We start from the raw sequence: 143367 nt of genomic DNA, 5'->3' as shown, positions 1-143367 counted from the left end.
TCCTGATAAAAAGACCAGAGCTCAACAGAAAATTTGATCTTCAAATACAAGTCTCAAGAGAGACATAAGGTAAATGGGACAGAAAGAAACAACATGTTATTAATAAGGGCAAACTGTTTACATCCCTACAAGGGAAGATGACACTTGTAAGCCTTGAGAATGGTATTGTTATTACACCATGTTAAAAGGATATGCATAAAGAGGGTGGGTATAAGTTGACTTTGATGTAATGATTAAAAAAAAATCTAATAAGTGGGTTAAATGGATCCAAGTAAGTGGATTAATCTGATCTAAGAAAATGGACTGAGAGAAAAGGAAAGGAGGAGGTAGACAAGGGCAAATTACAGCACAGGGAAAGGCACAAAAACCTATTATAGCAGAGGGAAAGAAGGGAGGGAGATGAGCATTGTTTGAACCTTACTCTCATTAGATTTGGCTCAAGAAGGGAATAACATAATCAGTTAGGTATAGAAATCTAACTTGCCCTACAGAGAGCAGGAAGGGGAAAGGGGAAAGAAAAGGGAGGGGCGTAATAGAAGGGAGGTGGGACTGAGGGAGGCAGTCAAAAGCAAAACACTAGTGAGGAGGGAAAAGGAGAAAGAAATAAAGCATAAATGGGGAGGGGAAAGGATAGAGAGAAAGACACAGATAGTAATCATAACTGTAAACGTGAATGGGATGAACTCTCCCATAAAACAAAGTGGATAGCAAAATGGATTAAAGAAGTAAAAGGCTGGAGCAGAATATATTATGCTTCAGCTGAAGTAAAAAAAGCAGGGGTAGCAATCCTGATCTCAGACAAAGCAAAAGCAAAAATAGATCTTATCAAAAGAGATAAGAAAGGAGAGTACATCCTGCTAAAAGGCACCATAGACAATGAAGTAATATTACTAAACATATATGCACCAAATGGTATGGCATCCAAATTCTTAGAGGAGAAGTTCAGGGAGTTACAGGAAGAAATAGATAGCAAAACTATACTAGTGGGGGTCCTCAACCTCCCCCTCTCTGAACTAGATAAATCTAACCACAAAATAAACAAAAAAGAAGTTAAGGAGATGAATAGAATATTTTAAAAGTTAGGTATGGTAGACCTCTGGAGAAAATTGAATGGGGATAGAAAGAAATATACTTCTTTTTCTCAGCAGTACATGGCACATACACAACAATTGACCATGTACTAGGGCATAAAAAAACCTTACAATCCAATGCAGAAAGGCAGAAATATTAAATACATCCTTTTCAGATCATGATGCAATAAAAATTATATGTAATAAAAGACCATGGAAAGATAGACTAAAAATAATTGGAAACTAAATAATCTAATCCTAAAAAATGATTGGGTCAAACAACAAATCATAAAAACAATCAATAACTTCATTCAAGAGAACGACAATAATGAGAGAACATACCAAAACTTACAGGATGCAGCGAAAGCAGTTCTTAGGTTCTTAGTTCTTTATATCTCTAAATGCTTACATGAATAAAATAGAAAAAGAGGAGATCAGTGAATTGGGCATGCAACTAAAAAAACTAGAAAAAGAACAAATTAAAAATCCTCAATTAAACACCAAATTGGAAATATTGAAAACCAAAGAAGAAATTAAGAAAATTGAAATTAAAAAACTATTGAACTAATAAATAAAACTAAGAGCTGGTTTTATGGAAAAAAATAAAATAGATAAACCTTTGGTTAATTTAGTTCAAAAAAAGAAAGAAGAAAACCAAATTACTAGTACCAAAAATGAAAAGGGTGAAGCCACCACCAAAGAAGAGGAAATTAAAACAATAACTAGGAACTATTTTGCCCAACTGTATGCCAATAAATTTTACAATCTTAGTGAAATAGATAAATATTTACAAAAATATAAATTGCCCAGATTAACAGAAGAGGAAGTAAAATATTTAAAAAACCTCATCTCAGAAAAAGAAATTGAATAAGCCATTGATGAACTCCCTAGGAAAAAATTTCCAGGGCCAGATTTACAAGTGAATTCTATCAAACATTTAAAGAATAATTAATTCCAATACTATATAAACTATTTGGGAAAATAGGTGAAGAAGGAGTCTTACCAAATTCTTTTTATGATACAAATATGGTGCTGATAACTAAACTAGGAAGAGTCAAAACAGAGAAAGAAAATTATAGACCAATTTCCCTAATGAATATAGATGCAAACATTTTAAATAAAATATTAACAAATAAATTACAGCAACTTATCACAAGAATAATACACTATGACCAGGTAGGATTTATACCAGGAATGCACTGCTGGTTCAATATTAGGAAAACTATCAGCATAACTGATCATATCAACAACAAAACTAATAGAAACCACAAGATCATCTCAATAGATTCAGAAAAAGCTTTTGACAAAATACAACACCCATTCCTATTTAAAACACTAGAAAGCATAGGAATAAATGAAGTCTTCCTTAAAATAATAAATACCATCCACCTAAAACCTTCAGCAAGCATCATATGTAATGGGGACAAGCTAGAATCATTTCCAATAAGATCAGGGGTGAAATAAGGATGTCCATTATCACCACTGTTGTTCAATATCGTACTGGAAACGTTAACTTTAGCAATAAGAGAAGAAAAAGAAATTGGAGGTATTAGAATAGGCAAGGAAGAAACAAAGCTATCACTCTTTGCAGGTGATACTTAGAGAGTCCTAGAGAATCAAGTAAAAAACTACTTGAAATAATAAACAACTTTAGCAAAGTTGCAGGCTATAAAATAAACCCACATAAATCATTGACGTTTCTATATATTACCAACAAAGCCCAACAGCAAGAGATAGAAGGAGAAATTCCATTTAAAGTTACTGTAGACATTATTAAACATTTAAGAGTCTACCTACCAAAACAAACCCAGGAACTCTATGAACACAATTACAAAACACTTTTCACAAAAATAAAGTCAGATCTAAATAATTGGAAAAACGTCAGTTGCTCATGGGTAGGCTGAGCTAAAAAATAAAAATGACAATTCTACCTAAGCTAATTTACTTATTCAGTGCCATACCAATCAAACTACCAAAAATTATTTTATAGAGTTAGAAAAAATAATAACAAGGTTCACTTGGAAGAACAAAAGGTCCAGAATATCAAGAGAACTAATGAAAAGAAATGCAGGGGAAGTTGGCCTAGCCATTCCAGATCTTAAATTATATTATAAAGCAGCAATCATCAAAACTGCTTGGTACTGGCTAAGAAATAGAGTGGAAGATCAGTGGAATAGGTTAAGTATTCAAGACACAGTAGTCAATGACTATAGTAATCTATTATTTGATAAACCCCAAAACCCCAGCTTCTGGGATAAGAACTCACTCTTTGACAAAAACTGCTGGGAAAACTGGAAAAGAGTATGGCAGAAAGTAGGCATAGATCAAAATCTCACACCATATACCAAAATAAAGTCAAATTGGGTTCATGATTTAGATATAAAGCTGATACTATAAGCAAACTGGGAGAGTGAGAAATAGTTTACCTATCAGATTTATAGAGAACAGAAGAATTCATGACCAAACAGGAGATAGAGAACATTACAAAACGCAAAATGGATAACTTTGATTACATTAAATTGAAAAGTTTTTGCACAAACCAAGCGAAGGCAACAAAGATTAGAAGGAAAGTAGAAAATTTGAAAAGAATTTTTACAACCAGTCTCTCTGATCAGGGCCTCATTTCTAAAATATATAGAGAATTAAGTCAAATTTATAAGTATACAAGTCATTCCCCAATTGATAAATGTTCAAAGAATATGAACAGGCAGTTCTCAAATGAAGAAATTAAAGCCATCTACAGTCATATGAAAAAATGCTCTAAATCACTATTGATTAGAGAAATGCAAATCAAAACAACTCTGAGGTACCACATCACACCTATCAGATTGGCCAATATGACAAAACAGGAAAATGACAAATGTTGGAGAAGATGTGGGAAAATGGGAACACTAATGCATTGTTGGTGGAGTTGTGAAATGATCCAACCATTTTGGAGAGCAATTTGGAACTATGCCCCAAGAGCTATAAAATTTGTGCATAGCCTTTGACCCAGCAGTAGCACTTCTAGGGCTATATCCCGAAGACATCATACAAATGGGGAAAGGACCCACATGTACAAAAATATTTATAGCTGCTCGTTTTATGGTGGCAAAGAACTGGAAACTGAGAGGATACACATTAATTGGGGAATGGCTGAACAAGTTGTGGTATATGAATTTAATGGAATACTATTGTACTGTAAGGAATGATGAACAGGCTGACTTCAGAAAAACCTGCAAAGACTTGTATGGTCTGATGCTGAGTGAAGTGAACAAAACCAGTAATAGCCACACTGTGCGATGACTGACTTTGATAGACTTAACCCTTCTCAGCAATACAAGGATCTAAGACATCTCCAAAGGCCTCATGATGGAAAATGCTTTCCACAACCAAAGAAAGAACTATGGAGTTTGAACGCAGATCACAGCATACTATTTCCTATTTTTTTTCTTCTCTTGTGTTTTGTTTCCTCTTTCTGGTGGTTCCTCCTGTTCATTCTAATTCTTCCTTATAGCATTACTAATGTGAAAATATGTTTAATAGGAATGTATATGTATAGCCTATATCAGATTGTGTGCCATCTTGGGAAGGGAGGTAGGGAGGGAGGGGAAGAAAAATTTAAAACTCAAAAGCTTATGGAAGTGATTGTTGATAATTCAAAATAAATTAATTTCAAAAAATACTATGGGTGATAATTAGTATTCTTGTGTTACCCGTGATGTTGTTGGAAAGGTTTCTAATTTTTACCCATTGTATATAATGTTTGTGCTTGCTTTAAATATATATTATTTACTATGTCAAGGAAAGAAAGATCTCTTTATTCTTATGCTACCTAGAATTTTTATTGGAAACTTGTGTTGGATTTTATCAAAAGTCCTTTTCAACATCTACTAATATAACCAGGTGGATTTTATTATTTATATTATTAATACAATAGTATGTTTATGGTGTTCCTTATGTTCAACCAATTATGCATTCCTGGTATAAATCCAACTGGTTTACAAAGCATAATCTTTCCAATATGTTGTAGTAGTCAATTTGCTAATATTTTATTTAGTTTTTTTTGCATCAATGTTTATTGGGAATACTAATATATATTTTTCTTTCTCTGCTTTGTCTCTCTATGGTTTAAGTACAAAGATTGTATTTGTATCATTAAGAGATGTTGGAATGATGCTTTCTTTTCCTATTATTGCCAACAGCTTATTTGATATTAGAATTAGTCATTCTTTGGATGTTTGATAGAATTCATTTGTAAGTCTATTTGATCCTATTTTTTTTCCTTTGGGAGTTCATTTATGGATGGTTCAACTACTTTTTCTGATATTGGGCTATTAAAATAGTCTATTTTTGCTTTTGTTAATCTATTAATCTGATATTTTTATAAATATTCTTCCATTTTCTCCAAATTATCAGTTATGTTACATATATTGGGCAAAATGGTTTCTGATAATTTCCTTTATTTCTTCTTCAATTATTGTTAATTCTCCTTTTTCATTTTTGATTCTGGTAGTTTGGTTTTCCTCTTTCTTAAAAAAACAGATTAACTTTTATTGGTTTTTGGGGGGAAGAGTTCCTAGTTTTATTAAAAATTTGAATTGGTTTTTTGCTTTCAATTTTATTAATATTTTCTTTAATTTTTCAGAATTCTACTTTGTTGCCTAGGTTTTTTATTAGTTGTTATTAAAATTTTTTTTATGTTTTGTGCCCAATTCACTTATTTGCTTCTCTCTTTTGTTGATGAAAATATTTAGAGATATTTCCACCTAAGGACTTCTTATAGCTGCATCCCACAAGTTTTGTGATGTTATCCCATTATTTTAGTTTTCTTTGATGAAATTTTCTACTGTTTCCATCTATAATTTGTTTTTTGACCTATCAGCTCTTTAGAATTATGTTATTTAGTCTACAACTACTTTTTAATTTCTCCATCAAGGATCTTTTATTGAATATATTTTATTGCATTGTGATCAGCAAATTATGTGTTTAGCATTATGGCTTTTCAGTTTTTTTTTGGCGAGGTTTATATGTTCCAATAAGTGGCCATTACAAAAAAACTGGCCATCTATGTATCTATCTATCTATCTATTCCTTTTAATTTCCATTTAGTAATCACCAGATCTATCATCTCTAATATTTCCAGAGTTCCATTCAGTCCCTTAACATCTTTCTTGCTTATCTTTTTTGTTAGATTTGTCTTCGTCTGAAAGGGGTTTGAAAGGGGATTAGAAAAGATAGAATTGATTGAGATGGAATTAAAGTCAGGGTTAGAATCAAAATTTGGGTTAAAAACAAAGAGTACATGGAGTTCCCCCACTCAATGTGAAAGTTTACTGTTTATTTCTCCCTTCAATTCTGTTGATTCTAAGTGGATGTTATGCTATTTGGTGCACATATATTACTGATATTGGTTTATCATTTGTGATGCCTTTAAGCATAAAATAATTTTCTTGCTTTTCTCTTTTTATCATATCCATCTTTATTACAGCTATTTGAAATCATGATTAATACCTATACTTTTCTGAGTTCAGTTGAAGCTTAATAGATTTTGCTCCAGCCCTTCATTTTAAGTCTATTTGAATGTTTCAAGTGTTTTTCTCGTAAGTAACATATTCTTGGATTCTGTTTTCTACTCCATTCTATTGTTCTATTCTATTTCATCAGTGAGTTCATCCCATTCATGGTCACAGATATGAGTCTTAAGTGTGTATTTACTCTTCATCTTGTTTTCTTGTATTTTTTCTCTTTTTATTCCCACCTTCCTATTTATGAATAAAAAGATGATAAAAGAGGGAATTTGCCTTAGACTTGTGATCTTTAATTGAAACAGACCATTTTTGCTCTTTTACAGCTGTTTTTCTTTCTTTGGCTCACCCCTGATCTCAGGTTTTTACTTTTTCTTGCTTTTCTCTTGATCCCCTCTCACATTCTTCTTCCCAACATTCAAGTTTGTTTTGTTTATTACTATTCCTTTACCTATACTGCCCTCCCTCTTAAACCCCTCTCTCCCCCTCCTCATGCCCCTGTTCCCTCCTATTTTCCTTTTGAGTTTAATGCATTTCTATGCCAAGATCTTTGCATGTGTACATGTTTCCGTAATTATGTTTGATCCTCCTTTGTCCAGTTCATATGAAATTGAGGTTCATGTGATGTCCATTGCTGCCATCTCTTCTTCTATAATTAAAAAACCTTCATTTTGTAAACCTCAATTATATGCTAGCGATTTATGCACCCTTCCTCCTCCTTTCCCCCAAAACAGTATCCCATCTCACCCTCTTTTGTTTTTTATTGAGACAATCAAAACAAAATAAAATCACTCACAGACCTTCTGAAATGTTTACCTTTCCCTCTGATGCTTAAAGATAATAGAGTTCTGAGAAAACATTTGTTTCTTATCTTCCTATTGGCATGTAAACAATTCCTGCCCACATATTCCCTTCCAATTAAATAAATGTGTGGACCTTTCTAGATTTCCCTTGGCTCCTGTGTCTATTCAGTTCTGGCCTTTGCATCAATAATGTTTGGAAATACTCTGTTTGATTAAAGGTTTATTCCTCTCCCCACCCTAATCCCCTCCCCGTATTCCTAGTTTGCTGAATAATATTTATTCTTGGTTGTAAGTCTTTATATTTTACCTTTTAGAGTATCAGATTACAAGCTCTTCCTTTCTTCAAGTGACAACTCCTAAATCTTCTGTGATCCTTTCTTTGGCTGTTTGGTATTTGAACTCTTTCTTTTTTTTTATGCTTTCCTACAAGCCATGTTCTATGTTTGGGATTTAGTTCCTCAATATTACCTTTCAAAACCCTTTATTTTCCTTTGAAGATCAACCCAAGCACCACTCAGTCCAAGAAGCCCAATTTTTCTAGGTATTTGTACTCATTCCCTCCTTAGATAGATAGCATTATATCCTACTTTAAGGTTTGTAAAATACCTGTGCTTTTACATATCATTTCATTTAATCCTCACAACTGTTCTGTGAGTAGGTGCTATTATTATCTCCATTTCACAGATAAAGAAACTGAGGCTGAAAGAAGTTGTGACTTGCCCAGGGTCACACAGCTTGTAAGTGTCTGAAGCAGAATTTGAACTCAGGACTTCCTGTCTGTAAGTCTAGCATTTTATAAATTGTATCCCTGGTAAGAGTACAAGTTCTATCCCTAGTGTCTTTTTTTTTTTTTTTTTTGGCTAGGCAATGGGGTTAAGTGACTTGCCCAGGGTCACACAGCTAGTAAGTATTATGTGTTTGAGGCCGGATTTGAACTCAGATCCTTCTGAATCCAGAGCCAGTGCTCTATCCACTGAGCCACCTAGCTGCCCCCACTAGTGTCTTGTATTTGGCAGATGTAATGATCCCAGTAGCCTCTCCATCTCATTAGAAAACAAAGAAGCCCCAAGACAGGAAAGCTGAGTTATCTTGCCAGAGTAAGACCAGTATATCAGCTCAAAGACCCTTTCCCTTTATCAAGTTGCCACAAATTCTCCAGGAATCTTTTTTCTCACCACTAGCATGAATCAACATCAGTCCTCAGGTCCAGGTCCCTTCCCTCAATGCCTAGTTCTGCTAGATCCACATAAAAACCCTAAAAACCTACTAAACTTTATTGGTTTGGGAGGATGCCCTGTTGTCTTTGGGGCTACAGGAGAGTGCACTTGGTTCCACCTAGGGCCCCATTACACCTGACCTGTTTCCAGCATTCTTCTCTTCTCTCCATATTGTATGTCTCCTCAATAAAGCCATTTTGCTTTACTGTCTTTTACGTTCCATGTTACCTTGGGGTGGACTATTAGTATTTTGAAACCTCTTAAGTCTGCAAGGACTATTTGTTGGTAGGACTAAAACTTGAACCCAGTTCTTCAGACTCCAAGTTCAATGTCCTTTCTATCATACTATGATGTCTTTTGTTCTTGTTGAACCCATGGTAGTTTCCAGTGATTACTATTCTAATCTAATTTTTTTCTCTATAGGTCTAAATAACTCATACTTGAACACAGATACAAAAACTAGAATGACAGATTAGCATGGCTCCTGCATAAGAATGACATAGAAGTTCATGAAGCATTCAATGTTTTTGCCTGTATGGCCCAGTGGATATAATACAGTGCTGGACTTTGGAGACAAGAAGACCTGAGTTTAAATCTTAACTCAGATATTTACTTAACTGTGTGAAAAGTAAAGATAATGATAGCTCCTATCTTGAGAGGTTGTTTTGAGGATCAAATGAGAACATGAATAAAATTCCTTGCAAAACTTCAAGCACTCTATAAGAGCTATTTTTGATTTCTGCTTCAGAGTTTCAGAGGATGGAGATGGTGCAAGAACTATGGTACATGAGAGAAGCTGAAAGCCTCCTGACAAATCATGACTTCAGCTCAGAAGAACTGTGACAAATAAATAAAGGTCATGATGTCTAAGCACATTGTCAAGACCTCCCAACCAGGAGGATTTTGTTGAGAAGTTAGCAGACTTGTGGAATTAACTAACTCATATCAAATTTCTGGGACTAGGAAGCTTCGCTGTTTACAGAATAGGCAGTGAAAGGAATCTTATCAAAACACTTTACTGAAATGATTTATTGCTTAAATGAGCAATAACAGTTTCTAATGAACAAGGGGAGAGAAGGCATGAACCTACCCCGTTGGACTCTAAGTACAGACCACACAGATGTACAGACTGTCTTGTATTTTTGAAGGCTTCTAGGAGGAGCTGGTAGCCACAAAGCAGTCATATTCTGGTCTCCAACCACACACGAGGATGCCCAGGAAGGGTTGAGCGGGAATCTTTATCTCTGGCTACTGGTTCCTCGTCCCCTTTCATCCATAGCCCATCAATGGAAACTCACAGCTGATAAGCAAAGGCCTTCCCCTCCGCCTGCTGAGAGCTGAAGAAGAACATGTTGGTGAGCCTATCTTGGTCATCTACCCTCCACTTACTTCCTTTATTTTTTTAAAGAAATATTTTGTTTTAATCAAAATCTGCCTTCCTACCCTCTCACCAAAACTTCCTCCTCAAATGAGAACACAAGAAAAAAAACCCATTACAAAAATGAATCAAATGAATCAAAACAAATTTCTACATTGACTATGTTCACAAAAAAAAGTTTCATTCTTCATTCTGAGTACATCACCTCTCTATCATGAGATGGATAACATTTCATCATTAATCCCTGGATTGGTGGTTTACACTGATAAGAGATCAGCACAATATTCCATCATATTTATATACCTTAACTTGTTCATCCATCTCCCAGTTTATGGGCACCCCCTCATATTGCATCTTTACCACCTCAAAGAGCCTTAAATATGTTTGTGCATCTGTATTCCTCTTCCTCTGTCCTTCCATTCTTAAGATCTTCATTGTATAACAGACCAGCTCCCAGGTCCTGTCTAATTAGACTCCCGGTATTCCCTGATGATTGGGTTCTGAGGAGACACATACATCATCTTCCCATATTGGACCGCAAGCAGTTTATCCTTGTTGAGTCTTTTGTCATTGTGTGTTCATGTTTACCTTTTTAAATTTTTCTCTGCTCCTGTATTGAACTTAAAACTTTCTTTATGGCTCTCGCCTTTTTGTTAGGAGTACTTTGGCAGTACTTTCTCATTTCCCCCTGTAGCATTATAATCAGTTTTGCTGGGCAAGTTTTTCTTAGCTATAAGCTCATATCCTTTGCCTTATATGCTTCTTTAGAGTGATGGCTGCTAAATCTTGTATGATCCTGAACCACAGTACTTTGCACCGTGGTACTTGCAATGTTTTTTTCTTTTTCTGGGAAACTCTGGATTTTGACTGTGGTATATGTTTCTGGGAGTTTTTATTTAGGAGTTTCTTTCAGGAAAAGATTTATGGATTCTTTGTACTTCCATTTTGTCCTCTGGTTATGAGAGATCTGGGGCATTTTCCTTTAAGATTTCTTAAATTGGATGTCTAGGTTCTTTTTTAGTCATATCATTCAGTTAGTCCAATGATTCTTAATTTTTTTTCTCCTTGATGTTTTCTATGTCAGTTGTTTTTGCAATGAGATACCTTACCTTTTCTTCTTTTTTAAAAATTTATTTTAAACTTAAATACACATTAAGAAAAGAATAAGAAATGTATTATAAACTTAAATGCAAAATAAGAAAAAAACACAGAACATAAGAGAAGATTCAAACCTATATAATAAACACTACACATTGTGTTCAGAGCTGTCCATCTTTTCTTTGCTTCCTTGTACATTTTCATTTTATTCTATTTTTTAAAAAATCTTTTGACTTCGATATTTATTGTTGCCTCATGGAATATAAGCTTCTATTTGATTCATTTTAATTTTCAGTGGGCTTGTTGCATGGACAAGGTTTTTGTACCTCCTGTGCTGAGCTTTTAATTCTCTAATTCTTTCTTCCATTGCTCTCATTTCTTTTCCGATATTTTCCTCAAGTACTCTTATTTAATTCATAAAAAATATTTTTAAAAGTTTTTTTGAACTCTCACCTCAGCTCTTCTAAGAATTCTAGTTGAGTTTCTGCCCAACCTAATTTTTCTTTCTTTCCTTTCTTTTCTGAGTCATTGTTTATAGATGATTTAGAGTCATTCTTTTCTTTGTTTGTATCTTGAGCATGTGTGGGGTCCTAATTGGACTTGGCCTCTTCCTTTGGTACCAAAAAAATACACCCTGGTTGTTGGGAAGGTACAGGGTTCCCCAGCCAGGGGAATTCCAGACCTTACAATTGGTGTAGTTGGGCAGAATACCAAAGGAATGCCGAAGGAGTAAGGGATAGGTTGAGGGTGGGGGAATCCCTGGATGGCCTCCATGTGGTAGGGGCTGTGTGAGTAGGAGGATGCCTTGAAAACACTGAAGGCCTAGAGTTTCTTCTGATGAAATCATGTTCCATCAGGTTGGGAAAAGGAGGAAGAAAGTAGTGGCAGTAGGTTAACCCCTCCTCATAGCATTAAAAAAAGCCACTACCAAGTTCCTAGACTCAAAGTCACTACCAAGTTCCTGGACTCAGAGGTTGAGAATACAAAGGAATTCCAGTTAGAAGAAACAAGTAGAAACATTGGTTTGCTGCTTAGCCAGGTTGAAGGGAGTTAAATATATAGATAAGAACGTGACAAGGCATGTAATTGTGAGACAGTCTCTTTCTCCTTCCTTCCCTCCATCCTTGGCTGACTGCAGCAGCCTGGGTGAACAGAAAAGAGAGAGAGAAATAGAAAACATTTTTAGTGAAGTGACAATTATTTGAGTAGGAATAGAATTTGAAAGAAACAAGATATGTTCTGGTAAATCTTTCTGTGTCTTGTTAATTAAACCCCTAAAAGGGGGTATGTGTGTGTGTGTGTATGTATGTATGTATTATGTTCTCTCCCTCTACAGTCCTGAACTGTGGCCAGATTCTGGGGTATAAAAGGAGGACAAGGAAAAAAAGGAAGGGGGGAAACTTTTTCCCCTCAGATCTAAAGGAAGATCACTTCACTGATTATAGAGAAATGGGTTTGGGGGCTGTCAGTGAAAGTTTCAAGGCTTGTACTTTGGAATAGAACTGGCACTTAACTCTTTCCTGGCCCACAAAAGGGGAAAGGTTTGTGTGAATTGGGAAACAACTAAAAGGTAATTGAGTTTGTATGGAATATTTAGCTAGAATTTAGGGAGTCTTATAAGCTAAAATTAAGTACTTGTCAATTTTAAAATAACTTTTTAAATTGGGATGTGTGTTAAAATTGGAAACTTGACTAAATTACATGAGACTCCTATTCATAAGAAGAAATTATAGAGAACTATGGGCTCCTTCCAAGATTGTGGAACTGAGATTTGAACTAAATTAAAATATGCTCTTAAGTGTGATAATTGGAGTAGATTAAATATGAATACCAGATTTTCACTTTTACAGTCTTTGGCAGTAGATTGGCTGGAAATAGTGGACCCACTAATGTAAATGACTGGAATAAATAGCACTTATATAAAATATAATACTGTAGTTAGTATTAAAATCATAACCTCAGATTCTGTGTAATACCATTAGAACATAGATCCAGGTAATTGAATTCATTCCAGTTACATCTTAAGGGAAATATTGTCTCTCCTAATTTGATACTTAAGTCAGAATTTATTATATTATTTGGCATTAAGACAAACTGGGAAAAACATAGATCTGAAATTTGTTAACTGGAAGACCCTAAGCAAGTGACACCAGTTTACTTCATATGAGTGTAAAGTGCTTAACTCAATGCTTGGCAGAGGGCAGACACTATAAATGTTACCTATTATTATTAGTTCCTTAATTAGATGTGACCAGTATACAATGCCAATGGTGATGCGATGGTTTTCTATGTATGGTAATTTGGAAATGCCTTCAACAGAATTGGAGTCCCCTAATTGGTAATAGGTTTATTTCAAGTTTCAAACACATAATGTTGTTTCAAATTAGTAAACTTTTGTATCAGTTATGTCAAGTAATGTTTCACAATTTGGATATGATTAAAGTAGGTTTTGAAAAAAATTAAAAGACAGTGAAAAAATTGTTTCAAACCAGTTATGTTATTGTATCAGCCCTGCTAAACATGTCTTATAATGATTTATAACTGCCATTTCCACCTTTGCCTGTAGTTAAGAGGAGGTTACAGCTAAAACAATTTGGCTATCACTTAGGAAAATTATAAGGTTGTTAACTAAATTATTTGGAGTTATTGTTTTAATGCTAAAACCTAAAATTGGTAATTGATTACTGTGTGTGGAAATGAGGGGGTGAGGTGAAAGCTTCATCTGGATTGGTTCTGTCCATTCAAAGCAGTACTTCTTGGGGTATGAGGGTGTGCAGCAGGGTTAGTCCATTCCACCTTGGGGAGGGGGAGTGTCAAAGAGCACAGCCCATAGCAGCTCTAAGGGAAGATGGGATAGATACCCCTGACTCCCTTCCCTTAGGAAGATGGCCAAGGTCACCTCCAATGTGGGGCTATGGGGAAGGGGTGACTAGAGGCCCTATGTGCCAGCTACCATATACTGGGGTCCTAAAAATAAACAAACTTTTTCTACTCTGGTAGGTACCAGTGCAGAATGCACGATGCTATATGGGAACCCCAAAAGACATCCTGCCAAGTGGGTAGCCATAAAAGGATACAGGAGAAATTAAGTCAGGGCAAAACAAACTAAATTAAGACTGAAAATAGGGGACCTGCCACCCAGAGAGTATGTGGTTTACATCAATCCAGAAGAATATCATGGGGTGGGCAGGCAGGGACACCAGGATCAGCCCCTTCTCTGAGGTCCCTGTTGATGCCCCTTATTTTGTTAACTTGCCACGTCCCTAGAAACCATCTGTGTGGGCAAGGTCATCAGCCCCTTGGGAAAAGAGCTTGTTTGGGTTATGGAGTTACTAAACAACGAGAATTTGCAAGTTTATGTTTAATATAGAAATAATTTCCAATGCTTGATCTTTATACCAGGATAAATTTAAATTTGAGAAGGAAAGAAAAAAGTGAAAGATGTTAAGTGAAATCTCTTATGTATGTGACTCCTGGTATATTTTTATTGCTTATTGCAACTCCATGAGAGTAAACATAATTGTATCTAGTCCTAAGTTGTGATTAGTGAAACTTGCCATTTGAGGTAAAAGCTCTTGGGACTGTAACAGATTTTATTTTGAGGTTTGAGGTTTGAATTTAGGTATAGTTGTCTAATGGCAGTAATCTGCCATTCGATGCCACGAGCTACTTAGAGGGAATGTGATCCTGAACTATTACAGGTGGAGATTTGCATGTGGGAAAAGCAGAGAGGATAACTTTGGCATTGGTCTAAGGTGGGATCCTCTTGGCTCAGTTTCCCCAATATGTTCCTTTGAACAGGAATGTTTCCTACCTGGTTATTCCTGGGTCTGGCTATGAGGTGGAATTGTTACTCCATGGTTGGTTGCCAAACTGTGATTCTTACCTGAAATCAAACATAGCTAAGGATGCTTTATCTTGCCATATATGTGCCCTTAGGCTTAAGCCTGAAGGAGCAATTTGATGCTGATATAACAATGTCCCTGCTTTTTCCTTTTATAGCAAATTTCTATAATTAGACCAAGTGGTCAATAGAAGATATGAGCACAATGCAAGTATGTGAGATCTTGCTGTTTTCAATCTGAATGTGTAGTAATTCCATATCCCAAACAAGTAGGTAAATTAATACTTGGGCTCATCATCTGCCTGCCTGCATAGTCATGTGAAAGATTAAGTCCCTGAAACACTTCATTCTTTCAGAATAATATGTGGAAAATTAGGTAAAGATAAAATAAGGTCTTTAAATGTTTCAAGATGATATAAGAATAATTGGGTATTGGTATAACTGATTGAGGGACCTAGCTGTTATTCTATTAATTACTGAAACTAAATCAGAAACATCTTTAGTTTGGTTTGGGGAAGAGAATTTTAGTGCAATCAGTTTTCTTAGAGGGAGGTAACTTAAGGAATATTTTGTGTTACATTAAGGAAAAGTCAATTTCATTCAAGTTTATTACTAATGTGGAAATAACACCTATTTGTACTATGTGTCCTGTTGTATAAATATGTTTTATTATAAAAGCTTAATGATATGCACTGTTTTGAAATAAATTATTTAAGTATCCTCTCAAGTCTTATTATAATTGGAGTAAAGTCAGCCTCTTATAAGTAAATTCATTTGTCTAACTATTGAACCCAGGGGTGGAAAGCTTCTACCTGCAATAGTGTTGTTACTTTTATTTTCATATACAGGATTATATCCCCAGTAGCATCTGAGCCTCCTAATGGAATTGGAATCAGAGTGGAAAAGTTTGAGGAAGCAACAAGATCTGACAGTCTCCTATGTCAAATTTAAATGATTCTAATAGGGCATGTAAAAACATAAATTTTTTGAAGCTTCAAGCAAACTCTGGGTTCCTACTTTGATGTTCCCACTTGTAGTTCTATTGTTAATATCAGAACTTTAAGGTCTGAGTTGTTCTTCATAATATGAACTAGTTATTGGAGAAGGAAAATTTAAGAGGCCGCACTAAACTTGTATTGAGATTTTTTTACATTAAAAATTTTTTTAAATAATTATTTTATTTTTAGTTTTCAACACTCACTTCCATAAGATTTTGAGTTTTAAATTTTCTCTCCCTCCCTCTCCTGCCCCCTCTCCCAAGATGGTGTGCAATCTGATATAGGTTGAGATCTATTTTGTAAAAGATTTTAGCAGGAACATCTTAAGGAGTCTCTAGAAGTAACCTGGAATGAGAAAAACAATTCTCCTGAAGAACTGCCCCTGAGGACAAGACATTTTCCAGATGGCCCCAAGAAAAGATGTTCCAGAGACCAGACAACTACATGGAACATCTGGATTCTAAGATGAAATTTGTTAATTAAATGAACATGGGGGTGGGTAGATGATGATCATTGTACAAGTCTCCCCTTCACAAAAAGGGGGAAATTGAGAAAATCAAATTGTTCTGATCCCATTTTGTCATTGATTCTATTCTGTCACCCCTAATATGTTATAAAAGTGCCCAAGAACCAAATGCCATTGGTTCTTCCTTCACCTCCCCAGGGGTGGGTTGGAAGAAAATTGTAATAATTGTGGTAATTTTCCTATTGGTGATATTGTTTTCCTATACCTGTGCTTTTATTGCTTATGTGGTTTATGCTTACAAATGAGATTTGTACTATATTGGCTATACCCAAAAAGGCCCTAAACACTCTAGTATAGAGCTGCTCCAGAGACCTTGCGGAAGATTTTTTGGAAAGAATGTATGGGCAGCTTTTCAGGGGTGAATTGTGGAGTCCTGATTGAGAAAAAGCCATAAAATATACTAATAAGTGAAAAGCCATAAAAACTTAAACTCTGTGAAAAAGGAAGCCCGGACATGGTGACCTGTTTACAATCATAACTTAGCCGAATTAGGCACTGAGTCATAACTTAAGATACTATGACCTATGAAAGCCAAAACAAGAATATCTTGACCTATATGTGATTGGGACATGATCAATACACAGACTTATGTTTGGGCATAACATCAGCTTAATTCCCAAACTCATTACTAAGCAGAAAACCAAAAATATCCACCTATCAGTAGCAATGCACTCTGTAGCTCCTCCTGCCTTTGTCTGTTTTTTATAATTACCACAGGGATTTCTGGAATTCTTTGTGGGGAACCACTGAACTGTCTGGCAGCTACCCCGGATTGCCCTTGTTTTCATAAAGTATTCATGAGGATTGATTAAGCTACTACCTGTAATCAATCTGACGTACTTGGCCTCTTCCTTTGGTATCGAAAGAATACCCCCGGTTATGAAGTACAGGGTTTCCCAGCCAGGAGAATTCTGGACCTTATAGCATACCTTTCTCCATAGTAATGCATTATGGTGAGTTTATTTGTTTGCCCATTCTTCCAGCCTACTTCCTTACTTAGAAGTTGATATTAGGGCTTAGCTCTGCACTACTTCTGAAGGGAAGGTCCTGATGTTGCTTTCTTAAGATTATTCAATGTTGTGTCTCTCCAAGATCTCAAAGAGAAGTTGAAAACCTGTCAGCTTTCAGTGCTCCTCTGGTCTGAGCTGTGTAAATTCCTGACGGGTCTGAGTTTGATCAAGTGTGGACTGCTGCTGGATTCAGCCCCTAACAGCCAACTTGTAAAGTTCTGTTGATGCAACGTGGCAGAACTGTAGGCTCCCTTTTGAATTCCTGCCCACATTAGTACTGTGCAGGCTGGGCCAGATGCTCCAGGCCTGGGGTTTGAGCCACACTGCTACTACTGCTAGCTTCCGAACTTACTTTCTTCAGGCTCTGGACCTCCCTACCCAAGAACAGCCTGTGACCTGAAACTGTGTCTGCCTTGGTATACATTGGGGACCTCTTCTTGGCTGCTACACAGTCCAGGTACTAGAGTATTTCACCTGTAGCACTTTCCTGGCCTGACTTGTCCCTAGAGTACACAGACCTGTTTCTCTTCCTGTGCTGAACAGGGCTGGACAAATGACTCGCTTTTTTTGATTTTCCCAATAGGATTCAGTGAAGTGCATTTTCTAGATTTGTTTGGAGTTTCATGGAGAGGGGCTTGCCAATACTGCTTCCTACTACTCCACCATCTAGCTGATAACCTCCTTAATACTTGCCTTTTTTTTTTTTCCTAAAAATAAATGGTATTTAATTCATTCATTCACAAAAAAATTACTCTTTCTCTGCCTCAAGGAGCTTATTCTGCCCAGGTGAAGGGGGTCTAGAGGAGCCAAAGAAAGTCTGCATTCATTCCTAGGCTTAGATGCCATACAAAGTTTGGAAGATTATTCCACCTACAACAGGCACTTTAATAAATATTGACTGACATATGTGTTTTCCTTTTTAAGGAGGAAGACCTATGTTAGGAGGCCAGTAATGGACATTTCCACAGTAATGAGCCAGTATGCCTGCTGGGGAAATGGAAGAAAAGAAGGAAAGGTACAAAAACAAAATTAAAAGCAAACTAACAAAAAACGAAGCTCCCTGAGGGCAGGTGCTCGTCGGGGTTTTCCTGTTTTCCCAATACCTAATCCAGTGCCTTTTGTAGATCTGGTGCTTATCATTTGTCTGATTGAATCGAATACCACCTGGGTTAAGAACACAAGGCCTTCTGGACAGGCCTCGAACCAGCCAGGGCCTGAACTGACTTGCCTCCTTGCCCTCCTGCCATTAGGGAGAGGAACAGGGTTTTCTTGCTGAGAGTGATTAGAAACCATCGCTTCCTATCTCATGGCTAGTTACACACTGGCTCCCTTCAGTACTGGATGAGGCTTAACTCTAAGGTCATACTTCTTTTCACAGGGGAAAAAAATAGATGTAGCATTGAAATGCCCCTACTATGTGCCAGGGGCTGTGGATACAAAGTCCAGGAGGCAAATGCCTGCCCTCAGGGATTATAACAGCCATGTTGGCCTGATTTGGCCTGGCTCATACTTGCCTTTTAAAGGATTGACTCCAAGCTTGTAGTTCTGTAAAGCGGCCAATTTCTTTTCCCTTTCAGGGGCTGAGCTCAAGAAGTTTCTTCTGCCCTTGCAGTTGGTAGCACAAGCCCTGACTTCTTCCTCTCCAAATGAACTGTTCCCAATTACTCATTGCCTTTTTCTCCTTCCTCCTCCTTTAAATTTGTTGACTGTTTAATATTTGTTTGTCTGATTACTGCTGATGTCGGTCGATTTTGAAAAAGGTTTGGATTTTTCTTTTTTGGGTCAAGAGATAGTTTTAATGAGGCTGAAGGGGATGGGGAGGAGTCAGAAGGAGCAGACTCTATTTGGAAGTCACAAAGTCAGTAGAGTTAGATTTAATTTTCCTAAGCATAAATTTTTATAAACAGGTATCCCGTAAACAGATTTGTAAATCCCTAAACATAGTAGAAATAATAAGCTCAAAGGAAAAGCAAGCCAGACAGGAAAGAAGTATATTATAAGGGTCCCTTTAAAATGATTTTCAAGCGTTACGTGGTAAAAACAACCTCCCTGTGCAGAGGTAGGTTAACTTTACTAAACCTACCTTTGTTTTAAGCACTAATTTTGATGGCTCCATGCAAACAGTTATCCCTTGCACATTGTGACTTTCCCCACTGTGGTTTTGATATATCCCGGGACTGGCATAAGAAATCAAATAGGAATTTTGGGAGAGTGTTGCGGAAGCTGCAAATACTTAACCCAAATTTCACAAGGTATTGTAAACACTCTATAGGAGAAAAAGAAAAAGAAAAAAATCAGGCTTCTGTGATATGGAGGGCCAAAAAATTTATGAGGATTTTCCAGACTGGAAGGGATTCCACAATGTGGAAGGGATAACTAGTTACTCAGTATAGGATCAAATATGAAAACTCCTGATTGGCATTTAGAATTCTTCACCAACTGGCCCTTTCCCCTCTTCTTGCACATGATTTCCTTTCATATGCTTTTCCTCACACGACACTGCACTTTGTGTCTCACGCCTACAGAAGTCTTCTCCCTCTCTACTTTAGACTCCCTGGCTTTCAAGATACAACTCAAATGGCACTTTCTGCAGGAAGCCTTTCCGTCCATCTACTCTGCACCTTATGACTGCTCTGTACTTGGCCCCAGTCTCTCCCCATTAGTGCTCAAGTGCCTTTTTATCACCAGCACTCAGTACAATGCCTGCCTAATGCTTTCCCCTCCACCTCGTAAGATTCAGAATTTTCCAGAATGGGTTCCATCTCTTAAGAATGCAGTGCCAACCAGTAGTTTCTTGGAAACAGCAGGTGGATATTGTTCCCTTCTGGTGTGTGCTTAGACACCTAAAGTTCACACACAGATCACAAATGAAAAGCAACAAAAATAACAAAAATAAATCCAGCAGATATGTCAGCATCATATTCTCGGCCACCCTTCACCTCCACCCGCCTTTTTCTTTGAGGGTCCCTTGACCTTTTGAGGCTTCTCATGATCTTCACAAAGACAGAATAGAAGAAAATTGTAAAGGATTTGGCAATGTCTCAAGCTAACTTAGCCATGAAATATGTGGCCTCACGATATGCTGGCAGCATTTAATTGGGTGAAGTTACATGAAAATATGAATGCACCTGAGAAATTAATGAAAAAATTTTGGATAAAATGTAGAAATTACTTCCACACTGAAAAGTTATAGCAAAACTTCCGTATTTGGGGAGGCTCAGGTACTTTTGAGTTAGACATGACCTTTTGAGGTAATTTAACCTGGCCTATTCTACCTATTTTCTAATTTTCTTAGACGAGGAAACAGGCTGAGCTTCACCAAGGTCACAAGTGTTAAGTGGAAGGGATGGGACTCATATCCAAATTCTGATTCCAAATCTAGCCTTTCAACTATGCCACACCACCTGACACTAAAATTCTCCTGGCATCAAATTATCTTTAGACACACCTTTTGCAGATTAGGAAACTGGTCATAATGATCTTTATGTGACTAACTGAGGTTATGCTGGTGGTCTGGTCTCCTGGTTACCTAATTCTTATGCTTAGTGGTTTCTATTCATCACATTATACTACTTGGTTTTAATTTTATAAAAGTCGATGGAAAAAATGGACAGGAAAGGAGAACTTGGTCACAAAACCCATTAGGGACCCTCTCCTTCCATAACAATGGCTAGAACACAGCATTTGCACATTAAAGGTTTACCAAATAAACTACTACTAAGGATATTTATCTCCATATATCACTTTACATGTGATCTTGGGTCCTCCACAACTCAATCAGCAAATATTTTTAGTCAGGTTAAAGGGCTTTATTTGGGCCCCCACCCCCCAAGGGAAGGGAGGAAGGGTTAAAGTGGTCACATTTCCTTTTCTGTAATGTGCAATGAGTGACATTGCCTGGCCCTTCATGACATATTAACTGGTGGCAACTAAGTAGACTGAGAATTATTAAGCAATGAGAAATATGGAGAAATGAATATTAACACTGCAGAAAAGGAAACCAGTTCTGTTTTTAAATCAGCTTTATTTTTTCTAATTTTGTGTTATTTTAATTTCCCATAGCACCTTGGCAATGTCAAAAACAAAAATACAAATACATGGATGTAATCAGTTTAACATTTAAAGCATGAGCCTATGTCACACCATATTGTTTTGGACAGTCTTGACAACAGGAATAAACCAGAGCAATGGACAAAGTAGAAGCCAGATAGTTGGTTCTGTTTTTTTTCCCCCAAGCCCTTTCCAACATTTTGTTAAGAGATGTGAATGCCAAGGGAAGTCAGAATCATTTGAGGAGAAAGTTGATGGGCACATATATATATGGGCATACACACACACACATATATGGAAATACATATACATATGTATCTATATATGTAAACATACATGTGTGTATATAGATATGTATTCATCAATTTTGAGTTGAATAAAACTGAAAACAAAACCCTTTTAATGTTTTGAGTTGCACTTGTGGAAATGATCTGTAATTGAACAGCCATTTTAAAAAGTCTTCAGTTCTTCAATATACAATTTTAAATTGTTAACAGGTTAATGATCAGATGAATTTTCAGAGTGGATTTACTCCCAACTACATATTAAAACAAACCTTTTCTGACGGAACTCCTAAAGTGTCCAAATTCAGAGTTAATCAAAACGGAAACTACTATGTACCTTCTTAAAGGAAGCCCAGACTACATATAACATACACAATAAAGCATAAGGTATTTATATTAATGGCAACCAGGTTACAAGGAAATACATACAAAAACATCCCAAAAAAGATCTATTGCATATCTGTCGTAGTTATGAATTTATAAAAACCTATTAGAGGCAATTTCTCCCCATGGGTATTTCTGTTGCATCTTGTCTTCAATAAAATGGTGCATTTTACCCATTTGTATAACATGCCAGCACAAACATTACAGATATAACCCAGGTGAATGCTCATGTATGTCAGACAGTAAAACCAGTGGCTAATGAAGCTGACAAAGCTGTAAGGCTGTAACTGAGAATACTACAGTAATGTATTACTTTTAAATACTATTCTGTTTCAGCAACATCCTTCCTATTCCTCCTTTCCAATAGTTATAATAATAGGTTGCTTTATGCATCTATATCTATTGCTAAAACTGCACCTTTAAACCTTTCACCAAGCTAACTTGGTTACTTTTTTAACAAAACAAAACAAAAAAAGGAATGTAAGACAATACACTCAAGTTACCTTAATTTTAGGAATCAGAGTAATCAGAAATTCATATGCTAACATTTGTTCACATGCAAATTTAGCACATAACACAAAACAAAAACAAAAAACCCTGAACAATCTAGTCTTCCTTCAAAGACTGAATGGGGAAAAATAATTTAGTCATTAGATCCCTGGGCAACTATTTTGAAAACCAGTGTTCAAATTTGCTAAAAACTGAAATTGCTTTTGCTGGAGGAAAAACTGTAGGTGTTTAAGGAAACTGAAATGGGCAAGACTAAAAAAAAATGCAGAAATTTTGTACTGTCTCCATTCCTTTTTAAAGGAAAGGAAGTAAAATGAAAGGTGAGGAACTTGCATGAGCATTTGGAGAATATGAAGATAGCTTACTTCAGTCAACCTATGCTATATGCACTTCATGCAACAAGTACTGCAAGGAGTAAATTCATGGTCACACAAAGATTTACAATTTTCATAGCAGTTTGTATTTACTTTTTACCTCCCCACCAAAAGAAAGAAAATGGGATATATGGGTGAGAAGGGGAATGGATTTAAGATTTATGTTCTTGTATCCAAGAACCAAAAAAATATGAATTCCCTTAATTTATCAGTTATAGAGTAATACTGGGAAAAAAAATTAACAGCTTCACACATTTAACAGGCATCACCTGGTACAGAAACTTTAATTTGCTGCTGTGAAATAAAGACTACACATCGAGTTTCTTAGTACCTCACTATAAAAGGTACTCACTGCTCTAAGAAGCTGCAATAAAGTAGATTTTTAAAGAAAATCCCATAAAGGCCTATATTTTATGATAGTCCAAAATGCTGAAGTGCTCTCTTCTGATCAAATGCAAGCACTCCCTGACATCCAATCCCTCTGCTGGTTAGAATTGTACAAGACAAAACCAATGAATAAACCAAGACTCAACACATCTGCCTCACCAACTTGCGTTCCTCAAAACAAGTTATTTCCATTTGTCAGAATTAGGACATCTGAAATTTTTAGAAATTAGGTGGCTTTATAAGCACTAATACTTGTTTTTACTCAACAATCCATACACAGCATACTGGCAAGCCTAAATCTGTGAATATTATTGTAAAGATTATTTTTCAGTTTGAGTGCAATAATTAAGTTTATAATCTATATCAAATGATTTTATAAAATGTTTATTGTCTGAAACTCAATGCAGTTCACAGTGTTAACACTTTTAAATGTTTGCCATTTCTTTGCCATTTCCACCAAATGCAGCATTATCTAAGTAAACTGATTAAGCATTTTTACCATAGATGTGATCAGTGATTATCATTAATTTTTTTTCTTTTAAAAAGAACCTAAAACTTCCCCTAAACTCAGCACGGTAGTTTTATTGTTTGTTTTAGTGAATGATTTTTAAAATTATATGTAGAAATGAACAGTTTTAAACTGCATAAATATATTATACAGAATTATCAAGCCGTTAAATCAAAAGCAACTGCCAAGCTGAATAAGTTACAAAGAAATGACAACTCTGGCATATACATATACATATATATACGTAGGGGAAAAAAAAAAGATGTGCAGTGTTTTTAAAGTGATTTGTTAACAGTTACCTACTAAATAAGAATTTCCAAAGGTTAACCGGCTAAAGTTGAAAAATGAAAAGTTTCACAGTAATGTAATTTAACCTCCACTTACATTCATTCTAATGTCATCACTAGTATATATTACTAAGATGTTTACTGTATATGTCACAATGGTGCTTTCCAGTGTTTACAATTTACAATTTCAATTTGTACATTTGCAATTCACTGAAAAAGGTACAATTCTTACTTTTGAAAACTATTCCTAAAAAGAAAAAAACTTTTATACAGAACTTTGAACTTGGGGTCTGACTTAGCAGATTAATGCAACATGGTTTTTTTTTCTTTTTATATTTCAGTCGTTTCCTGTAATTACTAGCACATAAACTCATCCATCTGTTAAATGTACAACAACAGAGCTGCAAATGTAGACAATGAGAACCTACACAGGTTATTTTTTTAAACTACCTTTCTTCCTCAGCCTTTCCTCAAAAACTTAAAAAAATTTTTATGACCTTCCGAGTTAATCTGTCAGAGTTAATCCCGGGAAAAACAAAAACCAAAAAACCAAAAACATTTTTAAGGGAAAAAAAAGACGCAGGCATTATATGCTCTGTAAACAGAAAAGTTCCCCCCAAATTATAAAAATTTGACTTCTACAGTACTTAACACTTTAAAGAATTAGTTACAAAGTCTTATCTTTAGCACTAACACAAATTACTGTAGGGGCAGCCTGCCCTTCCAACCTGGATCCTAAGTATTTGAATACTTGAACATAAGTAAAGTAATGAACAACACTTATTTCAGAAGCCATGTCTAGAACACACCTATAGTAAGATCTTACTAGACCTAATGCAATGAGAAACACACAGGTCTGTCATAGGTCGGGGAGAGGATGAACAGAGAACAACAATGAAGCAACAAAAATGAAAAGATGTTATGTACCCCTTATTGGGGAAAGAAAATAGGGCAGTTTTAACCCCTACAGTCTACCAGACCTGAAAGTACAGGTCTAAGACCAAGTTTTATATTTATTTGCTTTTTTTTTCCCATTTCCTTGAGCTTCACACTTATTCTGACCTACAATCAGATCTCCAGTAAATTCAGTTAAAAAGCTTATTGAATGAAATATTAGTAAGGTCAAAAGACAGACTAAATTTCAAGCTGGAAAAAATTCTACTTAAGTAGTACATTCAGTTTTTAAATCAGTTACTAAGTTATGACATAACAGAATTGGCTGCAATCTGTCATTCTGGCACATACACACAAACACACACAAACCAAGCATACCAGCCAATGATCTGATTTGCAACACAAGGCCATAAAGGCAAAGACAGCATTCTACAAGCCTAACTTTAAATAGATTAAAAAAAGTAATTTCTAATTTTACAGAAATGCTTTGTCAAAAAATATTTTTCTTTCACTCCCTCACCTCCTATACTGAAGGACATGTAAATATGCATTTTTCCAGCTAATTTTCAACCCCCAAAATTAACTTCAGGCAGGAAACCTTGCAAATTAAAGACAAACAAAAATACAAAAATTATAATATTTATATATATATATTTATACTGATTGGAACCCTCCAGCATTTTAAAATCACTTTAGAGATGAATTCTGGGATTCCACTTTTCACAAACTCCAAAGATCCACAACGGTTCCGGCCATACTTTCTCTCCTTTCTCCTTACTGGCTATACCCCCTTCCCCTCCAACAAAGCTCATTAATCCACAGTTCAAGTTTAACTGAAAGAGATAGGAGTTTTGAACAGTTTTTTTTTTTCTTTGTTTTTTACTTTGGTGATCTGGGTGGCACATACTGCTCTTTGCCATTACGCCGAGTTACTCCCTGAGGTGAAGACCTGTGGCCAAACTGGCGTCTCTGTTCCCTGATTTTTCCAGCTGCACCTCTGGGAGTAGTATTACCACGGAAGCCAGGATAATCCTTACTGGCCCTTCCTTCTGGCTTTTCATGTGACTTCTCATGTGATTTCTCAGGAACACCATTCTCTTCATTTTTGGCAGGGGACACAACATTGGAACGAAGCTCTCGTAGTGGCTGTACGGAGACTGAAGAAGGCTCCTTAGGGGGCTTCTGGCAAACTTCGGCATAACTTAACTTCCGAGGCTCCTTTAAGGTGACCAAAAAAAAAAAAGTTTATATATTAGAGACTCTTATAAGCAAGTACCAAATGACTTAAAATTAACCACAAAGATGAAAAAATAACCCCCCCAAATTGGATGGCTCCAGGGAGGCTTTACACAAACTTTGGCCTGGGGGTCATCTAGGGCTTCCTCATCCTGGAAGATCAGCTATTTTTATAGAAAGGAGGGAATGAGAAACTGGGATAGCAAAGAAATAGCAAAGAACAGTTGTTATTTATTGTACAGGTGAAAGACATGGATCCAGGGAAGCTGCTTCTACACTATTTTATGTTTACAAAAGGAACCCTGAGGGCAAAAAACACACTCTATTAAGAATGGTGGGGATTATAGGTGGAAAGTTTCAATCTCAATTCTTCTTAGTGTACCTACAAAGAACATCGCAAATGTTTGAAATTTGTGGCTGAAATCCTCCATTTAGGAAAGTCAACACCACTAAATTTGCGTTAAGTTTTGTACACAATGCCCCCACAATGCTGCCAATACACTAAGTAGTGCAAAATTCACAATGATTTGGCTAAGAAATCTTCAATTACATAAGAGCAACAGCCAAAGCAACTAAATTAAGGAACTCAGAAAAAGAACTATTCCTCTGTTCTCATTACTAAGCAATGATTTAAAGTACAATATACCTCTGCTATGATGAACTTTTGATATGTGAGCTCGTAGAATGAGTTTCACTCTGGATCCTTTGTTCCCAAATAACCTGCTTCTTGAACTTAACAAAGGGTTGTCTCAGTTCTGGGGGCGGTGAGGTAAAGAAAGGCACTTTCCCCACACAGTTAGCGCCTAGCATAACCTAGTAGATACTCAAAAACTGTGGAATTTAATGTCAGCCTAAAAGTCTCATATCAGCACTCTAGCAAATGAAACTGTCTTACCTGTACAACAACAGCTGTGGCCATATTTACATTACTACAAGGTGAGACAGTGTTTATCCTCGGTGGTTTTGCAGCATTAGGGGAACAAGATGGTAAAAGTGGAGCTGTCTGGTTGGAAACATCCTTCTGGGTAGGGCAAACCTCCACAATATTTTTCTTCTGCTGAGTTGTGCTAATAAAAAAAAGGAAAGAGCTTGACAGGGCTTTATGAAAATAATGAAAAGCTCACTGTCCTAATAAGCACTATTAATAGGAAAGATCAGAGGCAATCCTAACATTGTAAATGGTTAGAATATTTAAGAACTTCCATAAAATAAGAAAACTGAGAGAAAAAGAGCTTCTCAATCTTAACCCAGATTTTACAAGAAACCAACATTTCTCCCTTCTCTTTCCTTTGTTTCAACTGTAATAGTTTCATAGAATGTTGAAACTGGAAGGGATTGGACCTCATATATCACCAAGCCCAGTGCCCACATTTCACAAGTAAAGAACTTCAGACTTTGAATGTCAAGGACACACACCTAATTAAAGCAAAGCTAAGACTAGAATACTTCACTCCTGACTCCAAAATCAAGGTTTTCATGACTGTATCACACCCCTTTTTATTCTTTAAGATAACAGAAGAGGAATTCCAAACATTTTCTTTAAAAAAACAAAAGAAAACAAAACAATGGACTTCTTCATTTTGTACCTGAACACAGGACTCTCCGCTGTATTTGGAGAACTTGCACTCAAGCTTGGCAGCTGGGTATTGCTGTCTGTCTGTCTGTCCTCAGCCGAGGTTGGACAACTGGCTGGCAACTCTTTGTTTTCCTTAAAGGAAACACAGAATCAAAAGTACACAGTGATATCGGAACTTGTTTATTACACAGTCATCATTAAGAACCCATTAGTCCCTCAGTCAGTGAAAAAGAAAAGAGTAAGGTTTCATAACAACAAATGATAAAATAGAAAAGAATAAAAACTTTTTGGAAAAAGATTTTGGCACTGATGGAAAACAATATAAATTTAAAACTTCAATTATTGATTTATATTGCTTTAGAAATCTATTTAAAATGAATATTAAATGAAGTCAATATAATGATGGCTAGGCGACAGGACAAGGAGAAAGAAAAGGATCTGATTATTTACCAACTCTGCAAGGAAACTCAAGTTGTATAAAATATTCATTAATGAAATGTCTAATCAACATTCTACTATTTTTTTCTATAAAGGATTGATATAGCATCGATGGACAAAATCCAAGTAATTCTAAACTCTATTTTACCTAATGTTTTAAAATACCCCAATGTAAAATAGCCAGTTACTAAGTAGTTTCATATCGTATCATGGCTGACCCTCTGGCACAGGTGTTAGTAAGGAATTAAATAAAAACACGTAGTCAAGAGTAAAAGGGGAAATGTTTTGTGACAATAGTAATGTTCATCTATAAGTACCTTCCTGTAAGATAGGAGGTTCCAGAAAATGACAAAAATTTATATTGTAGGGCAGCTAGGTGGTGCAGTGGATAGAGCACTAGCTCTGGAGTCAGGAGGACCTGAGTTCAAATCTGGCGTATAACACTCATTAGCTGTGTGACTCTGGGCAAGTCATGTAACCCCAATTGCCTCACCCCCCCCCCAAAATTATACTGTATATAAGTTGGTCTGATTGGTAACATTCAACTAAGAGGTTGCTCTTTAAAGGAACCACATTATTGGGAAAGCAAATAAACCACCACGATTTCCGTTTTTTAAACTTTGGTTTTCCAAAGTCAAAAAACAAAACCAAACAAACCACAACAAAAAAAACAAAACCAAACACAAAAACAAAAACCCAAACCTATTTATAAAAGCATACCCTACCCAACTTCATTAACTGATTCAGAAAAAAAAAAGTGAGGCAAAATGACATAAATGAGAATAGTTAGTTTCACAGGAACTTTCATATTGGTCAAATAGCCAAATTATGTTAAAGCAGGATTTGCAAAATCTTGACATTAGTTTACCACTGAGATCTTATGAAGAAACTGAAGCTCTGAAAAGCAAAGTTCATGGCTTCACTGTGAGGTCTGGTTACATACTGTACTAATCAAGGATGTCCTTTATCACCATTACTATTCGATGCTGCATTAGAAAGTTATAAACCCACACAAATCATGAGCGTGCTTGCAAATTACCAACAAAACCAACCAGGAAGAGATATAAAAAGAAATTTTATTTAAAATAAATACAGATAATATAAAATACTTGTGAGTGTACTTGTCAAGAAACACACAGAAAATATAAGAACACAATTGCAAACACTCTTCATACAAATAAAGACAGATCTAAATTACTGGAGAAATATTAATTGCTCATGAGCAGGCCAAACCAACATAATAAAAATAACAAAAATGATAATACTAATTAAATTAATTTATTTATTCAGTGCCATACCAAACAAACTACCAGAGAATTACTTTAGAGAACTAAAACAACAAAATTCATCTGGAAGAATAAAAGGTCAAGAATATAAAGGGAAATAATGAAAGAAGAGGGAAGAGGGGCCTTGCAGTACCAGTCTTAAACTATACTACAAAGCTATAACCATCAACACAATTTAGTACTAGGTATAAAGAGGTTGATCAATGGAACAGATTAGGTACATAAAAAATATAAAAGCAAATAAGCATAGTAACCTAGTGTTTGATAAATGCAAAGATCCCAGCTACTGGGGCTAGAACTCATTATCCGATAAAACTGTTGGGAAAACTTGTAAGTAGTTTAGGTACGCAGGGACCAACAACTTACATCATCTACTGAGACAAATTCAAACTGGGTTTATGATTGAAACATAAAGACTGAAATCATAAACAAATTAGTGGAGCACAGAAGAAATATTTGTCAGATCTATGGGTAGGGGAAGGGTTCATGACTAAAAGAGAGATAAAGAGGTTCAACAGGAAGCAAAACAGGTAATTTTGGTTAAATAAAATTACTTTTTTTTGCACTAACAATACCAATGCAGCTAAAATTGGGATAAAAACAGAAACGGGAAAAAATCTTTGCAGCAAGTTTCTTTGATAAAGATCTCATTTCTTAAAAATATATAGGGAATTGAATCAAACTAACAAGAGTAAGAGCCATTCCCCAAGTGATAAATCATCAAAAGCTATGAATAAACAGTTTTCAGAGAAGAAATCAAAGCTATCAATAACTATACTACATTAATTAGAGTTCTCTATACTTGGGGGAAGGAAATTAATCAAAGGTGAATGATACCACTATTGTAGTAGTGGGATATTTTAGGCCTGAGAAGAAGAAATGCAATGAGCATGCTGTCATGCCATGCAATGCCAATGAACACTGCCAAAAACACCTTGGCTCAGATGTGAGACTATTGTATGTTATGAATTGCAGTGTTTTTACTGTACATACAAAATCATTAAATAAAAATTTTGGCTTGAGATTAGGACAGAATTTCCAACAATTTCTGAAATGGCCCTAAATACACTTCTGCCATTTTGTACTATGTATTTAAATGCGAAGGGGTGTTCTCAGCATTGATGATTATAAAATCAAAATATCCACCAACCCTTAAAAAAGTTGAAGATATGCTACACCTGGCAGTATGAAATATGCCAAGATTTAATTCTTTATGTAAAAATAAATAAGCACATTCATCGCATTAGTATGCAAATTTGCTTTAACTTTTAATAAATGGCAAAAATTATATATATGCTAAAAATCTGTTTTGAAATAATTTTTTTTTTCTCTTTTTTTTGGTGAGGCTGTTGGGGTTAAGTGACTTGCCCAGGGTCACCCAGCTAGCTAGTAAGTGTCAAGTGTCTGAGGCCACATTCGAATTCAGGTCTTCCTTACTCCAAGGCTGGAGCTCTATCCATCTAGCTGCCCCCTGAAATAAACTTATGATTTATTATCAGTAAATGTTTGATTTGTTTACCTATATATGCAAAGATGCGGAAAAATTTCTAGGGTGAAAAGGGGTCACCAGTGGAAAAAGTTTGAGAAGCCCTGGTCTAGGATACTCAGGTTAAAAAAAGAAAAGTCCTCAATGGTCCCCCAAACCAAGGAACTGAAGCTCACCTGACCCTGAGCTTACCAACTCTCTCCCACCTCACACGCTACTGGCATGTAGGCTGAACTAGCAGACCCAAGGACATGAGAGAGGGGTACATCAAAACTCACTGCTGCACTCTACTACCTCCTCCCTCTTTCTAGTGTTGTAGAGACTCTGGCTCCAGTGGAGGAAGTTTGCCAGCTCGGCAACTCTTTAGTAGCAAAAGATTTCCACAGACTGTAACCCAGAAGCACCAGGATAGCAAAGCTCTGAGCTGCTGGTATTGGGGAAAGCAAGTTCTAAACTTTTGGTGCCAGGCCAGAGAAACAAGGAACAGAGGGGAACGGGACAGGACAGAACACCGTTAAGTGTCAAGAGCTGTGCATTAGCCTGAAGGAGAGAACACAGTTCCAGCTGGGGCAAGTTCTGATTATCCTCAAATCATATGAAGCAGAGACCTTGGCTGGTGAACCACTAATTGCCCAGTGTGGAAGGATGCTGAGACAATTTGAGATCCCTCCCCCAAGGAAACCTCAATCTGAGGGGAGGAAGACAGGAAGTGAGTAATAAGAAAAATAAGAGCTTAAAAAAAAAAAAGTCAAAAGGACCCAAGATTTCAGGAAGAAGAAATCTCCAGAACCTTGAACAGAAACAGATAAATCAACAAGAAAAACAGTAATAACAAAAGGAAATATGGACTCTAGATCTAATGATAAGAACTAATAAACAAAACCCTAAAGGCAAAGGGGTACCTTTCTCTGGAGAGGGGATCAGGGGTGAGGGAACCAGTAGGAATAGGGCCACCAGTGTTTTTACTGTACATACAAAATCGTTAAATGAATTTTTGGCTTGAGATTAGGACAGAATTTCCAAAAATTTCTGAAATGGCCTTAAACATACTTCTGCCATTTTGTACTACCTATTTATGCGAAATGGTGTTCTCAGCATGGACGACTATAAAATCAAAATATCCATCAACCCTGAAAAAAGCTGAAGATGCTCTATGCCTGGCAGTAAGTAGGGGAGTCAGGATTTGTAGAGATTTTATGATTCCAAATCCAGCGTCCTTTCCATTTGCTACTGTAGATCTGAGATCTCAAATGCTTCTTTTCTGACCAGAACTTCCTCACCACACTAATACATGTTCTCTCTACTCTACCACAGAATCCAATTAACCTACTTACCCCAACCCTTGGCATTAGACCCCTTCTGGTGACAAAATACCTCCCTGCCCTGCTCTCTCCCCTTAGACCTCATGATGGTTGGCTGCTTCAATGTTGCATTCTCTACAATCTTAACTCCCTTTCTCCTTACACTTCTCCCACCATAGTTAACATCTATTCACCTCATCCATTTTCTCCACATCTGTCCTAGAATTTATAGCACTATGAGAGAAAGAATGACACCTATTGCCTAATTTGGCCCTTCCTGTCTTTTGGTAATTCTCTCAGTCATCTCGATAAATTCCTTGGTACAAAACTCTCATGATATTTACTACAGAGTTCCTCTTAGCTCTTTAGCACAATGCTTCCCCACTCCTACTGGGCTCAAGAATTAAGTGACAACTGTTTCCCCTATTTTACTAAGAAAGCCCAAAGGCCTTTGGTTATTTGTGACTATTGAGCTTTTTTTTTTTGGCTAGGCAATGGGGTTAAGTGACTTGCCCAGGGTCACACAGCTAGTAAGTATTATGTGTCTGAAGCCAGATTTGAACTCAGGTCCTCCTGAATCCAGGGCCGGTGCTTTATCCACCGCACCACCTAGCTGCCCCTTGACTACTGAATTTTGATGACATTTTAACTAACAGATCTGATCATGTGACTGGGGAAGCTAAAATTGGCCTAGGCAGTGCATCATAACCAAGAGCAGCAGTGTGGTATACCCTATAGAAAGTCAACTTCTCTGACACACACTGAATGTATGTATGTAGCGCTTGGGCACTCTTTTTAATCTGAGGAACTCTCTTAAGATTTTAAGCTGCAGAGAAAGTGCCAACATGGAATAGTAGAGAGAGTTGCCTTATCCAGGGAGTTCCTTGTATTAATGAAATGGTATCTAAGGTTTCACTGCTGACAATGATTCCTACTTTAACATAATTTGTCCAGTCTACCAACAAAGTTGTTCCCATGAAATTAAACTGTTCTCATTACGCTATTTTGCCAAACCAGTTAATGAAAATAGGTATGACTATATATTCCGCTGTCTAAAAAACAAAAACCTGGGTGTTATTTGCTTTCCAGAGGACTCACTACAGAGTTATTCTAAACAGCAACCTCTTCCTTAATGAATCAGATTTTCCTATGATTGATTTGTGTACAATTTAAATTTTTGTTCATTTCTGTTAACCTGGTGGGAGGTATTTGTAATTGGAACATTTATTGCTGCACCAGAACACCAATCTTCTTTTTGCCCGTGTACATATAGTTTTTTAATTCCTCAGTAGCACCTTTGCCAGGTGGTCAACAGTGATGGGATGTGAGATTAGTAACTATCTAGATGGAGAGGCAATGTGTGTAGTTTAAGGGGTACTGGTTTTAGACTTAAGAGGACCAGGGTTCAAATCCCACCTCTGACACTTTTCTATGTGACCTCAGGCAACTCAGTTAACCTCTGTGGGCCTGAGTATCCTCATCTATCACATGAAAGGATTGAACAAGATGGTCCCTAAGGATTTTTCCAGCTCTAAATTAATAATGATCATTTTGTAGAAAGGGAATTGAAAAGGTTAATTAAAATGGAATTTGGTATTACTTGGTATTTCTATTTTTTTTTTTTGGAACAGAGCTATGACTTCACTAGGGCAGGGAGTTCCTGGTAGTTAGCAGCCTGAGACACTGAGATTAAGTGACTTGTCCAGGCCTTTTTGACTCAGAGGGCAGCTATGCCAGACGGCATCTCATGCATAACTTAAATACTGGCTAAAGAAATAATACTAAGAAGAATGCCGGGGCTTCTTTTATTTTATTCCAGAGACTGAATCTTTTAGTCATTCTTAGTCATTTCGCTAAATGTATATTTAAGAAAAGTGTTAGTTGAGAATGTCAAAGGCTTATTAAACAGTAATCATTAGAAAAGAAAAATAAAGTTCATGTCTTAAAAGACTAGATCATAATCATCTTTTAGTCAAATAATTGCTCCCTTTTTTCTGCAGCTCTACGGGTTTTTCTCAACTAGACCTTAGCACAATTTCCTTAGCAAACTGCCTTTGTAGATTTAGCTTCCTAATTATGTTTTGAGTTATACTATATAAAAAAAATCCAAGTCAAAATTAGTTAACATTCTTGAATGCAGACCCATTTTTGAGTGGGTATTTGTGAAAGGATGTTTTGGGACTGTGTTGAGGAGATGTAAGGAAACAGGCTTGGAATTAATTTTTTGCACATAACTGGTAAAACTATTTTTAATAAAGGAAAACCATTAACCTCACTCCAAATTCTTTTACAAAACAAGTTAAAAAAAAATAAATTAAACTCAATTGGCTGGCCCTTTCCTCTTGCTAAAGTAGTCTCCCTTAAAATTAACATGAAAAGTAGTATTCTCCGAATTCACACATAGGACAAAGAAGCAAAATTTGCAAAAGAGTTGGGATTACTCTATAGGCCATTTAATTACATACTTGGGTATAATTTCTAATATTCTGTAGCCCCAGGTAGTTTAGAAACAAGACAGAAACATTATACCAAATGTTTCTAAACATTTCTGAAGAAAATTTAAAAGAAAATTCTGGGATGTCAACTAATTTGAGGTGAATTATGAAAGCAATAAGCTCTGTATGACTAACAGGAACTAAACAGTAAACAGAGATACATGGCAAAACTATGTGAATAACTGAAATTAAAACCTGATAAAGGATCAAAATGTGGACCCAAACTATCTTTCCTTAGATCACACTGTTGCCCTGTATGTTTCAGTTTACTGTCATTCTTTCCATCTATTTCATTCTATGCCTCTGTTAGCAGCTGGAATTAACTATCCTTACCTACTGAGTTCCTTGACTCCAAGGGCCAAGTCAAGTGCCACCTACTTCATGTAAATCTTCCTCAACCTATGTCCCCTACTGAAGTGCTCTATAGTTAGTTTTGCACAGCACCTCTCCTGGACTGTTCCTCTGAACCTAACTGTCCTTTGTTACTACATATATTTTCGGGGACATCTTTATCTATATTAGATTTGTAAACACATTGTGATCAAGGTCTGAGATATCTGAGACAACCTTGCACTCAGCACGAATTAATTAAACTTAACTGTTATCAAACTGAATGGAAGATCAAAAACAAATCACTATTTGGGATTCTATACTAATTACCTTTTCTTTGGAGATTCCCTTAACAACATCTGACATTCTGCTCTCCAGTGCAGGTTCGCCTTGTGTTCTCGATGAGCTGCCAGGCAAAGGAGGAAAATTTGATGCTAGCAAGTCAAACTTTGGTGTAGGAGTCTTTGTTTCCGCTATTGGATGGGGTCGCTAGAAGACACAGAAAAGAAAATTCACTTGGTACTAGAGTTTATACAAGTGGCATTCAAACACAAAATGACAAGAACTGGTGAGTCAAAGAACAAACCACAGAGCTATCTAACACTCACTAAACAAAATAAGAATTTAGCCCGTCTGGTTATAAGCCACACTTATCAATACAAGTAAAAACAATTTTCAAGTCAAATAAATAATGAGTACTATATCACTTATGCTGGGAATTCCTGTCTACTTACACCTTACTTTTCATCTTCCTGGATAGTAAAGAAGAGTGAGGAATGTAAAAAAACAAAAACAAAAACCCAGAATGCAGCTTAATAAATAAGCTTCAGAAAACACACAGGCACTCAAATTAGGGTGGCTGTATTTTTATATTATTTATTCTCAGCTATTAAAGGGAGAATATTAAGATGATAATGGTCTTAAGAGAGGGTCACCCCAGATTTGTGATATGAAAACAAGTTCTCTCTCTTAACAGAAGAGTAGTATATAGAAATCAACTACTTCTCTATTTTATATATAATGAATCTTTAAATAAAAGTAAGATAAGTAAGTCCCAGAGTAACAAAATCTAAATCCCACACATTTTACATCAAAGAGAAATGTCACTTACTGAAATTCGGTCATCATCTCTACGTCTCCGGCCTCTGAAAAGGTTTCTCCTTTTAAAGAAGAGAGAGGGAGGGGGAGGGGAAGGGAAGAAAGAAGCAGAGATGGAAGAATTGAGAAAAGAAGGAGGGGGAAGGTAGAGAGGGAAGGGAAGAGAAAAAAAAGGAGGAAAAGATGAACATCGAAACTACTAGATACTTATTTTCAATTTAAAAAAAAGGTGATATTCTAGTATCCCCTTAAGGTCTAATATCCTGGTTTATAGTTATTCATTTAACACAAACAAGTTAAATGTACACACACAACACAGTATTAGGTATTATGGGAGGTACAGAGGAATTTGAAAACAGGGTCCTTTGCCCTTAAAAGGTTTCCAATGGAAAAAAATATATATGAAATTTAAAAATGACTTCAAGCTAAATATGGTACAGGTGACTGTTGAGGGAAAATAAAAATCAACTTACAACAAATGCTCCCAGTTCTGTTCTCTGTAACCAAGAACAAGCTTCTTTCACAAAACAACCTTTTTGCCCCCCCCCTTTTTTCTTTTTTGGTTAGGCAATGGGGGTTAAGTGATTTGCCCAGGGTCACACAGCTAGTTAGTGTCTGAGGCCAAATTTGAACTCAGGTCCTCCTAACTCCAAGGCCAGTGCTCTATCCACTGCACCACCTAGCTGCCCCCAAAACAACCTTTTTGAATACTTGAAGATGAAGACTGTGTTCACAGTCTTTTCTCCTTAATTCTCACATGGCAAAATTGAGGGTCTACATCATCCTGAATGATCTACTGCGGGATATTTTCTGGGGCATACTAATGACTTTCCTAACTTCTGGCGCCCTGAAATGAACAAATGTGTTCACAAGCATTTCAGATATAGTACACCTCCCTAGTCTTATACATCAGAAATGTAAAACTTATGGCTCACCCGTAAGCACCCTAAACCAGATTAAATGTAATTAAGAAATTTAAACAAAATATATAAAATACAATATAACATAATGTTAATTTCTGGTTTTCTATGGTAAAATGTGGCCTGCAAGGATCTATTTATATTTGAATCTGACACTACTGTCATACACTATACCTGTCTTATATGCAGTCTAATATTGAATTAACTGTCTGGCATGTTATCACACTTTTTGACTCATATCGAGCCTGTGTTCTTCTAACTCCAAGGACATTTTTATAAAAATTGCACCATACTGTACTGGTAAGAACAGTAATTTATACATTTCAAGACACTGCCAGAAAAAAAAAACTAGAGCAACTTACCAAATACAGGTAAAATCACAACCTAAAGTACAAATCTGATTTCGACATAAGTCAAAATATTAATCTTATTTACATAGGGACATACATTACACCATTAAGACCGTAAAATTTAATACCAATGTTAGCCTCCACATTAATTCCCAAGACCATAATAGTGGACTTATCATACTTCAAAACCCTAAGATACCAGGATAATTCTTATTGTACTAAGGGCTCAACTAATGTATTTTTTGTAAACTGAAGATCTCTTTGCTTCACCTCCTTTAAAGACTAGTACTAGGACATTAACATATTGCTGAAGGCTGTGAACATGAAAGAACAAAATATTTAGAATGTTCCAACTGATTCTAGGATAAAAATTGGATTGACACTGAGTCATCAAGAATCATTCCTTTAAGAGGACCAATTCTTGTGAGAGGAATGAAGCTAGAAATGTTAAGGAAAACACTGCAGCAGAACACTAGTTACTTGCAAAGAACAAAATCAACTTTGAAGAGTTACAACAAATTCCAGGTATGGAAATTGAGTTTGGGGCAAGACATGAGCATCTTTCTGACTCTTGAGATAGGTTCTCTATGCACTAAGTCATTGTACTTTTCAAGAACCCCCCATGTTCCAATAAAATGGGATTTTTGCAATCATATTCTTACCTGCCTTTACCAACACCATAGTCACCATTCTGCTCCATCTGTGATATGGGAGACTCCTTTGGAGATACTTGTTCTTGGTTCCCAGACAGTGTGTGGTTAGGCCGTTCAGTCTGAAGGTTCCTTGAGCTAGTTCTGTTCAATGGTCCATCACCTAGTGACACCGATCCAACTACAGTCGATCCTTCCACTGAATGTTCTGAGCTACTAGATGACCTAAAATGAGGCTTCATGCTATAAAAACACAAGATTGCAGAAGGAAAGACAAACAAGAGTCACGTAAGACTTTTGTAAAAAGTATCCACCCTATGATTTTATAGAAATTAAATTTAAGAATAAGACATACAAACTTTAAGCTGTGAAAGTGTAACTAAATCTCATGTCACCAAAAAGAAAAAGTATCTAAGTTGAGGAGTCTATCTGCTACCAATAGGTATGTTTCCTTGGAAAGTAACAATATTTTGGAGCCTCAGCATTTCTAAAAATAAAGCAGTTGGTCTTTCTGAAGACCGTTCCAGCTCTATAATGCTACAATTACTCTATTTCCTTTTCAAAATTTAAGAGAGAGTGGGGAATTTCCCAGGCATAGGATTTAGAAGGCACAAGTCTGTTGATTGATTCAGGTAAAATACTTCCCCCAACTCAAACTACTGCTGGAATTTGTGAGAAATTAAATGGACTTCAATGGAAAGGGCATTTGGCTGCCAAATTTGGCTTCCAAAAAGTGGGGATAAAACCCTTGGCTACTTTTATCTAAGAATACTAGAACTGCTTATGAAACAAGGTCTACAACAGAATTATACTTTACCAACATGTTCTAATTTTAGGATGGTTTCTTAAACTGAAGTTCTAAATGTCAACTATGATATAACTAAAGTGATTTATATACTCCTTTATAGTTATCACTTGCTCCCTTTACAGCTAATGCTACTTGCTTTCTTATTCAGACGAGACTTCTGCATTGCACTTTGACATAGCTGGTAATGAATTTTAACAGCCCTCAGATCTCATAATCTTACCCGTCATTGAGAAGGACACACAATCTCAGTCTAGGCAGGAAAACAAAGAAAGTTAAAGAAAAAAAGTTGAAGGAAAGAAGGAAGGAGAGAAAAAAGATAGAGAAAGGAAAAGCACAGAAATGGCCTGGACCTTGAAATGTTAGTCCTGTTCTCTCTAAGCGCATCTTTTGATCATCATTGGGCCATCACTAATTCACCAATCAGCTTCTAACCTGATAATCAAATGAGGAAAAGAGCTTTTCTCAAAGCCCCTCACACCCAGTGGTTGTGATCTTACTTCAAAAATGGAGGCTCTTAAAGTACAACAGAACCAATCCTTAATTTATATTTCATGTGGTAGAAGAATTCTTTTATAATGATTACCCTGCTATAAATCATAATGCTAGCCTGCAAGATTATAGGGACTCTCAATTTTCTTCTCAAATAAACTACAAATTAGAAAATTTTAAAAAGGGGGGCGGAGAGAGAAGAAAAGTGTCATATCTTAATTTCCAACCCATTTTGTTTGGAAATTGTTCTTCTCTTCTAGGTGTTGGTTCAAAAATAGTATTGGGGATCTGAGAGCAATTGCTAATTGATGTACAAGAACTCAGAAATAACTCTGTTATACAGAATCCTTTTTTTCTTTTTCAGTATTTTTATAAAGTTCAAGTAAAATTATAAATGTAAACAACCACAAAACAAGAGAAACATGGTTTTAATCTTTGGATCTGTGTAAGGGCTTTTGCTAATAACAATTATGAGTTCTTCACTTGTTATGCATAATAATATATTCTTACCGATTTCTATGGAATGGTCGACCTATACTCAAAGCAGCAGCATTTGTCTTATAAGATCCCGGTGAGTTAAAGCCATTCACAAATCCACCATTGGGAAAGGGGGCCTAGAATGAAATTGAGATAGTAAAGCCACCAGAGTAACAACTATCTTCACTGTCAGTTCAGTTTTTCATAAAAATGAAACATTTCAAATATCTTACAATATGTGCCTCAGAGACCTCAAAATCCATTAGCACTAGATCTATTAAGCAACAAGATAATGGAATTCCACTATCTTGTTGCTTATTTAATGAAAAGACAACAGTTCCTTCAGTAAAGCTTCACAGTACAGACAAAAATTTCACTTCAGTAAAAGTTTAATGCATTTTTTTCTTTTACCTATCCTTCAAAAGGCTTAAAAGAATGAAATTACATATATTCAAACTAATAGACTCAGAACAGTATAATGAAACACTGTTGAGAACTACAAAATATCAGTTAAATTGATAAAAACTAAATATCCTTTCAAATCTCAAGTAAAAATATCTGGTTTTGTGACATTACTTACCAGTGGTGTTTCAAAGTAAGGTGCAGGGTTTGGAGACCAGGGCTGAGGCACAATACTATAGATTGAGTACTGCTGATGAGGGCTATATACAGGCTGCATAAAGAGCGGAGAGGCAAACTGTGCTTGAGTCTGAACTGGTTGAGTATATACAGTGGAATCCATTATGCGGTAACCATTCTTAGCAAAAAATGTATTGATGGCTTTTATCCTTGCCTAAGGAAAAGAGAAAGCACTCCTGTTATATCAACAGTAAAAGACACTAAAAATCCTTTATTTTGACAAATGTGATTAAGTTATTGTAAGGCCAACCCAAGTAGCCCAGGTAGAGGTAGTGATATGAGAGTGTGCTGTTTTTAATCTTTAGACTTCCCCTGTGGGAATGAAAGAAGCCTTTCCACAGACCACATGCTTGAAAAGCAGGGGCCAGCTCTGAGATGTAGATAAGTAATCAGAATTGCTTTGTAAACTTCGTCAACTAAGCTCTGAAAGACCATGCTTCTCATTTATTTCAGTCCTGCCTGACTCTTCATGACCCCATTTGCGATTTTCTTGGCAGAGCAGTTTGCCATTTCCTTCTGTAGCTCATTTTACAGATGAGGAAACTGAGGCAAACAGGGTTAAAAGACTTGCCATGGGTCATACAGATAGTGTCTGAGGCTGCATTTGGTCTTCCTGAATCCAGTTCTGGTACTCTATATACTGTGCCACAAAGCTGCTCCTCTAAAAGACTACAGCAAGTACTAATTTCATGTACTTCTTTGAAATAATCACAAAATCTTCCTTGTTCGTCTGTTAAGACCTAGTATTTTCCTTTCTTCAATTAAAGTTCCTAAGCTCTTTTTTAGCCCTTCCCCTGGATAAGGTCTATTACTTTCCCCCTTTCAAATCCTTAATATCCTTTCCAATCTGCTTCTTCTTGCATATTCTCATATTCATTTCTTAAGGTCCTATTCATAGGCTGAGCTGGTATTTTGCATTATGTTAGTGAATAAGCATTTATTAAACACCCACTAAGTGCTAGGTCTGGGGGAGACAAAGAAAAAATGAATCAATCCCTGCTTGAAGGGATAGGGAGGGTAGGGGGGTGTGTGCACAGATAACATGTAAACCAAAACCAAAAACAAAACCATGAGACAACATACCAAAACTTATGTAATGCAAAGTTCTTAGGGGAAATTTTATATTTTCTAAATTTTTAATCAAGACAAGAAAACAAATCAATGAACTGGTCATGCAACTTTAAAAAGAATCAAACACTTAAATGAGTTCAAATGGTTTATGTCCATATCAAAAGCAGGTGTGCAGTAGAGGGATGCTTTATGTCTGTGCTATATGTCTGAAGTAAATAACCTTTTGTAAATAATCTTATTGTTAAGTGATTAAATGGAACTAGAGTAGTAGATCCTCTAAAATCAAGGGAACATAACCAAAGGGGCACTTAAGCCAATGACAGACTACATATTCCCAACTCCATGGCTCTCAGGCAGTAGGGCCCAGAGAATCACTGTTGCATGTGGATCTTTCACCTAAGATCTTAGAATCTTGGGAGTTACAGAGACTTCTAAGATTGCTTAGAACTTGAAGGTTTTCTGTTCTTCCTTTCTGCTCTTTGATGTTTTGTTTCTACTCTTAATTGCAGAATTTTGGTTAATCTGGATGCTTCTGAAAAATTTTTGTTGTAGACCTGGAATTTCAGTTAAAACTAGGACCACATTTCCCTTATATGTTGTATGTGTATGGATGGCACAGGATATTGCTGTGAGGAATTATTAACAAACTCACACTACCACTCTGGGGGCAGGTTAGTACATACTAAACCCTTCCCTAGATGCTAACTGGGTTTTCCTTTTAAGGAAATACCAATATCTACATGATAATTCCCTACTTAAGAAAAAATTTCTTACCATGATTGGCTTGCCCTGAAAAGTTTTAACTTCTTCTCTCAAATATCTAAAAGCCTGCAAAAAAGCACATTAGAAAAGTTCTTAGCATTACATTTAAAGGAAATCAAGAAAAATGATAATAGGGTTCCAGCCCACATTTCCAAAAGAAACAAAAGGCAAAAGATGCCATGCTACCAAAGTGAAAACATGAAAAATCATCAGTAATTCTATAATACATAAGCATTTTTTGACAATCAAAAGAAACACATTTATTCTAACTAAGACTAAGAGTAAAAACTACTTATGCAGATCATCAAACCATGCAGACTAACTATATAAACTGATTTCTAAGGGGAAAAAATCATGGACAATTTCAAATGCCCAAATCTTATAAATGAATTAAGAAAACAGAAGTGAGAAGCTTCCCAAAGAGTTAGAATACAATGGTGAAAACATAAATGGCCACTTGAGGCAATACCAAAAAATATTTTCTTACCTGTTGTGCATCTGTATCAGACTGGAATGTAATGTACCAGCTGCTATTGTGGGCAAACTCACAGCTTATCACTTTGGGACAGTTTTCATTTTTGAAGAGTGCTTTAACTTCCTTAAAATATAAGAAGTACAAAACCTAATTAGCTCTAAAGGACACACAGAAATTCAACTACATACCTGAAGATTCAGATTATAAACCGAAAACCTAACACCTGTAATTAATTCCACTGCTAGGGTTAGAAGAAACTCAGTGAAATACTCCCTTCAAATAATAGCTGGCATGTATATAGTTATTTAAGGGTTACAAGGAGGGGTATATTGGTAACCAGCTCTCCAAAAATAAAAAAAATGTGACATGACACACTTTAAAGTTAATCCTGCATTATTAACATTTTCTTCTTTCTATTTTCTTAAGTCTAGACAATCAGTAAAACAATCAATTAAGCCATGATCTGAAATGCTCATAATGAAATGAAAATTTAACAGTTGCTTCTTATGAGCTGGCTGGAGTTGGCTCCAGCATATATCTGTTACAGTGCACTTTATAGATACAGAGCATTTTATTAAGCACCAACTACATGCTAAGCAGAATAAGTGTTTGGGATAAAAATTAAAATGTACAATACAAATAAATACAAAAATAAAAATATCAAAATCAGGTGGTGCCTACTCTGAAAAAGCTTACATTCTAAATAAGAGGGGAAAAAACATATTCTCATTTAAGAACAATGCATTTGGAGTTAGGAGACCCAGGCTCAAATCCCCCTTTCGTTACTTACTGTGTTACCCTGGGTAAGTCACTTAACATTTCTGAGCTCCAGTATCCTCATCTAGGATCTGAAGAGATCCCAGTGATATTAATCCCATTTGAGTCTCAGAAGTGTCACTTTTTGTTTTGTTTGACTCTCTCCACTCTTATTACAAACCCACGATAAAAACAAAGAAACAAACAAAAAACACTTTCAATAATTTTTAAAAATCATGTAGTAATATTCCTGGAAAGAAAATCTACAAAAGAAGAATCAGGGTGGACATTTTTGGCTACAACAAGAGATTAATGACAGAACCCGTTCATTGAGAACCCAATATGGGCAGTTGGCCTTTTAGCTACTAAGTGAAGTGTTATACTGAATCCTTTCATCCATTTTATAGAAGGTAGCCTCAAAATGCTAGTTAAGATTTTCATTGCAGCCAGTTCTCACTTAACCTAAGTGGACTGTTCCACTTCCCCTCATAGGGTTCCTTGTGTCCCCTCTGCAGCTTTGTGGCCCCCCACAGCCAGAGTGGCTTTGGTGCCTCCCTCTCTGCTCCTGGTCCCAGGCTGCCTCAGTGCCTAAAGTGAAGGCACCCCTGTCACCACCTGCCAGAGCTGGAGCCCAGCCTAGCAAGGGAATTTGCAAAATGCAAATTTATGCAAAGTTAGAACTGTCAGTATTTATCTTCTGAAAACATAAATGGCAATTAAATTGGATATTACTGTAAAAAGCTAAAGGGATTGGTTTAAAGTGTGAATTTCTTCAGTAAGTTAATGAACAAGTACCAGTACATATATTTTTTAAAAGATCCACGGCGCCGGCAGATAGGTGGCACAGTAGATACAGTATCAGCCCTAGAGTCAGGAGGACCTGAGATAAAATCTGGCTTCAGACACTTGACTTACTAGCTGTGTGACCCTGGACAAGTCACTTAACCCTGTTGCTTAGACCAAAAAAAAAAAAAAAAAAAAAAAAGGTCCATGGGTCTTAAAGTTGTCTAGATGGACAGTAAATAATCACCACCCTCTGGACTGACATGCTACGCTAAAAACTAAAGTCAGGGCTTTGAGAACAATACTAGCAACTGCTTTATAAAAATCAATTCAACTACAGAAATGAGCATCCCTTGCCCAGTCTTCCTGTTGATTCCTTGTTACTGAGTATTATGCCGGATAGCTTTAACTTCCAATTCCTAATGACAATTGCCCAATTCTGAGAGTTACTTTTGAGAAGCAGATAACTCTATAACCCAAGAGGCAGGGTCCACTTGAAAAGTTTCCAGCTCTTACTGAGGATATAAAAAGATTATGAATATAATTATAAAGGGACTATTTCTCATCTTTCTCTAATACCTAAAACACATAGTGGCTATGCATTCAATAGATGCTTACTAAGTACTGGTTGGTTGAATACTGGAATAGCTCTTATTTTATGAAAGTTAACCTTATTTCAGAGTCAAAGAGTCTGGAGTTTGAGGGAATCTTAAAGATCATCTAGTCCAACCTCAAAATTTTTATAAGTGAGGAAACTAAGACCCAAAGTCCCAGGCAATTTTCCAGATAGGGAAAATGTTTATGGCAAATACAGCAATTTAAAACTGGAACATTAAAATTTATTCAAAGAATGAATGCAGATATTTGGGAGCAACATCCAATCATGATTGAAAAATAGCAACAAAATTTAAATCATTTATGTGATTTAGAGATGGGAAGTTGATATAAAATATTACATTTGAAAACTGCTGTTAAGGAAGGATAAAGTATTTTAAGAACTAATGAATCTTCCTAGTCAATGAAAGGCTTGGAAAATAAACATTTTCCACTATAGAAATCAGAATAAGCCATTTTGCTTAAACTGTAACACAGAATAAAGCTTAGATGAAAGCAACTGTAAGATCTCTTCAAATGTCCAAAAACACTAGTATGTCAAGAAAATCTCATTACTGCATAGCATCAAATCAGGTTTTCTCCAAAGAAAACCCAGTCTGATACTATAGACTAGTGTTTAGTTTTAGTAACGTTTTAGTTCTCTTGTCCATTAAGTTATTCTTCCTCTCACCCCACCTTCATCCCTTTTTCTTTCTTCCCTGAGGGGTAGATAGTTACCATCCCTGGTTTACTTTGTCAAGCACCCCATAGCAATGAGACAGCTACAACTGAGTCTGTGCACAAGGATTCCATGCAAAAATATTCTTTCTTTCTTTTCTTTTTTTAGGCAATTGGGGTTAAGTGACTTGCCCACAGTCACACAGCTAGTAAGTGTCAAGTGTTTGGTCTGAGGCCGGATTTGAACTCAGGTCCTCCTGACTTCAGGGCCGGTACTCTATCCACTGCACCATCTAGCTGCCCCATAAATATTCTTTCTTTAATAAGGATAAATGGGAAATACTGACTTTGGTTGAGAGAACACAAGACTGAAGGATGAATATTACAAAAATACAAGACGAATAAAGACAGTGTTGCCTAGACCAGTGGCAACTAAATTGTCAGTTAAAAAGATCACTTCTTAGAAGATGTAAAAAATTTAGAAGACCCCTTTTAAACGCGCACCCTTACCTAAAGATGACAAGATTGAGAACATTAACAAATTGTTTAAAACAATTTTTTTTTCAATTTCACATCTAGTTTATAGCTAAGCATCTTAAGACAATCAGTTTTAACTGATTTCTTTTCCAATTCAATGTGGATACACAACAGCCTGACCGTTTCTCTGGCCATTTATTAACAGTTGACTCCCCTCAATTAATCATATTTACACATTTTAATTATGGAGCAAGAATAGTTGGCATTGCCAATTGGGGCAAAGTTGTCTACCTTTGTTCAAGTTGATCAGTAGTGTCTGACTCTGTGACCCTGTGGACCAACTGCCCATGGTGTTTTCTTTGGCAAAGATAACTAGAGTATTTGCAATTTCCTCCTCTAGTAGATCCTTTGGTCAGGCAATCAAAGGTTAAGTAGCTTTCCTACCCACAGCTAAGATGTGTCTGAGGCTGAATTTGAGAACTCAGGTTTTCCTGATTCCAGGCCCAGTGCTCTATCCACTGAGTCACCAGTTGCCTCTGTCCCCCTTTACAGAGTGTTACTATGATTACATAAAATATTCTTCTTGGTTCAGCTCACACAGTGCGCATCTTAGCTTATCACTCCTATTCAATAAACTCCAGAGGCTGTTTGTTGCCTCTAAGATAGAATGTAAATTCCCCAGTTTGCTTAGTAAGCTCTTTCACAAGTTGGTTCACCTTTCTTTCCCCTACCTATTTCAAAGACTTCGATCAATGCAATGAGAATCATGATTCCAAAGCACTGTTGATCAATCATGCTGCTCGCTTACTCAGGGTGCAGGATGGGACATTTTTAAAGAAATGGCCAAGGTGGGAATTTGGGAAATTCTCATAGTTAGGGGACTATGGATGATCCAGCGAAGAGAGGTTAAACACGCAGGATGAGAATCAGGAGGCAGCAGTTTCTTGAAAACTCAGAAGACAGATTAATAATACACAAGGAGAGCGTGATGAACAACTGTATCAAACGCAGCAGAGAGATCAATGTGAAAACAAACTGGGGGGAAAAAAAAGCCACCAGATTTTACAATTAAGCTGCTGCTACTTTGGGGAAAATAGCTGCAGATCGCCAAGGGTTGAAGAATGAAAGATTAGTAGAGGCAAACATGTGTTGATGGCTTTTTCTAGGAGTTTTGAGTAATAAAGGGAGAAGAGACAAACAACAGTAGTTTGAGGGGAAATGGATTTAAGGATTGGAGAGACTTGAGCATATTTAATGAGAAGAGAGGAAGGATTAGGAAATATGAAAGAATCAAGATTAGAAAGAGAAGAAATGACAGAAGGGATAAAGAGGGGATGAACCAAAAGGCGTATGTAAGAACTCTAGTCTTAGAAAAGAGGGCTACCACATTATAAAGATTAGTGTAAAGGAGGAGAAAGTGAGGAATGATGTCAATGGGGTTTTAATAAGAGAGTTCATTATGGATGGCATTGATATTTTCATTAAATTAAGTGGCAAGAGAATGACCTAAGAGTGGGAATATGGGGAAGTACGGGTGCCTTGTGGGAAGTGAGATAGAGACTCAGAAAGGTAGTTGATCTATTGTGTATTCTGCATTTTGCACCTACTTAGGTCTCCATCTCTTACCTCTATTGGTGTTGTTTCAGGGATTTCTCGAAGGATGATGATACATCGTTTATGATTTGGTCTCACTTTCTCTCCCTTCTCATCAACTTGAACCATAGGAGAGGCTAAAAATGTATTAAAAAGAGTTAAAAGCTGTAAGTGAAAATAGTACTATAACAACACTCCGTTAACCAGAAACCAAAATAATCATTTGCAGAAGCTAACTACTAGGTGAATATACGTTGTGATGACATGGGGCATTACTTATTAAAATCAAAAGTCATACCTCTCAGTGACTACTGCATGATAAATGTCTGATATTCTTATATAAATATTACAAAAAACATGAGATTGTTTTCCTTTTCTAAATCAGCAAAATAATATAACAAACATAATTTCATTTGCATTTTTAAAAAATCTGTATTATACACCTAACTTTGGACTAAAATAGATAACCCGTAAGAAAACTCCATTTAATAGCATTAAAATATTAGGCCCAAAATAATTAAGAATTCGAGAAAAAGAAACACCTTCAGGTAGAGATTTATAGGCTGTAGTCAGCATTACAAAATAGTTATGTTATACTGGTGAATTAAAATAAAGCCAGAAATGTGTATTCTTTACACTTTATAGCCTAGATGTGAACCTGTAACTTAACTGCTATAGAGAACTGTCAGGTGAGGGAACTCCCTCTACCAATTAAAGCTGGCACCTTCCCTGTAACTTAAAAGAATCTTATATTTGTACATATTTGTTTGCTTGTTGCCCTCTCACGTTAGAGTGTGAGCTCCTTGAGGAAAAGAATTATGCTTCTTTTTGAATTCCCAGAGCCTAACATAGTGCCTGTCATGAAGGAGGCAAATAACTTATTGACTGACTGAGCTAGATATTGTGACAAGTACTTTTGTTAAAAAATATTAGACCAGAAAGCTATCTATCTTTTTTGAAATGAAGTAGCAACAGACAAAGTTGTGGGACTAAAAATTTCCTTCAAGTCATTCAATTTAAAAAAAATCAACAACATACATCTCAATACTTCAAGAATAAGATCCAGGTCTGTGGTCAACTTTTTTATTTCTTCCATGTTGGCAACTGTCCAAATTGGGATAAACTGGTCACTGTCCATTTGAGACATCAAGTAGAGATCCTTAGATAGATTCTCTCTGAAAGAATTAAGTAAGTGTGAGACTACAACTACTAGAAAGGCCATTTTTCTTAAATAGAAAATAAAGATATAAAAAATATAAAATTATGAAAAATACAGAATTTTATGAAGATATTGAAGAGATAAGGCTGAAAAACACTAACTTCTTACATGTTAACCATTTAAACCAATTTGAGATATCAAAATGGTTCCCTTTAAAATTATATGAAGATGATAAATGTATTGCCAAATACTGATTTGTATCTAAAACTGTGGAAGTCAAGCAGTTACATATTTTTTTGGACAGTAATAATGCTTTATTAAAAACTTTCATTTTTTATTGATACTGTTTGTTTTGCCATCACATTCATTTCTGAATTTATTCTGCCTCCTCTTCCAATAAGCCATCTCTTTTTGAATTACATATTTCCCCCACCTCTTACCTCCCAACTGAAGAAAAACAAAATTCATGTACCAATATGTATAGTCAAGCAAAACAAATTTTTGTCTCAGCTATGTGCAAAAATGTCTCATTCTGCATATTTAGTCTATCACCTGTAAGGAGTTGGGTAGTATTTCTCTCTACTGGTCCACTGGATTCACAGATGATCAGTGGGTTATCTGAGAATTAGTCATTCAAAATTGTTCATTTTTCATGTTTTTTTTTTAAAGATTGTTTTTCACTCTGCCATCATTACATGCAAGTTTCCCCAGAGTTTTCTAAAACTATCTCTTTTAACATTTCTTGCAGTCCAACAGTATTCCATTATGATAATATACTATAATTTGTTCAGCCCTTCCAACTTATGGACATGCCCTTAGTTTCTAGTTCTGTTACCTCAAAAAGAGTTGCTATAAATATTTTGTTGAATTTTGTTCACCTAACCCTAAAACTTCATATAAATATAATGGGAGTTTTTTTCTATTAGTATAATATTTTTGACTATCTGAAAGAATATGCCAATAAATCTGCTTCTAAAAGGTTCCTCCCCCCCTCCAATTTCTAGTATTGTTTCCACTGACTCAGCAATTTTCTTAAAATTGAGGAAGACAATCTAATATTACCTTGAAAAACAGAATTCCAGCTGTTTCTTTAGACATTCCTTTAAATCTTCAACAGAAACTGTACAACTGCCTTCACCTGTTTGGAAGAGTAAAGAAAAAAATAAATTAGTGTCAAGTCACTTAGGAATGATCAACTGTCAGAAAGTTAGCAACCATAACAAATACTTCATTGGTGCTGAAACTAAAGGTCTTTCCCTGTGAAATGAAATAATGACACTTAAAACTTAAAGAACATCCTAAATAATCGATCCTTTAAAAATTATTTTCCTCATCAATTAGTTTCAAAACATTTATTAAGGGTTTACTATGTGCCAAGTGCTAGAGATGCAAAGGCTAGATGGTCCCTGCCATCTAACAGTGGTAGCCAGGAAGGAAGAGTTTTTAGTATAAGAAGTATGGTGAATGAAGTCACAGGGGAATTGATTTCCAGACGTGCCTTTTCCAGTAGTTATTTACCAAGGAATCAGAGCATTTATTTAAGAAACTGCTTCAGCATTCTAATAATATTAGAAGGACATAACAAATATTTACTCCTTTTTCTCCTGGTAAGTCAACAAGCATTTATTATGTGCTTATTGCTATTCGTCAGGTACTGTGCTAAGTCCTGGTGATTCAAAGAACCCTCAAGGCCTAGCTCACAATCTGATGGGGGAAACAACATGCTCATAAAATGGAAAGATTTTTCTTCCTCCCTCCCTTGTAAAGGTAATCTCAAAGGGAAGGTACTAGGAGGGAGTGAAAGTCCTGGAAAAGGCCTTGAAGGAAAGCCAAGAAGTGGAGGTGAGGAAGGATGGAATGGGTAGGGGTCAGGTTGTGAAGGGCTTTAAAAGCAAAAATATAATTTTATACAGAGGTAAAATACTGGACTTTAATGACTGGGGGGCGGTGAGTGACATGGTGCGACCTGAGTGCCAGGAAAGTCATGTTAGTAGGTGAGTGAGTAGAGGATGGACTAGAGTAGGGAGAAGACTTGAGGAAAGACCAATCAGAAGTCCAAGAGTGATAATGAAGATCTACATCAAGGTAGAGACTCTGTGAGTGGAGAAAAGAGGATATTTTGAAGGTAGAAATAAGACTCAGTGAGATATTTGCTGTGTGGGGTGAATGAGTAAAAAAAAGTCAAGGATAATACCCTGGGGTTTTGAGCTGGGAATAAGATGAAATATTAATGATCTTGGGCATGTCACTTAATCTTTGTCTGCCTCAATTTCCTCCTCTGTAAAACGGGGTGAAGGAAAATACCTGCCTCCCAGGGTTGTTGAGGACAAAATGAGCTTTTTGTAAAGCATTTTGCACTACGTGAATACTATTTGCTATTACTATAACCATATAAAAGCTTCAAAAACCATATAAGCTTCAAGAAGGTACAGACATCTTTGCTTTTTGTCTCCCAAGTGTTTGGTGTAGGTTTGGCACAAAGCAATTCTTTAATAAATGCTTTCTCATTCATTTATCTACAAAATGCAACTTTCCTCCTTTAAAAAGCCATCATTAATGCCAACAGAGCCTAAGCTAATTTTTAGCATGGTCCTGAAAAGCAGTATGAAAGTGTTGTATTTTCAATAATTTCTACATTCACTTTCATTGTAATTTTATTCAGCTGCATACCCAAAGAAAAATACCTTCCCTAAGATTCAAAAGATCACAGAGCTCTCAGGAATTTTGTATTTGCTATTATGTAGCCTGTAGTTCTCTATGGGAATACAGAAGGCTCTATAATCTCATCAATGAGGCATCCCCTTATACCCTCTTCCTATGATCTAGTAAATAAATTCTAGGCATATGTCTATGACATCTATAGGTTAAGTGATTTGTCCATGGTTACAAGAACCAGAGATAGAATGCTTTCTAATTCCAAAACTAGCATGCTTACCAATCACTATATATTAGGCTGATCTTTAATATCAAAAGGATGATTAAATCTACAATGAAGCCACAATTATTTCACATACTCATTTCAAGTAAATATTAAAATTCACCACACAGTTTATAGATACTTCATTAGTAATGAGCTGGGACTTTAGATGTTTTGCTACAGGTTCTTATAAAATTCACAAGGAGGAGATTTTTTCCTTTCAGAACTTGATATGAAAACCACAGCATTTTAGAAAGAAGGGATCTCAGTAACCATTCCAACCTCTTCTTTCTACAGGCCAAAAAATAGGCCCAGAATGATTAAATGGTTTGCTCAAGTTAACATATTAAGTGATTCATCTAGCCCTTTATTATAAAATTCTTTCTGTTCTGAAAAATTATAAAATTGCAATATTTATCCTTTTCATTTTAATTGCTTGTACATTACTTCATTAAATCTCTAATTCTGTAAACCTAGAATCACTCATTTTACAAACGGACAAAGTTTTATATGGAATATTTTCTACTTTTAAAAAAATACCTCTCATTTTGTTAATTAGAGGGAAAAAAAAATCAATCCACATCACAGTATCACTGAAGAAAAGATGTGACCACATTTTTTTATTCAATAGCAACAGTCAAGAGAGTTCACAGAAGTGAATCAAGATACTAGATGCATATTTAATCCTCTGTTTGAGATCAACAAATAAAGGTTCTACATAGCTTAACGAATAGTGAAGCAGAGACTAGGTAAATACAGTTATAAAATGACTAACACTAGACCATGCATGAATGGCAGTGGCCTTTGAAACCACAGTATTTACCAGATATATCATAAATTTGGTAACTCAGATCCTCTGGTGACAAAACCATTCCATCTGTAGGTACTTCTTCAACACCTGTGTTACTCTGTGAAGCTTCACAAGATGAATACATTACATCATATTCTTTACAGCTGTCATCTGCAATCTCCAAGGTACCTGAATTTAAAAAAAAAAAATCCAATACATGATATCAAGGATAAGGTAAGGTTTTTCTATACAGGCTTTTGTGGATTTCAGTAGTGAGTAAAGTCGTCACAATGAGGTTAAGATTTTTCCACTGCTTTTAGGGAAATGCAATTTAAGAAAACTACGATCATGGATCAAATTTTTGCAGACCCATTTAATTCCTTAAATTTATGATTTACAAAGTACTTTTTTCAGAAATCTGATGAGGTATGTGGTACATACCCTACTTTAAATATAAGAAAATAAAGGTGTTATTTTATATGTTATAATATCTGTTATCAGATGTTTTTCTGTTCATGATAACACAGCTAACTGTCAGAGTTAAACTTTTGATTATGCTGCACCAACTTGTAAACTTGTAAATATATACATATATTCCAGACTCCAAAGACTCATTATTATATAAAATATTTTCCTCATTATACTGGCAGTGAAACTAACCTGTATGTAGCAATACTTGTTTTCCAATTATTTGTTTTTAAAAATCAAAGGACATCATACTTATCTTGATATTATTATAAAGGACAAATATGGTAAATGTATTGATAATTTCCAACACTGATACAGTACAAGGAGGAAAGGGGCTACTTATGAGGAATGTAAAGTCCATTTTTGTTACAACTGTTTAGACAAACCTGTCATCCAAAGACAAACATCAAGTTTAGTCTACCAAGGCTATTTATGCATTTGAAATTCTACTTTAAGGCCTGGAAAGCACACCAGTACTATTCAACCTTTAAATTATAGTGAAGTCATAGCTGTTCTAAGTATAGGGAAAGTTTATCATAATTGAATGTTATTAAATGAAAGCCTCTGGGTACAGCAGGATTGTTACCATCTCTAAGCTTGTTCTAGATATGCACATAATAAAAATATGAATTAGACTTTGACATTTATAATGTGTCTGGGTTGTCAGGATTTTTTGCTCTCTTATAACTTAAATGCTCACAAACTATACCCCAACCCAATATGATAACACTACACGAAGCTGGGCAAATATTTTACTGGAGTTGGGTTGACTGGTAAAGGCAGAAGGCAAAAAGTATTTGCTCCATATTCTAGGACTTTTTTTGGTAGAATGTATGTTTTCTGTGATTTCCTGACCTGTTGGGAGCAAAAGAAAGCAGTTTGATAGTTCTATCAGTGATATGCAAATGGTGTTCTCTTTTTGTAGAGGTTTAGTGATCACAAGATTTTCACATAGCCTTCTCCCCCCTCCCCCCCCGCCCCGATTCCTTTCTGGTTTTTTTGCCTTCTATCTCCATGGGAGTATTACTGATGATAGCCTTCCAATATTCCCATTATTCTCAATCATTTACCTATTTTGGCATTAATAAAGTTCCTTTAAAGTGTCCCTCTAACTCCCTTGTGTCCATTCTTAATTGAAAGAAGTAGGAGGAAGTAATATGTAGCAGGATCATCAAGAGTCAGAATGAAATGAACTAATCTTTTCAGAGCCTAGGAAAAGAGAAAATAGCACTTTTCTGTCCCTTCATCTGGGCACCACAATGGCTTGTTTGGGGCTTCTTTAACCCCTGTGGACCATCCCTTGCCTCTTTTCACTAAACTATCACCCCCAATATTGTTAGATCTTCTGTATGTTTGTTACTAATTTTTCAGTGTGAAGTATTCTTATTTTAGTCTGTGTTAATGTCCACCTTTCAATTCACCAAAATCCAGTCCTATATATTTTTTCCAAGCTTAAGAGTGAATTATGAAGAATACTTAACAGTGAAATACTTCTGCCATGATGGGTACTTACCCAGTTCAAGTTTTCAGATGGGTTACTTTCCCTAATAAACAATCTTGATACTACAGAGTATGGAATTGAGGCTTAATATTTATTATTTAATCTCACAAATTCTAGTCTGGCCAGGGGCAAGTGCTGAGGTATAGAATACCTCTTCTCACTGCCAAATAAACAAAGGACAACTGAAGATATTTTGGAGCACAAATGGGAAGGAACAGAGGACACAGTTTGAGGGAATGGTATATACGAAGAGCATGTATTATGGTGTAGATATATATGAAGAGATCCTCTAAGTTTATTCATGTACTATTAATAGTTAAAAATAACAACAACAATAAACTTTTTTTTTTTTGCAAGGCAATTGGGGTTAAATGACTTGCCCAGAGTTCACACAACTATTAAGTGTCAAATGTCTGATCTGGGACCACATTTGAACTCAGGTCCTCCTGACACCAGGGCTGATGCTCTATCCACTGCATCACCTAGCTGCCCCATAAACTTTCTTAATGGTTAGGACTTACCATCAGGATTAGGCCCTGCAGTAGCTGCTGTTTCTTGCCAAGAACTCTCAGTTCCATGAGTAGATGAAGGAGCATCAGCGCTTCCTTGGGGAACTTCCTGCCATACTTTGGCATTAGGATTTAAACCAGCACCTTTAGATGTTACCTGCTAAATGAACAAGGTACACATAAATATGTTAAGCCAACATTTCTAAAAAAAAAAAAAAAAAATTAAGTTTTTAACGGTTGCTGCCTTTGAGTTTATAATCCAGTAGAAATAGTATAAATAAAAATATTACCAACAAGAAAATGATGAAGTGCGTAAGTTCCTACCAAAAAAACAACCCTACCTCATTCCTACCTGCTTCCTTGTCCTGTTTTGCCAAACTTTCTCACATTATTTCCTATCAGGAAGTGACAAGGGCTTCCATCCCTCCTTTCTTCAAGTTCCTAGAATTTTAGAGTGCTTAAGGGTAGGTTCTCTTTTCTTTAATTTTGTTAACAGTTTAGGGTATCCTGGTTAAACAATATCATATGAAGATTTGTTTAAAGGAATTAAAACTAGAGAAATAATACCATTTGGAGAGGTAGAGGAACTGTATAGAGTGTAGATGGAGAAGAATTGAGACTTGTTCTGCTTGCCATTGCCCTCCCATTATTGGCAGTACTTGGACCAACTGGTGAAAATTATAAGGAAACTTTCAGATCTTCTCAAAAATGAAAACTTTGAAATATAATGGGCTACCTGTGACTGGGGGGTTGGGAATGAACTCCCTATTACTGGATCTTCAAGTAAAAGCTGGGTTACTATTTATCAAGGATACTACTAGTGCAATTCAGCCTTTGGTGTAGCGTGAAGACTAAATGAAATTAAATTACGCTTTGGGTTGCAGCACTTTTTTGAATATTTATCATTAAAGAATCCTTTCTAACTGAATATATTGTAAGATACACCAAGAGTATAATACAGAACTGTTCTTCAAAAGGGTTTCCACTATATTTTACTTGTTATGTGTTGAAAGGGCTTGACTGAGAACATGAGTACCGAATGGGTAAAAGCAAAGTAAACCTTACAAGAGCACCTAAGCCTATAAATATTTTTAATAATTTTATTCTGATAGTTACAGAGATTGCATGCAGAGTGGACAGGAAGAGCTAGTGTCAGAAACAACACCTGGGTTCAAGTCCCAGCTGAGATTTTTTCCTTTCAGGGCCCTTGGAAGTTCCCTATTCAAATGAAATCACAAGTCCAGTCCAAAACAAACAAAAATAGTTATTGCTAAAGCAATGGATTTGGATATTACCCCCCCTCCCCGAACCTAAATGAAGGCAGCATGAGTTAAGATCTTGACCATGAGGGCAAACTGATGTAGGGAAGTAGAAAGAACCTCCCAGCCAGGAGGCCAGTGGTGTTTATCGTTCATTCTCAAAGAAGACCAGACATCTGGAAGGTGACGCCATGACAGGCAAGTGAATTGGGTTTAAATGAGGCAGGGCTGTGCAAAGTCACCAGCCTCACTTTCTCCTCTTGAGTCATCTGGGTCCAGTGGCCAGATACAGATCAGGATGATTGGAGATGGCTGTCAATGACTATAGTAATGTAAAGGAAAAGAATTCTGAGAGACTTAGGAACTCAATGCAATGACTAAGCATGATATCAGAACACTGATGATCAAACATGTTTTCTACTTCTTGGCAGAGAAGTAAGAGGTGAAAGAGTAAGACATTTTCGTACAGAGGCAATGTGTGAGTTTGATTTTTTTGCTTGACTGTACTAATTTGTTAAGTGGGATTCTAACGGGAATACTGTGGGAGTCACAGGTACTGGGAATAATGCAAAAGAAAAAAGTTTCTCTAAAAATACACAAAATAAAGCATTAAGTTCAAAAGGTGACATAAACGCCAGTTTTGTTATTATCACGTGAAATTTAATATATACACAAAAACCTGTCCTACAAAAATTCATTTTCTATACAATCTTCCCTTTCTATACTTTGCATCCTCTTCATTGGTAAAATTGCAGTTAGTTTAAAAAACAAAACCAAACCTGATACTTTGTTTCACTACAACAGATACTCCACAAATACCCAAACAAACCTTTCTATTTTGTCAAACACCTTGCTGAAATCTACGCATAAGGATATATCCCTATATATCAACATAGTAATTATGTCACAAAGAATTGTTGTTTTGTCATGCTCCGTTAAGAACATTTCTTCCTCTAAAGGCTGACAATTATTTGTTTAATATTTTCAAAATTCCCAAATCCTGAAAAACTTCATTTACATATTTAAAATACCACCTCCCCCTTCTCTCTAGAACAAATCCTACTAAAACTTGAATTGGTCTAAGAATATTAGTAATTAATTTTGCACTCAAAATGGTCTTGCCCTCCTTACTTTATATAATTCCTCAGCATTTACTCCCTAATCTCTACCCTACCACAATGAACTCGTATACACATTACCATTAAACTTTTCTTTTGAGTATACATTTCTCAATTGTGATTAAGCCCACGAATCTTGGCAACAGCAGTCCTCTGCCCAAACTGTCTATAGCCCAGATACCATAGACATCATTGACAGAAAAATCATTGTAAAGAAGGAGCCCACCTTGCTCACCACCATCAACTGCCACCAACGGGCAGATAAGCACAAGAGTCCTCTAGGAGTGTGGCAGCACCCCTCACTCCTGTTTCCAGCCTAGCATTTCACAGCCATCATCTGGGGAAACAACTCCAGTAGAGGAGGAGTTAGCTACCCTCACCAACTGCCACACACAGGGCAGGCAAACCAATTCTGCTAAAGCAGCAGATTTCTCTGAAGGACAGGAGATGGAATGCACTAGGCAAATCAAACTCCCCATTATCTTGACAATCATCTTTCCTCACAACCAGATGAAGACAGCCCAAGACCCTGAACCCCAAAGCCTTGGAATCAGCAATGCTTCCAGCACAGTGCCCACAAGCCATCATTCTGGAAAGCAAGCTCTATGAAGATACTCTTGCAGGTGCTACAGAATGGGTACTAAAGGCTCAGAAAAGAAAGTTTCTGCCACTAAAGTCTTTGGCACTGTCAAATGGTTCTACACCAGAAGCTGGTATTAACAGTGGAAACAATATTAAAAAAAAAAAGAGGTATCACCATCTGCATTGTCACTGCACCCTAAATACCACAGGACCTTTCCATCTGACTTGCAGCTGAAACCTTCCATGTGTTGGCTCCCCAATTAAAATTTGAGCACTCCTTGAAAGCAGGGATTATTTTTTCTATTTATATTCCAAATACTTGGCATAGTAAGCATACATAGTAAGTTCTTAATGATTTTTTTTCATTCCTTCATACATCTGATTTCATTAGTAAAGTTATTTCCCTCTACTGAATTGAAACCTTTCCAAGTTTGGCCATCCATGCAAATTTTTGTCTATGCCTTTCTATAAATCCTTCATAAAGTATTCACTCAACAACCTGGAGGATGCTCTCTCCTTAAAGTGTGGTATAATGGAAAGAACAACGGAATATAAGTAATCCTAGGTTCTATTCCTGGCTTTGCAACTAAATCAGAGTGACAGATACCAAGTCTCAAACTTTGAAGCTCAATTTACTCAATTGCTAAAACAAAGGCCACTATTTCCCTAATGCTTTACATTGGAAAGGTCTCTTTCTACAGAAAAAAAACTCCCAAATGGATCCAAGTAAATCATATTCAATCTGGAGGGCCTCCAGATTTTATTTATAAAGCTCTAAATTAGGGGCTGTTAATCTGGGGTCAAAGGATCTCCAAGAAGTTTGGAAAGATTTCAAGGGTCGATGAAACCAGATTAGGAGAAAAAAATTACATCTTTGTTTCAATATAATTAGTGTCTGTCCTTTGTAATCTTATATATTTTATGCATTTAAAAAAATTATTCTGAGAAGAGGTCCACAGGTTTCAAGACTATCAAATTATTTTTTAAAACACAAAAAAGATTAAGAACCATCACTGCATTAGACCAAAGTTTCTCATTATAGAACTCTAGTATTCTATATGATATGACAGAGTTCTTAATGCTGACAAACTATACTTCAAATACTAAAAATAAAATTTTATCAGATTGCATGCTGTTTTGGGGAGGGGGCAAGGGAGGGAAGAAAAAAATTGAAACTCAAAATCTTGCAAAAGTGAATGTTGAAAACTATATTTACAAGTAATTGGAAAAAAAATAAATACTATTAAGGAAAAACATTTAAAAAATCCAAAATAGTTATAATAAGTATCTGGGGAGAGGGAGTATGAAACAACTTTATTTTTTCTATTTTGCTTCCAATTTTCCCCATAACCCTCCTTCCCCTGGCTTTATCCTAGGGGGTATTTATTCTACACTCCAACAATGACCATAGCCAGTATATTCAAAGTCCAAGGCATTCCAAGATTAAATTAACTGGGAAATTTCTGACTCAGATTTCTTCCAAACTGTGAATTAAGTGACAATTTATGGCCTGACAAGAGTCTTGACAGTTCTCATTGTTTCTTTCACTCTTCTACAAAGGACAAAATTTTGGATAAATAACAAATAACAAGAAAAATACTCCATCAATTAACTACATGAACCTAATGATTAGACAATGGCTTTCTTAGCCCAGTGGAATCAATAAGGAATTATCAATAAGAGGAACTAAAATATACAGTGGAAGACTTCTCTGCAGTGATACAGATGAAGACACCAGAGTCAAAAGAACACACACCATGACTGCAACAATGTAAAGGCAACAAAAGTCTAGTCAAACACAATGGTAAAGATTAATGTCAAACTGTCAAAGGGACAGATCCCTCTTTCCTGTTAACTCAATATGCTATCTTCTTCAATGAATATACATTGTAGAGGGATTTGTTTGGATGTCTATTAGAAAGTCACCAGGGTGTATCAAAACAAAATTTTTATGAAAATGTTCAACATGAAGTAGCTTGCATATTACATAAAAACCTTATAAAGCCATAAGTATTATAGACTTTTAAAAGTCCTTGTCCATTCCATGAAGGTATTACTTTACTGCATAATCTGCCTCGTACTGCCTGAATTCCTAATAATTCCCTTACAAAACACTGTTCTCTGTTTTGAACTTAACAAATAGCAAATATAAAACGAGCATTTTCATATATATGCACTGAACTGGATTGTATATGAAATAGAATCTTTTTATTTAGAGCTTCCTTTTCTTTAAAGTCATATAGAACTTTCAAAGCTGTCCTTTTGGCCTTCTTTCATTTTTTTCATCTTTTTTTTTTAATTGGGGGGGCTGGGGAAACACTCTCCTTTCCATTCCTTCAATGTAAGAGAATACAAAAAAACCCACAAAAACTCTTGTAATATGTGTGGTCAAGAAAAACAAATTTCCACATTGGCCATATTCAAGAATGTTAAGAGCATGCTTCATCCACTGTATTCAGAGTTGTTAGGTCTTTCAGAATTACATTCTTTGTAAGTTTGTTATGGTATAAATTGTTGTTCTTGGGCTCATTCTGCATCAATTCATATTAAGTCTTACCAGGTTTCTCTTTCATCATTTCTTATGGCTCAACAGTATTCCATTATGTTTATATACCATAATTTGTTCAGCCATTCTTCAACAGATGGGAGCCCCATTAGTTTCTAATTCTTTGCCACTACAAAAAGACAAGAATGTTTTGCATGTATGGGCCCTTAATAATGATAAGGCTGGGTCAGGGTGTATGCACAGACTTTTAGAACATCACTCCAAACTGCTTTCCAGAATAGGTGGACCATTTCCACTAACAATGCGCTGATTATTCTGTTCTTCGCACAGTTTCTCTAAGAAGTCATTTTCCTTTTTTGCCCTCTCTGCCAATCTAATAAGGTAGATCCTCAGAATTTCTTTAATTTGTTATTTCTGTAATTGTTAGTGATTTGCAGTTTCCTTGCATAATATTTGTGGATAGCTTGTATTTCTTCCTTGAAAACTGCCTGTTTATATTCTCTTTTGATCATATATTTACTGGAGAATGGATCTTAAATCTTACAAGTTTGGATAAATGTTCTATATAATTATAAATGAGTCCTTTATCAGAAAAAAAACTTGCTACAAATAAAAAAAAATTAACTTTCTCTTCTAATCCTATCTGCAATGGTTCCGATTGTGCAAAAACTTCAAAATTGTTTATTTTATCTTTTGTGATCTTAGTTCTTCCCCATCCATAGTTCTAAAAGATAATTTTGTCCTTGCTCCTCTACTGTGCTTACGATGTGACCATTTGGAGCTTATCCTGGATCTTGGTACACAGTCTATACCTAATTCCTGCTAGACTATTTTCTAGTTTTTCCAGTAGCTGCTGATTAATGAGTCCTTATGCCAGCAGCTGGGGTCTATGGATTTATCAAACATTTAACCATCTGGGTTTGCTTCTGTACATTATATATACCTAACCTGTTCTATTGATCGACCTCTTTTTTTTAAACCCAGTACCAAATCTTTTTTATGGTTACTGATCTGAAGAAGTCTGAGACATGATATTGCTAGTGCCCATTCCTTTTCCACTTATTTCATTATTTCCCTTGACATTTTGACCTTTTGTTCCTCCAGAAGAATTACAGTCAATCCTCAACATTCATGTTTAACTTCCAAAACTCCAAACATCATTGTAATTTTATTAGTAACCTCATTTGCACTTTTGTGTCGGCAATTGTGCGTATTTGTGGCTACACATAATAGAGAGAAAAAATGAGAGCGATGACGTATGCAAGTCTGGGGAGCAGCCGGTATCGTACTAGGTGATTCATTGGTCTTGTTCACACTACCTTATTTATTGCATATTTTCACTGTTTGCCTTAAAAACTCAAATTTTGTGTTGCAATTATGCCCCCAAAACATAATAGTGCAAGTCCTTTGGGCTCTAAGGTGATAACCACCAGTCTCATCAAACTCTCCCTTGGTTTTCCAGAGTGTGGCCAAGGTAGAAAAGTTTACAACAGCATTAATACACAGTACAAAGCCCCCACACCACCATGTGACACAATGGAAGGTAAGATTTAGGTTAAAAAGTTTTAGTTTAAACATTTTATTTGCTGTACAGTATGGTACTGCACATTTTATATATTATAAAAAGTGAATACTGTCTGAAATCAGTGTCTTTTTAAATGGAGATGTTAGCACAAAAGGTCACAGAATTCTAGGGAATGGGGGGGGAAATGTTTTGCATGTCAACAATTTTGAGTACTGCATTTTATAGGTTATTTCATGGTTATTGTGTTAATAAAAGCACAAATTATCAGAACTAATGTTGTGTCATAAAGAATTGTATGCAAAAAATGTATTTTCAGCAATCTAGTGAAAGATTACAATTCTTGGTGGTCATGGGGACCTAACCCCCTATTCACCATAAGTTCCATGCATCAACATTTGCATTTTTGATTTTCACACTGTTTTCTAGGAATGTTATCCATGCAAAAGTTGAGGATTGACTGTATGTTATTATTTTTCCTAGCTCTCTAAAAATTAGTTTTTTTGGTAGTTTTATTGGTATGGTAGCTAGGTCTTTCTTCTTCATGTTATTCCTCTTACCTGGAATGACTTTCTCTTCAAATTCCATCCTTTCTTTCAAATCTCATTTCCTTCATAGTCCTTTCCTCGATTACTTCATGAACTATAAATATGTGAGCGATTATTATTACTCTATGATCCTTCCCTTCTCCATCTGCTTTATCATTTGACTGTCTCACATTACTAATTTTTTGTTGTTTTATATTCCCAAAAATATTGACCACTACTTGATAACCAGAATCATCATTTATTCCATAATATCCAGCACAATGCCTGACACTTAACAGAAATTAGACAATTATTTAACTCATGGTATCAGGCAAAACTACTTAAAACAAGGATAAAAAATTGGGTGTTTTTCAAATGATATGAAGTTTAGTAAACATCAATCTTAAATCACCATCTATTCATTGATAAAGATGCTAAAACAAGGAAAAGTCATAATCAAATGATATGAAGTTCAGTAAATATCAATCTTAAATTACCATCTATTCACTGATAAAGATGCTAAAATAAGGAAAAGTCATAATCAAATGTTGGAGAGGCTTTGGGAAGATAGATACACTAATATACTGTTGGTAGGACTGTTAAATGCTCCAACCATAACACAAGGAAATTTAAAATTCCACTTCAAAAACAGTGACTAAAACATTCATTTATACATTTTGCCCTAGCATTTACCAATGCTGGGTATATATGCCACGGAGGTAAAAAACAGGGAAAAGTTCCTTATCCACTAAAATATTCATAATAGCATTCTGTGGTTTAGCAAAAAACTGAAGATAGATGACAAGTGGGGAACAGTTGAACAAAATGTGGTATATATGTTAAAATTATTATGCCACAAGAACATGACAAATTGAGAAATTCAGAAAAATTTGAGACAAGCAAAAATACAGAACAGAGCAGAACCAAGAAAATACACAAAATGACCACAAAAAGCCATCAAAATTCAATATTGTATAACGACCAATCATGACTTCTGAGTATCTGATAAAGCCTTTGTGGCTTCTCTTTAGAAGGCTATAGATTACAGAAACTAAATACTACATGTACATTATCAAACACATTTGATGTGTGTCTTTATAAGCTATCTCTTTTTTGCTATAAGGGAGGGAGGCTGTTATTACTAAGAAGTGATAGTGATTTTCTTTTTAAGCACCAATAAAACTTTTTTAAAAAAGAAAAGTATAGTTGACTTTTTTTGGCAGTGGATCACCTGAAAATTCTAAACTCAATAGTGATGAAGTCACATTCTGAATGGATATATTCCTGAAATGAAATTACTTGAAATTTTGTATATGGAATCCTCCTCTCCCCCACATATAACTTATCTATAAAGATCCAAACCACATTCCAGTGAATACTACTAGAGTGTTGGAAGAGCTAGCAACATAGTGCAGACATCAGTTATGCCTAGGAGATTGCTTCCAATACCATCCACATTAGGATAAAAACTCTTCCAAGACACCTCTGAAGGGAATCTCAAAAATTACTCAGTCTTTAAAGTGTAAATTCTATTAATAAGAAAATTGGGAGTTTCCTACACGGATGGAAACTGGTAACTTGCCTAATATTTTTGAGTTGATTTGCTTGGGGCACTCATAGGTTAATAACTTGCTCAGGGTTGCAGGCAGGACTTGATTCTAGCTAGGATTTTCTGACTCAAAGGCCAGAAACTTCCACTCTATACAACTCTTCTTAGTTTCAAGTTATTAATTCTCAGTCTCTTATAGGGAGCGGCCCTCTGAGAAGTCCTTTCCTATTAACTTTTTGCAAATCATAAAGAGTTATGTAAACACTTTTATTCTGAAATGTCTATTTCTTAACCCTCATGGACGTCTCCACAATAAACGTCAAGAATTTGCTCAATTTTTAATATATGAAAAGACAACTTTAAGGCTGATTTACTAGAAAGCTTTATCCTTATTATCTCTACACATATTTCTGTGAGCAAAAGTCACTGAGAGTTTGAGAAGACTCCCAAAGAATCAGAGGGACTATGGCAACGTTAATAATATTTTACTTTTGTAAGCACTGTCAAAGTCATATTTTTTATGTAACAAAGGCTGTTAGTTTTAGCTTATCACTAAAAATCAATTTGTTAATAAGAATAAAATGCTTTATTTTTAATCCCTGTCTCCTACCCCCCCATCTTCCAGCAATATTAATGTTCACAACTACTCTAAATCCTGACTACATAATTTTGAACCTGAAGTTCAACAACCTCGTTTCTTTAGTCAACTTCAGCCACATGGTCATACTTTTTTTTTTTCCTGGCTAGGCAATGGGGTTAAGTGACTTGCCCAGGGTCACACAACTAGTAAGTATTATGTGTCTGAGGCCGGAATTGAACTCAGATTCTCCTGAATCCAGGGCTGGTGCTCTATCCACTGTGCCACCTAGCTGTCCCTACTCTGAGGACTTTTATCAACACCTTCAAGATTCTGAATCTTAAGATTCCCTTCTTCAAACAAGCATGTATTAAGCATCTACCATCTGCCAGGCACAGAACTAACCAATCCCTCTTCTCAAGGAGTTTACATTGCATTGAGGGAGAAATCATACCTACAGAATAAATACTAAGTAGTTAGGAAAGGAAGGCACAATCAGTTGGGGACGTTATGCTCCATTTTGAATGAAGAGGGATACTATGAAACTGAGATGAATAGAGTGCTTTATTACCTTCTCAAGTCTTTCACTCTTCTGCCAAACCTCTTATCCTTCCAACCAAAAAAGGTGACAAATGTTCATACTCTCTAACCCAGAAATGCCACTGCTAGGCACATATCAAGGTGGCCAATGATAAAAGAAAGGCCTCATGTATATGGGCCATATAAGTACTATAAATATATAAAGATTTATAACAGCCCTTTTTGCAATAATAAAAAACTGTAAACAAAGTGAGTCCCCATCAATTGAGGATTAGCTTATCGTGGTATATGAATATAATAGAATATTACTAAACCATTAAAAATTCTTAACTGAGCCAGAACAAAATGAGCAGAATCTGAACAATTTACACATTTGCAACAATAATTTAGAGCAAAGTCACTTTGAAAGACTACACAAATGTGATTAACGGAGTGATTTCAGAGGACCAATGATGGATGCCAACTGCACCTCTTCTTAAAGAGATACAGAAAACAGCTCTCCAAACAGAGCCACCGTTGAACTGTTTTGCTCGACTATACTTATATGTTATAAGGGAGGGCTTCTATTGTGTATGGTGGATGGAGGGGAAAGGAATAAGTATATAGGGCCTATTATGTGCTAGGCACTATGCTAATTGTTTTTTACAAATATCTCTTTTGATCCAAATACAATGCACGAGGTTAAGTGACTTGTACAGGGTCACACAGCTAATAAGAGTCTGACTCTGAATTTGAACTCAGGTCTTCTTGATTCTTTATCCACCGTGCCACCTATCGGTCTGTAGGTAGTGACTAGTTAAATGATGACAAAAACAAAATTTAAAAAATGCTTAAATGCATGGAAAGAAAAAAGTTATGAAAGGAACACAACTCGGCAAACCTGCTATTAATGTTAAGTGTTAACACACTATGATGTACCTTAATCAAGTCAATAAAGGGAAAACAGTATAGTCAGTGTCTTGGGAACAGGAGGGCCAATAGGAGAATAGGCAAGGTGACATAGGAAAGGTGAAAAATCAGTGGTGGGAGTGGGTCTCAATAAAGAACTCTCCCACGAAAGAAAAGGCAGGGGGGAAAAGAAATATTGTATAATGGTAAATATGGACCTTACAATGGGTATAATCTTTTGGGATTTGGTGCTGAGAATATTAGATCTGAAAGAGAATCCTGCCTTAAAAAGGGAATCAGAGCTCCTGAACATATCTGACATCTAGAAGAGTGGGAGGACATGAAGACAGATTTCAGGGAAAATATGATCATAGCATAAAGGAGCAGTAATTAGCTTTCTCCTGAGAGAATTGGTATTGCTAAGACGGAGGTACAATAGAAAAAGAGGGGAAGGAGAATGAACTACAAGGCAACAACACAGGTTCAGAAGAAACTCAAAATAGGTACCTCAGAAGCTTTAATTCCATGAGGAACAGTGATCAGAGACTAAAGGAATGAATAAGCGTAAAGACCACGAATCAGAACAAAAATCTAGAACATAAAGAAATGAAAGAAATAATGAAGAAAATGAGGGAAAGAAATACTTTTATTTGAATACGCTCAGAAAACAAAATAAAAAGCTAAAAAACAAAGTTGAAGGTGAAGAGATATAGGGAGAGTTTACTTCACTATTTAACTGAGAGGGAAAAAAGAGGGGAAGAATTAGATAATTAGACAAAAAGAAAATGTACTAAGTTAAGCAAAATTCCAAAACTAAGGAAAAGGATGACAACAGTGTGGGATCCTTGGGGGAGGAGGGCACGGGAAGAAAGAGAGCTGGCAGGAAAAGGATTGTTCTAAAGTAGATTAAGGAAAAATACCTTAAGAAACAAAGTACATTTTTCACAGAGGACGTGGGAGGAAAAACTCCAACATCAGAGACAAAGAGGAAAATACAAACCTCATTCTCATGACTTTAAATGTGAAAAGATTAAACAATCCAATAAAACCAGAAAGTGAGAAACAAAATCCCACAATATGTTGCTGAAAAGAAACACAACCTAGAAAACAAATATTTACAATAGTCAGTAAACATTCATTTAACTCCTACTATGTGCCAGACATCGTGCCAAGTGCTGGGGATACAAAAACAGGCAAAAGACAGTTCCTGCCCTTAACTCACAGTCTAATGGAGGAGACAAGCAAAAAAATTAAAATATGAACAAACAAGCTATATATAAGATAAACAGGAAATAAGAGAGGGAAGGCACTAGAATTAAAAAGGGTTTGGGTTAAGGCTGCCTGCAGAAGGTAGAATTTTAGCTGGGACTTGAAGGAAGACTGGGAAGTGGCGATAAGGAGCATTCCTTGGAATACCAGAAAAGAATGCTTGGAAAAAGCCAGAGAAAATGCCTTTACTGAGAAATGGAGCATCTTGTTTGAGGAACATCAGGGACGCCAATGTCACTGGATCAAAAGAATATTGTGAGGGAGACTAAGGTATAAGAAGACTAAACGAATGGGGGAGTAAGAGAGAAATGAGGTCATGAAGGGATTTGAACATCAAACAGAGGGTTTTCTATTTGATCTCAGAGCTAATAGAGAGCCACTGAAGAGAATGGGTGGTGGTAGTGGTGATATAGGTAGGCCTGCATTTAGAGTTTGGGAGAATGAGGATTGAGAAAAGGCCGCTGGATTTAGCAATTACAAGATCATTGATAACTTTGCAGAAAGCAGTTTCCATGGAATGAAAAAGTCAGAATTCAGACTAAGAAGAAAATGAGAGAAGAGAAAATCATAGCATTTATTGTAGAAGGCCTTAAGATGAATTTATAATGCTAGTGGAGATGCAAGGATCAAGTGAGGGTTCTTGAGGATGGGGGAGATACGGACATATTTGTAGGGCAGCAGGGAAGGAATCAGGAGACAGAGAGAGTGAAAGTAAGTGATACAGCGGGGATGACAGAGGAGGCTATCTGTTGGAGAACTTGAAAAGGAATGGGATTTCTTGAGTAGGCAGACAAGCAAGTTAGCCTTGGTAAGGAGTAATAGAGGCAGAAGGCACCTGAGTGATGACATAGGGAAGAAGGTAGAAGAGTGAGCTCCTCATGAATGGCATGTTTTTTTTTTTTTTTCTGTAAAATATGAAGTAAAATTCTAAACTAAGAGTGTGGGGGGGAGGGGGAATCATGGGAGATTTGAGGAGGAATGAAAAGGAACAGCCATTATGGAGAATAAGACAGTGAGCTGATAAGTATACTAGGTACTGATTAGCAGCAATGAGAGCTCAGTTGAGGTTGTGTAACATAAATTTGTAGTGGATCCAATTAGAACAGTTTCATCATTTTCTCTTCCCGTGTAGGAATCAAGGTGGCAGAGAATGGAAGTAATCCAAAGCTCAAATAAAAGTAAATGTATGAAACAAAATCTACTATGAATCAGGTATTTAAAAAAAAAAAAGCAAATAGGTTGCAATCACACTATCTGACAAAGCAAAACCAAAAATTCGCAACATACTAAGATAAACAAAGAAATGATATTATGCTTGAAAGTACCACAGACAACAAGTCAATAAACTTGTATGCTCCAAATGCCTTAAGTTAATTACAAGACACAGACAAAACACAATAGTTGCAGGAGATTTTAATATTCCCTTTTCAATTTTGGACATATCTAACAAACAATAAACGAAAGGGAAAAATATAGAATTGAGCAAATTCTTTTGCTAAATATTGAGAAACTTATGACATCTTCTAAATGACAGAGAATATATATATATATCTATTTCTCAGTATCACATGGAACTTTTTCAAATAATTTGATGTATATTAAAAAACCATATAACAAGTTCACGATATTGAAATATTCATGATTGTCCATGAATGTTAAGCTCATAACATACTCAAATAGATTTGTGATCTAATTTATTCAGGAAAAACGAAATTTGCCTTTTTTTGTGTCTTCCAAAGGTGCAGATCACAGCCTTCTTCTGTCTGCCTTTCTGTGTGACTCTCAACAATGAATGCCCTCCTTCAAAGTCATTGTTTGCTCTGGCCAGCCTATCTTTCAAGTTACACAATTTGCTGAGAACATCCTTTACTCTCGTTTTTCTTCAGAGTCCCTCACTGGTTATAGGTTACAGCCTGATAACATCTCCACTATTTTGCCCTGCCTATGTGATGATGCTTACCTTTAGTTCTTTGGAGGCACTGATGTGCCAAGTTTTGCTGACAGAGGAACATCAGAAATAGGCTTTTCTCTTCCCGAGGAGCTTTCAAATGAAGAAAAAGAACTGCTGTAAGCTTTTGGGTAGACGGAGAGAGGTCAGCAGCAGCTGAAGCAAGTAGTAGGCTGAATGCCCAGCTGCCTTAGGTCCCACACTTGGCAGTCATGCCTGGGTTGTGTTGTTGGGTTGTGATTTTGGGGGGCCTCTTTGTGTCTATTCTTTCCTGATCTTAAGTGAATGTGTATCAGAGACTAAACATATCAGGTGAGCTTTGAAAGGTCACAAAAGCCACCAGAGGTCCAATAACTAGAATCCAAAGCAGAGCTTGCAAAAAGCCTTAACAGGGTACTAAGAAGTCAGCCCTGTGGTACAACTTACTTGATCCAATACAGAAATGGACTGACCCAGAAGCTGAAAAACTAAGTCCTGCAAGCACGGTACTGATGTCCATCTGCTACACCACACCTGGTAGTGAACTTGGTGAGGTGAACATTTAATATTGTTTAGGTTTTCAGTCTACTCTTCCCAGGAATAAATGTGACTGAGGGGGTTGTGCAATGGTTCCAGGGGATGTTTCTATAAATCTGTCCTAGCTACATTCTTAGTAAATATAAAAGCTACAAAAAGAAAGAGAAAAGCCTTTGCTGTTATGAGAAGCTTGGGGGTCAGTAAAAGTGCTTTGCAATTTCCCAAAAGCAATCTACTCTTTTCTTCCATTTCACCCTGGACCAGATGAAGATGCTTTATAATTTGTCCATGTTGTCCATTCAGATGCACATTGAAATAAAGGCAACAGATAATCTCCATCCATTTGATCTTTCTAGTGTATTTGGACAAACCAAAGTACTTTGTATAATAATCTCTTCCGGGAGCGTTCTGCAATTTCTTCGGGTTTGATGCAATCAACATAATGTCATCCAAAAACAAAGCATCTGGAGGATCTTATCATTCATTGGGAATCTTTCCTTTAATTGGGCTCTACACTGGTTCTCTGTCATCACAGTTGCAAAGACTTCTGGTTAGCATATAGCTCCTCATTTTATGCCTCGTCTAATGTTCACCAGAAGGTCATTGAACAAGCTTACTTCTGTTGTTTCTTCTTCCAAAAATTTTTGAACGACCTTTATATATGGATGGGAGACACAACAGACCATGTCTTTAGCATTTCATAACTGACTGAAAGGTGTAGAGAATTTAAGAAAGATCCCTACTGGAATTGTGAAATACTTACAGCTATTCTGGAAAACAATTTGGGATTATGCAAATAAAGTAACTAAACCGTCCCTGCCTTTTGAACAAGAGATTCCATTACTGGGTTTATAACTCAAGGAAGCCAAAGAGAAAGGTCCCATAGACTCCAAAATAGATGCCCATCAATTGAGGACTGACTAAACAAACTGTAGTACAGGGATATAATGGAATGTTACTATGCTGTAAAAAATTATGTGATGCCTTTGTCAGTGCTTTTCCCTATACCTGGAATACCTTCCCCACTGTTACTACCTTGGTCTGTTGAATTCTTAGCCATCTAAAAAATCCAAATGCTACTCCCTCAAGGGAAGCCTGCTCCCTTCACCCTCCAATTACTTTCTCTTTAGGACTATAAAGAAATTTACTTACCAGTCTGATATATTTATCACATCACTAGCTTGCCAAAAATTTGGTCTACCTTTCGGGTATAATTTAGTAGTTCCTTCTCATTAAACTGCTACAGTTTTAAACTAGTTCTACAGCAAAATCCAATGTAAGTCACTTTTACAGATATGTAGGAGTCATATTTTTGAACATAAATGTGTATCAATCGGTCAAATACAAAAAAACTTAGCAGTGTAAAAACTGCTGCTCCTACAAAAATCCCAATAAAATAGGACAGCATCCTTTGTTGCTTCTCCTGAACAAGCTAACTCTTGATTAAGCCAGAAATGATTATGAAGGTTCTAGATTTATCTCAAAGAGTTAGAGCTAAAAAATACCTTAAAGGGAAACCCTCTCCACCCTCCCACTTTATAGCTGAAGAAACTATAGTGAAAGGTTAAGTAACTTGCTCAAGGTCATGCTGCTAAAAGTGCTTGAAGTGGGACTGGAATCCAGGTCCCCTGACTCCAAATTCAGCACTCTATACTCTTCACCCTTCTCTTTCCCACCACAGATTTGAGGTGAAGGTCTATGTTATTTATGGTATAGGAGAACTGGGTGGATAAGGACAGGCAGTAAGACAGCAAAAAGAAAATAAAACTTCCCTGAAATTCCTAGGCACACTTAATTCTATCTCAGTTCAATTTCTAGGCAACAGGGCTATGACTGCGAACAAAGTCAGTATGCTTTAGGCTGAATAATCTAAACTTGTGTGTTTTACTTAAAGACCCAATTACCACTAGCTACAGTAGTAAGGAAGCCAAAATATCACCTATTTTTTCAGGCAGGACCTACAGTGAAGGGCCTCTCCACTTAACCCTGTAGATGCTGAAAAATCAATAGGAAAAAATAAGGGGCAACCACTGCCTGAGTTTACTTGTTGTTCTTCAGTCTTGTCTGACTCTTCATGATCCTTCTTTGCGGTTTTCTTGGCAAAGACACTGGAGTGGTTTGCCATTTCCTTCTCCAGACAAAGAAACTGAGGTAAACAAGCTTAAGGGACTTACCCAGGGCCACACAGCTAGTAAGTGTCTTGAGGCCACATTTCAACTCAGGAAGATGAGTCTCCCTGACTCTGGGCCCAGCACTCTATCCACAACGCCATCTAGCTGCTCATAAGAAAAGGTAGCCAATTTTAATCTATGTATCTGAAGTTAGGATGGGGACAATCATTGAACTTTACTTCTTTTTTAAAAATTAATTTATTTTGACTTATCAACAATCACTTCCACAAGCTTTTGAGTTTTAAAATTTTTGTCCCCATCCTAGCCCTCCCCCTGCCCCAACACAGGGCACAATCTGATACAGGCTTCGCATATACACTCCTATTAAACATTTTCACATTAGTGATGTTGTAAGGAAGAATTAGAACCAAAAAGAGGAACCACAAGAAAGAGAAAACAAGAGAGAAGAAAAAAATAGCAAACAGTATGCTTCAATCTGCATTCAAACTCCATAGTTTTTTCTTTGGATGTGGATAGCATTTTCCATCATGAGACCTATGGAGATGTCTTAGACTTAGCCCTTCTCAGCAATGCAAGGATCTATCAACATTAGTCTTCACACAACGTGGCTGTTACTGTGTACAATCTTCTCCTGGTTCTGCTCACTTCACTCAGCATCAGTCCATACTAGTCTTTACAGGTTTTTCTGAAGTCTGCCTGCTCATCATTTGTTACAGCACAAAAGCATTCCATTACATTCATATACCACAACTTGTTCAGCCATTCCCCAATTGATGGTCATTCCCTCAGTTTCCAATTCTTTGCCACCCCAAAAAGAACTGCTATAAATATTTTTGTACATGTGGGTCCTTTTACCATTTGTATGATATAGCCCTAGAAGTGCTATTGCTGGGTCAAAGGGTGTGCACATTTTTATAGCCCTTTAGGCATATGAACTTCTAAAAGCACTATTATAGCTCCACAAAGTATCAAACTTGGTACCAAAAATAAAGGGGATTTCCTATCAAGGCTAAAATTATCTCCTTCATGAAACCTTTCTGATCCTCCCAGATGGAAGTGCTTGTTCCTTTCTTTAATTTCTCACAGTGCTTTTTTTTTTTTTTGGTGGGGGTGGGATTCTTTCTTTTGACTTACGATTAGAATTAAAATATCCCAGAGGAAGTAAATTAATTATCAGTTGGAAATTGTCCAAAAACAGTTTAATGGATAAATACTAATTAAAACAATTTTGAGGCATCATTCCCATACACATCAAATTGAAAAAGGCTACTAAAACAATGAAAATTATTATTATTGGGGAAAAAGGCATACTATTACCATGAAGGGAGCTGTGAACTGTCAAAAATTATGCTCACATCTTTGACCTACTGGTTCTAGTAGGACTGTTACTTAAAAAGAAAAGGGGGAAAAAAGATGTATAAGCACACACAGAAAAAGAAATAGTTGCTTTCTTTGCAATAGCAAATAACTAGGAGCAGCCAAGCCTATATGTCCAACAGCTGATGGCCAAAAATGTGGTCATATTAATGTAATGGAATATTACTATACTGTAAAAAAAAAAAACATGCAGGCAACCAAGAAACATGGAAATACTTATACAAGTGATTCTGAACAGAGTTAATAGAATTGGAATAATTATAACTATTCAGAAAGAACAATAAAAGTCAGTAATGAAGACAGTGTAGAGACAACAATAAGCATTACTTTGTTAAATTTACATATTAAAAAAACCAGAATGTTAAGTAGCTTGTAGCTTAAGGTTTTATTCAGCAGCAATTTGCTGACATTATTAAATTTAAAATGAAAATAATCATGCATCTCCTATATATTAGAGCATACTCTTTGTGTGCAAGGAACTTAATTGTTTTTCATCTTTGTATACTCAACATATACCACAATGTCTTCAACAAAGTATTTAATAAATGTTTACTGAATTGAAGTATGAGGAAGAGAAGAACACGCTCTGTTCCTTACTTCTTCCTTGAGGTAAACTACAAGGCCATTATGAAAATATTCATTATGTAACCTCCCTAAATTCCAATGGTCCCTCAGCCCTAAGCTTTTCCCTAGAACATCTGAAGGAAAAACCTCTGCAGTTGGAGAAGTAATGGATCCAAGAGACATCCAGTAGGCAGTGAATGGAATCTCCAAGAGCCACAAGGGTTAAAGATAAAAGCCAAATAAGATTCACAGGTTAACTTTCCACCCTAGGGTCAGGGTCCAAATGGCCATGAAGGTAAAGAAAGATAATGCTCCCAGAAGCTTATGCAATAAGCCCAAGACTACCCTAAATCCTTCCTATGGTATATTGGAGTAGTTTTCCCTCTCCTCCTAAATACACAGAAACCTACTTTCCATTCTGTACATACCATCAAATAAAGGAAGCTACTAGTGCATTTCGATCAAGCTGGGGCTCCCATAATGTCCCATTAGACCCTTTGGACTGATTAGTTGTCCCCAAACAGATATGAATACTTCAAACACCTACCAGTTTCTGTGGCTATTTTAGTATTTAATTAGGCAATCGTTAACAGTACCCAAAATACTGACTTGAGCTATTATTTCCAATCGGTTCTCTGGTAATGAAAGTTGACTGGCCAATTTCTATAAGCATATGAATCAACAGGTACTTCCAAGTTTTATATCAGAGAAGCAGGCATACAATGTTTTAATTACTATTTTTTCCCTCAAATGACACCTTGCAATTCCTAGTGTGCAAAGCCATGCCAAAAAACTATCTATTACATTCAATTTACATGATGAAATAACTGAGCTAAGAGCAAGATATCCTTAAAGTACACTATTGTACCTTAGTATACCACTTTTTATCACATACCAATTTTCCTAAGACTTAACTAAAAACACTTTAGTTCTTCTAAAAGTGTTACCTAATATCACTTTATCTTGAGGTAGGAGATGAAATGCCAAGTTCAAGGAACCACAAGTAACTCAGTTTAGGGAGAATGCAGTGTTTGAAGGTATGTAATGTGAAATAAGGCAGCAGAGGTAGGCTGGAATGAGACCGAAGGGCTTTAAATGTCAAGCTAAGGAGTCTGTTATTTTAACCTAGAGACAACAGGGAACCACTGAAGCTTCTTTTGGCATGTGTGGAGAATGCACTGGAAAGGACAGGAACTGAAAGAAGGGAGAACAATTAGGAAGCTATTACTATAGTTAAGAGATAAGTGACTAGAGTGATGGCTGTGTTAGTGGATAGAAGGGCACATGTATTACAGAGACATAAGAGACGATTCAGGGAGAGGGAAAAAGTCAGAATGATTTGGAGGTTGCAAATGCATATAACTTGAAGGATGGTGGTACCCTCAAAAAAAGTTGGGATGTTTCAGAGGAAAGCTAAGATTAGAGAAAAAAGATAAAGAGTTTGACTTGGGACGTTATGTTTGAAATGACAATGAGGAGATTCAGGTGATGCCCAGTAAGTCAGAATGAAGCAGCTATATATAAAAATCTGAATCATTTGCTAACCCAACCCATGAGATCTGATTAGAAAGTGAGGAGTGCCGAGAACAGAGAATTTAAGTGAACTTTTCTTTGCTGAATGATAATCCAGCAAAAGATACTTAAGAGTTCTCAGAAAGGTAGGAGAGTTAGGAAAAACAGAAACTATCCAGAAGGAAGGTTTAGTCAACAATACCAATATTGCAGAGGTAAAAGAGGATGAAGTTGTTAAGTTAAAGGATGAAAAGCTCACCAGATGTAGCAATTAAGAAATTGCTAATAATCTTAGATGGAGCAATTTTAGTTGGGTGGTGAGGCTCAAACCTGGAATGGAGGGAGTTGAAATGTGACTAAGTTGAGGAAAATGTATTAAGAGAGCTTTTTTGTAAGTTTCTAAGATATGAAAAAGGAAGGTAAGACCAGAGCTTTAGGGAAGAGCAGAGTCAAGAAAAGTTGTTTTTTTTTTTTTTTTTAAAGGATAGGGGAGGGGCAGCTAGGTGGCACAGTGCATAGAGCACCGACCCTGAAGTCAGGAGGACCTGAGTTCAAATCAGGCCTCAGACCAAACACTTGACACTTACTAGCTGTGTGACTCTGGGCAAGTCACTTAACCCCAATTGCCTTTTAAAAAAAAAAAAAGGATAGGGGAGACTTGGGCACTTTGGTAAATAAGAGAATGGGAAATGAACTAAGGGAAAAGTTCCCAAGATACTTCATTTTTTCTGGCCTCAGTTTAGCCCCATTACAGCTGAATCCCCTAATGGCAGCTGACTATCACTGGAGTTATTCAAGAAGAGACTGGAATTCATACATTCTGGAGAAAGATTGCTGAGATTTCACCTAAAACAATTTAGAAATGTATATGCAGTAGTCAGTCAAGTACAACTAAATATGCAATAGGACAGAGGGTACAGTCCCTACTAAAGAATTTACAAAAGACTTAAGGAGACAAAACTTAAAATACATACATGTTACTAGAGAACAATGCAAGTCAGTACATAAAAGTTGTTTCAAATGTGCCTTGTATTATTGTTAAGTTCTCTGTGGTCAGGGATATCTACCTACACACCCCCATCCACCCAAACTCAAGTACACAATGTAGTAGGTTTGAATAGATTAAAGATTATCTGATCTGGACTCTCAACCTTAAGGGTCCAGTCCCAAGCAGTCTGCCTGGTGGTTCTTCACTCGCAAGAATATAAATAAAGCTCTCAACACTGAAAAACATAATACAAGTTTAAGCCTTGCTTCTTTATATCCTCTTTAATACCAAATTTTTTTATACCAATGAACATTCTCTCATAAACATTGTCCAAAGTACTATTTATAGCTAGTCAAAGGGTGCAGTTTCTGCATACAGTACTTAAGTATAAAACTTGTCCACTTAAAGAGCAATCTTAAGTATTTTTAGAACTTCTATATTGTATTATTCTTCTATACTGTAATATTCATTTATATGGTGCTATTCACACAAATACAAGTAAACCAAAACATTCTTGGATGGTCCAGTCCTAGAAATCAAACCTAACTACCCAGAAAAATTCTAAATTAAAACCACAACACCATCTTCAAACTAGTGATATCAGGTTGGGGGAGGGCACTATGGGTAGGGTTGCAGAGAGAGAAGAGAGAAATCAGGGAAGAAAAGAGTAAGACTTATGAGCAGGACCAAATCTAGAAGTAGGTAATGCAAATCTAGTTCCACAAGGAATCTTCAGGGGGTAGGAAGTCTTGGTACAAATGGCACAGGAAAAGAAAGGATGAAGGACATAGTTTAAGAAATAACTCTACAGGGGCAGCTAGATGGCACAGTGGATAGAGCACCAGCGCAGGATTTAGGAAGACTGGAGTTCAAATCTGGCCTCAAACACTTGACACTTATTAGCTATGTGACCCTGGGGAAGTCACTTCACCCACTGACTCGTTTAAAAAAAAAAAAAAAAGACTCCACAGGCAGTGTCTTGTGAAAGGGGGAGACAACAAAAATTGCATTCTGATTTTAAAATAAGGGTATCTTTTAGATAGGAATTTTACACATGAATTACAGTAACTTTATTTTAATGGTGCTTAAATAGCTTATCCACAATACAAGAGTAAATTAATGCTATAACAGAGATTAGAATGCATTCCCCATCAATTTAGCCATGTAGTCTCAATCCTTAAACTATTGATGTCCAACACTGGCATTTTCAAAGTGTTACGTAATTTCTTCAAAATTTTCATTCAATATGACTTTGAAAATAACTGGGGGAGGAAGAAATAGATAAAGACTGAATTTGTTATTTTGCTGATATAGGGACCTCACTGGTTAGAATACTTCTTTCTAGAAATGCAGATTCTTTTCTATAACATAGGCAACTCTTGAAGAGAGCTGCCTACAGCATAGAATGAATGAGGATAAGTGACTTGCCAGAACTGCCAGGACGGTCAATCAGGATTTGAACCCAGGTATTTCTGCTCCTAAACTGCTCTCTACCTACCCGCCTCTTATGTAACTTAACTTCATCTGAGGGGCTAATATCAACAAATATGATCCATTGAAGAGAGGTGTCAATTATACCCTCAAGGAAACCAATACCAACCAAAATTAAAGGACATGGGAAATTCACTAAGTTAAAATGCTATGGTGTCACAGTCATAATGTCATACTTTCATTTAAAGTTATTTTACAGAAAAATCAGAAATGTATCTATGGCTTCATAATGGTGGCCAGATGAAAGGCTGCTTCCAATCTTTCAGTTTCTGCTCATTTAGAGTCCTGTTACATTTCAAAATCCATGGGACTGTCTAGAATTTCCACACAAATTCTGATGTATAGCAGAGAAATTTCACTTGGATTAAATGAGCTAATAGCTGGGAGTTAGGCTTTTTGTGGCAGGTCTAGCTTATGTATGTATGTATGCATGTGCTCATGTGTACACATATACACATTCATGAAATCTGTTGACTTGTTTTAGGATATTATTCATTTTGCAGGGTATCATCCAATCATTTTATTTCAGATCAAGGGTACTTTGTGTCATAGATCTCTTTCTGCTGAAGCTTATGAACCCTTTCTCAAAATGTTTTTTAAATGCATAAAGTAAAACACAAAGGAAACTGATATTGAAATATTTATTATATATATATATATATTTATATTTTGTGAGGCAGTTGGGGTTAAGTGACTTGTCCAGGGTCACACAGCTAGTGTCAAATGTCTGAGGCTACATTTGAACTCAGATCCTCCTGACTCCAAGGCTGGTGCTTTATCCACTGCACCATCTAGCAGCCCCTAAAAATGTTTAAAAACCAAAAAAACAAGTTTCCCAACCTCAGGTTAAGAACTCCACATAAATGGTTCGTTCCAGATTGCTCATTTCCATTTTGTCCAAGACATACAAGGTTTATACAAGCCAGTACAGTTTTAATGGGGAAAAATGTTTTATCCAAGAACCGGTTAAGATCTTTACCTATGCCTTGCAATTACCCACCTCTCTTTGATCATTATCCGGTACTCTTCTAAATAACAAAGTTAGCTCTATTTTCAAATAGCACTTGCCAAGGTAATTTCGAACTATTTTGAGAAGTACCAAAAACGCAATGGGGCATGCTGATTAAATATTAATGCCATAAATTCAGCCCTAAGCCTTATGAGAACTTTACTAATTTTTAACCAAACTAAAAAGGAATCACTTGGTAGAAAACGGAACTTAATAAAAACCAACATTAATTTGTCATAAGTATCAAAAACAGTACAATAATTCGCAACTTTTAGAACTGAAGCAGAAACATTAACTTTCTGTAACAGCTCTGTGAGTCAAAAGCTAGTCTCCCTCTATGTATAAAGCTAGTAAAATCAAGATGGAAACCTTTGGACATGTACACATGTTAAGATGTTAAGATCAAAGTTCAAAATATACATTTTCCAAGAAAAGAGGTTGTAAGCGTTAGAGCACTCACATTCCCAAATCTTGTAATAATCGCTAATAACTAGCATTCATATAGGTGAAGGTTTGCAAAGCATTGTCCATGTTATCTCCACCGACAATTACTAAAACCATAATCAAAGCCACACTAAAAACCAGGCACCTACGTGGTTTAAAAAAAAAAAAAAAAGCCTAAAATATGTACAACTTAATTTGTAATTGGCTTTTTACTCTGTATGTCAAATACAAATAAAGATAGTTTAAATTTAACCCTCATTAACAGCCACCCGAAAAATAAATAGCCCAGGAAAATCATAAAGCAGAGGAATGGAAAGCAGTTCATAGAAAAACTTCAGAAATCTGTATCCAAGTTCTTGTACTACAAAGTTTAAATTCCAACCAGTTTGAAGTACCAAAAAATCAAGAGTTCCACGAAATATTAGCTATTCATTAAAAAGGCTAAATTCATTTAACTACCTATAAAACCAAACCTCAACTCCCTCTACAAAAGTCTTGATTTGTAACCTACAAACAGCTCCTTTCCCCATGGGGGAAAAAAAGATCCTTTTTAAATGGTCATAGTTAATAAGTGCCAAGTTTCTAAGTTGCAACTTTGCAAGGTTGACGTTTCCACAATGCAATTAACAATATGATCTGGAATCTACTCAAACCATTAGCCTGGCAGTCAGTTGATGCTGCACACAAGAGGGAGAGTAATAACAAGGAAAAAGGGGGAGCCCCCTCCCTCAAAAAAACACCAAACCAAACCAAAAAAACCACACACACCACAAAACCAACCAAACTTCAATGTCTGCCCAAAGAAATTGCTGTAGGGAAAAGAGAAGGGGCAGGCAGAGGATTGTCTGGGCAATCGAAGGGCCTTTCCTCGCTCCCCAGCCTGGCACCCCGGGGCGCTGGGCTCCCCATTCGGCCTTTTGCTCTCCCTAGGCCTCGGCGGCTGCAGACCAATCATCGCCGCGCAGCAGCCGCGGCCGTGACGCCGCCAGAGCAACTTTTACAAAAGGTCATCGCGGTGCCTTTCAAGGCACTCCCCTCCCGGCGTCTGCCGGGGCCTCACTCACTCTTGCCCCGGTATCACCCTCCCGTCCTTCTCCACCCATGGAACCTTCCAGAAACCCAGGGGCGATGCCCCAAGGGGACGAGACGGGGTGTGGGGCGTGGAAGAAAAGGACTTTCTATCTTCTTTCCGAAACTACCTCCCTTCTCCCCCCAATCCCCGCCCTCACCTCCGTCCCTCCGCGGCCCCACATGTTGCTCATTCCCCTTCCGGCGGGTCCCTCACTGGCCCCACGTTGCCCTCTCCGCGAAAAGAGCGCCCCCTCCAGACTGCCCTCAGCTCAGGAGGCCGACTACTCCTCCTCCCCCCAGCCGCCTCCCCCCCCCCCCCCCCGCCCCCCCCGGCCCCCCCGGGCGCTGTCCTTTTGCCCCACGCAGCACCCCCCCTCTACCCTCGGCCCCGGTCAGACGAGCCCTAACTCCCCGGCACTTCGGCCGGGGGGGGCCCTCCCGCCCTGGTTCGGGCAGCGAGGGGCGGCGTAGGCCGTGCTGCTGTGTCAGCCTCTCCACCGGCTCAGCAGCGTGTGCGGCCTGGAAAGTCACATGGCAGCGGCGGGCTGGCGGGCCGGCCGGCCGGCACTACTCTCCTCTTCCTCCTCCTCCTCAGCGCCCGTGGGCCAAGGTCCCCGCCACCTCTACTCACCTCCACGAAGAGCAGCATCTCCTCCGCCGCCGGGTCCTCCTGGCTTCCAAGACTCCTGTCCGTTTACAAGACCCCCCCACCCCCCCGTACCAGCCGCTGCGTTAAGGACACTCAGCGTTCCCCCTGCACCCGCTGAGGCCCCGGCTCCTCCTCAACTCGCAGCGGCCGCTACCAGACCCGGCCCCTCAAACTCCACCTCCTATGAAATAGCAACTACTTCCGGGGCGGAAGACCAAGAGCTTCCGAGGGGAGAAACAGGGTGGGGGACGTAAGGGTCAACGCTACGCTCCCGGCGGCGAATGGGGGCGGGGCTCGCAACGCGCCCAACGGAACGCCCCGCCCCTTTTTCGGCGCCATGGAGAAAGGAGGAGGGGGCGGGATGGCGGGCAGAGAGAGAGGGCGGGCAGCCGTGCTCCTTCCCCTTTGGCCTCGGGGCGGCTTCGCGAGCAAGTCATGCCACGCGTGTGCCATTTGCCAGGCTGAGTCGCGGGGGTCGTCCTTCGTTGTGCTGAAAGTTTAAGGGACCGTCAAAGGGGGACCAAAAATAAAACAAACCCATCCTCACGATGCCCTCCGAGCTGGGCGTGTGCGGCAGACAGCGGGGGAGGGGCGAGGAGACGGGGTCTGGTCCAACCACCCAGACCAGCGTCCCCTCTCACTCCTCCTTCCAGACTGTCTTGGGCTGTGCTTAGTGCCTGGACCAGAGAAGTAAATCCACAGGACTGCCAAGAGTTACGTAAAGAGCTTGCCCTATCTCCAGAATTTGCTATTCAATTCTGATGATGGTCCATCATCATCTCAAATGCAGGTTTTAAAATCCAAACATATCAGTCTCTTCCTTCCCGTATTCCACACGAAAGAAAGCAATGTTTTTTTCGACTCAATTGAAGAGCATTCACCCAGTAGCTGCTTTGAGGTAATAGTTGTTAGCATTTCATATAGCAATAGGTTTGCAAAGTGCCGTATAAATATTTAAATATCATTTGTTCTTCATAACAACCCTGGGACATAGGTGCTCTATTATTTATCCTGATTTTCCAGGTGAGGAAACTCAGGCAAACAGAGGGCCATTGACTTGCCCAAGGTCACACAGCTAGCAAGTGTCAGAAGTCTGAGATAACTCGGGTCTTCCTAATCCCACTTTATCCACTTAGCTTCACCTTTTTTTTTTTTTGTGAAGTTGAAGTAAGGAAATGAAGGCCTTTCCAGCCTTACTAAAATCTACAGTCTAATAGAGGGATTAATATTTAGTCTTGATGTGATACTTCATCAGCACTGTGACTTCTGACAGCAAGCATTTATTAAATGCCTACTGTGGGCCAGGCATCTGTGCCTCAAGGAGTTTACAATGTAGTTGGAAAAGATAACATGCATATAGACAAAATAGGTACAAGTGATTTGAGGGAGAGGGGGACACTATGGAATGGAATGGAAAAATATTAATTACTTACTACTCACCAAGCACTTTGTTAAGTGCTGGCAATACAAATAGGAAAAAAAATGTCTGTCTTCTTGAAGAATTCTATCTAATTGGGGGAAAACAGCACATGAAAGGGTAGAGTTTAGAGGTGGATAGAAAGGCGCAGTGGTCCTTAGATTGTACTGTCAGTAAGGAGAAATCCTAGTGAGATCTGAGCAGATAGGATTGGGGTAGGGGCAGTGGGGGAAGGAGGCCTACAGTGGTTCCAGTCCCAAAGTCTCTTGATAAGAGGGGATCTAGCTGGCACATTTGGGGTAGGGAATAAAGGGGCCTGTGATAGCCTCTGTGCTTCTGGGGCCCAAGATAGGGAGGTTGGAGGAGACATTAAAAATGCTTCCCCTTTCTGCAATTACTCTGAATTTTTGTTTCAATATTGTGAATTTTATTCTATCAGGCAGTATTTTACAGCTGACTTGAGGAAAGCCTACTTGTTTTGGATATCTGATTCAGTTTTTGGAACACCCAAAATGTCATAGTAGTTTTTTGTAGTCAGAATTAATTCTGTAATCATTAAAACGAAGATTGCAAAGGTGAAAACCAAGAGTGGAATAACCCCCATTTCCAGTCTTTTCAGGTCATTGGATGTGAACTTCTATATACATTGGTAGCTGGGGAGGTGATCAAGAAAAGCAGAAGGTGTGATTAAACTGAATCTTAAAGAAAATTAGGTATTTTAAGAGACAGAGTTTAGGAAGGATTATATGCCAGGTTTGGAGGAAGCAAGAGATGGAATGTCACGTATGCAGAATAGTAAAATGTCCAGTTTGGTGTCTTTGGAGGGGAGGAAAAATTGGTTGGGGCCCAATTGCGAAGAACTCTACTTGCCTGAGAAGTTTATATTTGCCAGTTGAAGTAGTAGGGAGACACTGGAGTTTCTCGAGTTTGTCAGAACTGTACTTTAGGAAAGTCATAGGTATGTGGAGGATGAACTAGAATGAAGAGATGAGGCAGGGAAGAGTCTTGCAACAAAACCTGGTGAACTCTTCTGCAGATCAGCAGCCTTTTACAATTGTGCCTTTCAGTCTCGATGGATTGTGAGTCTAGAAGAGATTAAGTAATTTGTTCACAGCAATTTAATTCAGTTAAAACAAGTATTTATTATTCTCTGTTCTAGGCCCTAGGGATAGAAAGACAAAGAAGCAGATCCTGCCCTCAAGGTCTTTTAACTTTGATGAGGTGAAATTTATACAAATATAAATGTGGAAGAGTTGGTCTCTGAATTAGCACCTTACTCCTGGAAAGCCTAGAATTTAATCACAGAAAGTTAGAGACCAACAAAGAGGCTTGCAAACACCCTATGCTTAGCAGGTTTCAAGAGCAATTAGATCCTGCCTTCCCAGTGGACCCCCACAGTAATATCTTCTGAATTTAATCTCAGCATCTTCCCCACCATCCAAGTTTAGGCTAACCAGTTTGTGAAATTTAAGTAGGAGGTTGTGACATTTGTGGCTTGCACAAATACTTTTGACATTGTGAACTGGCACTCTGGGAATGGGGGAAGGAGTCAGAGCCCAGGAGCCCTGAGTGGGCAGAGGGCCATGATATGCTCTCCTTGGGGGAGCTTTGAGTGTGACTTCTGTCAGTCGATTAATAAATATTTTTAATGGACAAAGTGCTAAGTGCTGAGGCATTTAACAAAGAAAGTTTCAGACCTTAAGGAACTCACAATCTAATGGGGGAGACAACAAATATTATATATATATATGTATATGTATAATAATAATAATAATAACAAAAGGGAAATAATTAAAAGTGAGAAGGCACTAGAATTAAGAAGGGTTGAGAAGGGTTTCCTGTAGAAGGTGGGATTTTAGTTCATATTTGAAGGAAGCCAGGAGGCAGAGATAAGAAGCAAGAGAACTTCAAGCATGTGAGACAGTCACCAAAAAAAAAAAAATGCCAGGAGTAGAGAGATTTGGGGTGAGCTAAGATTCAATTTACTTAGCTGTTGGCAGCTAGATGGTGAGTGAATAAAACTCCCGGACTTGAAATCAGGAAGACCTGCATTTACTTATCTTGTTTACTGGCTGCTTCTCTGTTGCCTATAAACATACCCATGTGTCTTCCATCCTCAAAAACCCCTCACTTCATCCATCCATTCATCCTCACTAACTATTGTCCCATATATCTCCTCCCTTTTTTTGGTTATAGTCCTTAAAAAGGGCATTTACAGTAGATACCTCCACTTCCTTTTTTTTTTCTTAACTCTCTATAATATAACTTCTGACCTCATCAGGCAACTGAAATTACTCTCTCTAAAGTCACTAAAGATCTCATAATTGCCAAATCTAATGACCTTTCCTTAATCTTCATTCTTGACCTGACTACTCCTTCTCACTTTCCTTTGCCAGATCTCCTTCCAAGTCTTGTCCCCTTTGCTCCCAACCTTGGATGTCTGTCTCACAGGGCTCAGTCCTGGGTCCTCTTTGTGTTCTCTCTCTACACTATTTCACTTGGAGATCTCATTAGCCTACATAGATTCATTTATTATCTCTATGCTGATGATTCTGATAATTCTGATAATTCTGTAATAATAATAATGATAATAGCTAACATTTGCATTGCACTTAGCTATGTGTCAAGTACTAAACTAAGCACTTTATGATCATTATCTCATTTGGCCTCACAACAACTCTGGGAGGTAGGCGCTTTTATTACCCAGTCCTAACCTCTCTACTGACCTCTAGTCTTCTATGCCCAGCTGCCTATTGAACATCTTGAATTGCATTTCCAGTAGACATCTTAAATTAAACAGGTCCCAAACTGTCCACTCCTTCCCCAATTCTCTCCCCTTTTAACTTCCCTACTACTACTGAGGGCACCACCATCATCCCAGTCACTCATGCTTGCAACCTAGGTGTCATCCTTTACTCCTCACTCTCTCTCTCTCATCCCCCCCCCCCACAGCCAATTTATTTACAAGGCCTGTCATTTTTACCCTTATAATATCTCTCAGATATGCTCCCTTCTCTCCCCTGACATTACCACCACCTTGGTGCAGGCCCTAATCTCCTCATGGCTGGACTATTACAACAATCTGCTTGTTAGTTTCCCTGAGTCTTAATTTCTCCCCATTCTTGCCCATCCTCTGCTAAGGTGTTTAAGTGCCTTCCTAAAGCACAGGTCTGACCATGTCACCTTGCTCCAAGTCAGTAAATTCCAGTGGCTCCCCATTACTTCCAGTCATCCTCTGTCATTCAGACCTATTTATAATTTTGCCTCTTCCCTCCCACCCCCAACCTTTCCAGTCTTCTTATTTCTTACACACTCCCAGTATTCTCTGATCCAGTGACACTGACCTTTTTATTCAACAAGAAAGATATTCCATCTTTCTGCTTCAAGCATTTTCTGTTTTCCCATGCCTGAAATGCTCTCCCTCCTCATCTCCCCCTCTTTGCTTCCCTGGCTTCCTTCAAGTCACAACTAAAATCCTACCTTCTACAGAAAGCCTTTCCTGATCTCTCCTAATTCTAATGCTTTCCCTCTGTTTATTTTATTTTCTATTTATCTTGTGTATAGCTTGTTTGTACATAGTTAATTGCTTATCTCCCCTCTTAAATTGTGAGCCCCTCGAGATCAGGGGCTTTTACCTTTCTTTATATCTCCGGTATGAGCAGCTAGATGGCGCTGATTAAAGTGCTGGGCCTGGAGTTAGGAAGACCTGAGTTCAGAAGACCTGAGTTCAAATCCAGCCTCAGACACTTACTAGCTGTGTAACCCTGGACAAGTCACTTAACCTTGTTTGCCTCAGATATTTACCTGTAAAATGAACTGAAGAAGGAAATGGCAAACCACTCCAGTATCTTTGCCAAGGAAATCCCAAATGGGGTCATGAAGAGTCAGACATTACTGAAAATGACTGAACAACATGTCTTCAGTGCTTAGCATAATACCAGGCACATTGTAGGTTAATAAAGGTTTATTGTCTGACTGACAGGGATATATGGGCTGATAGTATTTATAAAAGTGCTTAGCATACTGCTTGGCATGTAATGGGAGCTATATAAATGGTTATTCCCTTCTCTCTCTCATTCTGACTCCCATTTTATGGGGCAAACTGGGGCAAACGTTAAGTGACTTGCCTAGGATCACACAGCTACTAAGTGTCTGAAGCTGGATTTAAACTCAAGTCTTCCTGGCTCCAGCCAATGTACTCTCAGCTGCCTCTGAAGAAGTTATAAGGAATTCAGTCCATAAACAAACTTGAACCTTGGTTTTTGTCAACTATGTGAAGACTGCATGGAGATTTTTCAGAAGTATGATCCAAGGTCATCCTCCAGAAATGACCAAGATATTCAGAAACAGATGACCTAAGCTGAAATCTGTAACCAAAGCCATATAGCCTTTTCTTTTCTTCCTCCTCCTCAGGCCCAAGTTTTACTCTTATTTTCCCTCTTTCTCAATTTATTATCTTTTTCAACTATTAGACAGTCTAGAAGACCTTGCTCTTTTACAAGGCCTATTTTTGCCTTATGCATTCCTTCCTTTCCTCAGATGCTTAGATAAAGGATGTGAGCCAAGGAACGGGAATAAGTTTTGCTATAGCTCAAAAATTGGTCAGTAAGTTCAAACATTTTCTTTAATAAATCAACAATATTACTGTAACTGCTTCATCTGTCAGGTACATAATGCTGGGAAACAAAACCAAGTAAACCCCAGTTGATAAATGGTCGAAGGATATGAACAGACAGTTTTCAGATGAAGAAATTAAAGCTATCTATAGTCATATGAAAAAATATTCTAAATCACTGTTGATTAGAGAAATGCAAATCAAAACAACTCTTAGGTACCATGTCACACCTATTAGTTGGCCAACATAACACAACAGGAAAATGATAAATGTTGGAGAAGATGTGGGAAAATTGGAACATTAATGCATTGTTGGTGGAGTTGTGAAAATGATCCAACCATTTTGGAGAGCAATTTGGAACTATGTCCAAAGGGCTATAAAAATGTGCATATCCTTTGACCCAGTAATAGCACTTCTAGGGCTGTATCCCAAAGAGATCATACAGATGGGAAAAGGACCCACATGCACAAAAATATTTATAGCAGCTCTTTCTGTGGTGGCAAAGAATTGGAAATTGAGGGGATGCCCATCAATTGGGGAATGGCTGAACAAGTTGTGGTCTATGAATGTAATGGAATACTATTGTGCTATAAGAAATGATGAGCAGGTGGACTTCAGAAAAACCTGGAAAGACTTGCATGGACTGATGCTGAGTGAAGTGAGCAGAACCAGGAGAACGTTGTACACAGTAACAACCATATTATGCGATGACTACCTTTGATAGACTTAGCTCTTCTCAGCAATGCAAGGATCTAAGACATCTCCAAAGGTCTCAAGATGGAAAATGTTATCCACATCCAAAGAAAGAGCTATGGAGTTTGAATGCAGATCGAAGCATGATATTTGCTCTTTTTTTTCTTCTGCTTTGTTTTGTTTCTTCTTTCTTATGGTTCCTCCTGTTGGTTCTAATTCTTCTTTACAGCATGACTAATGTGAAAATATGTTTAATAGGAATGTATATGTGGAGCCAGATTGCATGTTGTCTTGGGGAGGGAGGCAGAAAATTTAAAACTCAAAAGCTTATGAAAGTGATTGTTGAAAACTAAGAATAAATATATTAATTAAAAAAAAACAAGTAAAAAGAGAGCAGCATGTGTGATGGTTCTTTTTTTTTTTTCCTCCTCCAAATTACTAAATACTATAATTATGAATATCCTGTACTATTGTTATAACAGAGGAGAGAGAAGTGGTCCTAGAGTTGGGAAAATCTTAATTCAAGTCTGACACAAGACATTTACTAGATGTGTGACCTTGGGAAAATAACCTTTCTTTGCCTCAGTTTCCTCAACTGCAAAATAGGAGCATAATAGCCAGGGTTGTTATGAGGATCAAATGAGATAATAATTGTAAAAAAAAAAAGTGCTTAGCACAGTGCCTGGCACATAGTAGGTGCTATATAAGTGCTAGCTATTATTATTATTGTTATTGCTATAATATATTTGTTTTCAGGACGACTTAAAGCTTCCCTTACTGCTAAAGTAGACTCCAAAAGTTACAAAGGAAAATGTTGAAGGACTTTAAAAAATACATTTATTATTTATTTGAATGCCATAGCATTCATTCAAAAAATTTTGAGTTCTGAATTCTTTCCCTTCCCCCTGCTTCTCCTCTATCCATTGAGAAGGCAAACAATCAGTTGTACATATGAAATTATTTGGAACATATTTCCATATTAACTGTGTTGCAAATAGAAAAGCAAGAAAAAATTTAAAAGTGAAGAAATTATACTTCAATCTGCATTCAGACTTAATCAGTTCTCTCTCTAAGGGTGGATAGCATCATGAGTCTCTGAAGGACTTTTGAAACCAAAAACTGTTATCTATCAAAACTTACGCTTAGCTAAGAATCTAGGTAGCACAGTGGATGGAATGCCACATGTGGAGTACAAGAAGAGCTAAGATCAAATCTTGCCTTGCACACTTGCCTTGCACACACTTGCCATGACCCCTGGCAATTCACTTAACCTCATCAACTTCAGTTTCCTGATCTGTAACATGGGAAAAATAACAGTATCTACCCCAAAATGTTAGCCTTTACTATATTCAATACTGAGTTCACATATCTCATTGTGGAATAACTTTTCTTCTATGGAGTTAGAGGCAAAAGTAGAGACTGACTATGCTATCATCCTCTCTGCTATCCAAAGGAAGAAGATATGCCACTTCAGACCAGAGATACTATACCTTGTGGGAGTGTCTAACATCTCCAGGACAAAAAGATAGTATACTAGTTCCTGATGAGTGCCTTTCTGTAAGTTACTGATAAAGGTTTAAGAAGGAATGTAAGATCTATTGTTACCTAAACTGATATTTTTTCTTATGAGGCTATACTTTCTGCCATGCCCTAGAAACCTCTTCATACTGGAAGACACATCAATCCTGGAATTCACTACTTAGAAGTAAACTCTGCCCCTGAAGCCCCTTCTTTTGATTGGATGGTCCCTCCTGGGACATCCATTTGAAGAGGAAGGAAATAAGCATTTTTAAAAACCAGCTATGTGCCAAGCACTGTCAAGTGCTTTACAAATATCTCATTTGATCTTCACAACAATCTTGAGAGATAGGTGCTATTATGATCCCCATTTTATTATTGAAGAAACTGAGAAAGATTGAGATTAAGTGACTTGCCTGGGGTTACACAGCTATTAAGTGTCCAAAGCCAGATTTGAACTCAGGTCTCTCTGACTCCAGGTCCATGCTCTATCCACTGTGCCACCTTGTTGCATTTATTAAGTGCCTACTATATGGTAGGCGCTGTGCTAAGTCCTGAGGATACAAAGAAAGGCAAAAGACAGTCTCTGCTCTCAAGGAGCTCACAGTATAATAGAGGAGACAACATACAAACCAACATGTACAAATAACTTGTAGACAGGATTAACTAGAAATAGTTAACAGACAGGAAGCACTACAATTAAGAGGGATTGAGAAAGGTTTCCTATAAAAGGTAGGATTTTAGCTATGACCTGAAGAAAGCTGGGGAAATCAGGAGGCAGAGATGAACAGGGAGAGCATTCTAGGCATGAGGGACAATCAGAGAAGATGCCCAGCACCGACAGATGGTGTGTCTTATTTGAGAAAGAACAAGGAGGTCATTGTTAATGGGCTGAAGACTATATGAGGGGAATAAAGTATAAGAAGTCTAGAAAAGGGAGAAGGGCATGTTATAAAGCACTTTTTTTGGGTAAGTTTTAAATTTTATTTTTGTATTAAATACAAAATAAGAAAAAAGTACACAGCAGAACATAAGAGAGGATTTAATATAAAACAATAAATTTCCTTTTGAAGAAGAACTTTGCTGGGTAAAGAGAGCTTGGTCATAAACCCAGCTCTTTTGCTGTACAAAATATAGTATTCCAAGACCTACAGTCCGTCAATATGGTAACTGCTATGTCTTGTGTAATCCTTGTTGTAGCTCCATTATACTTAAATTGTTTTTTCTTGTTGGTTCCAATATTTTCTCTTTAACCTGGTAGCTTTTTTTTTTTTTTTTTTTTTTTTGGTGAAGCAGTTGGGGTTAAGTAACTTAGAAAAATGGTTGGTTTGAGACCAGACTTGAACTCAGGTCCTCCTAACTCTAGGGCTGCTACTGTATCCACTGCACCACCTAGCTGCCCCAGCCTGGTAGCTTTGAAACTTGGCAATGATATTCTTTTAAGTTTTCCTCCTGAGATCTCTTTCAGGTGGTGATTGGTGGATTTTTTTTTTCCTATTTCTGTTTTGCCTTCTTGTTCTGGAACTTTAGGACAATTTTCCTTGATAATTTCTTGTGATATTGTATCAAGATTTTTTTTTATCCTAATTTTTAGGTACTCCAACTGTTCTTACGTTATTTCTCCTCGATCTGTTCTCCATATCAGTTGTTTTTCTGATGAGATGTTTTATATTCTCTTCTATTTTTCATTTTTTATTTTGTTTTATTATTTCTTTGTGTCTTAGAACCTCATTAGTTCCCCTTTGCCCAATTCTAGTTTTCAAGGCATTATTTTCTTCTTTAAGATTTTGATTTTTCTATTTCAAGTTGGTTGACTCTCTTTTCATATTTTTTTTAATTTTCTTGGATTGCTTTCTTTTTTTTCTTCTAATTTTCCCTTGATCTCTTTTATTTGATTTTTAAAGTCCTTTTTAAGTTCTTCCATGAAATTTTTTTGGGACCATTTGATGTTTCTCATTGAAAAAGGAGTGGCTTTTTTAGCTCCATTATCTTCCTCTGGATATGAACTCAGATTTTCTCTATCCCTATAGAAGCTATCTATGGTTGGGTTCTTTCTCCTTTGCTTAACTCACTTTTATTTATTTATTTTTGTTTTATTTTGTTTTTAGCAGCTGTTAGTGTGATCAAGTTCTAGTCCTGAGGCATGGGTAATAATGCCCCAAGCCCCAGGTCCTCTTACTGTTATTTTCTGAAATCTGTCCCAGGTCTCAACCTTGGACTTTCCACTCCTAAGCCTCGGCTAGAGCCCCAGATCCCCGCTGTCCTGCAAATGATCTTGCTCCCTGTGGTTCCTCCGGTGGCTGCAAACTACAGCTGCCCTCTCTGCCCTGGAACTGAAACCAGGTACTTTGCTCTCCTGCAAGTTCCCAGAGCCAGCAGGATCCCTGCCCCTGTGCTACTGCACTCACTGGGTGTGTACTAGCTTCTTCTTGCCAGCAGCGGCAGCTCAGCCCAGGATGCGTCTGGTCAGCACAGCTGTGGTTTGTGTCCCTCAACAGTGGAAGGTCCTTCGGTCTTCTCCCACCCAACTGTCTGACCCCAGACATTGTCCATGAAGTGAAAGTTTCTGAGGCCACTGCCTCCCAACCCCAGCTGCCCCCAGGGCTTGTTGTTTGTATATTCCACAGAGCTGGTCTGGAAGTGTTTGCACTTCACTCAGGCTGAACCTCTGCCCCTCGAAATCAGGTCTTTCTCGCAGTCTTCTTAGTGTTGTCTTAGGAGATCAACTGTTTTTCCCTGACTCTTGTTTATTTTCACTGCTCTACATTTCCTCTGAGGCAATGCTCTGTACTTTTCTGTGGAGGAAATTTGGAGAGATGAAAGTTTTCTGACCTACTTCTCCATCTTTCCAGAATCCTTTCCTATAAAGCACTTTAAATGCTAAGCAAAGGATTTTGTATTTGATCCTGGCTTATTGAGTAGGGGAGTGACATGGTTGGACCTGTGCTTCAGTAAAATCACTTTGATGGCTGAATGGCTGATAGACTGGACTGGGGAGAGACTTGAGGCAGGCAGGTCCACCAGCAAACTATTGCAATAGTCCAGGTATGAATTAATGAGGACCTGTACCATGTTGGAAACAGTAAGAAGACATCCCTGTGGGAAATCCAGAGTTAGTGGGCATGACCTGGAAGAGGATCCAGCAAAAGAGACTGAGAAGGAGTGGTCAGATAGGTAGGAGGAAACTAGGAGAGCACTGAAAACCTAGGGAGAAGAGACTATCAAGAAAAGCTGCAGAGAGGTCAAGAAGGATGGGAACTGAGAAAGGGCCATGGAATTTGGCAGTAAGGAGGTCGTTGATAATTTTTAATGCTTGATAAATATGTGTTGACTTGGTATATATCTTTGCCTACTATTCTCTACCTCGGTGGACACAGATGAATTCTTTAAGAAACTTTTTATATGTGTACATATTGTTTTGTAAGATATCTGTAATGATTAACGTATGGATTGCTTACCACTGATGACCATGCTGTTATTTATGATGTCATTGCATTTTGTAAGATAATAAATAGAGCCATGGTTTCTGGCACTAGTGACCTGAGTAAGAATGGGACCATATTACTGTATTGTTACAGAGTCTAAAATTGTAAAGAAGATGGATGATTGTGAATGTTATCCTAAGAAATTATAAATATGATAGTTCAGCAACCTGTTGCTTCCCATTATACTCGATTGCTCTGTGAGGACAGCTATCTGATTGATACAATTTAGAGACCTGACTAGCATCTGAGTGTCCTTACTAGCTAGGAGAGGTAAATAAGATTTAATTAGATACCTCTTGCCTACAGCCAATAGCAGTTTCAATCTGAAATGTACTTATACACCTAGAAAGAGACCACTGGTTGGTATAGTCAGCTTCAGGTGGGTTTGTAAGAGCTCCAAATCATTTCTGCTCTAGGAGCTACAAGAGAACTCTCCTTTGCTCATTGATGAATGTGATTATACAACAGGCTGAAGTACTCCAGTGAGAATAAAATATGCTCTGAGCTCCAGAATTTCTTGAATGATCAGCTGTGGACCATATATGCTAACCTCTCACATCAATGTTGGTGTGATAGTTTAAACAAAAAAATCAAGACTCCCTCTGAACTTTGACCATGGAGTTATGCCTAGAGGTTCTCAGGTTTGGTGTGTCCTTTCTAAGACAGTGGATTGTTTCATCCTTCATGATGTGTGGGAGGTTAGTCCTCTGAGACAGCCTAATCCATTTGTATCCTGGAATAATGCTGGATTTTTGGTATGAAATACTTTCTGACCTTTCCAGCTGTCCAGTTGCAGCACACACAGAATTTAGAGATGCTGTATATCATTAGGGTGTTGTCAGTGCTTCCTCTTTGTACTGAGTGCTGTATTCTTCAAAGACCTCAGGGACAGCTCAGGGCATTGAACTGCAAACTTTCAAAATCCTGGGATGTTGTCTGATTTAGAGTGCCCTCCTGATTCCCAACTAGAACAGGGTTGTTGTTGTTCAGTCATGTTCAATTCTTTGTGACCCTGTGGACTATACTGTCCATGGAGTTTCCTTGGCAAGGATACTGGAGTAGTTTGCCATTTCCCTCTCCAGCAGATTAAGGCAAACAGAGGTTAAGTTACTTGCCCAAGATCATATAGGTAGTAAGTGTCTAAGGTCAAATTTGAACTCAGGTCTTTCCTTACTCCTGGCCTATTGCTCTATCCACCGAGCCATCTAGCTGCCTCAATCCTGGGTTAGAATGATACAATTGTAGGTGTCCTTGGCTTAATCCAGATGTGCATTCCTGTCTCCCTGTTCTTGGGTTGACAGTTATATGTTCCAGCTGTTTTTGGCTTTCCCCTCTTCTGTACTCCCATCTTTCTGCCCTGTGTACACAACTATAGCTGGCAGGTGTCTCTGTATTGTCCCTGGTTAATGTGCTAGAAGGCTTCTGGTGCTCCCTCAGCCTGGACTTTTCTGGAATAGCCCTTTCTCTAATGCCCACAGGCTTTTGACTTTTTGTGTGTGTGTGTGTGTGGTACTGCATTTACTGTAGTTTCTTTATGAATTTCTTGATCATTACTCAGTACAGTGCTCTTTTTTTTGTTGGAATATTTGTACAAGAACTGGGCTATTCTATTCTTATTTACTCTTCCATGTTAGCTGAAAGTTCATATGGTTGACAATAGCTTTCTTTTCTTTTGAGTAATGTCTCTTCATATTCTTTGAACATTTGTTTTCGAGGAATAGTTCTTGTTCGTAAATATTCAAGTCATATCCCTATCTTGGATATCAGACCTTCATCGGAGAAATTGGCTGCAAAGATTTTTCTCCTAGTTAACCATTTCCCTTTTAATTTTAGCTATATTGATTTTGTTTGTGTAAAAACTTTTCAATTTTGTGCAATCATAATTGTACATTTTCTCTCCTAATGATCTTTCCTATCCCTTGTTTGATCAAGAGTTCTTCCTTTATCCACAGTTTCAAAAAAAACTTCTCGTTAATCTAATTAATTTATGATGTGACCTTTTACAATCAGTTCGTGTACATATTTGGAACTAAGTTTGGTAAATGATTGTGGTACTACTGTTCAAAAGCAAAGTTTCTTAACCATTTTTGCATCATGAACTCTTGTCGGTCCAGTGGATTTTGTCATTATTTTACCTAGTTCTATAAAATAATCCTTTAGTACTGTGGTTGTTATCACATTGAATCTGTAAATTAATTCACATAATGTTGTCATTTAAAAGATTAAATTACTGTGGCCCAACCATGAGCAATTAATCTATCTCCAATTTATAGATCTATCTTTATTTCTATAAAAAGTACTTTTAGTTGTATTCATATAATTCCCATGTGTTCCCTTCTACGTAGAGGCCCAGACATTTTGGAATTTCTTTTTCGTTGTGGAGAGAATTTCCTTCATTTGATTGTGAGCTCCTTTTGGGCTTTGATTATATTTGCCTTGATTGGGTCCCCATTGCATGGTATAGTTTCTGGTACATAGTAGTTAACTTGATAAATGCTTGTGGACTTGACTTCTTGACTTGACATTACTACTAACAATACATAGTTTCAGATTATGAGGAGTCATTGGGATTGTTACTAAGAGCTTCATATTTCTTTCCATAATAACCCTGTTAAGAGCTTAAATCTGTCATATGATTTGGGGTTGTTTGCATCCTCACTGAGGTAAAAGGAAGCACCTTAGGCCATTTTGAGTTGATATATTCACTTTTCCGGGTTATGTGAACAAGATGATGGACTAAATATTTTCTCCAATTCTCATGACCTCTCAAGCCTTTCTAAAGTAGGAATTATGTGTAAGAGATAAAGCAATTTCAGGGTCTCCGTGGTCTAAGATAGGAGTCAGCTAACTATGGCTGAGATCATTAAGAGATTTCTTTATAAAAGTATGCAAGGAGATAGTGGAGAAACAGGTCTGAAAGAGCATAGATTAAGCCTCACAATACTCTGCTAATAGGTGAATCAATGTTTTTTTGTGGGACTAAATTACAAAATAGGAGGGGACATAAAAGAAGAAAGGGAAGAAAGAAGACAGAGGAGACTATATGTTGTACCCTAATTGAGTTAAAAGTTAACGATGAAGGGAAAATAACTATTGTAGTACCTCCAGAAGAGGAGAGCATACAGGAGAATGGGTGAGAAGGGAAAGGGAGGGATCAGAAAAAGAGGGAAAGAAAGGAGGAACTCTTGTTTCAGTGGTGGGAGGGGGTACCATTGATAAATGCTGCCATGAGGGAAGAGTGATATTCCATAAAGAGAGATGGGGACTTTATAATGGATATAATCTATAGGAATTCAGTGCTTAGTCCACTTATCCTGCCTCAGAAAAAAATGGGAGGTCCTGGGAGCAGTTGATACTCAGATGAGTGGGACCCAGAGAAGAGATTTCATGGAAGTAGGGGAAAAAATTGACCATGGGGAGGTAAAAAGTTTAAAAATGAACTGCACGAATCAAGGATATAGGAAAATTCCCCACCGTAAGGCAATATCCTTTTTATCATCTCTAAGAATTGGTATTTCTAAGAGTGAGGCACAACAGAAAAATAGAGCCAGGTCAAGAGCACAAGGCACTAACATAGAAACTGTTTAGAACAGGGAACTCCAAATCAGTATTTAGGAAGCATTAATTCCATGAGGAATACAGAGACTAAAGGAGGAATAACAGGCATAAGGACCATCTGTCAAAGAATAAAAGTCTAGAATAAACAGAAAGTGAAGATACATAATGAAAAGAATGAGGGTAAGAAATTCTTTTTAGAAATAAGTGCAGAAAATAAAAATTTAAAAACTAACATGCAAAACAAGCCAAAAGGGAGGAGAGAAAGGGGAAATTTACTTAACTACTTAACTAAGGAAAAAATAGGGGAAGAATTAAATAGCTAGATAAAAGCAAGAAAGCAAAGGAAACTATAAGTTAGGGAAAGTTCTAAAACTTGGGAAAAGGATAACAAATGGGAGAGGGAGGGCTTGAGGGTAAGAGGAAAAAAGCCAGTGGGAATAGGGTTGCCTTAAAGTAGGTGAAGCTAAAATTACTGAAGAGACAAAGTGCTATACTTACAGAAGAAGAGGGAAGAAAAATCCTAATTTGGGGAAAAAAATTTAAGTCAGGTCAAGAAGTATTTATTAGTCAACAAGTATGTGCTAGCAATGTGCTAAGTGTTGAGAATACAAATACAAGTGGAAAGAGACATTCCCTGCCCTCATGCAATTTAAGGAAGATGAAAAGCAAGGGGAGAGAGAAAGAGATGAAAGTATGAAGGCACCCAGGGTGGGGGTATTGAAGAGAAAGTCCAGAGAGTCAGGTGTATAGCTTAGAATGGAATAAGGACATGAATATCCTGAGTGTCACCTTTAAAATGTAGGTTCTGGAAGAAATTAGCCAGTCAGAGGGGAGAGACTGCAGGGGTGGCAGGTATTTCCAATGTGAGAAGTTGAAGAATAGAGGGAGCTTCCAGAGTGAAGAGATTTCTGAGGTATTGTGGAGTCCAGATATCTCAGCCATAGCAAAAAAATAGGATATTCACCAAAGACAGGCATTGTGGACATCTTAAGATGATTCAGTTGAGTTAAACTCCTTTGCCTGAGTTGCCCATCATGATCCATCAACCAAATATGTTACAGACAAGTAGAAGAAAATATAAACCTAACTCTCATAGTCTTAAATGTGAATGGATCAAACAATCCAATGAAATGAAAAGAGTGACATATTGGATAAGAAAACAGAACCCCATAATCTGTTGCTTACAAGTAACACACTTTAAAAAAACAAACACATACACAAAATAAAAATGAGGGGCTAGGAAAAAAAAATTGAATGAATCCAAAAAAGAAGAAGTTGTAGTCAAGCTACTGTGGGAACTGAGTGAACCACACTGACTCCATCTTGTGATTCAATTCAGGAACTAATTTTCCTTTCTTTTCAATTATGAGTCTAGTCCAATTTCTGTCTTATGAGAAAACTTTATTCAATTTGGGAACCTTGAGAAAACTGTATTGCATTGTTTAAACCTAGCCCTGCATAGCTGGGAAACTGGTCCACTTCTATCTGTTGCTTAGAGACTCTTAACTAAGGATCTAGGTTATGCTGACCAGAAACACAGTCAGATCGAAGACTGATGTAAGTTTTCTCACAATTACACATCTCAAGCAACACATATGTCTTATCTAAAAACTGGCTCTGTGCTGGTCAGTAAACTACTCTTTCCATGTTCCTTTGATTGAATACAGACACTTGTGGGGAGTGAGACACCTCTTTTTCTGATTTAAGGGAATTGTTCCTGTTCACTCTTCCTCTCCCAATTCTTGAAACTCACTCATTCAGCTCTCAACTTGGAAAGCCCCTAATCTTTCCTCCAATTAGAAATCAGATTACCTACTCTTATACTGTGGTTTATTTCCTGTTAATTGTTTTAATGCATAAAAATCTGTCTCCTTTTATATCCAGGGTACAGTGCTAAGCTGAGGAGGCCTGATTGCCATTTGTTATGCAATTAGCATATATTGCTCAATAAATCAATATGCTTGGAAATTCAATCCTTTGTTTCCTAATTAGTTCAGATTTCACCTGTCATGCTATCAGGCAAAGCAAAAACAAGCATTCTAAACCTGAGAAGGGATAAATAAAGAAATTACATGCTGAAAGGAATTATAGACAACAAACCAATATTAGCTATTAAAATTATGTGCTCCAAATGCCTTAGCATCTACAAGAAGACATAGGCAGTAATACAATAGTGGAAAGAAATTTCAATGTCCCTTACTCAGTTTTGATACAGATAAACAAAAGGGGAAAATATAATTGAACAAATTGTTGGAGAAAACTAGAAGTAAAAAATTTATGCTGCCTTCTAAATGAGACTGCTAAAGAATATACCTATTTCTTAGCATCACATAGAAATTTTACAAAAATTGACCATGTGAATTCTATGCCATTAGAGCACAGAGATGTTAGAAACAAATGTAAAAGAAGCAGAAATAGTAAACATCCTTTATATACATAATGTAATAAAAATACGAATCTATTCAGGGAGCACAAACAAAAACAGATCCAAAAGGAAACTAAATTAAAATCCTAAATAATGAGTGAGTGAAAGAACAAATCATAGAAATAATTAGTAATTATGTGAAAGACAATGGTAATTAACAAACAGCATATCATACTGGTTTACTCACATTTTTTTTTTCAGTTTTATAGTGTTCCATTTCTTCATTGTGCTCTTTCCCTGGGCATGGTTTGGATATTATGAATTCTGTTTTGTGCTAAGGTCTCTGGAAATTGTTCTTAAAGCAAGATTTTGGAATGACATATTCCTTTATAAGCAGAAAGGGAAGAGAGCTTAGTTATATTTTTGGGAAATGTTGCAAATAGGGGGAAGGAAAGGGAAAGAAAAGGGAATAAACTTTTATATAGCGCTGTCTATTTTCCAGGCACTGTGCTTAATGCTTTTTACAAATATTATCTCATTTAATCCTTATAACAACCCTGGGAGGTTGGTGCTATACTTTACATTTTACAGTTGGTTGTATAGAGGTTGGTTAAATGATTTGCCCAAGGTCACACAGCTAGTAAGTGTCTGAGACTGGATTTGAACTCAGGTTTTCCTGACTCCAGATTCATTGCCACCATCCATTGTGCCACCAGCTGCCTCCAAAAGCATTATCTCTTCCCATTTTAGGACAGACTGAGAGACTCTTATGAGAGGCTGGATAAGCAAAGATACAGGGTTGGGAAAAGATGCCAAGGGCACACAGTTTGAGTTGGGGTAAGAGGGGCTTCAGGAAGCCACTGCTGCTGTTGCCATGGTAGTCCATGGCAGTGCACTGTCAGGGACAGTGAGTGGAGAAGAGAGAGGCTAGTCTTGGAGGTTGGACTCAACACTTGGTGGTAGTACTGAGAGTTTAGTTTTAGTTTAATCTGTGGTTGGGCATTTGAATAGAATTGAATAAGGAGACAGAATCAAGCCCTAGAGCTGGAAACTAGAGGCTGGAGGTAGTGAGGTGGCTCTTATCCAGCTGGCATTCAAGTGGCTGCCTGAATCATCTCCACCTGTTGGGCCTCTAAGGAGAGGAAACATAAACTGGACAGACAGAATAAAAAAGTGTGGCTGGCCAAGGTTGGTGTTGAATGTGACTGGACTGCACTGTGATAGGGCCTTTGTCCACAGGGGCAAATGAAATGACTAAGACCAGAGCATGAGGTAAGTCCAATCATTGGTGAACTTTCCCTTGACTGAGAATGTATATAAATGGTGAAGTTTCTGTCCCCTTTCTGTTTGAGAGTATGAATATTTAGAGTTTTTTCTTCCTTAAAGGTTTTGTTTGCTCTTTTAATTAGTATCAAAGCTGGCCAAATAAAGGATCAATCCCAAGTTTTCCTTATTGTAAGGCTTTCTCTTGGTCAGGGATTCATACAGATGGTGAAATGTTTTTTTCCTCTTCTCTCCTCACTTTCTGTCTGAGAGGAAGTATGTTTAATCTAGCATTTTTCTATTTACTTACTATTTTAATTAGTACCAAATCTGGCTAGATGAAGTATTAATCCCCAACCATTCTTGGTTTTGTACTTCATTATTTGTGAAGAACAAGGGATAAAAAGGGGGGGAATGGGCAGTTAATGACATGTGATATATAGAGATAATTATAGAGATAAAGAAATTTATCTAAGATCTAAGGTCTAAGTTTCTTCTGGAGCTGTAATGGCAGAGTGAGGCAGGAATTCACCTGAGCTCCTATCAATTCCCCTCCAAACAACTTTGGAATAATGCTTCAAAATCAATTTTGAAACAGTGAAGTGGTTTTTTAGCCTAGGACAGCTTGAGGGGGCAGCACAAGAGGTCTCATGGGGGAGTGGGAGGAGAGTACAGCCCAGCACAGGTGGTATCCAAGCAAGCTAATGGTCAGCAGCAAGGCCCCACCCACAGAGCAAGTAAGCAGCATGGCCCTGCCCCCAATACAAGCCAGCAGTGAGGCTCTGCCTTCAGTGCAAGCCAGCACCAAGGCCCTGAGCCCCGGCACAAGAATTTTGGGACGGTGCCCTTTTCACTCCAGGAGCAGAGTCCAACTTTAACATAAAGTGAAAAGTAACAAAATAGGCTGGAAAATGAGCAAAAAAAAAAACAAAAAAAAAAAAAGAACTTGACCATAGGAAGTTACTGTGGTGACAGGGAAGATCAAGGTACAAACTTTGAAAAGGACAACAATGTCAAAACAACTACATATAGAGCCTCAAAGAAAAGTGTGAATTGATGATAGGCCCAAAAAGAACTCTTGGAAGAGCTCAAAAAGGATTTTAAAAATCAAATAGAAGTAGAAGAAAAATTGGTAAAAGAAATGAAAGTAATATAAGAGAATAATGAAAAAAAGTTAATAGCTTGCTAAAGGAAGCACAAAAATGGAAAAAGATGTACAGAAACTCATTAAAGAAAACAACTGAAAAAGTAGAATTGGTTAAATGGAAAAAGAGGTACAAAAACTCACTAAAGGAAATAATTCCTTAAAAATTAGAATTGGGTAAGTGGAAGCTAATGACTCCATGAGACATCAAGAAATGATAAAATCAAAAGAATGACTAAAATAAAATAAAATATGAAATTTTGCATTGGAAAAACAAGTAAATTGATAAGAGATAATTTAAGAATTATTGGACTACCTGAAAGCCATGATCAAAAAAGCCTTGACAGCATCTTTCAAGAAATTATCAAGGAAAATTGCCCTGATATCCTAGAACTACAGGGTAAAATGGAAATCCAAAGAATTCACTGACTACCTCCTGAAAGAGATCCCAAAATGAAAACTCCCAGAAATATTATAGTCAAATTCCAGAGCTTCCATGTCAAAGAGAAAATATTGCAATCTGCCAGAAAGAAACAGTTCAAATATCAAGAAGCTACTGTCAGCATCACACAAGATTTAGCAGCCTCTACATTAAAGGATTTGGCGGGCTTGGAATGTGTTATTCTAGAAGGCACAGGAGCTAGAATTATAGCCAAGAATCACCTACTCAGGCAAATTGAGGGGAAAAATGAATATTTAATGAAATAGAGGACTTTCAAGCATTCCTTATCAAAAGACCAGAGCTGAACAACAAATTTGATTTTCAAATACAAGACTCATGAGAATCATAAAAAGGTAAACAAAAGAGAAAATAAAAGGGATTCAATAAGTTTAAACTGTTTATATTACTACAAAGAAAGGTGATACTTGTAATTCTTAAGAACTTTATCACATTTAGAAGAAGTATACATAGACAGAGGGTATGGCTGTGAGTTGACTGTGATGGGATGATATAAAAAAGGGAGTGAGAAAGAGGATTGTAGTGGGAGAAGAGAGAAGGAAGAGATAGAATGGGGTACATTATCTCATATAAAAGAGGTATTACAATGGAGGGGAAAATGGGAAGGGATAGTGGGCAACACTTGAACTTTACTCATATCGAATTTGGCTCAAAGAAGGAATATCATACACACTCAGCTGAGTATGAAAATGTACCTTACGCTTTGGGAATTGGGAAGGGACTGATAGAAGGGAAGGTGGATTGGGGGAGGTGGTGGTCAGAAATAAAACAGTTGTGAGGAGGGGATAGAATGAAAGGTGAGAGAGAGAGAGACAAGGGTAAATGGGATGAATAGGATGGAGGGAAATACGCAGTTTTCGTAACTGCAAATGTGAATGGGATGAACTTACTCATTAAAATGAAAGTAGATAATAGAGTGGATTTAAAACCAGAATCTTACATTATGCTGTTTACAAAAAAACCCATCTGAAGCAGAAACACATACAGAGTAAAGGTAAAATGCTGGAACAGAATCTATTATGCTTCAGCTGAAGTTAAAAAAAAGCTGAGGTAGCAGTCATGATCTCAGACAAAGCATAAGCACAAATAGATCAAATTAAAAGAGATAAGGAAAGAAACTATATCTTGCTATACCATAGACAATGAAATAACATCAATACTAAACATATAAGCACCAAGTGGCATAGCATCCAAATTTCTAAAGAAGAAATTAATGTTACAGGAGGAAATAGAAAGTAAAACTTTACAAGAAAGGGATTTCAACTTTCAGAGCTAGATAAATCTAACTAAAAATAAGCAAGAAATAAGTTAAGGAGATGCATAGAATTTTAGAAAAGCAAGATATGATAGATCCCTGAAGAAAATTCAATGAGACTAGAAAGAAATATACCTTTTTCTCAGTGGTATATGGCACCTACACAATAATTAACCGTGCTTTAGGGCATAAAGACCACATAGCCAAATGCAGAAAAGCAGAAATATTAAATGCATCTTTTTCTCAGATCATAATGCAATAAAAATTACATTCAATAAAGGTCATGGCAAGATAGACTAAAAATTAATTGGAAACTAATCTAATCCTAAAGAATAAGTGGGTCAAAGAACAAATCATAGAAACAATCAGTAATTTCATTAAAGAGAATGACGAGACAGCATATCAAAATTTATGGGAGGCAGCCAAAGCAGTACTTACGGGGAAATTTATACTCTAAACTCTTACATCAATAAAATAGAGAAAGAGTAGATCAATGAATTGGGTGGGCATGCAACTAAAAAAACTAGAAAGAGAACAAATTGAAAATCCCCAATTAAGCACCAAATTGGAAATCCTAAAAAAAATCAAAGAAGAGATTAATAAAATTGAAAGTAAGAAAACCATTGAACTAATAAATAAAACTAAAAGCTGGTTTTATAGAAAAACCAATAAAATAGATAAACCACTGGTTAATTTGATTTAAAAAGGGAAGGGCAGCTAGGTGGCGCAATAGGGCAGCTAGGTGGTGGAGTTGGGGCAGCTAGGTGGCACAGTGGAGAGAGCACCGGCCCTGAAGTCAGGAGGACCTGAATTCAAATCTAACCTCAGACCAAACGCTTGACACTTACTAGCTGTGTGACCCTGGGCAAGTCACTTAACCCCAATTGCCTAAAAAATTTTAAAAAAAATTTAAAAAAGGAAAGAAAGAAACCAAATCACCAGTATCAAAAATGAAAGAGACGAATTTTATCAGCAATGAAGAGGAAATTAAAGCCATTATTTGGAGTTGTCTTGCCCAATTATATGGCAATAAACCTGACAATCTAAGCAAAATGAATATATATGCATATACATATATATAGTGTATATATGTATGTATATATATATATGTATGTATATCTTCCAGATTAACAAAAGAGGAAATACAGTACCTAAATAATTCTGCCTTAGAAAAAGAAATTGAACACTCCATCAGTGAGCTTCCTAAGAAAAAAATCTCCAGGGTCAGATGGATTCAGAAGTGAATTCTACCAAATATTTAAAATACAATTAATTTCAATACTATATAAACTATTTGGAAAAATAGACAAATAAGGAGTCTTACTAAATTCCTTTTATGACAGAAATATGGTGCTGATACCTAAACCAGGAAGAGCAAAAACAGAGAAAGAAAACCAAAGACCAATTTTCCTAATAATATTGAAGCAAAAATTATAAATAAAATACTAGCAAGTAGATTACAGCAATATATCACAAGGATCATACCTTGTGACCAGGTGGGATTTATACCAGGAATGCAGGTGGTTTAGTATTAGGAAAATTATCAGCATAATTAACCGTATCAATAAGAAAACCAACAGAAATCATATAATTTTCTCAATAGATGCAGAAAAAGCCATTGACAAAGTACAGCATGCATTCCTATTAAAAACACTAGAGAACATAAAAATGATAAGTAATATTTACCTAAAAACATCAACAAGTATTATCTGTAATGAAGAAAAGCTAGAAGCCTTCCCAGGGAAATAAGATCGGGGTGAAGCCATCATCACTATTATTCAGTATTGTACTAGAAATGCTAGCTATAGCAATAACAGAAGAAAAAGAAATTGAAAGAATTAGAATTGATAATGAGGAAACAAAACTTTCACCCTTTGCAGATAATATGATGGTATATACTTAGAGAATCCTAAAAAATTAACTAAAAACTAGTTGAACTACAACTTTAGCAAAGTTGTAGAGTATAAAATAAACACATATAAATCATTAGCATTTCTATATATTGCCAATAAAGTCCAGCAGCAAGAGCTAGAAAGAGAAACTCCATTTAAAATAACTGTAGACCATATAAAATACTTGGGAGTCTATCTGCCAAGATAAACTCAGGAACTATATGAACACAATTGCAGAACACTTTTTATACAAAGTCAGATCTAAACAATTGGAAAAACATTAGTTGTTAATGGGAGAGCTGAGCCAATATAATAAAAATGACAATTCTACCTAATCTTATTCAGTACCATACCAATCAAACTACCAAAAATATTTTATAGAGCTAAAAAAATAATATAATTCATCTGGAAGAACAAAAGCTCAAGAATTTCAAGGGAATTAATGAAAAAAAAAGGTAAAGGAAAGTCACCTAGCCATACCAGACCTCAAACTGCATTTTAAAGTGGAAATCATAAAAAAAATATGGTAATGGCTAAGGAATAGAATGGTGGATCAGTGAAATAGATTAGATATGCAACACTTAGTAGTAAATGACCATGGTAATTTAGTGTTGGATAAATCCAAAGATCCAAACTTTTGGGACAAGAACTCACTATTTGACAAAATTGCTGGGAAACCAGGAAAACAGTATGGCAGAAACAAGGTATAGACCAACAGCTTATACCATATACTAAGATAAGGTCAAAATGGGTATGTTAGTTAGACATATGGGGTGATACCATAAGCAAGTTAGGGAAGCACTGAATAGTTTACTTGTCAGATCTATGGATAAGGGAAGGATTTAGGACCAAACAAGAGATAGAGATCATGATATTTAAAATGGATAATTGGTATTAAAAAGTTTGCACAAACAAAACCAATGCATCCAAGAATAGAAGGAAAGGAGAAAGCTGAGAAAAAATTTACAGCAAGTATCTCTAATAAAGGCCTCATTTCTCAAATATAGAGAGAACTATGTCAAATTTATAAGAGTGCAAGTAATTCCCCTATTGATAAATGGTCAAAGGCAATGAACAGGCAACTTTCAAAGAAATCAAAACTATCTACAGTCATATGAAAAATGCTCTAAATCACTATTTTTTTGTATTTTTAATAATTTCTTGACATGGTAAAATAATTTTACATTACAACCCAGGGAAGCTGGGGTAGGATAAGGATTAGGGAAGCTGGGTTGGGGTCATCAAAACAATCCAATGAACAACAGTGTATTTAGAAACATTCAAGAGAAGTGCAAATTAAAACTGCTTTGAGGTACCACTTCATACCTATCAGATCGACTGACAGAAAAGGAAAATGACAGATGTTGGAGTAGATGTGGGAAAATTGAACATTAATGTATTGTTGTTGGAGTTGCTAACTGATCCAGCCATTCTGGAGAGCAATTTGGAACTATGCCCAAAGGCATAAAACTGTGCATAACCTTTGTTCCAGTAATACCACTGTAAGGTCTGTATCCTAGAGAGATAAAAAGAAAGGGGAAAGGACATATATGTACAAAAATATTTGTAGCAACTCTCTTTGTGGTGGCAAAGAATTGGAAGTTGGAGGGATGCCCATCAATTGGAGAATGACTAAACAAGTTGTGGTATATATTTGTAGTGAAATACTATTGTGCTATAAGAAATGATAAGCAGAATGATTTCAGAAAAACCTGGAAAAATTTACATGAACTGACGCAGAGTGAAGTGAGCAGAAATAGGAAAACATTGTACACAGTAATAGTAATATTGTATGATGATCATCTGTGAATGACTTCACTATTTTCAGCAATACAATGATCTAAGATAATACTAAAGGACTCTTGATGAAAAATGCTATCTGCCTCTAGAGAAAGAACTGATGGAGTCTGAATGTAAACTGAAGCATAGTATTTTTCACTTTCTCCTCCTCCTCCTCCTCCTCCTCCTCCTCCTCCTTGGATCCTGATCATTTCATCCTTTGCATTAGCAATCCATCCTAATTTTGCATCCTCATAATCTGATGAGCTCTACAATCAAAGTCTTTATCCAAGTCTTTGATAAAATGTTAAACAATATCAGGCCTAGCACAGATGCCTGGAGACCTTTTGCCATATTGAGACTGGGAAAGTGTTGCAGCCCTGGCTGTTCCAACAGCCAGGATACTTCCTTGAGAGAGTTCATCAACAATAGCTACATTTAGCAGTAACAAGTGATAAGGTAAACAGAGTGGCATCTAACTGTGTGGTGCTGTGGCGGGGGGGTCATCTTTAGTAGGTGTACTTACCAAGTAAAATATCAACATTGATACCAAAGAGCACCAATATTAAGAACCTACCCAAAGTTATGGTAGGAGTCTATGTAGATATTTACAGACTGACTCCTAGGTGGGGTTCAGGCCTAAGTGGGGTAAATAAGCTCAGCAACCTAGGTAAAGTTCATAGAAATCAAGGAAGCATTTTCCAGCTCCTTATGAACTAAGATAATGGAGTATCTAGCAACCTGGAGTTCCAAGTGAGACACAATAGTGAGGGAGTGAGGACCACATAGTCATGAGGTTTTACCCCTAATAGCATGTGGAAAAGAGTACATGTGGAGAAGGATCTTATATCAGGGTGATCAGCAGTGGAATGATGTTGGATCTTTGCCTTGAGGAATAGGGCCAATAGTGAATGGGAAACCAAAAGGGTTAGGGATGATGTGATGTGATAAATTCTCTGTTGGATTAAAAGGCTAGCAACAGTAACAGCTCCAAGGCGAAGGGAAAAGGGAAAAAGCCATAGCCACAGGATGCAGATGAGATCTACAGTACTCAACAAAGAGATCCTTGCCTAGTAGAGATAGAAAGGAAATGGTGATAAAGATACCTATTAACTGACCTATTTATTACCTAGATATAAAAGGTTAGTTGTTGGAGCCTGAGGAATTGGCCCTTTTAAGAAATTCATTCTTACAGTGTTCCATTTTCTTATAGAGTGGTAACTTCATAGGGGACTCACTGGGGAGGGACTGCCCTAGCATCATTGTCCCCAAGGGGGGATGGTGAAATCTTCCTGGTCCTTTTGACCAACAATAGAGGTCAACTGCTCCCTCTGGGAGGAAGAGACAAGACTGAAAGTTAAGAGAGCCACTGAGCTGATGGACTTAAATGGCCATAGGGGTTTTGTTAGTCACCTCATTTTGTTTCTCTTGACACTGAGTGTGGTTGTCAGTTCTCTGGTTTGATTTCTCAAGGGTCTCTTCCTCCTAACTTCATGCCACTGTTTTCAGTTGTTTTTGGATTGCTCAAAGGAGGCTCTTAAAAGAAATAGCACTTAGTGCCTGGGGGACATTTATCAAGGGTTGATATCCCAGAGTAGTGCTCAAAATTACATGGAGTGAAATGGTTCCAAAAAGTGCCTGAGATCTCTTCTTTATTTTGGCTGCATTAATTTTTGACTAAATCATTCTCTTTGTCAGGTCTATGAGGATGGCTTCAATGAGACTCTCTGAGTTTGCTCTATCTATTGGATGTCATCGAGGGGTATTGAGTTCTTTGGCCGTCTAGCTTCAGTTTTGCTTAGCTTTTCTTAGCTTCTCGTTGAGGAGAATGTAGTGAAAGAGCTAATTACAGTTCTGCCATGTAGAGTTACAAGTCCAAAAAACATTCTATATCAAATTGCTTGCCTTCTCAAGGTGAGGTGAGAAGAGAAAAGGAGGGAGAGAATTTGAAACTCAAAATTGAAAAAAAATGAATGTTAAAATTTTTTGTTTACATATAATTGAGAAAAATAAAAATTAACCCAAAAAGAAAAAATCTTAAGCATCTCTTGGAATTTGTCAGGACTCTCTGAATTTGGGGAGGTTGGAGACAAGGGTTTTCAGGTCTGCGGCTGACCAAGGGGTGGGGACCAAACCCCTGGACCTTCTCCTGGCTTTGTCTTAGGTGGAGCTAAGAGGGAAAGATCTAGGGGTATGTTTGAAGAGCGTCTCCAAGTTACTACTGATGGGAGATGGTTCTTGAGTGCAATGCTGGTTGCCTGAAAGCTCTAGAAGGGAAAAGAGACTTAGAAAGAACTCTTTGAAGGAAGAATAACTTGGAGTGCTGTTAAAATAGTCACTGAGCAGGTAGAAGGGCTGTTAGTCTTGTTAGTCTAGGAGAGCCTTGTTTTAAGGGTGTTCTGGTTTTGCTTTATTGTTTTTATTATAAAAGAAAAAGTCATTCAGAAATCTTTTAACAAAAAAGCAAAGGAATATCTGGCACTCAGAAAAAAATACAAGAGGACAATTGAAAAAAAAATCAAGAATTTGAACTCAGCCTGATCACTCTTAAAAGCACCTCATTCCTACAAGAGCAGAAATAGGGAAAGGGACTGTTTGAACCTTGAGACATACATACATGCAACTTTGTAAAACTGAACAATTAAGGAACTTGTAAACATTATTAAAATCTAAAATTCTATTTTGACTTTTTATAGAAAAGTTTTTAAAAAAAAAAAAATATATATATCAAAAGGCTTGCTTTTAGTGACATGCTAGTCCCATCAGAAAATAAACTCCCAATCACTCCCCAACTTGTCAGTAACACAATTAAGATGACTTGCCAACTCATACTTTTAGCCAGTCCTTCCCTCTCCACCCCCACCCCCAACAAACACATATATGTGTGCTTCATTCAGTGGGTGCTTGTTAAAACCATGGACACCAGAGACCTGTTGGTAACTGTTTTTATGCTTTTTCCACTCGGTGGACCAGGAAGAGAATGGTCAAGAAACTCAATCACAGCTGAAGTAAAGGGTGGTGGACACCAAAGTAAGCTTTTTTGGCCAATTCCTTTCTACTTAGCAGGAGAGCTCCTTGGGGAGAGGAGAGGGGGAGAGAGAGACAGAGAGAGAGAGAGAGAGAAACTCCACCATAAAACCAGGACTTTGTTACCTTGAGGCCTGCCTCTGTTCCAGTATCTCTACTCGATATTTTTGTTCAAGTGAGACTGGCTGTGGTAGCCATGTTGGAAACTATCTTTGGCCTGGATGTGTATAGAAATGAGACTGAAGTGGAGGGTGCAGGATGTTCATTCAAATGGCTGGCTGTTGTAGTTGATTGTTGTGGAGGTGGTGGTGACTCTAGCCACAGCAGTCATTTCCATTCTCAACTTTGCCTGGAAGACTCTTTAAAGTAGCTAGATAGCATGGCCAGTCTGGGTGACTTCCTCTGTTGAGAGTGGAAAATCAGGGTTAAAACTGAATATTTTCATGCTTGAGACAGGGTTTTTTCAGATTTTTAGCTCTGGATGTTTAAGTTTGTCCTGTGAGTCTTTATGTCCTTTCAGTTTGGATTCAGTATTGTGTTTAGAAGTTTCTTTAAACCAATCAAAATGCATTGACTAAGGGGGTAGATACGTGGCGCAGTGGATGAGCAACGGCCCTGGATTCAGGAGGATGTGAGTTCAAATCCAACCTCAGACACATAATACTTGCTAGCCAAGTGACCCTGGGCAAGTCACTTAACCCCCATTGCCCAACCAAAAAACAAAAACAAAATGCATTGACCATTGAACTTGGGGGCCTTTTGCCTCTCTTAAGTGAACTATATGAACTAGTCATATAGAAGTTGAAGATTCCAGGACTGCAGTTTAGCCTCATCTTGAGCATGAAGTTTCCATTTATTTGAGAACTTCCAAGTTTGAAGGCTATAGTGAGTATACTTACAACAAGCTGGTGTTCCTTTAGGAGGCAGAGAGGAGGATACATTTTTAGAGGTCTTTATCCTTATTTCTAACCATAAAATGTCTCATTTACCAAATGCCATCTTTTCCCAGTGACTCCCAATGGAAATCCCCCAATCCTTGGTGTGCTGGGTTCTGCCAAGTAAACTTGTAGGTTAAATACGAAAAAAGGGATATGATGCAGAGCAACTTCTCTCACCAGTTGCCCCTTTCATTGTTCTTTAAACAGTTACAGTAGTTAGCTCATTTGAAGACTACGCTTCAATATAATGGTCCCTCTACATCAGTTTCTCTCCAGTTTGGAGAGTTTATTTTAGATAAAAAGTTCTAAGTTCAGTAACAATGGTTCCATTCTCAAGTTAAGAAAAACTCCTAACACGTAGGCAGAGACTTGGTTCTCTGCCTAATCTTAGCTTTATGTCTCTCTTGTTCAGCAATTCTCAATCTTTTTGGTCTTAGAACCTGTATTTACCTTTAAAAATTATTGAGAATCCAAAAGAGCTTTTGTTTATGTGGGTTACATCTATTAATATTTTCCATGTTAGAAATTACAACTGATACACTTTTAAAATATTGATTTATTAATTCATTAAAAATAATAAATCCATTACATAGTAACAGAAATAACATTTTAATGAAATATAACTATATTTTCCAAACAAAAAAATTAATGAGAAGAGTAACACTGTTTTGCATTTTTGCAAGTCTCTTTAATGCCTGGTTTAGTAAAAGACAACTGGATTCTCATATCTGTTTCTGCATTCAATCTGTTGTGGTATGCTGTTTTGGTTAAGTGTATTAAAAAACCTGGTCTCATACAGATATGTAGTTGGAAAAGAAAGAAGTGTTTTAATAACTTTTTCAGATACTTGTGGATATTCTTCTTTGTAATTCCACAAAGCTTGATAACTGGTAGTTTCGTAAAGATTAGTAGCAATGTGTAATCTGAAACTACATCAGTGAACTTTTTGTACTCTGTTACATTAAAATTACATTGTTCTCCCTTTTACTTAGAATGGATCTTTTACTCATGCATGATTTTGTAACATCATGGATTGGTCATTTGTAAAGTACTGGTTCAGTGAGTTATGCAGATCTTCCAAATTTATACATTTCTTTATACAGTGTAAAAAAAAATCACATTTGTTAATATCATTACCTATCTCATCAGAAAAATCTTTAAGTATTGGGAAACTGTCAAGTTCATGATGGTGAATAGAAATCTATTGCATGGTTCACATTTGGTCTCACACAATGGCTTTGATTGATTCAAGGAGGTGTACAAGTACTGTTCACACTCAGTTCTGATTGCTTCCATTGGTTACATTTTGAGTTCCAAGTTGTCTCCTTCCTTCATCCCTTCCAACTATATACACACATATATATTTGCATAGATAGATATAGATAGAGTATATGTCTAATATATATGCAATATGTACTTCTATATATCAGTTCTTTCTCAAGAGGGTAGATAGTATTTTCCTTCATAGGTACTTCATAGTTGATATGAAGGGCAGCCAGGAGATGCAGTGGATAGAGTAGCAAGCTTGTATCATGAAGACTCATCTTCCTGAGTTCAAATCTGGCCTCAGACAATTACTAGCTGTATGACCCTGGATCAGTCCCCTAACCTTGTTTGCCTCAGTTTCCTCATCAGTAAAATGAGCTGGAGAAGGAAATGGCAAACCACTCCAGTGTTTCTGTCAAGAAAACCCCAAATGGAGTCACAAAGAATTGGACATGACTAAAAATGACTGAACAAACTACAAAAAGTTTACAAATGATCATATTACTCAGAATAGCCTAGTCATTCACAGTTACTCTTTGAACAATATGGCTGTTACTGTATACAAGGTTCTCTTGGTTCTGTTTGTTTCACTCTGTATTATTTCATGTAAGTCTTTCCATGTTTTGCTAAAACCAAACTATTCATCATTTCTTACACCACAGTAGTGTTCCATCACAATCATATGCCATAACTTATTCAGCCATTTTCCAGTTTTTTACATTTTATTTTCTCAATATGTAAACAAAAAATTTTAACATTAGTTTTTTTTTTTGATTTTGAGTTCCAAGTTCTTTTACTCCCTTCCTCCTATTCCCCCTCCCTGAGAAGGCAAGCAACTTGATATGAACTATACTTGTGCATTCATGCCAAACATTTCCATATTAGCCATGCTGCAAAAGAAAATCCAGGCAAAAAAAGACTAATAAAGAAGGTAAAAAAGATATGCTTCAAACCGCATTCAGACTTAATCAATTCTTTCTCTGGAGGTGGATAGTATTTTTCATCATAAGTCCCTTGGAATTGTCTTGCTGAAAACAGCTAAATCATTCACAGTTGGTCATCATACGATATTGCGGTTACTGTGTACATTGTTTTCATGGTTCTGCTTCTTTCAATTTTTATCAGTTTCTGAAACCATCCTGCCTGTTATTTCTTTTAGCACAATAGTATTCCATCACAACCATCTACCACAAGTTGTTCAGCCATTCCCCAATTGATGGGCATTCCCTCAATTTTCAATTCTTTGCTACCACAAAGATTGCTGCTATAAATATTTTAGAACATATAAGTTCTTTTCCTTTTCCCCTGTTCACTTTGGGAAACAGATCTAATTGTGATATTGTTGGGTCAAAGGGGATGATACATGGTTTTATAACTCTTTGGGTATAATTCCAAATTGCTCTCTAAAATGGTTCTATCAGTTCACAGTTCTAGCAACAATGCATTGATGTCTCAATTTTTGTACATCACCTCTGGTATTTACCATTTTCCCCTTCTGTTATTTTAGCCAATCTGTTAGGTATGAGATGGTATCTCAGAGTTGTTTTAATTTGCATTTCTCTAATCAAAAATGATTTAAAGTATTTTTTCATATGAGAATATATTGCTTTGATTTCTTCTTCCAAAAATTGTCTGTTCATATATTTTGACCATTTATCAATTGGGGAATGACTCATATTCTTATAAATATGACTAAGATCTAGTACTACTGGACCACCTTCCTTTAAATTTTTTTTCACCAATTCCTTTGATATTTTGTATTCTTGACTTTTTGTTCTTCCAAATGAATTTTGTTATTATTTTTTCTAGCTCAATAAAATAATTTTGGTAGTTTAATTGGGATGGCGTTGAATAAGTAGTTTAGGTAGAATTGTCATCTTTATTATATTGGCTCAGCCCAACCATGAACAGTTAATATTTCTCCAATTATTTAAATCTGAACTTATTTGTATAAAAAGTGTTTTACAATTATATTCATATAGTTCCTGGATTTGTCTTCACAGATATGTTCCTAGTTATTTTATATTGTCTATGGTTATTTTAAAGGAATTATATCTTACTATCTCTTTTTTAAATTATTTTATTTATTTTTAGTTTTCAACATTTACTTCCATAAGCTTTTGAGTTTAAAATTTTTCTCCCCTTTCCTCCCCACCACCCTCCCCAAGACGGTGCATATTCTGATATAGACTCTACATATACATTCTTATTAAACATTTTCACATTAGTCATGTTGTAAATAAGAAATTGAACGAATGGGAGGAACCACTAGAAAGAAGAAACAAAACAAAACAAAACAAAAAAAAAGAGAAAGCAAATAGTATGCTTCTGCATTCAGACTCCATAGTTCTTTCTCTGGATGTGGATAGTATTTTCCATTATAAGACTTTTGGAGATGTCTTAGATCCTTGTATTGCTGAGAAGAGCTAAGTCTATCAGAGTCAGTCATTACACAATGTGGCTGTTGTCATGTACAATGTTCTCCTGGTTCTGCTCACTTCACTCAGCATCAGTCCATACAAGTCTTTCCAGGTTTTTCTGAAGTCTACATGCTTATCATTTCTTATAGCACAATAGTATTCCATTATATTCATAGACCACAACTTGTTCAGCCATTCTCCTATTGATGGGCATCCCTTCAATTTCTAATTCTTGGCCATCACAAAAAGAGCTGCTATAAATATTTTTGTAGATGTGGGTCTTTTCCCATTTTTATGATTTCTTTGGAATACAGCCTTAATAGTAGTATTGCTGGATCAAAGGGTATTCACATTTTTATAGCCCTTTGGGCATAGTTCCAAATTGCTTTCCAAAATGATTGGATCAGTTCACAACTCCACCAACAATACATTAGTGTTCCAATTTTCCTACATCTTTTCCAGCAAGTATAATTTTCCTATTTTGTCATGGTAGCCAATCTGATAGGTGTGATGTGGTACCTCAAAGTTGTTTTGATTTGCATTTCTCTAATCAATAGTGATTCAGAGCATTTTTTCATATGACTACAGATAGCTTTAATTTCTTCATCTGAAAACTGCCTGTTCATATCCTTTGACCATTTATTAATTGGAGAATGACTTGTATTCTTATAAATTTGATTCAGTTCTCTATATATTTTAGATATGAGGCCTTTATCAGAGACACTGGTTGTAAAAATTCTTTCCCAATTTTCTGCTTCCCTCCTAATCTTGATTGCATTGACTTTGTTTGTGCAAAAACTTTTCAATTTAATGTAATCAAAATTATCCATTTTGCATTTCATAATGTTCTCTATCCCTTGTTTGATCATAAATTCTTCTGTTCTCCATAAATCTGACAGGTCAACTCTTCCTTGCTTTCCCAGTTTGCTTTATAGTATCAGCCTTTATATCTAAATCGTGTACCCATTTTGACTTTATTTTGGTATATGGTATAAGATGTTGGTCTATGCCCAATTTTTGCCATACTCTTTTCCAGTTTTCCCAGTAGATTTTGTGAAATAGTAACTTTTTATCCCAGAAGCTGGAGTCTGAGTTTATCAAACAGTTGAGTACTACAGTCATCAACTATTGTGTCTTGTATACCTAACCTCTTCCACTGATCCATCACTCTGTTTCTTAGCCAGTACCAAGTAGTTTTGATGATTGCTGCTTTATAATACAAATTAAGATCTGGTATGACTAGGCCATCTTCTCTAGAATTTCTTTTCATTAGTTCCCTTGATATTCTGGACCTTTTGTTCTTCCAGATGAATTGTTATTATTTTTTTCTAGCTCTATAAAATAATTTTTGGTAGTTTGATTGGTTTGGCACTGAATAAGTAAATTAATTTAGGAAGAATTGTCATTTTTATTATATTAACTTGGCCTACCCATGAGCAATTGATGTTTCCCCATTTATTTAGATCTGCCTTTATTTGTGTGAAAAGTGTTTTATATTTGTGTTAATATAGTTCCTGAGTTTGTTTTGGCAGGTAGACTCCTAAATATTTTATAATGTCTACAGTAACTTTAAATGGAATTTCTTTTTCTATTTCTTGCTGTTGGGCTTTGTTAGTAATGTATAGGACTGCTGATCATTTATGTGGGTTTATTTTATATCCTGCAACTTTGCTAAATTTTTTTATTATTTCAAGTAGTTTTTTACTTGATTTTCTAGGATTCTATAAGTATATCATCATATCATCTGCAAAGAGTGATAGCTTAGTTTCTTCTTTGCCTATTCTAATTCCTTCAATTTCTTTTTCTTCTCTTATTGCTAAAGCTAACATTTCTAGTACCATATTGAATAACAGTGGTGATAATGGACATCCTTGTTTCACCCTTGATTTTATTGGAAATGCTTCTAGCTTATCTCCATTACATATAATGTTGCTGTTGGTTTTAGGTAGATGCTTATCATTTTAAGGAAGGCTCCACTTATTCCTATACTCTCACGTTTTTAGTAGGAATGGGTGTTGTATTTTGTCAAAAGCTTTTTCTGCATCTATTGAGATAATCACGTGGTTTCTGTTAATTGTGTTGTTGATATGATCAATTATGTTGATAGTTTTCCTAATACTGAACCAACCCTGCATTGCTGGTATAAATCCTACCTGGTCATAGTGTATTATTCTTGTGATAAATTGCTGTAATCTTTTTGCTAATAGTTTATTTAAAATTTTTGCATCAATATTCATTAGGGAAATTGGTCTATAGTTTTCTTTCTCTGTTTTGACGCTTCCCGGTTTAGGTATCAGTACCATATTTGTATCATAAAAAGATAATGGGCATCTTTGTTTCACTCCTGTTCTTATTGGGAAGTCTTCCAGCTTATCTCCATTACTAATAATGCTTGCTGATGGTTGTAGGTAGATACTTCTTATCATTTTAAGGAAAAAAAAATCCATTTATACCTATGCTTTCATAGTTTTTTTTTTATAACAAGAATGAGTGTTGTATTTTATCAAAGTTTTTTTCTGTACCTATTGATATAATCATGTGATTTTTGTTTCTTTTGTTATTAGTGTAATCAATTATGTTAATAGTTTTCCTCATGTTAAACCATCCCTGCATTCCTGGTATAAATCCCACTTGGTTACAATGCATTATCTTTGTAATATATTATTGTAGTCTCCTAGATAGTATTTTATTTAGGATATTTGTATCCATGTTCATTAATTAAATTGTTCTAAAATTTTTTTTCTCGGTTTTTGTTCTTCCTGGTTTAGGTATCAGTACCATATTTGTTTCATAAGAGGAGATTGGTAGGACTCCTTCTTTGCCTATTGTTACAAATAACTTATTTGATATTGGAATCAACTGACCTTTAAATATTTGGTAGAATCCACTTGTAAAGCTGTCTGGTCCTCATGCTTTTTTCTTAGGAAGCTCACTTATAGATTGTTCAATTCCTTTTTCTAAAATAGGTTTATTTAGGAATTCTGTTTCCTCTTCTGTTAATCTAGGCAGTTTATATCTTTGTAAGTATTCTTCCATTTCATTTAAATTGTTAAATTTATCAGCATATAATTGGACAAAATAACTCCTCATAATTGCATTGATTTAATCTTCATTAGTAGTATATTCACCCTTTTCGTTTTTGATACTAATGATTTGGTTTTCTTCTCTCTCTGTTTTGAATCATATTAACCAATGGTTTATCTATTTTATTGGTTTTTCTGTAGAACCAACCCCTGGTTTGATTTATTAGTTCTATTATTTTCTTACAATGAATTTTGTTAATCTCACCTTTAATTTTTAGGATTTCTCATTCAGGATTTTTAATTTGTTCTTTTTCTCAATTTTTTAATTGCATACCTAAGTCATTGGTCTGCTTTTTCTCTTTTTTATTGATATAAACATTTTGATATAAATTCTCCCAATTACTGCTTTTGTTGCATCCCATAGGTTTTTGTGTGTTGTCTAGTATTGTCATTCTCCTTAATGAAATTATCATTTCTATGATTTGTTATTTAACCCACTCATTCTTTAAGATTAGGTTGTTTGGTCTTCAATTAATTTTTAATGTGTCTCCATGGTCCCTTATTAAATATAATTTTTATTATGTTGTGATCTGGAAGAGATACATATAATATTTCTGCTTTTCTGAACTTATGCCACGTACTGCTGAGCAAAAGGTATATTCCTTTCTATTTCCATTCAGTTCTCTCTAGGTATCTATCATATCTAGCTTATCTAAGATTCTATTCATCTCCTTGATTTTTTAATTTATTTAATATAGTCCTGAGAGGGAAAGGTTGAAGTCCCCCACTACAGATAGTTTTGCTATTTCCACCTGTAATTCATTTAGTTTTTCTGTTAAAAATTGGGATGCTATAGTATTTGGTGCAGATAGGTTTAGTATTGATTTTACTTCATTATCTGTAGTACCTTTTCTTTTATCGTAATGTAGTTTCTCTGTTTATCTCTTTTAATTAAATCTATTTTAGCTTTCACATTGTCTGAGATCATGATTGCTACCTCTACTTTCATTTTGCTTCAGCTGAAGCATAATAAATTCTACTCTCTCATTTTTGATGTGTTTCTTGTAAACAACATATTGTTGGATTCTGTTTTGTAATCCAGTTTGCTTTCCATTTCCATTTTTGGATGATTTCATCCCACTCACAAAATTATAATTATTAGTTGTTTATTTCTCTTTTTTTCCTGTTTATCCTTCTCTCTCTCTCTCCTTTTACCCTAATGTCTATTTCCTCAAATGGTCTCATTTCCTGAAATGTCTAATTTAATTTTAACCACTGCATCCTGAATATGCATCCCAAAACTACTTATCATTTTAAGGAAAGCTCCATTCATTCCTATGCTCTCTAATGTTTTGAATAGGAATTGGTGTTGAATTTTTTCAAAAGCTTTTTTCTGCATCTGTTGAGATAATCATATGATTTTTGTTGTTTTGTTATTGATGTGGTCAATTTATGCTGATAGTTTTCCTAATATTGAACTAGCCAGAATTCCTAGTATAAATCCCACTTGGCTATAATATATGATCTGTGTTATACATCGCTGTAATCTCCTTGCTAGTATTTTATTTTAAATTGTTACATAAATATTCGTTAGTGAAATTGGTACATAAATTACTTTTCTCTCTCCCTCTCTCTCTTTTGTGCTATTCCTGAATTTGGTATCAGCACCATATTTGTTTCATTCACCACATTTTTACAATGGTATCCATGATTCATTTGTACTCAGTCCCTTTAATTCCATGAGCCAGGCAGAATGTGCCAAATTAACTGTCATACCTAATTTCTATCAGACTGGGAGTCTGTCTCAAAACTAGCCAGACCCCATGGAGTCAAAACATATCCTTATGAAACCAATCCTTAAAAAAGTATATGAAAAATGGTGATCCTATAACTTAAGTCGACACTTTCTAGGAGGCTAAAATGTGTCTTCTTACCTGATGGTGAGGCCATCCTGTGAGTACAGAGACACTAGATCTTAGACATAGGATCTCTAAATTTTGGCCTGAGACTACACTCTGGTTGTCAGGTAAATCTTTCAAAATTCATTATGACAGACTGCCCAGTTGGGGAAGATACCTTCATAGGAGAAGATTTCAGTAAGACTAGAAAAATTGCTGTTTCTATTCAGTGAGATAAACAAACTATACAACAAGTGTGGTAAGTGCATTTACAAAGAAATGGGTTCAAGGAATAGTCAAGCTTGCTTTCAGGAAGAGACACTAATTTTACCACTTTTCATTACAAAGTTACTCTAACTGAAACAACAAAGGATCGCATTTGCCCCAGACTATAGTCTGTGATTTTTTTTACTAACATATTGGCCCAATGGCACTTTGTTTCTCTTATACATACTCTTTGTCTTCCACATGACTTAGAATCTCTCTGCTCTCCGGTATTTTGCCAGGCTATCAACTCTTCTCTGACTTCACTGTTTTCCCTTCTCAATCTTAACCCTTTAGTTAACTAGTTCAACATTATACTCTCACAGCCCTGGATGACTTCCATCATTAGCTTCCTCTGCTCTGAATTCCATGCTGCTGAACAGAATTGGGGAAAATCATGAAAATGCTGCATGGATACAGATTTATGTTCTCTAATATCAAATGAATCCTCAGAGACTTGCAGCAAAGGAATCTTTTTACTCCTCCTAATAGATTTTCTATCCCGCTTCCCAAAGACAGTTTAAAATTGTCTCCTAGATCTAACTTCTCATATTATGTATGCCCTGTCCTCACTTTCGCAGATCAGGATCTTGCATTGTACTTTACTGAGGATATACAGACCATTTGTTTGCTGTGAGCTCCCTCTTCTCCCTTTTCCTACATCTCATAAACCCTTGACATCATCCCCACTATCTCCTCATTTATCCACATTTTGAGAAAGAGATGATTCTTCTCTGCCAACCTTTTGACATGTACCCTTGAGTCCATCCTCTTTTGTCTTCTCTAGCAAATTATCTCCATAATTATCCTCTCTCCCCCTTATCTTCTATCTCTGCCTCTTTATTGGTTCTCTTCCTATTGCCTACATTCTCAAATTTCTATCTTTAAAAAACAAACAAACCCTCTCTAGACTCTACTATCTCTACATCCAAAGTCTCTTCTTCCTTTTCTAGCCAGATTCCTAGATAAAGTTGTCCATGTTCATTGCCTCCACTCCCTTTCCTTTCATTAGTTTTCCAACTTTTCGCAATATAGCTTCTGGCTACATCATCTAAACAAACTACTCTCTCCAAAACTACTAATGATATCTTTACAGTTAAATCTGATGGCATTTTTTAATCCTCATATTCCTTGACTTTCTTCAGCATTTGACTTTGTTGACTACTCTCTCCAGCAAAATACTCTCTTTTCTCTGGGTTTTTATGACTATGCACTTTTTGAGTTCTCCTCTTCCCAGTTTGATTGCTCCTTTTCGTCATCTATATACCCCCTAACAATAGGTATACCCCAGGGCCCAATCTGGGGACTTCTTTCTTCTCTCCGTCCTTTTTTTTGGTTTACTTTAGTAACTCCCATAGATTTAATCATTATTTCTAAGCTCAAGACTTTCAGATGTCCAGTTCTAGTCTTTCTTTTGATCTTCAGTCATGCATCACAAACTGCCTGTGGGACATTTTGTCCTAGATGTCCCATAGGCATCTCATTCTCTTTTCCCTGCCAAATCCACCCTTCCTCCAAACTTCTCTATCCCTTTGATGGGCACCAGATTCTTCTAGACATCCAGATTCACAATCTCAATATCACTCTCTGACTTCTCAGTTTCCCATATCCAATCAGTTGTTGAATGTGACCATTTCTACCTCCATAGCATTTCTTGTATCTGTTCCCTTTTCTACAATCACATGAATATCACACTAATTTAGGCCTTTATCACTTACTTTCAGGACTATTACAGAAGTGTCCTAACTTGTCTCTCGACCTTAAATCTATTCCTCTTCCAATCCATCCTCTACATAGCTGACAAAGTGTTTTATCCAAAGTTCAGGTCCAGCAATGTCATATCCTACTCAGTAACTCCAGTGGCTATTTATTATTTGTGTGATTACGCATCTGTGTGTTTACGATTTGGCATTTGAAGTCATTCATAACCTGTTTTCACTTACCTTTCCATATTTGTTACTTATTATTATTATTATTCATGCATACTATTATTCAGGCAAACTGACTTTCCTACTGTTCCTCACATATGGTATTCCATCTCCCAACTCCATGTCTTTGGGAGAGGAAGAGGAACTAAGATGGCAGAGTAGCAGGAAGAAATACAGTGAGCTTTCCCCTCCCTTCCCCTTCACCTCTACAAACAGATCTAGAAAATGTGCCAGACTGACTTCTGATCAGGAAAGCCAAGAAAAAAATGGTAGTGAGTCATTTTTCCAGCCCAGGTCAGCATAGGGAGTCAGACAGAGAAGTCTGCAGGCATTGAGGATGGGGTCTGTCTAGAAGCATTGGTGTAAAGCATTTTTGCTAAGGGAAAGACTGTTTGCCAGGATAAGAAGACATCCCAGACTTAGCAGAAAAGGATACCAACTTGTGTACAGTGCAGGAATAGAGGCAAAGTGGCAACTGTGTTGCTAACTACCCAGTTCTGGGTTGTAGATTCAAGGCAACTGAGGAAGGGACCTAAGCCAAGAGGAGTCATTCCAGGGTGAGGTATAGTCATAGGCCCTAGTCTGTAGACTTAGCAAAGAGCAAGTTCAGTAGCAAGCAGCAGCTGGGTGTTTCTAACCCCAGGAGAGGACTTGGGTCCCCTTCTAGCTTCTAGGCCAGTCTGAATATCCAAGCTGTGGCCAAGGGCTATTGATTTCACCTTGGCAACATCTCTTAAATACACCCCCTTCTCTCTTCTGACGCTGCCACCACTCTAGTACGAACCCTTATTACCTTACACCTGGACTATTGCAATAGCCTGTTGGTGGGTCTGCCTGCCTCAAGTCTCTCTCCACTCTCATCCATCCTCCATTCAGACACTAAAGTGATTTCCTAAAATGCAGGTCTGATCATGTCACCCTGGTCCCCACTCAGTAAACTCCAGTGGCTTCATATCACCTTCAATATCAAATACAAAATCCTCTGCTTTGTAATCAAAGACCTTCATAACTTAGCCTTCTCCTACCCTTCCAGTTTCCTTATACCTTTCTCTCCAATACATGCTGTTCAATCCAGTAACACTAGCCTCCTTGTTGTTCCATGAAAAGACCCTTAGTCTCTAAGCTCTGGGCATTTTTTCAGGCCGTCCCCCATGCCTGGAATTCTCTCCCTCCTCATCTCTATTCCTGGCTTCCCTGACATCTTCTAAGTCCCAACTAAAATTCCATCTTCTACAGGAAGTTTTCCCCAACCTCTCTTAATTCTAGCACCTTACCTTTCCTATTTACCTTCACATAGCTTGTTTGTACATATTTGTTTGCTTGATGTCCCCCCTGTTAGACTGTGAGCTCCTTTAGGTTAGACAGTGTCTTTGGCCTCTTTTTATATCCACTGCACTTAGCACAGTGCCTGGTACAATTAAATGCTTAATAAACGTTTATTGACTGACTGACTGAAAGGAGCTTTCAGAGGAATAACCAAGGTAGGAATCCAGTATCAGAGGCAAGTTCTGTCATTTTGAGCCAGCAGAACTTTCCAGCTTACTGATAGTGGCTGAATCCAGCAGCAGTCTACTGGGACTACAAATGGGGCCAGCGCACAGGTCTGTTGTTCAGGCCCAAACTCAGGTCAGGAATTTGCAAAGCTCATCCTAGGGGGCCCTTCTCCTGCGTGAGATCTCTTTGGGAGCGGTGAAAGCTTTCAGGTCTCCAGCCAGAGCTGTGCCTAAGATCCTTAAATAATGCAACATTAAATACCACAAGAAAGTGTTGGCAAGACAAGCCTGAACATTCCTTCCAGAAGTGCATAGAACCTGGCCCTAACATAAAAATTAGAAGTCAGAAAATAGGCTGGAAGAATGAGCAAACCAAAAAATCATCCCGCCTTAGTGAGGTGTTATGGTGATCAGAATGCTCAAGACACAAACCCAGAAGAAGAGATTGTCTCCAAAATATCTACAAGCAAAATCTCAAAGAAAAACAAGTTACAAGTATAAACTAGAATTTCTGGAAGTAATGAAGCAAGAAGGGAATTAGAATGAAGTTAACCCCTTAACATAAGAGTTAAAAAGCCTTACAAGAAAAAAAAATTCCCTGAAAATTAGAATGGACTAAATAAAAGCTAAAGACTCCACGTGACAGCAAGAAATATTAAAACAGTCAAAAAAATAGAAGAAAATATAAGGTGTCATAGGAAAAACAAGTGATCTAGAAAACAGATTGAGGAGAGAGAATTTTAGAATCATTGGGCTACCTATATTACTTCAAGAAATCATAAAAGAAAACTCCAGATATCTTAGAATCAGAAGGCAAAGTGGAAATAGACTCTACTGATTACCTCCTGAAAGGAACTCCAAAATGAAAACTGTCAGGAACAAAACTCAGAACTTCCAGCTCCATGAAGAAATACTGCAAGCAGCCAAAATGAAAGAATTTAAGTACCTAAGGAGCCATAGTCAAGATCACACAAGTTTTATCAGCCACCAGTATAACATAAAGACCTGGAGAGCTTGGAATATAATATTATAGCAGGCAAAGAATATAGGCTTGCAAGAATAACTTACCCAGCAAAACTGTGTATAATATAACAGAGGAAAAGTGGAACTTCTATGAAACAGAGGTCTTTCAAACATTTCTGATAAAAAGACCAGAGCCATGTACGAACTTTGAAGTGCAAACATAAGAATTAAGAGAAACATAGAAAGAATGTACTTGCCATTCATTTGTGCTTCTAGAATCCCTGGTTTACTTCAAGCCTCAGCTTAAGTGCCATTTTTTAAAAAATTAATCTTTTGAAAGTCAACAAACACAAAATGAATGTTTCCACATACAAAGTAGAACAGGAAGGGACAACTTCATGTGAAACTGCAAGTATTTATTACATACAGCTTGATTATTTAAAAAAAAGATTTAATAAATGTAATGTTACCTTCTTTTTTAAAAATATATTCATTTATTTTAATGGTCATTTAAAAAAATGTTGAGTTCCAAGTTCTCTCACTCCATCCAGGTCCTCCCCCACCCATTGAGAAGGCCAGCAATATTGTGTCAGTTATACATGTTAAATAATACAAAACATTTCCATATTAGCCAGTAACGTGTTACTTTCAAAGCCATCTTAATTGTCTGTATTTCCTTCTGAACTTCTTTGCTGTTCTCTTCTGTGCATTTAAAAAATGCTTTACATACTATTTGCTCTGTTTTTTGTTGTTTTGTTTCTTCTTTCTTGTGGTTCCTCCCATTGGTTCTAATTCTTCTTTATAGCATGACTAATGTGAAAATATGTTTAATATGAATATATATGTAGAGCCTATATCAGATTGCACACTGTCTTGGGAAGGGGAGAGGGGAAAAAAGGGAGGGGGAGAAAATTTAAAACTCAAAAGCTTATGGAAGTGAATGTTAAAAACTAAAAATAAATTAATAAATATACAAAAATTTTTTTAAATTGCTTCAGTGGCTGATAGCAAAGTGAGTAGAACTAATGTAATATAACTAGTATAAAATGAAACAATATAATGAAGAAAAACAATTGTGAAAGACTTTAGAATTCTGATTAATGCAGTGATAAACTATGAGTTCCATAGACCACAGATGAAGCATGCCACTCACCTCTTGCCAGAGAGGTGGTGATCTTAAAATGCAGAAAAAGATAATGCAATGGAGAAAAAATATATGGTCAGTGTGGGAATTTTTTTTGCTGGACTAAGCTTATTTGTAATGAGAACTTTTTTTTCTTTTCTTTTCTTTTTTTTCTTTTCTTTTCTCAGTGTTGTTTTTACTATTTAAACAGTTCTGGTTTTGTAAACTTAACTATGACTCAGTCCTTACCTGTCTTCCCAGGTTTCTCTAAATCTTTACCTTTAGTCATTTATTATAGCATAGTAATATTTCATCATATCAACATGCTATAATTTGTTTACCCATTCCCCAATTGAAGGACATCCATTTTATTTCTAGTTTTTGCTACAACACAAAGTGCTGCCATAAATATTTTTGTACTTCTTTGATATTTCTGGGATATATTTAGTAAATGTATCAGTATCAAGGGGTACACACAATTAGTGGCTTTTGGGGGCATAGTTCCAATTGTTTTCTAGAATGTCTGCATCAATTCGCAGCTCCAACAACAACGTATTAGCATGGCTGCCCTTCCTCAGCCCCTCCAACAACTGTCATTTTTCTTTTTTGTCGTCTTTGCCAATCTAATGAGTTTAATATGAAATCTCAGAGCTTTTAAAAATTTACACTTCTCTTATTAATGATATGGAGCATTTTTTTAGGTAATGGTTGATATCTTTCCTTTCTTCTTTTGAGAATTGTCTGGTCATGCTCTTTGAACTATAGGAGAATGGCTTTTGTTTTTATCTAATCAATTTTTATATATCTTGGAGATCAGACTTCTATCAGAGAAATTTATTGTAAATATTTCTCCCTAATTTACTGTTTCCTTTGTAATCCTAACTACATTGATTTTGTACAAAAACTTTTCAGTTTTATGTAATCAAAATAGATCAAGTGCTGAACTGAAGATCTGGGTTTAATTCCTACTTTAAACACTAACTAGCAATGTGATCATGGGCAAACCCCTTAACTTAGGGTTTCAGTTTTCTTGTCTATGAAAAAGAGGAATTCAACTTCAAGATCCCTTTCCAGCTCTAAATCTATGATCCATTTTTTAACTCCTGGGATATTCTCTATCCGTTATTTGGTTAAGAACTCTTCCATGGTTGTAAAAAGTATCTGATCCCCTTATTTATCATTACTTCACATTTAGGTCATTTGGAGCTTACCCTGATCGATAGTGTGAGATATGGTACATACCTAATTTCTTTCAAACTGCTTTCTAGCTTTCCCAGCTGTTTTCTGTTTGAACAGCGTTGAACACTGTTGAATAGTGAATCCTAACTTTAGTAGTTGGAGTTCTTGGTTTTGTCAATGACTGTGTTATGATATTTCATCCTTTTAAAGATCTATTTTATGTGGTTTTGTAATATACATAATTATGAGTATAGTAGTAAATGAATAAAACTTATGAATAGGTTACTATACATTTGTAAGAGAGGAAGGATTTTTTCTCTTCCTTTCCCCCTTCCCTTATGTTAATATAATCATAGGATATAATCATAGATGATGAAGTATTAATATATTAACAAGGTATTCCTTAATAAAGCATGAACACCTCTCACTTTCTCAGTGAGTCATAATGAAACTTCCTGTAGTTTAGTTCTGTGATTTGTGAGTAGAAGAGGAGCAGGAAGACAGTATTCCAGAGCTGAGGTCTGACAAGAGAAGAATAGCAATAGATAAGGGTACAAGGGATTAAAAACAAAGAATAATGTTGAATTGAAATGGCTTATTACGTTAAGGTGGTGGGTATTTACCATTTCACCTTGGTAGTGACTCCTCAAGGGGTGGCCTCAAGCCTGAGAGAGGCTCAGAAAACTTGGCAGATACTCAGGGCATCTTTCAGTGCCAACACCCTTCGTGACAAGTAGAGCTGAGTACTTGAGTGCTAACCATGTGCTCAAACTTCTGGCTGTTGGATTGAACTAGGTACTGGTTAGAGCTCCCACCCTCTCCTGCCATCCACCTGTTAGAGGTGTAAAAACTATGATTCCTAGCCCCCTCTGTCTCATGAAATATGAAAGTATGCAGGGGGCAGGGCATGGAGGCTTACACTTGTAATCCCAGCTGCTGGAAAGGCTGAAACTTGTAGATTTCTTGAGTTTAGGAATTCTGAACTGCAGTGGGCTGTGCCGATCAGGCGTCCATAATAAGTTTGGCATTGATGTGGTAAGCCTTTGGCAACAGGGAGTAGTCAGCCCAGGTTGGAAACAGAAGATGTCAAAGCTCCTGTACTGATCAGTAGTGGGATTAGCTCTGTGAATAGCTCCTGAATTTCAGGTCTAGATGGGTAGAACCAGTCTCTAAAAAAAGAGAGAAAGAAAGTACATAGATACTCAAAACAGAAGATGCATCTAGAATGCATAACAGGTTGACAATATGGAAATGATAGGATTTAAGAGACCAAGAAGAAATATAGTCAATATTTGGGGAAGAGATCAAGAAAAATATGTGTCCAGAAAAGGTTTGAAGTCATACAAAATGTTTGTATATGATTTGACTTCTGAGCCAGCTTTGTTTTGAATACTGGCACGTGATAGCCTTTTTGTTGCCCTGAATGGGCTTCAGCTATGGACAGCTCTCATTTGCTCCTTAGGTTTCTCACATGGCAAATACCTTTGCCTGGGAAGTGATGCACAAGACACTAAACATCTGTATTTGAGTCCTGGTTCTGCCATTTAATAGCCAGGAGATCTTAGGCAAATCACTTCATCCCTAAAACAAGGGAGTTGGACTCAATAACATCGCTTCCAGCTCTGACATTCTATGATTTTTTTAAACTGGTCTAAACGAGCATATGTTGTAGCTGAGGTGTTCTCTATCCCCTCTAGCATACCATATATGAAATGCCTAGCACTATTCTCTTCATCTAGTAAGCACTCACTGAACCCTTGTTGAGTCAATGACAGTGCCACAGAAGATTCATTCTGACATCATTTGGATTGGAATTCTATAGTTAGCAACCAATCTTGTCATCAGTAGACAGCCTCTGGGAGCAGAACAGACCCTTGCTTGCTGCCTAGCAGTTCTTTCTATTGGCATTTGCCTATATTCTTTAAGGAAAGAGGAAAGAATCTCCCAAATGTCAAACATGTATATCAAAATTCATAACACAAAAGAAAGTTCAGAATCTGACCTAGAATCTGAGAAGTCTACAGAAATAATACCTCATACGCTTCAAATACCTGACTCAGTGAAGACAGTGATATGTAGAATAGAAGAATCTCAACTAACTCGAGCCAAAGAGGTAGGTGGAGAATCAGGAGGTTTCTAATTTCAAAAAAAGGTTTCAGTTAAATGGTCTTGGAATTGTTTCAATAACATTCAAAAGTTGTCTCATGGGAACAGCAGTATTTGGAGGAGGCAAGAGACAGGGAAGATGGACAATTTATATATGTGGGCAGATTTTTTTTCAAAGGACTCCTCTTGCTTCTAGATGACAAATTTCATTTGACTCTGTAGAATCCTAGCCAATCTCACATTATACATCAAAGAACACAGGCTTCAATTTAATGTTCATTTCCTTGATCATTTGTTAATCAATATTAATGTAATTTTTACATCAATAGTTTGATGGCTCCAAGAACTATATTCAAGCCTGGGAAATGTAAAAAATAAAGTACAAACAGGGACAGAACAGTAGTAGAGAGAAAGGCCCTTTAGTCAATTCTTCCACATTTTAGCATTGGAAGGAGTGTAAGCATCTCACTATCATTATGCCAGAAATACAGAGAAATAGCCAGAAAAGAAACAACCCAGTATTGGTTATACTAGTTAATTATACAAGATTCAGGGCTTTCCTAGGAGCTCAAAATATTCAATGTCAGTTATTGAACCCCTAAATTATCCCAGCCTGGGGTGGGAGATCGAAACAATTTCTACTTTGAGGCAGAGCTTTTTTATCATCTGGGGATATCCTTGAGGGTGAAACTGGCTGTTTTGCAACTTGGAGCAGAAGGTACACTGTCCCCTATCGGGAGCACCTCCAGCCCCATATACTTAGACCCTGATATGATTTCAAGAGAACTAGAGAAGGCATTTTCATAAAAAAAAATGACCTTTCCTTGCTGTTGATACCTGAATTCCAACTCTTTTCTTTTATTTAAGGCTTTATCTCTGATCAAAAATGAAGACGGCTATGAGAAAGAACACATTAAGAATTAGCAGTCCTTTGTAATAGTATATAACCTTTAGCATTTAGGGAATGAACTCAAGGGCATAAAAAGGAAAGGTGAAGGTGCTGAGGACAGATTTTGCCTACTCGATATTTTTTGTCCACTTGACTTGCCTCTAATCATTCTACTCTGAGGTTGGAAAAAAAATCCCCTAGGTATGGTGAGGAAAGCAATCATTCTATCCTTTCTAGTTACTTTTCCTAGCTTTCCCTTTAGAACAACCAGCTAGGTGCCAGGAAAGGACCGCTAGATTTGGAATCAGTGAAACCAGATTCAAACAATAGTTCTGCCACTTTATAACCTTAGGAAAATCAGTTCACCTCACTTGATCTCAGCTTCTTTGTCATCATAGTTTTCTTCTTCTTCTTCTTTGTCACCATCATCATCATCATTATTATCCATCTGGGTAGCACAGTGGATGGAGCACTAGGCCTAGAGTCAGAAAGATTTGAGTTTAAATCTGGCTAGCTGGGTGACTACTGGGCAAGTCACTATACCTTGGTTTACCTCGGTTTCCTCATCTGTAAAATGGGGATAATAATGGTACCTACTTTCCTTGGTTGTTGGGAGAATCAAATGAGATAATAGTTGTAAAGTATTTAGTATAGTCGCTGGCACATATAAACACTACATAAATGTCAACTATTATTTATAGCTACTATATGTAGTTCATTCAGATATGCATAGTACTTTACATATTTTATTCAATCCTTACCACAACCCTGAGAGGTAGGTGTTATTATCCCCATTTTCTAGATGTGGTTGCTGAGGCTGAAAGAGATTAATTGACTTGCCTAAGGTCTTGCAGCTAATAAGCCTGAGGCCTGCCTGAATCTCTGTTCAGAACTCTTATCAAGTAGGCCTCACTTTCTATTTATACAAATAAGGGGATTGGACTAAATGACCTCCAGGCCCTTTCCAGATCTAAATCTCTGATCCTGTGCCCTGAAATGTATATAGTTGAGAGAACTATTGAACTGAATTGCGCTGCTAACTGAGCTGTCTCAAAGAGCTCCAGTGACAAGCCTGCAGTAGATGGACGGAACCTGGGGATGATCTAAGGAAAAAGGAGTGACTGGTATGAGGCATTTGTGGAGTACCTATTGTTTTTGCATTTAATTTGATGAACTCGATCCCCTAAAATCAGGTAAGGTCAGAGGGCCATGTATTAGCACTCAGTGAGGAGGTCAGATGGATAAATTTGTAAACTGGCTAGTAGGGCCCTCAGGTTCTTTTTTTTTTTTTTTGTGAGACAAGAGGGTGACTTGCCCAGGGTCACACAGCTAGTAAGTGTCATGTGTCTGAGACTGGATTTGAACTTGGGTCCTCCTGACTCCAAGGGGAGCTCTATATACTGTGCCATCTAGCTATCCCTCTCAGGTCCTTTAAATGGTTGTATGTATGGGAGAGGGAGGGAGAATAGATCAGATCATCTCTAAGTCTCCTTAGAGATTTTACAGTTAATGGCAGTCAGACTTGCCATGCTATCACCTAGTGTTCTATTGCCCAAATGAGGGAATAGAAGGTACTGTATTAGCTTCAAGGAAATGAAATGGTAATCTATTCATGAGTTCAGCAAGGATTTATTGGCTAACAATTATGTACACATTATTCAACAGGTCTAAAACTGAACTCATCCTTCCACCCAAACCCACCCATCCTCTAAATTTCCCTGTTTCTGTCAAGGGCATCATCATCCTTCCACAACCTTGGTGTCATCCTTAACTCCTCACCTTCATGCTACCTATTTCTCAGTTGTCATATCTCCATACCACTTCTAACATCATTCCCCTTCTCTTCACTCAATACTGCCCTACTTTATTCCCCCATTTCTTCTTGCCTGGACTATGATAATACTTCCCTAATTGAAGTACCTGCCACGTGACTTCCCACTCCAGTCCATTCTTCACAAAGCAACCAAAGTGGTTTTTCTAAAGTGCAAATCTGACCATGTCATTTCTCCCCCTGCTCAATAAACACCATTGACTGCCTCTTACCTGGAGAATAAAATATAAATCCTTCTTCTTGACATTTAAAACCTGTCCCCACCTGGATCCAAACCACCTTTCCAACCTTGCACATTACTTCCTTCCATGAACACTGTGGTCCAGGGGCAGCTCGGTGGCGCAGTGGATAAAGCTGCAGCCTTGGAATCAGGAGGACCTGAGTTCAAATCCGGTCTCAGACACAAAACACACAATGTGTACCCTGGGCAAGTCACTTAACCCCAATTGCCTAGCAAAAAGCAAAAAAAAAACAAAACAAAGCAAAACAAAACAAAAAACACTGTGGTCCAGCCAAGTTGGCATTCTTGCTGTTCCTCATACATGACACTCCATCCCTTGCCTTCTAGTTATTGTAGTTACAGCATGGTAAAAAGAAGACTGGATTGGAAATTGGAGATTAGGGAACCTTATCAGGAGACCTGATTATCAGTCTTTTCACTATGCTGTACTGACAAGGATCATAGGGTCATAAATATGGAGCTCGAAAGGGACCTTAGAGGCCACCTTACCTATCTCTTTTATTTCACAATGAGGAAACTGAGGCTCAGAGAGATTACCCAAGGTTACACAGCTAGTAAATAACAGCTTGGATTTCAACTCAGGTCTCCTGCCTCCAAATTAAATATGTGCCACACTACCTTTCCATTAGCTTGTCTTTCTTTTCCCAGTCCTAAGTTCCTTAAACCTTAGTTCTTTCTTATGCTTCCCTTTATAAACTTCCCTATGGAACTCTTCTGTTCCCTCCTCTCTTTATGAATTCAAAATCTAGCCCTGACCTGCAAACCTTATTTCCAATTGCCAAATGGATCTTCCTGTCTTCTCTCTGTCTCTGTCTCTGTCTGTCTCTTTTCTTTCTCCTGTGAGTTCATCAGCATAGGAAGGTCCCTTTACCAATGCATGTTGGCTATTGTCTTGCAACTTACAGTATTAAAGAGACCTGCTGTAATTTCCATGGCATATCCTGTCACCATCTCAAACTCAACCTGTTAAAAGTTGAGTTTAATTATCTTTCTCTTCATAGCAGATTCTCATCCTTGATTACTCCGTTTCTAATATAATCTAACAGCCCAAGTGCTAACCCCTCTAGGATAAATACAAATTCCTTTATTTGGTATTTAAAGATACCTCACAGTCAAGTGCCAGCTTACCTTTCCCAAACTTATTTTGTATTATTCCTCCTCAAACACTATAGGTTCTAACCAAGGTAACTTGTTGCTTTTTCCTGTATGCAAGGATGTATCCATCCCTTTCTTCTTTACCATAAGCTGTCTCTTTCCTTTAAGATGCTCCCCTTCCTCATCCTCTACCTCATGAAACTCCCAGTACCCTTCAAATATCAGTTCACACAGTACCCAGTTTGCGACTTTTCCTCTTGCTACCTGTTGTCATACGACTACTTCCTCCACCACTTTGTACGTAAAACCTGGTATCTGTAGCAGGTCTTTGGAGATCTGTGTCTGCTGGAAGACAAATTTCTCGGTGCTTGCCTGCTGAAGTCCCTGGAGGTCACTAGATCATGACAGATCAGATGGTCCTTTCTCAGGACTGTGGAGAAGTAAGGATTGAAATCTCATGAGAGGCAAGAGATGGACGTGTACAGGAGTGGAGTCGGGAGATCTAGGGTCCGGGGTGTGTTGCTACCATGAAAGAGAAAGCGATTGCAGCCAGAACAATACATGAGGCAAGAGGACAGTATTGGCTCTTGCCACTGCCTCTGTGGTCATGCAGCTTCAACACCAATGCTATATCTAGTACCTCATTAGCTTCAACCATGGTGTGGCTGGGAGAGAAAGGGAGAGGATGGGAGACAAGCCATGCTAGGAGACCACCCAATGCTGCAAACACCACTGCTGTTCCTGTTGCCCCAACTGGTAGCAAGATATTTAAAAAGGAGGTAAGGGAAGGGAAGAAGCATTTTTAATTGCCTACTCTGTTCTAGGCACTGTGCTAAGTGCTAAATATTACCTTCTTGGACCCTCAACAACCCTGCAAAGTAGGTGCTGTTATTATCCCTTTTTTGTAGTTGAGGAAACTTGAGGCAGGGAGCGAGCAGGTAAATCACTTGCCTCAAGTCCCACAGTGTAGTATATGAGGCCCCAGATTTGAGCTCAGGTCTTCTTGACTGTAGGCTCAGCCCTCTCTGTCAGAAGATAGTAACTAAACTACATGGAAGATATAAAGAGTGGATGCAGACTAACTTTAACTGTCTTTGGGGTGCCGAGAATGAAATTGGTGACATTCCTACTTCCTTATGTCTCATATCACTTTGGCTCTAGTGCTTTGCCTATATCCCCTATTTATATATGTGTGTGTGTGTGTGTATACATATATAATATTGGGGATATATACCTACATACATACACACACACACACACGTATATCCCCTATAATCTTAAGGGTTTGTTCACTTTCTGTACTTGGCATTGTACTTGGCATATGGTTTTGTTTGTTTTTAAAGAAACTGGTTTCTCTAAGATACCATTCATTGTGCATCTAAAGTATTAAGTGTAAATGGGGTAGGCTGTGATCAGCCAGGGACAGAGGGAGAGAAAGAAAAATAGATTCTCTTTCTGTTTGCTGATTCTGTAAGTTGGGGGCTCAAGTGAAACAAAAGATTTAATTGGTACTTATTATTATATCTCTCCTCAAAGCAAAGAAAAATAAGTGATTCCAAATTGTCCTGGACACGGAATGAGCCAAGTGAGAGGTGAGGTCTGGGCCTCATACAACTTCCCTTCTCATTTAAAAGAACATCCTATCTCTTCCAGAAGGGAGGAGTAAGGGTGTTGATTAAGGGCAAAATTAAACCCATGAAGGCAACTGAGGGAAAGAGCTCTGGAATCTTAATGTTGCCTGCATGAGAATGGGGGCCAAAGAAAGGAATTAGCTAGACACACGCGCGCACACACACACACACACACACACACACGTCTTTGGATGTACATGTATATGTATACAATATAGTATGCATATAGTATACATATATACATATATGCACAGTGCTATATATAGTGTTACATATATTGCATATAGATATATGTGGGCATGTATTATATACATGTATATTACACATATTTGTTTATTAATTATGTTCATGTTTTCTCCCCTAGTAGAATATAAACTCCTTGAAGGCAGGGACCATTTTTTTTTCTTTTATACCCTTGTATCCCCATGACTAGTACAATTCCTTAGTAGGCCCTTAATAAATGCTTGTCGAATTGAGTCAGACCTTCCCAAACCCCCTTTCTTTATCTCTATTACCTACACTTATTGCCCTAAGTCTCTTGCCTTGCCTCTTCTCTAATTTTCTCTCATTTCTATCTAGGCCTTCCCTCATTCTAAGAATCATTAGCCCTTTACACTGTACTCTGCATAGGGAATACATTTTTATTGTGATTACATCTCCCTAAATCTTCAATTTTTATCCTATCTTCTTATTTTAACTGAAACCTGATTTTCCCTAGGCCAGCATATCTCAACCTGTGAACCATGGCTCAATTTATGAGCTGTGGAGTTATTATTGCAGGGGCCTGAGATTCCATGTAGACACCAATCATTTGTCATTTTGAGCATGATTTAATTCCAAACAAAATGTATATATCAGTGTTGTGAATAAGGAAGACAAATTCATTCTACAGTGTCACTGAATTCATAGTAGCTTTTTTGTGAATACACACACACACACACACACACACACACATACACATATTCTCAATGACTAATCTTAGTCTGACTACCTTGAACTTTTTAGATTTTAAACAGGAGTTCAGTGGATAGAGTGCTGGGCCTGGAGTCAGAAAGATGACTCTTCTTGGTTCAAATCTGTCCTCAGACACTTACTAGCTGTGTGACCCTGGGCAAGTCACTTAACCCTGTTTGCCTCAGTTTCATTATCTGTAAAATGTGCTGGAGAAGGAAATGGCAAACCACTCTAGCATTTTTGCTGAGAAAACCCCAAATAGGTTCATGAACAGTTGGACACAATTGAAAAATGACTGAACAACAACTTCATACTATAAAAGGTTTGGAATCATTGCCTTAGACTATACCACTTTTCCTGAAGCTTATTCTAACAGACCACATGCCCTAATCTGCAGAAGTCACTAGAAGAGTGATGGACCCCAACTACTCATTGCCACTTCCAGATCATTTTTCTACTACCCTTTTGGAATATCTTTTTTCCCCCTGCAATGCATGATACCTACTGTCACCAACTTCTTCATATTCTTATTTCCACCATCTATATTTTTTGCAGTAGAAAGAGAATTGGAACTGATTGAGGAAGCTAGGTGGCACCATAGTACACAGAACACTAGACCTGGAGTCAGAAAGACTCAAGTTCTAATCCAACCTTAGACTCTTACTAGCTGTGTAACCCCTGGGCAAGTCATGTAACTTCTGATTGCCTCAATTTCTTTTTTTAAAATTTATTTTAATTTATCAACAATCACTTCCATAAGCTTTTGAGTTTAAAATTTTTCTCTCCCTCCCTCCCCACCTCCGTCCCCAAGATGGTGTGCAATCTGATATAGGCTATACATATACATTCCTATTAAACATATTTTCAAATTAGTCATGTCGTAAGGAAGAATTAGAACTAATAGGAGGAACCACAAGAAAGAGAAAACAAAACAATACATAAGAAAAAAAAGAGCAAATAATATGCTTCGATCTGCATTCGAGCTCCATAGTTCTTTCTTTGGATGTGGATAGCATTTTCCATCATGAGACCTTTGGAGATGTCTTAGATCTGGCATTGCTGAGAAGGGCTAAGTCTATCAATGTTGGTCATCATACAACCATGGCTGTTACTGTGTACAACGTTCTCCTGGTTCTGTTCACTTCACTCAGCATCAGTTCATGCAAGTCTTTCCAGGTTTTTCCGAAGTCGCCTTGCTTATCATTTCTTATAGCCCAATAGTATTCCATTACATTCATATACCACAACTTGTTCAGCCATTCCTCAATTGATGTGCATCCTCCCAATTTCCAGTTCTTTGCCATCACAAAAAGAACTGCTATAAATATTTTTGTACATGTGAGTCCTTTCCCCATTTTTATGATCTCTTTGAGATACAGCCCTAGAAGTGCTATTGCTGGGTCAAAGGGTATGCACATTTTTATAGCCTTTTGGGCATAGTTCCAAATTGCTCTCCAAAATGGTTGGATCATTTCACAACTCCACCAACAATGCATTAGTGTTCCAGTTTTCCCACATCTTCTCCAATACTTATCATTTTCCTGTTTTGTCATGTTGGTCAATCTCATAGGTGTGATGTGGTACCTCAGAGTTGTTTTGATTTGCATTTCTCTGATCAATAGTGATTTGGAGCATTTTTTCATGTGACTATGGATGGCTTTAATTTCTTCATCTGAGAACTGCCTGTTCATATCCTTTGACCATTTGTCAATTGGGGAATGACTTTTATTTTTATAAATTTGACTTAATTCTCTATTTTAGAAATGCTGATTGCCTCAATTTCTATAAAATATAAAATAAAACTGTAAAATGGAGATAATTACAACATCTGCCTTACATAATCATGACTTCAGAGGACTGATAATGAGGCATGCATGACTCCTACTTCTTGGTGATGGACCATAGGCGTTGGACAAGGCATATACTTCAGGCATGGACAACATGTTGATTGCTTTGTAAAAAGAAAAGGGGTGTGTGTGTGTGTGTGTGTGTGTGTGTGTGTGTGTGTGTGTCCAATTGGGAAGTACTAGTATACTGTAATTAGAAAATATTAATGAAACTTTTTTAAATTTAAAAATTTTAAACATTTTTTAGAAATTAAAAAAATTAAGTGTCTTAGAATGGAAAGACAAAATACTATGTATGTATTTGCTTAGAGGCCACTAGAAGGTACAGTGGATTGAATATTGGTCAAGAAGACCCGAGTTAAAATCCAACTTTATATACTTACTAGCTGGGTGACCCTGGGCAAGTCACTTCATCTCTGTTTGCCTCAGTTTCCTCATCTGTAAAATGGGGACAATAACAGCACCCACTTACCAGGGTTGTTGTGAGGATCAAATGAGATGATATTTGTAAAAGTGCCTGGCACGTAGTAGATGCCACATAAATGCTTATCCTCTTCTTTCTTCTTACCCTCCTCACCCCCTCCATGTGAGGTCCAAGGGGAAAAGACATTAGTAACTGAGAGGAATCACATGAAAAAGAAAGAGAAATGAACTTCGAATAAGAAGACTGGGGCTCAAACATAGCCTTGCCACTTACTCTTTGTGTGACTTTAACCAAATTACTTTTTCCATCTTGGGCTTAGTTTTCTCATTTGTAAAATGAGGAGATTGGACTGGAGCAGGGCTTCTTGACTTTTTTGTGTGTAGGCCCTTTTAGCAGTCTGATGAAACTTCTGGATACCTTCTCAGAATCATATTTTCAAATATATAAAATAATATACAATGAATTATAAAGTAAACCAATTATATTAAGATACTGTTATAATTAATAAAAATAATGATGTTCACAGGCCCCAGGTTAAGAACTCCTCAACTAAATGGTCTTGAAAAACCCTTCTAGCTCTATATCCTCTGACCTTTCCCATATTAGCCAAATATAGTAGAATATTAGAGTTGGAGGGACCTTAAATCTAATCCCATTGCATTGAATGTATGAATCCTTCCTTTTTTCAAAGTTCTGGTGTCTATTCCTCCATGAAACCTCCTTTATCTCCCTCCTACCCTAACTTAAAATAATTTTTCCATTCTCACACTTTCATAGTATTTCACCTAGACCTCTCCCTTGCATTTTTCCCCTTCTCACTTACCTCATAGTTGTTTATATATATATATATGGTTTCCTCCCTTCACCCCTATTACATTGTAAGCTCCTTTTTTGTTACAGTTTTTGTATCCCCATCAGGGGTGGGGATCCCCATCGAGGCCACCTGTGGCCTTCTAGGCCCTTGGGTGTGACTGGATCTGAATGTATTCCAAATACCTAATGAAGATTAATTTGATCCCTCACAAGGAAACCATTCCATTTTTGACAGTTCTAATTGTTAGTCAGGTCATTATTTTGACTGGAACTCTATTTCTTGATCACTACCTACTTTGATCTTAGTTCTGCCCTTTGGATCCAAAAAGAATCAATCAAATTCTTCTTCCACTTGATGACTCTTCAAATATTAGAAAATAGTGATAAGTCTTCTCTTCACCGAGTTAAACACTCCTTATTTCTTCAACTGATCCTCAGCTAACATGTTTTTTAATTCCTTCATGTCCTGATTGCTCCCATTTGGATTAATATAAATTTGTTAACGTTTTCCCAAAATCTGATGCTTAGAACTGAATATAATATACCAGATATAGCCAATCAGTACAAAATGCAGCAATAATAACTAACATTTATATAGCACTTGCTATGTTCCAGGCACTGTGATAAGCACTTAACAATTATTATCTTATTTGATCTTACAACAACCCTGGGAGGTAGGTGCTATTCTTATTCCCATTTTACAGATAAGAAAACTGAGGCAAACAGAGGTTAACTCTGTTAGCTCATGGTCACACAGCTAGTAAGTATCTGAGATCAGATTTGGACTCAGGTCTTTCTAATTCCAGGACCAGTGCTCTCTCCACTTGGCCACCTAGCTGGCAAATATCTCCTGTTCTGAAAATCCTGTTTCTATTACTATTGCATGATATTAATACTAATTGTATTAGTGTTTAAAGACAAATTTAATTTTGTATTTAATCAATTCCACAATTAAAATTAACTTAAACATATGAATAAGCAGCTTCTAACACCATAACCTCTTTCAATCCTTATGATTACACAATCATATGTATACACACACACATATGCATATATACATAATTGTAATTAATTAGTTTGTACATGTCCTCTAAAGTTCAATAGGCAAAATTCCACACCAAGTTGAGATATTGCAAAAAATCTAAAATTAACCAACACCAAATAAAATGAGCATTTGCATATACATAGTAAAACGGAAAAAGGATTTTACTTGAAACTGTCAATCTCTTTTAAAAGTAAACAGTAAATTCAACACATAAATTTCAGAGCTTTTCTGCTTGCCTGTGTTTCCTTCTGTTCTTTTGTACGTTAAAAATATTTCACTGGATCTTTTATTTTTTATCTTTTTCTTCTTCTTTTTTTTTTTTTGTCAAATCCATCCCTATCCATCATCTCCCACATCCTCCCTCATTAGAAATTGAATTCTTGAAGCCTATACTAAGAAAGCAAAACTCTAGTGGGTCCTGCCTGGGTGTGGTAATGGAATATGCACTTTTTTGTCTGATAAACAGCTTAGGCAGTGCTGGGCTAGCAGATATTTAACAACCGGCTATCCAGGGCAAAAATGTATCCATGACATACTTCTAAATTTAATCTAGATTATTAACATCTCCATCATTTTCTTAAGACTAACAAAACTATAAATTGTCTTGATTTTTAATCTGTGGATATCTGCTCTCCCATTAGAGTGTAAGCTCCTTGAGGACAGAAGCTGTCTTTCTTTTTTGTATTTGTATCCCCAGTGCTTAGCACAGTGCTTGGCACATAGTAGTACTTAATAAATGTTTTATTGTTTAATTGATTGATTGACTGATCCAACACACTGCTGAGCTTTGGTCAGTTTGAAGAGGCTAGTCACTAGGTTGAATGTAGGGTGCTGAATTTTTTGGCTGGGATAACGTGTGATGACTATCATCTAAATTATCAGGGGTGGGGATCCTGCGGCCTTGAGGCCACAAGTAGCCCTCTAGGTCCTCAATTGCGACCTTTGACTGAATCCAAACTTCACAGAACAAATCCGCTTAATAAAAACAAAACCCCTTAATAAAAGGATTTGTTCTGTGAAGTTTGGATTCAGTTAAAGGGCTGCACTTGAGGACTAGCGGGCCACATGTGACCTCTAAGCCAAAGGTTCCCCATCCCTGAATCATGGAAGGCCTGTGGTTTGTATCAACACATAGAATACCTGCACTGTTGAAATTACAGATCTTTAAAATATGTGTAACTACTATTTTTTAGTTCTACTCTTGCAACATTGTTATTTCATCAGTATGTTTCCATATTTCTATATGGTTTTCACATTTGGCATTTTTAACTATCTAATCAGTACTCTGTTATATTAAAGTAACACATTCTTTCTAGGTATTTCCCCCAGGTGTTGGGCATTTATTTGCTATTTTTCACTCTCAAATCCATCTTTCCCACCGCTGCCAAAATAATCTTGCTAAAAGCACAGGTCTTTCATGTCATTCCCATTCTTATTAGTATTTTATCATCCCCCAGTTACATGTAAAACAATTTTTAATATTTATTTTTGAAACTTTGAGTTCCAAATTCTCTCCCTTCCTCCCTTCCTCCCCCCCCCCCATTGATAAGGCAAGAAATTCAGTATAGGTTATACATATGTAGTCATGCAAAATATGTCCATAATAGTCATGTGAAAGAAAACATAGACAAAAAAAAAAAACTTCAAGAAGAATAAAGAAGTAAAAAAAAAATGTGATTTAGTCTGTGTTCAGACACCATCAGTTCTTTCTCTGGGGATGGATAGCATGTTTTCATCATAAATCTTTCAGGGTTGTCTTGGATCATTATATTGCTGAGAACAGCTAAGTCATTCACAGTGTGTAATCTTACAATATTGCTGTTACTTTGTACACAGAACACTTCACTTTGCATCAGCCCATACAAGTCTTTCCAGGTTTTTCTAAGAGCATCTTGCTTATTATTTCTTTGTTTTTTTTTCATGATTGTCTCTACTTTATTATTTTTCAATTAATTAATTAATTAGTTTTTAGTTTTCAACATTCACTTTTATTAGATTTTGAGTTCCAAATTTCCCCCCTCCCTCCACAAGATGGCATGTTATCTGATATAGGCTATATATGTACAATCATATTAAACATATTCCCACATTAGTCATGTTGTGAAAGAAGAATCAGAACAAAAGAGAAAAACTATAAGAAAGAAAAAACAAACAAAAAAGAGCAAATAGTATGCTTCAATCTTCATTCAAACCCCATTGTTCTTTCTCTAAGTGTGGACAGCATTTAACATCATGAGTCTTTTGGAGATGTCTTAGATCCTTGCATTGCTGAGAAGGGCTAAGTCTATCAATGTTAGTCATTGCACAACCATGGCTGTTACTGTGTACAACGTTCTCCTGGTTCTGTTCACTTCACTCAGCATCAGTGCATGCAAGTCTTTCCAGGTTTTTCTGAGAGCATCTCACTCATCATTTCTTATAGTACAATAGTATTCCATCATAATCACATACCACAACTTACTTATCATTCCCCAAAGGATTGGCATCCCCTAAATTTCTAATTCTTTACCCCCCAGAAAAGAGCTGCTATAAATATTTTTGTACATATAGGTGGTCCTTTTCCTTTTTGTTTTTAATCTCTTTTGGGATACAGACCTAATAGTGGTATCACTAGGTCAAAGAGTAAGCATGGTTTTATAGCACTTTGGGCATAGTTCCAAATTGCTCTACAGAATGGTTGAATCAATCCACAACTCCACCAACAGTGTATTAATGTCTCATGTTTCCCACATCCCCTCCAATATTTGTCATTTACCTTTTCTGTCCTATTAGCCAATTAGGTATGAGGTAGTACCTCATAATTGTTTTAATTTGCATTTCTCCAGTCACTAGTGAGTTAGAATATTTTTTCACATGGTTATAGATAACTTCATCTGAAAACTGATTATTTCTTTTGTTCATTTATCAATTGGAGAATGGATTTTCTTTTTATAAATTTGACTGAATTCTCTATATGTTTGAGAAATGATGCCTTTATCAGAGCAAAATTTTTTTCAGTTACAATTGCTACCTATATTTCCCTCATCCTATTCCATGTTCCCCATTTATTCTACTCTCTCCTTTCAGCCTGTCCCTCCACAAAAGTGTTTTGCTTCTGATAACCCCTTCCCCCAATCTGCCCTCCCTTCTATCAACCTTCCTCCCTTCTTTTTTCTCCTTCCCCTCCTACTTTACTGTAGGGAAAGGTAGATTTCTATGCCCAGTTGAGTGTGTATGTTATTCCCTCTTTGAGCCAATTCTGATGAGAGTAAGGTTCACTCACAGCCCTTCACCTCCCCCCCTTCCCCTCCACTGTAAAAACTTTTTCTTTCCTCTTTTATGTGAGATAATTTATCCCATTCTACCTTTCCCTTTCTTTTCATCCCAGTATATTCCTCTCTTACCCCTTAATTTTATTTTTTAGATATCATCCCTTCATATTCAACTCACACCAGTGCTTTTTGTCTATATATACTTCTAACTACCCTAATAATGAGGAAGGTTTTATGAGTTACAAATATCATCTTCCCATATAGGAATGTAAACAGTTTAACCTTATTAAGTCCCTCATGATTTCCCTTTCCTGTTTACCTTTTTATGCTTCTCTTGAGTCTTTTATTTGAAAGTCAATTTTCTATTCAGCTTTGGTCTTTTCATCAAGAATGCTTCAAAGTCCTTTATCTCATTGAATGTCCATTCCCCTCCTCCCCTCACCCCTGAAGGATTATACTCAGTTTTGCTGGATAGGTGATTCTTTGTTGTAATCCTAGCTCCCTTGCCCACCAAAATATCATATTTCAAGCCCTCCAGTCCTTTACTGTAGAGACTGCTAAATCTTGTGTGATCCTGACTGTGGCTCCGTAGTAGTTGAATTGTTTCTTTCTGGCTGCTTGCAGTATTTTCTCCTTGACATGGGAACTCTGGAATTTGGCTACAATATTCCTGGGAGTTTTCATTTTGGGATCTCTCTTAGGAGGTGATCCATAGATTCTTTCCATTTCTATTTTACCCTCTGGTTCTAGAATATCAGGGCAGTTTTCCTTGATAATTTCTTGAAAGATGATGTCTAAACTCTTTTTTAGATCATGGCTTTCAGTTAGTCTAATAATTTTAAAATTATCTCTCCTGGATCTATTTTCCAGGTCTGTTGTTTTTCCAATGAGATATTTTACATTGTCTTTTATTTTTTCATTCTTTTGGTTTTGTTTGATTGTTTTTTGATTTCTCATAAAATCATTAGCTTCTATTTGCTCCATTCTAATTTTTA

General features: G+C 36.9%; 2 protein-coding genes and 2 non-coding genes across 6 annotated transcripts in view; 2 read left to right on the top strand and 2 right to left on the bottom strand.

Moving 5' to 3' along the window:
- Nucleotides 1–9020: 9020 nt before the first annotated feature.
- Nucleotides 9021–9126, top strand: LOC114029846. The gene has a single exon (XR_003567535.1). It is a non-coding gene; the product is annotated as a U6 spliceosomal RNA (small nuclear RNA).
- Nucleotides 9127–25986: 16860 nt separating this feature from the next.
- On the bottom strand, nt 25987–81345 carry LARP4 (La ribonucleoprotein domain family member 4). Of its 3 annotated transcripts, none has more exons than XM_027844350.1 (16): nt 81262–81345; nt 55254–55398; nt 52797–52952; nt 50119–50194; nt 48936–49072; nt 47931–48034; nt 43029–43139; nt 42554–42607; nt 40650–40862; nt 40103–40206; nt 38308–38538; nt 36389–36437; nt 35608–35766; nt 27952–28073; nt 27261–27432; nt 25987–26347 (listed from the first exon to the last, which is right to left on the bottom strand). In XM_027844350.1, exons 1-16 carry the CDS (start codon nt 81277–81279, stop codon nt 26009–26011), a joined length of 2190 nt encoding a protein of 729 aa, XP_027700151.1. In that variant the 5' UTR covers nt 81280–81345; the 3' UTR covers nt 25987–26008. The 3 variants fall into 3 exon arrangements, with proteins under 3 accessions (XP_027700151.1, XP_027700150.1, XP_027700152.1); XM_027844349.1 differs by having other exon boundaries at nt 55254–55401; nt 81262–81333; XM_027844351.1 differs by having other exon boundaries at nt 36389–36422; nt 55254–55401; nt 81262–81333.
- Nucleotides 39299–39508, bottom strand: LOC114029843. The gene has a single exon (XR_003567532.1). It is a non-coding gene; the product is annotated as a small nucleolar RNA SNORD97 (small nucleolar RNA).
- Nucleotides 81346–128202: 46857 nt separating the features above from the next.
- Nucleotides 128203–143367, top strand: part of FAM186A (family with sequence similarity 186 member A) — a 144985-nt gene continuing 129820 nt past the window's right edge. Inside the window, exon 1 of the mRNA XM_027844285.1 lies at nt 128203–128358. Coding sequence (XP_027700086.1) covers nt 128203–128358 — 156 coding nt within the window. The remainder of the gene's footprint in view (nt 128359–143367) is intronic.

Source organism: Vombatus ursinus, unplaced genomic scaffold (genome assembly GCF_900497805.2).
Source record: "Vombatus ursinus unplaced genomic scaffold, bare-nosed wombat genome assembly UNPS02014941.1, whole genome shotgun sequence".
NCBI lineage: Eukaryota > Metazoa > Chordata > Mammalia > Diprotodontia > Vombatidae > Vombatus > Vombatus ursinus.
This window is presented reverse-complemented; position numbering and strand designations above follow the sequence as displayed.

Coding starts and splice junctions, on each gene's coding strand:
- LARP4 (XM_027844349.1), bottom strand. Junction 35,767..36,388: donor GAGATGATGACCGAATTTCA/GTAAGTGACATT, acceptor TGTGTCTTCTAG/CGACCCCATCCAATAGCGGA. Junction 28,074..35,607: donor AGGGAATCTCCAAAGAAAAG/GTAATTAGTATA, acceptor GTTTCCTTTAAG/GAAAACAAAGAGTTGCCAGC.